This window comes from Parasteatoda tepidariorum, chromosome 4 (genome assembly GCF_982258835.1).
Source record: "Parasteatoda tepidariorum strain Cologne lab strain chromosome 4, Ptep-v5.0, whole genome shotgun sequence".
Taxonomy (NCBI): Eukaryota; Metazoa; Arthropoda; class Arachnida; order Araneae; family Theridiidae; genus Parasteatoda; species Parasteatoda tepidariorum.
In genome coordinates this window covers 51,598,224-51,742,402 of record NC_141758.1, presented here as the reverse complement: position 1 = coordinate 51,742,402, position 144,179 = coordinate 51,598,224, and the positions used below count along the sequence as shown (strand labels likewise).

Sequence of the window (144,179 nt, the reverse complement as noted above, 5' to 3'; positions counted from 1 at the left end):
TATGAATTGCTTTACTTACTTCTTCTAGGATCTGCTCTGATGAAACTCACTAAAATAAAAGTGTTGAAGTAGTTTAATAAAAATTGCTATAAAGAAAAAATACTAAAATGAACTAAACATTATATGATACTTACATGCAAATCTTGCAAGTCTTATAAATGTAGAATACATAAATTGAAATGGAAATGAAATAAATAAGTATCCCCATCCTAAAATAGTAGAAGGCCGGTAAGGACTAATAGCTAGAAAAACCCTAGAAAGTTATAAAAGATGATATTAAAAAATTACAAAGAATTTAAATATTTTATAAAAAATAATAAAAAAAATAATAAATGTATAAATATGATATACAATCTAGATCTATACAATTTTATATCATAAACAATCTAAACTTTAAAGGTCAATTATATTTTGAACAATGACAGCGAAAATTTCATTACTTATTATCCTGCAACATCACGGAAAAATTCTAAAATTCACCTGCACAGCATTTGGTAAATTATAAAAAGCATGAATGTCTAATACTATGAGTATAGTACTTAATAAATTTATCTGTGCTACTAAAGTATTTTAAATAAACAAATTAAAACTTAATTAAAGATAAAGATTGATGAATATGAAAAACAGGCAGTTAATAATATACAGTCAAACCCCGCTATAGTGAACCTTCAAGGGACCGAAATTTCAGTTCACTATAACCGGGATTTCACTATAACTGTTCCGCAAACAATTTTAACCAATGGTTCCAAACTCCCCCCTTTTATAACATTATTTAAATAAATCACCAATAAAATGAAATACCAAAATTAATTAAAAAATAATATGTAGTAACAAAATTGTATTCACTTTTATTTTTTATTACTCTTCGTCTCGCGTACAAGAAGACCAATAATCTTTAGCTGAAGAGCAACATCAGATATGGAAACATTTCCCGACTCTCCGATAATTTTTCCTAAATTTATGTTTCCGCTTTTAAACCTCTCTAACCAATTCCTGTCCGCTTTTTAAACCTCTCTAACCAGACATTCGATCACATAAAAGTAGTCTCACCAATTCGCTTAGCAAATTCATCGGCTTTGACTTGAAGCATTTGTCCACATACTGGAAGATTACAGCTGTTTTTTTAATGCTGAACGAATTCAATAATGAAGCAAATAAGAAAAAATGCTCATTGCTTCATTCCATGCTATAAATGTTTTTAAAAATCGGTATATGTATCTATTTTGAAGTAGAAATTTCAAAATTATTACAAAAAGAAATGAAGAAAAATTAGTTGAAGACAGAAAAAAGTTCATAACATCCAACTTCCTCTCTTTTTTTTCTTTCACTATATTCACAAAAAATAATATTACAAGTATGTAGCAACTCACAGGAGTAAACATTTCGTTCACTATAAACTGTGCTCACTATAGCGGGGTTTGACTGTGTGTGTATATATATATATATACACATATATATACATATATATATATATATATATATATATAGAGAGAGAGAGAGAGAGAGGGAGGGAGGGAGAGAGATGAGAGCGAGAGTTAACTTTCATCTAAAACACCAAAATAAAATAAATCGTGTATATGTTATTTCGGCTACCAAGAAAAGATTTATTTCATACTACAGATATCCTCTTCTAATTTTAGCCAAATAAACTATTTTTCCAACAGTAATTTGACAAAAAAAAAGCATAAGATTTTCAAAGTTAAATTCAAAATTACAACAGTGTATAATATCATGAAAGAGAAAGCTTAAAACTGATATTTTCAAAAAAAATTGTGGTTAATATGAATTTTAAATAATTCAGGGGTCTGTCTAGGTTTTTCTGAGAATTACCTATTTTGTGAAAATTTAGACATAATTTGTGAAAAATTAAAAATTATATTTAAAAATCAACACAAAAATATAGATTTATTGTTTCTTAAGGTATACAAAAATTAAATTGCAAGAAAAAATATTTTGTGAAACTATCGTTTTTCCTAAAATTGAATTTGTGAAAGTACCGCTAAACGGTAATAAATTCGGCCTGGACAGATCCCTGTAATCCTAATTTCTTAACATTACCAAGGTTTCGATGAGAAGACATTTCCTAAGATTACAAGATATATTTTTAAATTCAAATAGAGATTAACACAAGTCTACTGTACATGCTAAATACCTGTAACTACTGAGAAATTAAATACCTTTGATCTGGTGGGCTAGCAATAACAGATGGAGGTGTTCTTGGAAGCGGTCTATAAGCAGAAGGAGATCCTTCTAGCATATTCAACGTAACTTGAGTGGCAACCTGTGGAAAAAAGATTTATATAAAATTAAACATTTATCTCATATTTCATAAAAATTTTTAAAAAAATTTCATATTTACTTGAATTGTCAAAATAAATCTATTAATGTGCAACTAAATTATCTAAGTTTAGGTATAATAAAGAATCAGAGAAATTACATTGGAATATGACAATTAAATTATCAAAACTATCAGAAAAATGGGTAACAATTCACAACACTTTGCTGAAATATCCTGGAATTAATATAAATTTAAAAGAATTCTTGAAAAATAGATTCAACTAAGCAAATTAGATAACAATATTGAAAAATTCTGTTCTTAAATGAACAGATAAACTACCTGCTTTAAAGAGAAACATGGATAAAGAATGTAATCAAGAAACAGACAAATTTGGAACATTTTTTATTCACCATTCGAAGGTTAGTCCCAGCTTTTTCTGATCTTAAAAGCTGCAGGCTCTTCTACATCAAAAAACCTGTTTCCAATGGGCAAAAGGATTAACTTTTCTGAAACTAGCCTTATCACCAAAATGTTTCCAGCACTAAATTTAATTTTCTTTTTAATAGAGCTTTGGGCTCTTTATTTTAAAAAACAAAAAGATTTTGAAATTTATCATTGAATAAATCATATCTAATCAGATTAAATAGAACATAGTTTTAAAAGTTGATTAAACAACAGACTGATTTTTTTAATAATTAAAGACAATTTATAAATCAATAATTCCCATTAGCACTAAATAGTATTAATCACAATAGCTCAAAATCAAAGAACAATTTTTGGCGTAGATTTAACTATAGCTTTATTTAAATAATGAACTAACTTCAATTTTAAATAAAATATATAGAATTCTCTAACTTAAGTATTTGTATAAGTTATTTTTAGCTTATTCTGGAACTTTCCGTGAAGCGGGATATTTATTTGCAGTGGATTCCGTCCCACGTTGGTCTGTACGGGAATGAAATCGCTGACTCAACTTGGCACAAATGAACCTCTGCCGGAAAGTTTGGCACTCACATCCTCGGAAATTCACTCCATTAGAAAGCAAGGTGTTCAGCTAGTCTGGAATACTCTCCCAGAATATATCTGGTACTCTGGGGATAAGCCTGGCCGTGCCTTGACCTTCAAAGGTAATAGAGGCGATCAGACCGCATTCACTAGATTCATCAGTGGTCACATAAACTGCATGAGGTATGAGCAACAGCAAAAGATCTATCCCATCCACAACAAATGTTTCTCCAGTGCAGCCAGCCTCGCCCACCTGCTTAGCTGTGTGGATTTTGAAAAGGAGGATTTTCTGAGTGATCCGGTCTTGTTTTTTGATTTCCTGAGGGTGAATGGACTCATGGACCTGGTCTAGCGGAGCTAGACCAGTGGGGATGTGAAACAACAACAACAACAGCTTATTCTGGCAACTTGGTAAAAACCTAACTATCATTAAAAAACAGTTTTCATTTAACTACTAAATAAAAGGCTACATCAATTGAAGATTTTAATGTGCTTTTATTCAGGCTGATTCCATTTTGGATCAGTAAAAAGCTCCTTAAGGATGTTTCATATCTGCACCTATTTGTGCTAACCACCAACTGAAACCATTGAGGCTCTGCGAAACTACCCAGATGTTGTAACTGAAATATATTTTATATATATACATAGGGGATTCCAGAGAATATTTCTATACCATGATTTATGCCAGAGGAAATCACCAAGTCTTGGCAGTTTTGGGGAAAAAGAGAGAAACAAAAAATATCACAAAAGACCAACTTGAAGGAATAATTCGTAGCTTCCTAGGGCAACCACTACTTCTTCTCATTGGCACGACAGCCCAGGATGGGCCTTGGCCTTCTCAACAAGCCTATGCCAAGACATTCTTCCCTTAGCCAAGGTTCTCCAGTTTATTATCTTTAAAACTTGTAGGTCCTTTTCAAGGCAGTCTAAAAATCTTAGGTTTAGTCGCCCTCTTTTTCTTGTACCTGTTGGCCTCGCACTGAAAACTTTTTTGGTTGTCCTGCTATCCTCCATTCTTATAATGTGGCCTGCCCATTTAATCCTTTGAATTTTGATAAATTTAATGGCATCAGGTTCTTTATATGCTTGGTAAAGTTCCGTGTTTGATCTTCTAAACCAGGTACCGTTTTACTTATTCCACCAAAAATGCTTCGCAGTATTTTTCTCTCAAATCTAGCTATCATATTTTAATCTCCAAGGGTCATTGTCCAGGTCTCACATGCGTATGTAAGCACTGATCGTATAAGACATTTATAGAGTAACACTTTTGTTTTTCTTTTTATTAGGCTTGACTTAAGATATTTTCTTAGACCATAAAAACACTTATTAGCCATTGTGATTCTCGTGTGTATTTCTTGTGTAGCGTTGTTTTTGTTGTTAATCTTAGACCCCAAATAGGTGAAGCTATCAACGGCTTCGAATTTGTATGCTCCAATTTCAAACTGTGTTTCTTCATAGCCAGCTTTTAGGGCAACCACTACATGCTTATTTAAAAAATAAATTTTAAAAAAAACGTAGCAAGTTAAATCATTTGACACCTTGGAGATTGTAGTTGATGCCACAGATCATTACACAAAAAATATATCTTTACTCAGCATTGGCTATGTAATAACCTTTCAAATTAGCCACATTTTAGGACATTTTTTTCTCTCGTTTTGGATGAGTCAATGCAGGGTTGCATTTAAAACTTTTAATGCAGGTATGAATTACAAACGCCTTTCCTTTAAGTATCCTAGATCACTGATACAAGTTACAAAATTTTTAGACACATTCTTAGATGAACTTTATCATTATCATTTGAAAAAATTTATATTTAACAATTAAAAATTTATATACCTGCATAATAAATGAATACCGAACCCATTTTAACATAATATATATTTTGAAAGCAAATATATTCAAAGCGAGTATAAATTTGAAATGTATTTTAACAAATAAAGTTTTTCAATTAATATATTTCCTTTTTTTTCCCCTAAACCTTAGATCTACTTATCAAGCAGAATAAATAAATTTACAAGAGATTATTACCTCTAAATCCCAATTGTGAGATTCGAGTATATTTCGACATCGTTCTATGTCCTCTATTCCTGTTAACTCCTGAAATCAAACAATAGAATTAAAATATCGGTTGACTAACAATATGAAAAAAAAAAATTTCGTCAGCAACTGCAGTAATACAAGTTTTAATTGCAGAGTAATTATCACAAGAATGTTACACTGTAGATAAAACATTACATCATTTTTAAAATTTAATAATAGTATGTATACAAAATCTCTTTTCAAAAATTAAGTTGACTGATTAAGTAAATTAACTAAAATTGATTGAAAATTTAACCTGGAATTGTACTAATTTATCTGTCTGCAAAGATGAAAGCTGCACATCTTCCGCCATATTTATCTGTTTAGATTTGAGATTTTCTTTTTCAAACTTTTTTCACGTACTTGCAAACTTCTCTTCTCTCATCTCGTGCAACTTTCTTCGATAGGGAAAAGGCATTATGCGTATGTAATTTTATTTGAATTTTTCATTGGCTACTACGTAACGGCAACCAATAATTGACTTCATTGTTCATTTAGGACTATTTTAGTAGCGTTAGTTCAATTCGACCCTCAGTTATATTTCTAATAAATATCCAGAATCCAAATTAACATTTCGAGCTTCTGAGCTGGGCAGAAAGAAAAAGCTATAAACTCACCAAACCAACTAAAAATAAACAATTATAGTTCAATGCACTTATTTTCACGAAAAGAGTAAAATTCTTTGCTTTTTTTTCTTTTTATTTGAAAGCTTCTATCAAAATGATTTTACGATGGTTTGGTTTTTTTAAGATAAGAATTTTTAGTAGCATTAAAAATAAATCCTTTGTGTTACAATTTGATTAAGAATTAAAAGAATCAGTCCTTAATATTGCATTAGTGAAAAATAAATTACAGAATATTTGTAAGCTTTAAAATATTTTATTTATTGTTACATAATTTTTTTAATATTTTATAGTCATTCTTCCAAATTGATGGATTTCGAAGAAAAGCGTATCACCTCAAGTTGTGATAAATGTGGATTGAAATTTGAACCCGTCAGCAATAATGTTTACAAAGAAGGAAGCCATTTGTGTGATTTTTGTTATTACCTCAATTCAATCAAGGTAGAACAAACTGTGAATGCTAAAAAGTTTGAGTGTGAAATTTGCCATAAAAAGTTTTCACAAATAGGAGGTTTAAACCGTCACTATCTTACTCATAGTGAAGAGAGGAAACATGTTTGTGATCATTGTTCAAAAAGTTTTAAAACTAAATGTTCTCTTAATCGACATTATCGTAAACATACAGGTGAGATTAAGCCAGAGCTTATTTGTAGGGTATGCCAGAGAAGTTTTAACACTAAGCACCATTTAAATCGACATTTTTCTACTCACACTGGCGAGAAACCACATACTTGTGAAATATGTGGCAAGGGTTTTATCACCAGCACTCAATTAAAACAACACTTTTTTAATCACACTGGAGGTAAATTTGAATGTCTTGTTTGCAACAAAAAATTTACCACTAACACTAGGTTGAATCTTCACTATCGGGTGCATACTGGGGAAAAACCTTATGTGTGTGAAGAATGTGGAAAAGCTTTTCCTCTAAAACCAAATCTTGACAAGCACAACCTTATCGTGCATATAAAACGAAAGCATTTTTGTGATGTCTGCAATAAAGGATTTTGTTCAAAGCAATACTTAACTGAGCATTATTATACACATACTGGTGAAAAGCCTCACAATTGTGACGTGTGTAATAAGCAGTTCAGATCAAAACGATATTTAAAACAACATTTGTTAAATCATGCTGGAGTAAAACCACATATCTGTGATATTTGTAATAAGTGTTTTGGCCGAAAAGACCATTTGTTATCGCATAAGTTTGTGCATACAAATGGAAAACCTTTTGTATGTAGTATTTGTAATAAAGGCTTTACAAGGAAAACAAGGTACAATAAGCATGTCCATTTACATTCCAATTTGAAATAAACTATGTACACTTCTACTAAAAGCTTTCATCTGCTTGTCTTATATACTATATTTTTATATGGTTGTGCAAAAAACAAATCAAAATACAATTTCTGTAAATCCTTAATGATTTTTTACTTTATTAGACTTTGTTTTCTTGGGACCCTTTAAAAAAAATTTTTATTCTAATACCCAAAAGATAATTGATAACATCAAAATCCTATTGTATTTTTTTCCTTGTCTGTTAAAACCCCCTTTTTTTTAATGTCATGTATAAGAAGAGAGCTTAAATACTTTTTATATGAATAATTTTGATTTTATTTTCTAATTTTAAATTATTATTTGATTTTGTATTAGATATATTTGCAGGGGTCTGTCTAGGTTTTCCTGACAGGTACCTATTTTGTGAAAATTTAGACGTAATTTGTGAAAAATTAAAAATTATATTAAGAAATCAACACAAAAATATGGATTTATCGTTTCTTAAGGGATACAAAAATGAAATTTTAAGAAAAAGTATTTTGTGAAACTACCGTTTTTCCTAAAATTGAATTTGTGAAACTACCGTTTTTCCTTAAGTTGAACTTGTGAAGGTACCGCTAAACGGTAGTAAATTCGGCCTGGACAGATCCCTGATTTGGCATATTTTGTTTTTAAAATTTCTTCTAAAATAATTTTTCAAAAATGTCTTATTATCTAATTTAATGATCACTGCCTTTCGTAGTCATGGCTCTGCTTTAGATTATTACATACATTTGTTTATTGATTAATATCTGTTTTTTTTTTCTATTGATATCTATGTAACTGTAAAAAATAACCAACTAAATTTTCCTGTAAACTAAATGAAACAAAAAACACTAAGCCTATTTTAAAGCTTTTTCTTGAAAGAAAACTATTAGTTATGCTAATCATTAACAAGAAATTATGAATATCGTATCATAAGGGAAATCTATGCAATACCTACCCTTTTCAATTTTTGAAAAAAAATTTGCCGTATGTGTTCGAATATGTTTCACATTATGAATTGTCTGAATGAATGAATATTGTTTGGATCATATACATTTAGAATTATTCATTTTATTAATCATTAATGTGTGAATAGTCTCGTGTTATTTTAAAAATGCAAATTTTTCATTTGTAGAGTTTTGTTTAGATTTTAACTATTTTACAAAGTAGCTATTTGCTGTTCTTCTTTCAAGACAATTCATCCTAATTAAAAGTCTAAAGTTGTCTGGTATTCTGTAAACAAGACTAAACTCATTTTAATGATTTAGAATAATTGAATAAAAATGATTTTCCTAACCTAAACAAATATGAAACCTTAAACCTCACACCCATGTTAAAAGTAACCATAATAATCGTGAACGTGATGACCAGATAGTACCTATATTCTAATAAGAATATATTAAGCTGCAGTATAGCAAACTAATAAAGATATAAATCCTTAATGGAAATTTGAAGCCTCTCTGTAGAATATTTCTCCCAAAAGTTAATTAATTAATCACATGTAAAACATAGAAATAAGTACTATTTTTATAAATAATCTTTTCAATTCTGTTAGACATGAATAATAGCTATTTATTATTGTAAAATTTAGTGTCACTCCAGGAAGTGTCCAAGAAAATCTAGGTCATATAGTAACTCAGTATGTACTCAGTCCCTGGAGTCATGTACAGTACAGAACCCGTTATCCGGAAATCAGAAAACCGGAAAACCAAAAATCCGGAACGAAATTCGATAAATTTTCTCGCCATTTAAAAAAAAAAAATTTTTTCCTCTTAAGATTTTACGATTTTTCTTTCTTTTTTGAAAGATATTTACCTTACCATCATTTTGGAAATAATCATTAGTGTATTACTTCATCGTTTCTTCTTATTTTTAAGGTTATTTCCAATTTTTTTTTTTTTAGTTGGGTTTAACAATAAAAAAAACGGCTTTTTGTAGTGATTCAGAAAACCGGGAAAATGAGTTATCCGGAATAGCGATGGTCCCGACCGTTCCGGATAATCGGTTCCCTACTGTAATAGGAAGAATGCTATTTGTTCTATCTGTTTAGCCTTTACAATTTCTATTTAATAATAAAAATTTGTTGACTGTTATAAGAATGTGATATTTGTTATGAAGCTTTTGCAAGGAAAATTATATTTGAAAAATTTATTTGTATATACGAAAATTATTTATGATATTACTACTGTATTTGTTCTGTTTTTAAAAATCTATGTACCTAAAGGGGTTGGATAACAAATTTTGTATTAATAGTTTTGCATGATGCACCAAGAAACATTTTTATGATTCTTCACTAAAGCAGTTCAGTAAATGCTAAGTGCATTTTTACATGGAACAAGTGAAGAATAGAGTAGAGAGTGCATGTCAACTAAATACGGGTTATTATTATGAGTGCTTAGGTAATCTATATTGTTATGTACTATAAAAGAATAAACACTTAATAGGAAACATACAGTTGCTACTTACATGAGTTAAAAGCCAATTAGACTCTTGTGCAATGCGTTATGCACAGTCAGCAAAAAACAAAAGGAAAATTAAACTCGCAAATAAAATATTGAATTTCTACTCAGTGAGGCAAATGTTGAAAGTACGAAAGAACAAAATGGTGCTGTGCAATAAATATTGTCACTTCCAAAATTTGATTACATCATATTTTGACTCGCAAGGGGGTTGTGTTTGAGAGAATTTTTTCGTATTGCTCTGCAACCATGTGTAAAATCAAACTTTTATCTAACCCTTTGCAACGAAAGGGACTAAAAAATAATTGCTTAAAGTTTTTCTGTCAACATTACAGAATTTCCTTATCAGGGTTCCTAAACCACTTGCTTTAACAGACAGCAGGTCAGAAGTAGGCCACAAAGCCTCCATCCTTAAACTGTCTCATAGTAAAAATAGGAAAGAAAAAATGATTAATTACTGAACTAGTTCACCCTTCCTCAGAATATTGGGTCATTTGTATGAATTTTCTAATAGGAGAGATAGGATCAATAAAATTCAAATTAGAGTTTAAATTGCATGAACTGACTTGAATTTTCTTGTTCAAAAACTTAATTTCATACTGTATTGTAATAAATATTGCATTTTATTTCATTGCATGGATACCTTGTATTACATAAATTTTATCTTTCATATTTCAAAGTCTAAAATACTGTGAAATCAAAAGTATGTAAAGAGATTGCATTATTATTTTTGAAAAGATAATTTATAAACCCTCAATACTGTTGTGAACAAATTGAAGATAATAGTTGCCTTGTTGTGATTTTTGTTATAAAACTTTAAAAAATAATTGATCGCAATGTAACTAATCAGTTTCTATGAAATCTGCATTTGACAATTGTTAGCAAAAATATACAATTTTATATAAATATTTAGTAACATGTTGTTTATTTATTTTTGCAGTGTGGTGTGTTTATAACTAAAACAATTTTTAAATTTGTATCAATATTCTTATTAAAATATATATATCAGTTATGCAGCAATAAATATGAGACATTATATTATGTATATACAACTGTGCAGTATGCCAAAATAAATATTAAAAAAAAGACCCTAAAAAAAGAGAGAGAAAAAACCACCCTAAATAATTTTTTGATCTAATGATCAAATCTTCATGTTTTAGGGCTCAATTTAATAGTTTGAGAAGTTGACCTTAAATATGCTAATTAGAGCAAACGATATTTTAAGTTACAAAATCAGACCCAAAAATAAACTATCTCTGAAAAAACATACCTTTTTTCAATTGATTTGGATTTCTGACCCCTAAAATATAGGGGGTAACCCCAATCTGGGAAATATGTTCCCCTTAGTTTTTCAGGAGGGTGATTCAAATTTTGGTCCCTTTAATGCTAATTTTTCTTTTTGCGTATTTCACCATATCTCGAGATAAGTGAATTCAAACATTTTTGCCCACAATTCTAAAATTTGTCTATCCAATGATAATTCCTTGCCAGAAAAATATTTTAGTAAATTTTTATTATTTTATTTAATAGGTATACAATTTTTTTAAAACATTTTAAAGAAGGTAATTTTACATTGCAAAATACAAACTTTGAGCAAAACCCGTCAATTTGTTACTGAGAAATTGATTTTTAAAAAAGTTAAATACTAAAAATTTGATTCCGGAAACTATTTTACTGATATCGCTAAAATTTTGTATTTTGTCATGTAAAATTACATACTTTAAAATGAAAAAAAAAATTATACCTAACTATTCAAAAAAATTTCGACTATTATTAAATAAATATATATATCCTTACTAAAATTTATTTTTTGCACAGAATTATAATTTAAGAATTGTAGGCAAACTTTTTCAATTTGCTTAAAAAAATCCCAAAATATGGTGAAATATGCAAAAAGTAAAATTAACATTAAAGGTTTCAAAATTTGGATCACTTTCCTGAACAAACTATGGGCACCATATTTCCCAAATTGCGGCTACCCCCTATATTTCGGAAGTATGAAACCTGAATCTGTTGAAATAAAAGGTATACAGAAAATGTATGTTATCGTAACTTAAAATATCTGCCCTAATTAATTATCATATATGGTCACCCCCTTGAACCATGAAGATTGAGCCCTAAAACATGAAGATTCGTTCATTAAATCAAAAATTATTCAGGGTGCTCCTTTTTCTTGACGCACTGTGCATTCTATCATCAAGTTCTTGTATTGGTATTGTCACCAAAGTAATATTTCTAAGAGATAATTTTAAAATAAAAACTTTATTTTGCACTGCTAGAATAAAGCAAGAAATATCACCATGTGATATTTCTTCACAAAATCATTAAATAATCACTTCGATCTCTAAGTGACATTGCTTTGGTTTTCTTCATTTTTTATTTGTGTGCAAGGAAGATTTTAACATCATTTGATAACACACAGAAAATAGTGAACTTGAACTTCAACTAGAATGTGATAAAAAAAAAAATTTAGTTTTTACCTACAACAAAAATTTTATTTGGCAAATGTATTTTTATATATTCTATGATATTACTTGTTGTTAAATTTGTTTGAGGGAAATATATACTTCTGGTTATACAAATGTGTATTAAAACTTTTATATAAATATTTAAACAGTATATTGTTTATCTTTTTCTAATATTTTCAATATAACATTTTTATAAACTTGTTATATTTTCAAATATGCTGTATTTGTTTGAAATAAATATATGAAACTTCGAATTTTGTAGGTAGTGTGTATTATTAAATGTTGAATACAATAATTGCAACTCAAGCTCTTTATATACAAACAGAAAACTTTTACAGTAATGCTATTTTATATGATTAGTTATACAATATCCTTAAAAAGTTGGGTGTCTTCCTCTTTAAAATTAAATTTTTTCAAATATTTTTAAAAATATGTTATCTAAATTAAACTCTTGATAAATCCTATTAAAACCAGACAAGTCCTTTAGTAGAAGATATATTTAATGAAATATTTCCCTGCTTTAATATTATAAATAAAATATTTCCATGTATGAATCTGGTCACCATCTGAGCTATTTACATAGATGAATTATTTATCTGACTCCTGGTACCACGGAAGAAAGAGCATTAAGTATGTTTAATGCTATTTAATATATTATATATTTAATATATATGTATATATTTAAAATTTTCATTAGACTCAAAAATTAACATAATGCTTTGATAAATATTCTGTTTATTTATTTTCTAATGTGAATTTGAAAAAAAAAGCAGGACTTTATTATTAAAAAAGTTTTTCCCATTTATGAATAACATACAAAATTTGTCATGTTTGATAAACTCAGATTTAATTGCTGCACACATTTTAATTATGTTACAATGTTTTTGACAATATATGAAGGATCTGTTAATTTTAAGAAAATTATGTGCATTATTTTTTTAGCAAAGTTGTAAAAATTTAATTACATTAAAAAGGCACTTTAATTGTTGAGAAAATTCAACATAAAAAATTAGTACACTTTCAAGCTGATTTTTTTTCTTTTTTTTGGGGGGGGATTTCCTACTTTGGGGGAACTGATTTTTAGGCCTCATACCTGATATTAAGAAGAAAAAATTCTTAACAACCACTTTTGGATTACTTTTACCGGTGCCACTTTGGTCACATGCCAAAAGAAGTTTCAAATCAGATTAGTGTTTTAAAAAGCCACTTTTATAAATTTTTAAATCGTGCTCTTTTCTTTTACCTGTTCAGGGACTTAGAAAGTTTTTGTAACTAAATTTAAAAAACAAACTGATTATTAATATCTTTTCCAGTTACAAATATCTTTAATAACAAATGCACACTAAATGAAGTGATTACCATTAATGCATATGAAATATAGTTAAACTTTAAGAATGTATCATAATAATACTACATAGTATTGCATATTTGTGAGGATGGGTAAGTCTTGTCAATAACAAAACAAAGGATTGACTTAAGCAATTACCAAACAAATAAATATATGTTGTAAAATTTTGATACACCTAATGCATACCTAAATATTAAAAGTACGATATCCTTTTCATGCTACGTCATATTCTCCTACAGAAAAAACAATGATAGTAATACAATTATATTGTGCAACAATAAAGTTTATTACAAACTTCATATACATGAGATACAGATTCATAATATAAATAGGCACAGCCTATTTTTGTCATTTTATAAAAAAACAACTGAAAATAAATTTTAAAAAATTTGCAGGCACAACATTAATCGATAATCAAAGTAATTTAGACTAATCAAAATCTCAAGTTCAAAAACCTTTAATAGAATGTTTAATATGTTAATAAAATAGCAACAACGACCTTATTAATAAATTTCCTTTTGAATATATGTGTATAAATAATTTATACATAAATAGAAAGAAATTAAAACTGACTCAGTTAAAGATGATTTGTTTAATAGGAACCTCTTCAGTATTAATTAAAAGATTTCTGTTATTTTCTTACATTTTTTTAATACAATCTATATAATATAGAGAAAAAAAATGTGGATAATTCAAAGTTATATTTCTTATTTGCACCAACTGTTATCACCAAGGCACCAATCTCAGTTCTTCTACATGAAATTAATTTAAAAATATATAATGGCTTATCTGGAAGTGGCGACAAGTTTGCTCTTTCATGTGATTTCTCCTGTGTTACAGCCCCGTTTTCACCAAAATTTGGCAATCAATTTAGTGCAGGTACCAATAAGAAGAACATCTCTGGTTTGATAATTATATAACTTCATCAATCAACTTCAAACAATGCAGTTAGTATCTTTGTCTGAATGTCCTTCAGAGCATTCATCAAATTCTTTTCCTTTTAAGATGTTGGCATTATTACTTAACTGGATTTAATTTTATCTTCTTTAGAGTGAGTCAGCATATGAGATGTTAAATGAATTCTGTGACCAAAACCTTTTTGACAAACATCACATATATATGGCTTACTTCCAGAATGTGTGAGATAATGAGCATTAAGATATTGTTTAGAGTGAAAAGATTTGTTACATATATCACAAACGTCTCTTAATCCTTGATGGACAACAAGGTGATGTTTTTTAAGATTATGTTTTACACTGTAGCTTTTATTACACACATCACATGAGTAAGGTTTTTCTTTAGTATGTACCCTATAATGTATATTTAGCCTAGTTTGTGTGGCGAACTTTTTTACACAAAATGAACAACCATATTTTAATCCAGTGTGAGTTTGTTGATGTTGTCTTAACTGGGTGACATCAATGTAGGATCTATCGCAATCACTACACTTGAAAGGTTTTTCTCCTGTGTGAGTTCGATGATGACGCTGCAAATGATGTTTTGATATGAAACATCTGCTACATACATCGCATGAAAATTTAGATTTCTCATCAGAATGCATTAAATTATGTCTTTTTAAACTGGAGCATTTTTTATAGTGTTTATCACAAATGTTGCAAATATATACTTTCTTGGGCCTCATTTGTAATAAAAACGTTTACAATAGACCAATATATTTCTCAAATAATAAAGTTTATTTAGTTATTCAGAATCGTTATACTTGTTTATGATGGTTATGAAACTTCTTTATTAATTTTAACCAACATTGTGTGATTAGCTTATAGCTTTCATATATATAAAGTTCATAGATGGCGCTATCGCAGAAGTTGTTGGATGGAGGGCCTTGGCCAAAGAATACCTAAGGAGGCCTTTTCATTTCAATTCCAACCTTCAGTAAGGATAGGTTCGAAAAGGGACGAAATATATTGCACCTCCAAAACCCGTTTCACTGTCTCCCCTACATTTTTTGTGGGGGTGCGTGCGTTAAGTAACCCGAAACTAATCACTGTCACAGAAGGGGAATTGCAACCTGCGGGGGTCAACTAGCTTTCAAAAGATATCAGAAGAAACTCACTCTTTATCTTATATTCTGCTTTTTCTCTTTCTAAGATAAACTTAAAAAATATTTTTTTTAACTCTAAAACGACTTTATTTATTTTCAAAATAGTTTTATCATTTTATTTAACATGCACTTTTTCTAATTATATCTTGAATTGTTTATTATTTTGATTTGATTCTTAACAAATAAACACCGGGGTTATTTGTTATTTGTCACAAACAAATTGAAACATCAAAATTGAAAATTATTCGATTTAATTATCACAAAATTTTAAATCATATTAAGACAGATCTAAATTCCGATTATATCTGCGAAAGAAAAGGCATTTATTGGTTTTCATTAAAACTTACAACATAACAACAGATTGAGACAAGTTTACTTTACAAAATTTTATTAAAAACAAAAATACAGAAAATTATGGTTATCTGGGAGATATATTCATATAGATGGCATGCTGGCTAACCCTGGGAAGTTTTCGTGTTTTTCCTCTTTATGTAATGCTAATGACGGTTAGTTTTCTTATATTTTAATTAACTACAATTACACTAATTAAAGTTTGCAGTATAGAAATTTCTACTAAAACTCTTCTCCATGAATGGCAAAAGAAGGTCAGGGAAGAGAAATTAAAATAACACATTGATTACATACTTTGTTCTAGCAAAAAATTATGAATAAAAGTTACATTATACACTTTTAATATGAATTCGAAAAATTTCTCATTATTAAATACATAAGATATTGCATAATTACTACTCTTAATATATATTTTTAGAATATTGCGAAAAAAAGTTTTAAAAAGTGTATTAATTAGGAATTACCGATTAGGGAATCAACTAAGGAATCAGGTCTGAAAACATCAAAACCAGTTTGACTGTCTGAAGTAACAAAGAGTAACTTAACTCTAAGTATTACAGCTTATTTTAATTTCTTAATTTATCGTGATGAAATTTCGTGGTGTTTATAATAATCACATTTCTCATTCTTTTTATTTCATCTGGCAATCAAACTGGTTTCAATATTTTCAATGTTGCGTTCCTAAGCATCGATTCATTATATTTTGATACCGTTTGTATTTTTCTCTCGTGAATATTAATTATGACCACTAATGTTCTTTTACTTCCCTTTTTTTTTAAAGAATTTTAAAATACATGCGTGTATTTTCATATTTTTCTTCATTTGCTGATTAAAATGAAAATTTCATAATACTTTAGTGTTCTTGTGTATTTACATTAAAGCCCTAAAAACAGGGTTAAGTGCTTGTTCATGTTTGGATGATGCGTGGTCTTGTGTACTAGCTATTTTTTTTTCCTTACCGTGAAAAAACATACTATCCCAGCTATTGGAGTAATTAAAACTATTTACGGAATGAAAAAATTGGAACCTTTTAAATTTTTTTAATGTAAATGTTTTTTTAAACCTACAAATGAGTGTACGATATATTTTTTAAAAAAAAAAGGAAAACGGCGGTTTTGTGATGCTTTATAGCATATTGGAAGATCTTTACGTCATTTATTCGATTTTAATTAATCTCACTTTATTCAGCAGCTAATTTTTTTAATTCTGAAACATCTTTAAAAAACAAGAAACAAAGTTTAAAAAAAGGGGAATAATGTATTTAAAAAATAAATTCCATTCTCAAAATGAATAAAAACAAGAAAATTATTACTACTAAATAAATAAAATGTATATAGAATGAACGAATTATCAGCAAATATAATTTTCATAATAAATTACAAGCTTATAACTAAAGAGAAAGCTATCGGTTTTTAAAGCGTTCCCCATATCAGTTCTTCAGAAGGACAGAGAGAGAGAAAAAGATTTTCAAAAGGGGGCAAGACCTCCCACCGAGAAGATTAGTGAACTTGGGGGTGGAAGTTGCCTTCCTCCCTTACTCAAAGGTAGAAAGTGACTTGTGTTTCAAAGGCAATATTACAAAAAGTAATAAAGATAAAAAAAATTAACCTACATTTTCGTGGATAGGAAAGATTGAAAAAATTATTAGTATTTTTTTTTTTAATTGATCACTCCGATTCTTGAACAAGAAAAATCGATTCAAAGTATGACAAGCCCGCCATAGACTTTACATGTTAAAAGCAGAATTGAGGAGTCTGCTTGGTGCAACACTTTTCTCCCGGCAACCACGATTCATGACCCTGATTTTCTGCTCTTTTGAGCGCGCCCCGTGTTCTTTGTTCGCCAAGTGGAGGGCATTCTAAATTCAATTTCCTTCGGAATGCTTCCCAGACCGTCGCCAATAGCCCATTGGGCAGCTCTAGTGCGACGTAAATTAACAACAACAACAATAAATTCAGTTAGCACTTGTACAACTTAGATACAAGTTTTATTTATCCATCAATTATTACGTCCTCTTCGTAATATATGCTTTGTGAAACAAAATGCTTTTAAAAATATTTCAATACTTTGATTTTTTTTCACGCTAAATATTCAATTTTCTTAATTGTTAGAATAAAAATTTTTTTAATTTTTTTTTTTTGCAGATTTTTTTTCCTTTGATAGATTAGGAAAAACATCAGTATGGAATGCAGACGTGTATGGATTGTTGTCGTTTATAATTTACGTCGCACTAGAGCTGCGCAATGGGCTATTGGCGACGGTCTGGGAAACATCCCGGAGGATGATCCGAAGACATGCCATCACAATTTTGATCCTCAGCGGAGGGGCAGACGTGTATGCAATAGACGTATTTATTATTAATAATGATTGGATTATTCGGAATCATAACAAGACAAGGATGTTCATACCTTTGCTCGGCTTATAACAGAAAAAGCTAATGGTCTAAAGCCGTTTCTCGTTGATGTAGACGCCTTCTTTGATCAAAATCATGTATAATTTAGTATCTTTATATAACACAGATCCGGAAATTTTAACTGTAATCTGAATTAAACTGATGAAAGTTATAACTGAATTTACTAGTAAGTTAATTTATCTCTTATTCAACAGAATATTTATTCTTTACTACTACAGTTACAGAAATACTTAATATGCAATTATTAGAGTAATGTGGTCAAGTTGAGCTTAAAAAAGGACAGAATCAGACATTCAAAATCTATAACAAATCGAGGTTTGTTTAGGTGGGATTTCACATAATCCGCCGAAAATCCATGACGTGTTTATAAGCTGAAGAAGTAAAGACAAATAAATAAATAAAAAAAGGGGGGAGAAATTGAAATACTGTAATTTAGACAAATGAGGTATTGTTTAAGATGCAGTTTTTAAAGCTAAATCAAATGAGACTGGCAACAACGAGAGAGGACTAATAATTTTGAAAAGATAAGAGTTTTGTGTTCAAAAAATACAGATTCGTACTTGTTTCTATTCCTCTATTTACGCATTTGACTATACTTTTTAGATGAAAGGGTAATAATAATTATGTATATCGCAGCAAAACTTAGTGTAACTTAAAGTTGAATGCTATAAACAGCGACTACGCTTACTGGTTTTAATATATAGAGAAAATAATTTTGCAGGGCTCGAAAAACTGCCCGTCCGCCCGTCCTCGGCGGTCAAAAATTCCCCGCGGACAACGAATTTCTGGAATTCGACGTCCGCGCGGACGGCCATTTTCCCGTTAATGTTCGTGATACATTTTCAATTTTTGTTATCTTACAAGAGTCTAGCTCCTCACTTCTAAAGTGACCCTCTAATCTAGAAATACAGCAACATACTGCGTATGGTGGAATTGACCTTATCTTTGTCTGGGAGTACTGCAGCGGTTGAAAGAGGCTTATCAGCAATAAACTCACAAAAAAATACCTTACGTACTGGTCTTAAACAAGAAGCGTTAAACGCAATTATGAACATCTATCTAAATGGAAGACCCCTTTCAGATTTCTGTGCAGAAACCTCTGTAAACCATTGGCTTGATTGTGGAACTGGCAAATATCATATTTGATTCATTTAAAAAACGCAGTACCCTCGGATAAATTGACATTCCAGATAACTTGACCTTTGTCATTTAAATTATTTCACAAAAGAAATAAATTATTTCATAAAAGAAATGCTAAGTTACTATGAGTAACCTAGTATTTCTTTTATTACTGTATAATGTAATCCCAGTAACTACTAATTCACTGTGCAATTTATGTAAGATTTTGTTATAAATAAGAGAAAATTATATTTTTATTTATTTAGAAGGTACGGGTTATAGTTTCAAAGGAGGACGGGTACATTGTTGAACAAGCCGTCCTCGGGGACGGGTTAAAATTTCTGAGCTTTTTCGAGCCCTGTAATTTTGTGATATTACCCCAGGGAAATATCTAAAGAGTATTCTCTCTAATGTTAGAGCATATAAAAAGAGACACTTTTTTTCCAATGTTTGACAAAATGGTAACACTAGCCGAAATGGTTTTAGCACGAAGCTACGACAAAATGTTTAACTGCTAGTTATCTACTATTTAACTACTGGTTTCTTTTATCATTTTCAATCGAATTAAAAAGTTCTTAATTGTATCCTAGTTCTTATTGTATCCTAATTTTAGTTCAATTAAAAGCTGAAATAAATTTTTTAAGGGTAACGTGTGTTAATGAAGTACATTTCATAAAGTTACGATTTATTTTAAATATTTTTATTTCTTACCTTTCTTCCTGCTTTTAAATTTCAGTGCTTACTGAACACTTATATATAAATAGATAAATGCACATTTACTTCTTCTAAACTTAAGAATAAATTCCAGAAAAGCGTTATATTAGTGTAGATTTTTCCTTTTCTCTGTTTATACTAGAACTTATTACGTAATAGACTGAAATAAACAAGCGTAAATAAAAATGTGCCGGAAACAGTTTTTTTTCGTAAAATAGATATCTAAGGTGAAGAAAACCGTTAGGCCAAGAGAAACTTTTGCAAAAGCGTCATCATCAAGTCAGAGTAGTCCTTTTGAGTATTGGATTTCGTGAATATTGCCTTATTAAGCTACATTTTATTATAAATATATTAAATTGCTCTTTTACAATCATCAAGTTATAATTACTTTTAAAATTAACTTTATACAGTACTGAAATTAGTCAGCATATGCAGTACAAATAACTTAATTAGTAAAATTTTAAAAGCAATATTAAGATTTAACTTTTCGCAATATTGCTAAATAATCTTTACAGCAAAAAATGTTTTGAGAGTTTTTATTAGTGACTAAAAATTAAATAAGAATTTCAAAAATACGTTTGTAGATAAAGTTGCAATGATTATAGAGCAAATATTAGGTTCAAATTTTATCCCATTAAAGCCAGATCTGGGAAAGCAAATGTGTGGAATAAAACATTTTGTCATCGATGTTTTGTACTTGGAAACCACGTTATTATACACAGCCATGAAGTTGTAACGGTCTTCTCGAGTTGCAGGTACCCAATAGAATAATTTTTATTTTTGATTTATAAAACTGTTATCATCAAGAAAAAAGGATTTCGAAATAATCATAGGTTGACGAAGCGGCAACGAGCAAGAGGTGAAACTCCTTAGTATTTAACTAAATATTAACCGACGCTATTTAATATTGTTTGGCAAGATTTATTTTTAAAAATAAAATACATAAACAAGCATCCAGCTCTAAAACTCTTTGGTATCTAAAATCTATACATCAAATTTTCAACAGAAGATGTTCCATGGTCGAACACTGAAAAACACATGCATTGTACTATAGCCGCCACTTCTTTCATATTCGTCATACAAACATTTTGGCACAGGAATAGGAAGAAATCGCTGAAACATGAAAGATAAGCAATGTAATTAGAAAAGATCTTTTTTTACAGCCACTCAAACTCAAGTTTGACTCTTTACAACTCAAGTTTGACAATGTAAATTTATGGAAATATACATTACCAAATTATTTTAGCCAATAACACGCAGGGATTATAATAAACGTTTTTTTTAATCTGTTCAAAACAATACTATTTTAAAATTGATGGCCCATATAATGCTATAGTTTACCTTCAAAAGAAATTCATCATTTTTATTTTTATAAAAATATTAAAATTATCCAACAAGCGAAAGGGTAGTACTTCGTGCTATGTAGACTAAAGCAAAAAACAACGCGAATAAACCAAAAATGAAAGTGCATAAATAAATGAACTTCATTCATTTGTGTTTTATTCCAATTTTTTGTTTTAATATCAAAATTAGCATTGAAATTTTGGAATAATAGATTCAAGAGCGTGATAAATAATATAAAATTATACCAAATGTAATTTCAAATACTATCGGTGTTCAATTCGTATCGTAAAAGGGGTGGAGCGTTTTAACTGTTTATGTTTGAATGTTTATATTTGCCTCATTAGTAAGGTGATCCTTGAAGTTAGGAAAAGGTTCAATTATGTAATAAGATCTGCTTTTTGTATGTTTGATAAAAGAAAAATCTCTCGCACGCTTCAAAAACGGTTTTTGTACATATTCAGAGAAAGATAAGACCTTTTTATAAAGGAAATACTTACGTTTTGGCTTTAAGCTCGATTAACAGTTACTTAAATACGTCACAAAATGAAGATCTGACTATAGTTGTCCATTTACAAAAAGTTGGGATGTTGAGTAAATTGTAAAAGCTAATTTAAGTTTTTCATTAAATTCATTTTGCAGTTGTTATATATGGGTGACGGTATTTGTGTAGAAGAAATACTAGTTTCGCTTTCATGTGAGATTTCCAGGATTGCAAGATAGTTAAAGAGTTTTGAAATCGCTTCCTATTGTGTTATTTGTTTTCAGATTAAGGGAAGTCAGAGAGTGGAAAGAAAGGCATTCTACTTTTCTATTTATCAATATCTATCAACCAAATTTGGAAACAAATCCCAAAGTTTGACCAAAGAATATAGAATTGACTTCTGCTTGGTATCTTGGTTTTGCCTATAACAGTTGATTTTGCTATGTGTTCAGCACAGCTCTAGAAAAATATTCTTTCGTAAAAAAATTGCTAGAAATGTATCTCGGGATTATTAGACAGAATATAGCATTCAGTATCATAATGTTTGCTGTTCTGAAATTTTACATACCGTTTGTTTCATTAATCTTGTCGTAGCAAGATTAATGAATGTCGTAGCAAAATTGCATGCCAGCAATTTTGATCCTCCCCCGTTTTGGTAGCCCGACGACCTGCTCGCAAAGTTGAACACCTTAAGAATAAAATAACGAGGATCATTTTGCTTCATTCGACATAATAAACTGCCTTGGTCTTATAAGAGGTTATCTGTCATCTGATCCCATGCCAGTAATGAAATTTCTATTTGTCAACTACCTTATGGAGTGATATTTGAGCAAGTCAGATTTAAAGGACATAGATATAACAAGAACCGACATTGTGGTCCTCCACGGGTGGATTAAAGTGGTCATCAACGCGCTCGCTGACCATTGATAGTGATGCTTGACTTCGGTGAACTACTGGGAACCATATCTTGCAGTCAGTTCTCAGTGGGACTCTACAGTAAGAGATTTAATAGAGGAATGAGAGGTAAAGTTTTTCTCTGGTTTAGGTCGGATGAGTAATGCTCTCAATCCTCTCCGTAAGAAATACTCTTGTTTCCATAGCGACGGACAGCATGAGACCATTTGCTGGGAAAGGTTTTAATGAAAGCTGGATTGGTGATCAAAATGGGCTACAGGTGGCGTAGAGCTGAACTCTCTACCTATGGCAACACTTCACGTGCTTTCCCCATTAGCGTGGGGAGAGACGTATTCAAGTGTTGCCTAGATGACGTATTCAAGTGTTGCGATGGCCTATAGTTTACTATCAAGTTTAGTCTAAAAGAAGGGAAAAAACGGTTGCTTTCAATGACTAAATAATTGAATTTGACACTTACAGAGAATGTGGAGGAAGGTGGATGCTCGAATCTTCTTGAAAATTCATAATTTCCAAATGATGCGAAGGCAAAACTAGTCAATTTTCCTCGATTGTAAATTGCCGTGAATGGGAAGAAATCAGAACAAGTCATGTTTTCGTGAGTATTGTACCAATAATGAACACCTAAGGAAATAAAAAGAAATATTTTTTACTCACGTGATTACATATAAACCTGATTTAAATAATTTCGTCTTTGGCATTCAAATTATTCTTTAAAATATATTGTTGCATATTAGGATAATAGGGAGCATTCACACTGCATGTCATTGACTCAGACGCATTTGCGAATATTTAGAAACTTCATGCAAAATTCATCGTAAGACTTCCGGGTTTGATTTTTACACCTATGCTTGAGAAAGCGAACCGTCCAATATTATTATATTTGTAGTGTTTATGAAAAAAGTTGTTTACGAAAAAAATTGAAAGCAATACAAATTTTTACATCATTTTAATGAATGTAATATTCTACAGCAAAATACAAAATTTGAACGAAAACGGTTGAATTTTGAAGTACCTTTAAAATTATATTTCTCAGGAACTATTCGACCAATTTTGTTCAAACCTCATACCAATTTTCAGCTAAACTTTAATTAAAATGATGCAAAAGTTTGTATACCTTATAGTTCAAACTTTATTTTTAGACTATTATTTAATAAGTTAATAATAAATAATTATTAAGCCTTTTTGCTCGGAATTATCTTTGAATAAACGAATTTCATAACTCAACATAGTGCATAAAATTTTCAATTCGCCAAAAAAAATCTCGATATATGGCGAAATGCGCATAAAGTATTGAAGTCCAAACTTTAAACCGCACTCCTGACCAAACTAATGGAGCTATATTTTCCAGATTGTGATTTCCCTCTCATGTTATAGGGATCCATTGAAAAAAAAGTCATGTTTATTCAGAGAAAATATGTTTTTGAGTCAGATTTCGTAAATTAAATTATCATCTGCATTATTTAATTAGCATATTTGAGGTAACTCCTTTGAACCGTTAAGTTTGTGTCCTATCAAGTGAAAATCCAATCATTCGATCAAAAGTTATTCAGGGTGTTCCTTTTTTTTTTTAGAACAGTACATTTTAAATACTTTAACAACTTTTTTTAAAAATTCAGTGCATACCTATCAACTTGCACAATTGTTAAAAAAGATTTGACAAATTAAGTTCGGAAGAATTTTTTAAAACAAAACTATTAATACATCTATAAGCATGCCAACAAAAATATTTTATCTACATATTAAATTATTGATGGTAGTTTAAATTTTTTTTAAACCTTTAACTTCAAGATTTAAGCACCAAAATGCTAATGTTGCTACTATCAAGAAAATTATTTGCTCTTTTAGTTGGCAGCTCTGCTAGTACTATCCAAAATTTGGTAATAAATCTTTTAGTACTTACCCATAGTTCTGAAGCATCCACCTTTTACCCAGTGAGTATCTTCCATGTCTTTTTCATACAAAGGCACTTCGAATGTGTTTTGAATTGGATTACTTCCATTTTGCAAATAGAGACCCGTTCCTACTCCTTGCTCATCGTATTGCTCCCTTGTTCGTCCTTCATTGCAGATTATATCTAGAGGAAAATCAATTCGTTGAGAAGATGTAAAGCATCATCCTTAAATAATATGTTTTCGTATTATTGTCAGTTTAGGGAGAAATTCATGGTCAAAACCAGCCGCAGGGCGGCTAAATATAACAAATGGTAATTTATAAATTCTTTGCCAGTCGCCACCCAAACATTTTTTAGTGTTATTTTTTTTAATAAATAAAAAAAATTTAGAATATTCTAAAAATAATTTTATTCTCAGCTGGTTTAAATTTTTAATTCATTTCAGAAATAAACCTCGTGATGTAATCATGCTTTGAGAAATTTTTTAAAAATGCTATTATCAACAGGTATCGTTTAAATTTTTGAAAAAGTGGTCGCATGCCTTATAAATTTTCCATTACAACTTTTTTCCGACCAGTGGCGAAATTTCATAATTTTGCCCTGTAGTTGTCAAGAGTCAAAAGTATGCAAACTGAACGTCGCAAATTAGTATTCCGTGCTGAGAAGAAATAAAAACGCTACCGAAATCCATCGAAACTGTGTTAAAAAAAGACTGGTATAAGAGCATCTAATAACACAAACAGACTAATAATCTTCTGGTATAAGAATATCTAACACAAGCAGACTAATAATCTTCTGGTATAAGAACATCTAACACAACCAGACTAATAATCTTCTGGTATAAGAACATCTAACACAAACAGACTAATAATCTTCTGGTATAAGAACATCTAACACAAGCAGACTAATAATCTTAGTCTTACCGCTTTTAAACTAAGTTTCCAGAACTATCATTATGTAGCCAAAATGATCGCCAAGTGAAATGTCGCCAAACCGAGACTTCCATAGAAAATTCCAGGCATTATTTTTTCTCTAAATTACGCCCCTTTCTTGCAAATTTTCTAATTGAACTGCTTATTTAGGATGGATCTATCTGAAATATTAAGCCTCATAAAAAATTTATACGCATATTTACGAATTCGTTACAATATCTTTTTTGTTCCCTAACGAGAACATCGACTTAGCCATCCGAAGATCTATTTTGATTATAATAATGTTTAGTGTTTGGTATTATAAAAGAAAATAAGTAATAGAATAGAAAAAGATTTTGAAATTTTGAAAAAAAGAAAGGAAGATGATGAAAACCTAAAACAAGCAGGCATTCAAATATTGCGTGGATATTAAGGGCGATAGGTTTGCTTACTTAAAACGCTCTTTATCGGCAAAAAATCTCAAAGTTGTAAAAGAAATTAGATTTGGAAAAAAATTCTTATGAGTTGATTATTTTTAGTTGAAGGAGGCCCAAAAATACCCCCATATGTTTACTGAAATATTCGAACTTACTTGGATCCACAAAATAAGATGTGAGGAAATAAACTTCCTCTTCTCCGAGAACTTTATCTAGCTGACAGTAGCGTAGCTAGGTAACCAAGGGCCCTGGGGCAAATTAAAAAATGGGGCCCCACTGCTATGTAAACTGATTGGGTTTTATCAAATAAAAATATGAAATATACAAATACTTTAAAAATGCTAAGCTACTTAAGCTCTTTTTTGTGCACTGCAGGGCAGGTAATAAAAATATTAAACAGTAACAACATAAATTACAATTAATACTTGGTGTAAGTTTGGCTAATAAAACGAAATAGAGAAGATTCAAGGGTTTATTATATGAAGGTCGGGCCTACCAACTGACTAAATAACAATTATATTTACAATTTTTTCCTAGCTTTAGTTTTCGCAAAAGTATCAATGACTTCGTTTAAATCCAGGTTTGATGCGGTTTTGTTTTCAATTGCTATTAGCGATAAATGTCGGAGTCGAGTTTGGTCCATATTATTTCTTAAATAATTTTTTATTATTTTTAATTTGCTAAATGACCTTTCAGCTGCTGCAGAAGTGACAGGAATTGTAAAGAATAATAACATTACTGTAAATACTTCCGTTAGGTCGCATTCTAGCCCTCAATATCTGCTTATTATTTCCTTACATAATTCGTGAACAGTCCATGCTTGAGTTAGTTGAGGTAAAACTGGGTGGTAAATATTAATAAATTGAAGTGAAAAACTAGGGCCTATTATATCTGAATATTTTCTTTGGAATTCGTCACACTTTTGTAATAAAGTTGCTTCATCAACATGTAATAAAAATGTTGGTGTTAGAAAATCGAATATATGACAGACTGCACTCATACCAATAAAACGTGTACCTAATTGAGATATTACTGTGTCTAGTACATTATTGAAAATCTCAATTTTAAATATTTTTTCTCGGTTTGGAAATCGGTGATCAACAGCTAATTCATCAAAATGTTTTTTAACTTTTCTTTGCCTTTTTTCTTGAAAATGGGTATCAATACCATATTTTCTTGCAGTTTCACTGGCTTTGAACTTGAATAATTCGAAATCATTTCTATAAATTTGCAACTTTGCTTTTAGTCTCTGCTAAAACTTTACTCGCCTCGCCCAAATTGATGTCGCATTTTTGTAAAGTTTTGGATGCATAATTGATGTCGTTCAATACACTGTGCATGAATTCGCAAAGCAACGCGAACTCGAAATTTAGCATTTTTGTTTTAATACTCTCTGCTTCACTACGCTCATCTATTTCTGATAATGCTTTGATAATATCAAAATAACGAAGTTTTATTGCGGATATCGTATTGACCCTACTGGACCATCTAGTCGGATTTAGTTTTTTTAGAGTGGTGTCCGATTCGTCAGTGAATTTTGACAGTAAAACCCAACGTTTGATGCTGCTTCCGAAAAAGTTATACAAATCTTGCAACGTTACGAAAAAAATCTGTGTTTCCACACAACTGCTAACGCCATCATTTATCACCAAATTTAAATTATGAGTGGCACAATGTACGTACTCTGCGTTAGGCTGGATATCCTTAATATGTTTTTGTACACCATACACACCACTCATCACACTAGCTCCATCATAGCCTTGCCCCACACATTTTTTTAAATCAATATTTTTGTCGATAAATAACGTTGTCACTTGGTTGACTAAATCTACTGCGCCATGTTTGATGGCTGCATAAAAGCCTAGAAACACTTCCTTTACTTCTATATCAATTGGCTGTCCATTTTCCGATCTGGTTATTACTGCATACCTCACAACAATGCTTAGCTGATCTACCTTCGATATGTCCAGTGTCTTATCCATTATGATAGCAAAAAACGGTGACGCTCTAATTTGTTCTAGTAGATGGATTTCGAGTTTGGTCCCCAAGCTCTCAATCATTTCATTTTGAATTGTTGCACTCAGATATCTTGTAAATCCTAAAAACTTAAAAAAAACACAATTTCTAAAAAGTCCTGATATTAAACAGTTAATAATCATAATCAAAATAAAACGATAAAAAAAACTTAGAAATAATTATTATTACCCTTGGGCATATCCAAAACTTGCCGCAAAATGTGATCATATCGGTCGACAAGCTCTACAAAGGACAGAAAATATCCGTGGTATCTTTTTTGACTTAAGTCTTCTTGACGTTCTCTCAAAGCCAAAGAATTCTTTGCTAGGGTAAGTATGGTATCGAATAACCTTTGAAGAACCATTTTCCAAAATGATGCTTCTTTTCGAATTTCATTTTCAAGTTCCTTGTCGATAGTATTAGCATCGTTTTTTTCCCCAAAATTCATACACAGCGCATCCTTCCGAATGGCCACTCGAACAACTGTGTTGTTTAATTCTTTCTGATAAATGCTTCCAATCTCGAATTCCCGTACACTAAACATTATTCCTTTGTGAAGCAAATAACCAGCAGGGTTGACAATAGGCAGCGGCTAGTATTTTGGAATAACACAACCAAAAACGATTAACTGGCCCATATTTAGAACACGAAACGTAGTACGATTTTGAAAAACACCTATTGTTCTGGTTGATGTCTGTTGGAAACGGTCCTGAAGGCTGCAAAGGCCCCATATCAAGAATTTGACGTTTTTCGTTATCACTTAATATCTTGTTCGGGAAGTTTCCCAAGTCATAAGAAGATTTGTCGTACACATTTTCGAAAAATGTAGAGGTCTGTGGTTCTTCCAAACCCTCCGCTCTTATGTGTGTCATGCAAATATCATCCACGTTTACATGATCGGCGGCGGAGGTATCTCCAACTGCAATAATTGTCGAATCTTCTACAGTAGGCTTCTCAACCAACACTGCAGTTACCACATTATTTGAGTCACTATCAATAGAAATATTTTGGCCAGATGTACTTGCAGAAGGCTGACTAAAAAACTTGTCAATTTTGGGCAATTTTTGTTAACTATCTTCTCTTTCTTGGCGTTGTTTGCGTTTAAATGCACCACTGGGTTTCTTCTTTTTATCCATAATTTTAGTTTTCTAATTTATTTAAACAATACAATATTAGATTGTGCTCGAGTAGGTAGGTACTCACTGTTCACTGACGACGTTAAAAGTAAAATAAAAGGAAAGAGAAACACAATGATACGCTACAAGTGTCGTTGGGGAATCCCCGAAAAAAAAATTATCACCGTTAGTGTTACCACACTTAACGGTGGAGACTGTAATGGTTGGCAACTGTTTGGTGACCTTTTAAGGCGAACTTGACGAATTTTGTCATCCCGTCGGAGGGATGCGAGAGAGAGAAAGGTAGATGTATGTTTGATATAATCGGGAGAGGGTCTCCCTTGGTATTCTAAAAGCTGGAAGCTCTTACTTGGAAACAATGCCTATTTCTTTTGTTTTTGAATAAAGTTAAGTTTTATTGTTTTAAAAATCTGGTCTGCTTATTTATTGGAAAGGAAAGGCATCAGTCCCTCGGACCTGAATTAATGTGCCTACTGCAGGTGACTTGCATTTTTTCACGATATTTCTCGTTATACAATGAGCTGTAGCCGAAATCTATAGATTTGACACGATGTATTGACTTAACGGACATCAATATGAGTGGTAAAATCAAATAAAATTGAACCACTATATTGACCAGTACAAAAAAGTTTTTTGACATTAGCTTACTTACTCCTGATACAGCATTAATTTTTTAACCGTTCTCGAAAAAAAAAATCTTAACTCGAATTCACAATAAAAAGCACAGCGATGAATAATAAACCGCACATATCACTATCCGTCAAATTGACAACACTGCCAACCTACAGAAAGAATTTAGGGGAATTCCCTAGGCATAACTTTTGAATTTCTCGCAACTGAGTTGTCATGATTAAAGTGGGGTTGCAACCTGTCATATTTATTTTGAAAATGGGAGAAATTTCCAAAAGTTCAGTTCGATCGAGATTTCTGGTAAGGATACGAGGGCCCCCTGAGCTTGAGGGCCCTGGGGCACTGCCCCGCCTAGCCCCTCGGTAGCTACGCCACTGCTAGCTGATAGGCCGAAGATTTCTCAAAAGAAAATGTTGTGTTCACTCTGTCAACGTCACTTTTTGGAATCTAGAAAAGAATAGGAATTTTTTTTGCACTTTTTTAACACAGAAACATTAATATAAATGAAAACATAAGTAAAGTTTTGTGTTTCGTAGCCACCGCTTTTAATCTAGATATTTAGAATTTTCTAAAAAAAAGTTTGCACATAAATTAGTCGCAAAATGATATTTGAGAAATGATATTTACAAATGACAAGGAAAGAAAAACACAATCAAACTATATCGAATCACTAAACTGGTTTTAAAGCAACGAAATAAATTTGATTGTTGAGGAAATTTACAGGTGATTCAAATAATCACATGAGCCATTCCACGATACTAGATTATCCATTTAGATAAGATCATCTCTGTAACTTCATTAACTATTAGTCTATTCAAATGAATATTTTGAAGTCAAACATTGAATCAATATCGAATGCCCAACTGGTGTTGTGGGTTTTTCACTTGTCTACCTCGGCTGAAGCAGAGGTTCGATTCTCTGGGCTAAAATGTTTGATTGTGTTGTGCTTCCACCGATCATGTCTTAATGATTTGGAATCCCATTTAATAAAATGACCTCATAAAATTATCCCTGTGCTAGAAAATAACGCGCGGGTTGGATTATTACCGCCACTTTCTTCTATCATCTTTGATATAAATTATGGAACAGTTAGTATAGTGTGCCTATACGTAAGTATTGGCTTCGGGTAATCAAGTTGGAATCCCTGACCGTCACCAGTTAGTTAGTTCTATTCAAAGTTCTAGTTCAGTTAGTTCTATTCAAAGCGTATTCTCCTGATACATTTGATTAGTTTTGTTTCCAATGTTGTTCTAGTTCTACACTGTTTTAGTTCTAAACTACGGATTCACGAGTAATGGTATTCAAAATACAATATTGGAGCATGCGCACTCTACACTTTCACAATTGAAATTGAAGAGCAGATAGTAATCACTATCTCCAGAACACACTCCCTAATCGCCCAACTCTAATTGAACTTTTTCAGCACGTTGAAACTGCCAGAGACATACGATTGGATTCCGAAGCACATCAGAGAAATTGCAATTCAATTATAAACACCTAGCATTTAGCAAAGGGAATCGAATCTAGGCCCAAGCAGTGGTTAGTTAAGATCAAACCCACCACATTCTTTACACCCACCTGGGCTACGCTTTATTAAAGGAAAACCACTAAAACAATAGTGAGATTTTGTACTTTTCCCCGTCTGGTTAACTAGGTACACGCTGCGCAAGCATAAATAAGCTGCGTGATATAAATACTAGTTCGTTGGAGATTGAGCAGTGGAGGTTTATTTCATTAGACTGTATAAGTTAACCAGCCGATTGCATAACCTTCATTAATGAAATTAACTCAAACTCAACAATGTGAACGAGTACCAATCTAAAACTAGCGGTAAAGAGTTTCTCTTTACTTAACAATTAAATTTTGATTAAAAATAAAATTTTTGAATAAACACATGAGAAGGAAAAACTAATACAGACGCATATTACATATTTCCTGATAATTTATTGTACTTACTCCATGCTGAATTCCGGCAATGAAACCATTTTTATCATATATTAGTACTGCCGCTGTATCTAGTCCTTTCATGTATCGATGACCGAGGAATTTTCCTTCTGAAATAAGTTTCCAATAAGAATTTATGCATAAATAATTTTTAAAAATTTCTTTAATAAAATCTTGCAAAAAAATCTTTAATTGTATGTAATATACGCCTTTAAAAAAAAACTAAGTCTTAAAATGTACGGAAAACTTCTATTGAACATCTTAAAAATTTCAAGTTAGTTAAATGCATAGTTCTAATAGCATGAGAGCTTATAACTGTCTGCACTTCAGGAAATGTAAAAATGATAGTTCTAATAGCATGAGAGCTTATAACCGACTGCACTTCAGGAAATGTAAAAATGATAGTTCTAATAGCATGAGAGCTTATAACCGACTGCACTTCAGGAAATGTAAAAATGATAGTTCTAATAGCATGAGAGCTTATAACCGATTGCACTTCAGGAAATGTAAAAATGATAGTTCTAATAGCATGAGAGCTTATAACCGACTGCACTTCGGGAAATGTAAAAATGATAGTTCTAATAGCATGAGAGCTTATAACCGACTGCACTTAAGGAAATATAAATGACATTAAATAATTTAGAAGACAAATTGTTTAAGTGCTGTTATGTGAGATACTATGAAGTCTTATTTAAAAGGGGAAAAAATCGTAAAAAAAAAAAAAACGCATTTTATTCATTCTTTTTTTAGGCACAAACCTCACATCTGTATACCAAATATGAAAATTTTTATATAAATTCGATGTAATTTTTCACATGTTTTTCTCTCTCTCTTTTTTTTTTTTTTTGTAAAACTGCATGTTTCCTGTAGACTTTTTATATCCATGATTTTTTAAGCAATTCTAGTATCAAATTAGTCAAACAAATATTGTACCTGCACATCCACCAGCTAGTTTAACAAACCCTTCACTTCTTGCTCTGCTTTCGGTTCTTGGCAATTTGGCAAAAACTCTTGAGCTTAATACATTTATTCCCCAAGTAACTAGAAATTCAAAAAAAGGATATTATTTTCATAAATTGTCTTTTCAAATACTATAAAAAATTGTATTAGGAGGTGGAACAAAGATAAAAATTTAAACAAGACACGAAACGAGAAAGCTATCGAAATCTGCCAAATCACAACTGAGGAAGATGGGATGAAACATATAAACCTGGTTGATTTTCAGGTGAATCTTGGAGATGTTTCCGATAATCGATCGCTTTTCAACTCCTCTCTTTTTCCTTCAGTAATTGAACAGGTTATGTTTTCAGTCCCTCTTTTCTTGGCGGTGATTCTTTATATTTTGATAATGCTTTTATTTTACGCCCTTGATTTGTGACCTTTAATCTATGTACTTTTTTTTACTTTATTTTTTTTTAGGATTAAAGCCAACAGATCACCTAAACTGTTCTTTATTTTTTATTTAAATTTTCTTCGCCCCGGATGTAACTTCGTGCTATCTGTTCGTCTATTTGTCTTGTATTGTCATGGGTTTATGAGCCGTTACACTGTGTTGAATTTACAAGCCCGTATATGCATGCATTAATTAACAAATTATGCTTATTAATTTACGCAGGTAACATAAAAGCTTATTTTAGGTGCTTATCATACTTAATAATAAAAATGAGAGAAATTAGTTTTATCAACGGTGATCATCCTGAAATACGGCTAATTACGAACTACGCGTACCTAAATGGTACCAATATGGCTGGAAATAAGTACCTATTTTTGTTTTGTTTTTTAAAAATATGGAATGTTGGTTGGTCGTTTTTACCTGCCTTGTTACTATGTATACTTCCCACATTTTCTTAATTAACATAATAAAGAACATAAAACTGTGTCTCTAATCTCTGAATTTTAGAATTGTGCATACTATAAATTCTATCAATTGTTCTGAATGCAATTTGCAAGTAGCATTGAAGCACAAATAAATCAAATCGTATTATATATAAATTCATAGAAATGTTAATAATCCAAAACTTACACATATATACAAGTTTCATATTTTTAGAACTTATTTTTTTTAAAGAGTACGAACATACAAACGTTGGTATATCAAAACAAATAAAGTATCAAATGAGCGAGCGAAGATAGTTCTGCCGTTCCGAGGGTCTGATAACAGGGATTGGGTTTCCTATTTACAATGTATACAATCTGAATTAAATTTCGTCTAAATAATAACATTAAGACTCTTACCTCTGAAACTCTGCCATGTTGGTTCTGAAAAGAAAGTGAGAAAATGTTTTAGTCATCAAGTAAAGACTTGGAAAAAAGAAAGAACACAAATATATATAAAATATTAGCATATTTCTGGAGCAGATAATGCGAAATTACAGTAAAATTGAAATTATAGCACCTTATTATTGTAAAAAGTAATGTAATAAAATCAATAATTAATATCATTTGAATTTTAAATTTTTTAGAAAAAATTTACTTCCCCTCCGGACTTATTTTTAATTAATAATAAATTTGATTGAATTTATTATTTGATTGAAATATTTATAAATTTATGAAATATTTTTAAAAATTTATCGCTGATATTGAACTTGCGGTGGATATTCAACAGTGAAGGCCAAACATTTTCTGAGACTAGCAATGGAACAAATTTTCCTCTATGTCGGTACATTTATTTCATTCCTTAGCCCGTGTTGAACAGCCTACCCAATCCTGAGTTTACGACTATCACTGTTAAACTCCTGTTACCTTGAAAGTTTGAGCCCCATTCCAGTGTTAAATTTATCAATTTTTATCCATTTTTCTTAGCTTTAATTCAAAATAACTTTTAATTCAAAAGTTATTTTCACTTCCAGTAAAAATAAATAAATAAACCACGGGAAGGAACAGAAAATATTAATCTAAAGTAAGAGACTGTCTGTTAACTTGGTTCCGTAAGTTAAGTAATAAAGAAAAAAAATAATGGATGGCGCATAGAAAGTGTTGCAACTGATTGACTCATAGAATATATAAAAAAATATATCTATATTAATTGCTTTTTTAATAATTACGCTACAATATAGATAAGTTTTAACAATAAAGCGGAAAAGGTAATTCGTTATAAAAACAAAGTGCACCGATCCAGACATTTGACCTACATTTAAAGAGAAAAAAATCTATAAATCTTGTCTTAAGCTTAAAATGTGGGACGTTGACCCCAAGTGACCTTTCTTTCACGCATCAGTCTCACGTGCCTCCGAAGTCACGGTCATCAGGCCAACTCCCCTCTTTAAAATTATTTTCTTTTACACTTAATAAAACCTAATAAGAAATCTATTGTAAAGATGAATTCGAAATCTTCTTTGTTGATTCAGAACAGTAAAATACCTTAAATACTCCTAAATAATTCACTGTGACGCTGAATCGAATGTAAAAAGGCCAAAGCCTAATTTTATAACAGCCGACACAATTTTGGGTTTACGACTACCAATATTCAACTCTGCAGCCTTGTAATTTTGAACCCAATTCAGAAGACGAGGGCGCTCCTGGATCAAGTATTGAGAGAAATTTGCCTTCGTGGGGGACTTTTTGAGGGAACTAACCCGCATTTGCGTTACATAGAGAGGAAAACTACGAAAACCTCCGATGGTTAGCCTGATGGCAAGGGGACTCTACCCCATGATCCGTGAGCACTGAGGTCCGTGTGAGCCGGGTACAGAATTCGTTTTGACCAGCCACCGCTGGGATTTGAACCCGAAACGCCTCATCGGGAGGCGCGCGCTCTAACCCTTTAGCCACCACTACTCAAGAGTTTAAGATTACAGTGTTACTTATTACTTAACCTCCTTCGTTGCATGATTGTTTTGAAAATAAATAAATGATCAAATTAAAACCGCTTAAGTCCGTTTTGCATCGCTAGCTTTAGGCCTTGTTGCAAAAAATTACCAGTTACGTATTATTTCTTGTTTTATTAATTAACTTATTAGTTACGGTTTCAGATATTTTTTCAATGAAGCATGTTACCAATGATGGAAGTCTAATCCAGCGCAGTTCCCAAATGGTGGTCTCGAAAGAGTTAGAGATTCCAAAAATGTCAAAACGTCTTTTTTTTTTTAATTAATTTATTTATTTTTAGATCCAATCAACAATCCGTTATTTTCTAATTACTTCAATTGCCTTTAGGAAATTACATTTAAAGTAAAATACGAAAGCAAGAGAAATGAATATTATGAAAAATGGCTGTATAAAAAATGGCTGTAGTATTTCACATTGCGCTTTTCAAAGCAAAATAAAATAGCTGATTTTTTGCTAAGAAAATTTTTTTTCTAAATAATAATTTTAAACGTTAATAACAACTTTTTTTTTATACCAATATGAAAAATTTTCTAGACTAGATTTACCTCCAGGACTTCGAATTCAGCTGCCGAACATAAAACCCTAATTTAAGATTATTAATGATAAAACAATAAAAAAATTATCTTATTAACTTATAAATCAATAAAAAGAATCATCTTATATTAAATGTAAAAATGTCTAACAATCAAAATAAAATAGTCTTTTAATGGTTAATACGTATACAATTGTCTTTATTTAATTATTTAGTTGGGGTTCCGCCGGAAGAAGCGTGATTATTTAGGATTCCGCAGTCGAAAAAGATATGGAACAGCTGTTCTAATCATTCAAAAACAAGAGCACATAAAACAATTCCCGCAGTTTTTTTTTTCTTGAAACAAATATGGGATTTAAAAATTTATGGTTTTTAAAGAATTTCCTATATAAATATGAATGTGCGAAAAAGTTGGAGATTCTTGCTCTTGATCAACGTTCGAACAATCAAGCACTGATGAACCTTAAACATAATTATATCTTCGTTTAGTTTTTGCGATTCTAGAATTGTCATATGAAAGCGTGTGCAATTGCAACTAAATATTAATTTACGTGCTTGTTTTCAACCTAATTGGAGAAAAAAAATATGGTAATATTGCAATTGAACTTGAAATCCTTCCTGCCTTCCTGAAATCATATATAAATAACATTTATAAAAATTTGTGACTGTGACCTTTAACTTAATTGAATGTGAATGACATACAGGAACAGAGGGAAGTAGTGAAAATAACATAGTTTTTTTTTCGCCTTCGAATAAAGATAGTCTTTAGTTAGAATTAATTATATGCCTCTTTCATTAAAATATTTATTTGTGCTTATTTTCATCTGAAGGCTACACTTTTAGAAAGAAATTGTTTCCTTGAACCTCTTGAGTGATATTTACAAAAACTAAATCATCTGAGCCTGTTAATTGTACTGAACTTGAAAAAGATAATTTAATGGACAACACAGTTTATTCAACGCTTTTATTTATTAATTAATTTTTATATATTTTTGTCAAAACAATCATTGTTTTACATTCTCAATTTATTTGTCCTATTTAGAGTTCCTATAACTAACTGTTCAATTTAATTAACAAACTATGCCTAACAAAATTAGACATAGAAACTCTAGTTTTATTTAGCTAGAAAATAATTCGTTTCGCTCTTTTCAGGCTGTTAGAATGTTTTTATTTATTTTATTTATTTAATTTTAATTATTATTTATTTATTTATCTAATTTTATTTTTTTTATTTTATTTTATTATTTTTGCTTGCAACTGGAACGTAAAGTAAGCAATTAACGCACATGTAGGGTTCAGCAAAGGAAGTTAGTTGACATTTGGGGAAAGTTTTTTATCTTTCTAAAACAATTACTTATATACTGAGTTCGTTATTTTAAATCTTTTTTTAGAGTACTTACAACTAACTGTAGTTCGATATAGTTAAATATATCTAACAAAGTTCGATATAGAAACTAAAGTTTCAATTAGCGGAAAAATTAATTATTAGTTCCGCACTTTCCAGACTGTCGATATGTTTTATTTATTATTTTTATTATTTTTCCTTTATTTATTTTTGCTTGCAACCGTAACGTAAAGTATGCAATTAACGTATAAACGTATATGTATCAAGGTGGCAAGTTGACATTCGGGAAAAATACTGTTCTTTATTAATTTTCTTAGATATTTTAGATATTTTCTTATTTATTATTATATTTTAAATATGGAAACTGTTAAATAAATTCGGGAGATATTTTTTGGAAGGAACATTCTATTAAAAAAAATTTTGGAAAATAAATTAAGGTAATTTTTTTTAGCCAAATTTATTGTAATTCACCATCTCTCTACCTCAAATTTTACAGTTTGACAGGATGACAGGAACACTAACGAAGCTGACTAGTGTGAAACAATTGGAGAAAAATCAATCATTATACACAACTGTCGACTAACTAAATGAAAAATACTTAAAGTGAATTTTTTTAGACGTTCTGAGCACCTGTTTTTGAACCCTTTAAATAAATCAATGTCATGAATCCAATACAGTTAAATAAAAAAAAGTCAAAAGCAGGTGGGAATAGATCACACAGTATGTTGAATCTCATAACAATACTGCAGGTGTTCTACTGTTCTCAGATTTAACTGACACACGCACCTGATTATTACAAATTCAAACAAATTTCTAAGAAAAGAGATTCTGAAATGATTAAATGAACTAATTATTGTTACATATGCTACTTTTAATGTACTTATTTCAATTATTAAAATATCAAGTAAAAACATTTGTAACAAAGTAAATTTTGCATAGTGTTTGATTGTTGATTTATTGTATATGCTTTAATATCTAACTCATTATTACAAATGTTCACAAAACACCTCATATATATCATACCAGAACACTTTTAACACGAAATCGCAGATCGGGTGCAGTAAATCTCCTGCGTTTTAATATTATCTTAAGCAAATCAATTGTTGAACACAGAAATCACAAATCAAGTATATATTTCCAATCGCTTTTGAAAAAAAAGAACAAATATCACAAATTTATTATTAAGAAGCATTAATCACTATGTCTTTCTTCTTTCAGTTATTTGAAATTCAGAAACAAGTTCTGTAAGAGACTATTACTAGATGATAGGTAAGTTGAAAAAATGTGCAAATATATAGTTTTCTTTTTTTAAAAAAAAGTCATTATCTTCCAGATAAACTTATCTTAACGTTTCTCCCACACAACTTCACATTCGTTAATTCCATACGGGTAAGTTTTGTCAACTATCATTCAATTTCCATGGATCTTGTTCGACAGTGGCGTAAATAACACCCGCGGATGAGGGAAAACACGTAATTTGAAGGTGCACTTGCTGGAAGCAATTACACTTATAAGTCAAAACTTAAATAACTTACATAATTGCTGCGAAATTGAATAAGGAGAAAGAGTAACTTTGTTAAAAGCTTAACTCTAATAATTGAAAATATATGGTTTTTTTTTCTTGTCTGGGAAACATTCCTGAGGATGATCCGAGGACATGCCATCGCCATTTTGATGCTCTGCAGAGGGGATGGCTCCCTTAATTTGGTTACCCAACGACCTGCTCTTGGAGTCTAGCACATTCCGGTAGAACAGTTTAACGAGGACCGATACCGGGCACCCTTGGTCCCTGCGCAGGCTGATCAAAGTGGTCACCAACTGACCGCAGCCAGTGATGCTTGACTTCGGTGTTCTACAAGGAACCCAGACTTTACGATCAGTCTACTGCGGGACATTAGCGATTTTAGATAAACATTTTGTAGCTTAAATGCATTACTTTCAGTGAAGTCTACACACCATAATATTGATGATAATACAGGCCAACACACGATTTTCTATCTAAGATTTTTTTCAGTCAATTTTCATTATAACTAAGGACTAATCTCAAAGAAGCAAACAATTTTTTTCTATCAGCTCTTCTTTTAGAAATAAGCTTTAATTTTAAAGATTTTTATTGGTAGATACTTTGTGGAATTGGCAATTATGCAATTTTCAAGGTCCCAGATGAATGTTATTTTTGTTGACTGAAATTAAAAGTTAATTGTTTATATTTTGATGCGCTAATTTAAAATAATAATAGCAATAATTGCCTCCCTTAGTTAGAAAATTCGTCGTGGCTCTAAAAAATTTAGTAATTATGGGAGTACTTTCAACAATAAACATAAATACACTAAAACTCCAAAGTTAAAATGATTCAATATACTGCAGTATTTGAAGTATATCAGTGTTTGAAGGCACTCATCTTTTGGGTTGGGCTCAAAATTATAAGGCTATGGAGATGAACTTCGATATAGCAGCGAACGACTACGCTTGTTCCTCAATAGCTCTCCATAGCGCGTAGAAATTCATTTTAAACTGGTTTTTCCTGTTCAATTTTTGTTCATCTTTGTTTTTGTTTCAGTCTTGGCTACTCCTTTTTTTAGTTTCTCACATTAATTTCCCATTTTTCGTTGTCAGATTTACGTTTTATATTTCATATTACGTTTCATACTTTCGTTTCCTCTCATTCAGGTCTAACAAATCTTGAGAATAGGTGGTTATTTTTGAGCAGACTTCAATTTCCACCAGTATATTGTATATTTTTAAAGCCAGTGTAGTTTTTTTAAATTGACTTACCGCTTCAGTTTCTTTGGATTACTTATTCAATAGCTAAAACCTGTTTGTAAAATATCACTCACACTTTTTTCTTTATTTTAACAGCAAATTTTGCATATTTCGCAATCTAGATATGATGAATCTTCAAAAAATATAGCTGATAAAACATTATTTGCATGTTTGCAAATAGCGGAACGCAAATAGTCGTAATAAATTTGAAAACTTTAAATACAAACTATGTAATTGATACCCTCTATTTGCGGTGAAATTGTATTTAAAAAACAATGCACCAGTCAGTGTTAATCATTTGTAGTGTGACTCATTACATTATATTTGTGTTAAGTTTTGTTGCGTATTTCTAAGTAATTTATTCCTTGTTGATGTTGCATTAAAAGCGGTAGGTTTTTCGAAATATTTTTTAAATCGCTACTCTGGTATCATGTTTACTACACATTAGTTAATTAAAATTAAAAATTTTTAAATTTTTGTTAAGATCCTATAGAATGTGGGAAATGCTTTTAAAGTTATACAGACCTGTTTAGACTTAAAAAACAACAAAAAAACAGGGGAGCGGGGAATAATTTTTTTTTAAATATTACTTTTTCATTTCCCTCCTTGCTTTAAATACAAATTCTTGATTATTACTGAAAAGAATTTAGCCAACTGAACTGCGTAGGGGCAGGGAACTGGCCTTGCATCTGAAAGGTCCTAGTTCGAATCCCGAACAAGGCATGGATGTTCTTTCATTCTCTGTACTATTTGTCCTCACTATGGGAGCAACGTTGGCCGACCTAATATGGTGCCCCTGAAAGAATAGCCAACAAATCTAACCTAATACGCCTGAATTAACGAATGTCAACCCAGGTGGGCATTGGAAGAAAAAAAAAGAATTTAGCAAAGTTACCTTATATCCAAATCTTAGTTTTTTTTTTTATTATTATTATTATTATTTTTTTTTTTTTACTTCAAACATCACAGCCATTATTTATATTTATTAAAGTATAGTTAAGACAGTTCTGGAGCTAAGCACTCCTTCAAACAATGTTTCTTTTTCGCAAAAATTAGGTTGTGATATAACATGATATAAATCTCTAAGACTATGCTTAATTAGGCAAAAGAGAGAGTATTTGCTTCGCTTTATTTTGCTATTTGCTTTGCTTCATATTAAGTTTTCGAGACTACCTCTGAATTACAGAATCCGGTTAAATTCAAGTTACAAAATTCTTTAACATACTTTTTGTAAGCAGCCTACTCCAATTTTATACATAAATGTCACTTTCCGGAATTTTTATTTATTTATTTTTTCTTTGAAATACAACAATACAATATTTAACTTGGCCATTTTTGGTTTTAAAAGAAAAAAAATTATTTCGGAACAACTAGCGCGAAATTCTTTTTAACAAAACTTTGTTGTCTGAATAAAACATGAAGATAAAATAAGTTTATCTGGTAAATGAAGAAATTTTTCTGTAAAATGAAAATAATGTGGACATTCTTTAACTACGCGGTCTTTATGGATTTTTTTTTCACATTTTATAGAGCCCTAGTTATAGCACCAGTTTTTTTTTTTTTTTTTTTTTTTTTTTTTTTTTTTTAAATTCGAAATTACCCTTAATCGGAGTATTGCTTCAGAAAAATGTTAATCTCACTACTGTCAGAGGTACAAGTAATTTTTCTCCACTCCTTTACGTCGCCTTCTTTTTCTCCCTTTTGTTTTTACTTCAAACATATAGTTTGCCTATAGAAATATGATTGCTTTCGTCTAATATCAATATTTGAAATCACCTAATCTATTAGTTGCAATTCTTTTTTTAATAAAAATTTTTGTTTTTAAAAAATCTAGGGATTCTAAATCAGTTTCACATGTCTATCGCCTCCTAAATCTGTTCCAATCGCAAGAACCATATGAAATAATAGATTTAAGAAATTTTCATTTATGTAATCCTCAAATAGTGATTACATTTTGATTAAAAGCATAATGATCTATTTGTCTTTCTCATTTTACAAAAATATCTAAGAACAATTTTGTTTAACGTTGTTTAATTTTGTAGCTTCCACTTTTCTTTCTGAAAATTTAATCGTTTTGCAAACTTAACAAACACCACACCGATTATTTGCAATAATATTTAAAATTTATTTATTGTTGAATTTAATTTATTGATAATTGCTTTTCGTTTCTCACTCATAATAAATATTTTAAAGATCGCAAAACTAATTTGAAAGAAATTGCGAATATATTTTCTGTCTACGTTTCTAGGAAATACTGAAATAAATGTACAACGAGATTTTCTTTAATAGAAATTTAAGTACTGAATCGGTAAAATTAATACTGCAGTAACAGGAATAGTAGCTGAAAGAATTAAGAGTCCAAACTAGTTTTAAACAAACTGCAAACGATTTTCATACTCTTTGATCTGTCAATATTTCTAAGAAACAATGGAATAAATGACATTCTTTTCTCACATATAAAAGAAAGAATAAGGTTAACTTACCCGATTCAACAGAAACCAAAATTGCTGCAACAAGAATCCAGCTAAACGCAGAAATCCACATTTTGAAAAGTCCAACTATCGCGAACTGAACAAAACCGAGAAATGATAAAAGAAGTTACGGAATCGTCTGCTCTGTCAGCTGAGGCCTCTCTACTTCCGAAAACAGTCTCGGTCAGAATCTATTTTATCTTTCTCTTGTATGTCCGAGTTCGTCAGAGGACAGGATATTCCACGAGCATATTCAGTCATTCAAAGTTACTGCGTCATGATGATGAGGGGGAAGTTGGAAGTTACTGGAAAAATTAGCTTGTTAATCCGACAGCGAACTTCGAAATAAGGAAATGGTTCTTTTTTTCTTTCACTATGCCCTCGTGATCGAAGTGAGAAAGGTGACAAATTTATTTTAGTGGGTCAAACAGATTCTATTTGAAGAGAGGTGAAAGTGATTTTAATAAAAAGAAAAATTAACGAATATCCTTTTTTTTCTTCCGGGTTTGCGACTTTTATTCTTTTACGCTGATTGTTAAAAATTGACACATTGTTCATAACTAATAACAAATCAGGATAAGGAAATTCCGCAATAAATGGATAAAAATAAACTCAAATAAAATAAATAAATTCAGTCGCTCAATGTTTTTTAGACTGGTTCTTTACACACTTACCCCATTTTTAATTCAGATTTTTTTTTTTAATAAAATAAACTAACACTCAACTATATGTAGAATAAAATTATAAAAATTAGGCAAATTTCACTATGGATTTTATTTTATGTTTTTATACTTAGCTAATAATGAGTTTGAATTTAAATAGCGAATGACCAACTGCGATTAAAAATATAGGTGTTTCGTACTGATCACCATTATTATATTTTTTAGAATCCTTGTCAAAACTGAAATAAAAAAAAGTACACATCTTGTATATAAATTATCGATAAATTATACATAAATTAATATTTAAGCGAAAAAAGTCAAAATTACTATCGAAATCTGAATCGGACAAATCACTTTTAAGGAAGTCTAGTGTAAAAACATCAAAACCTATTTGATTGCTGGTTGAAAGCGTTTCTAATAGACGATTCTTAACTCCTCTGCCTTTTTGCGCAAACAAATTTTGATATTTTAAATTTCGCCGTTTTTTATAGCAATTCTTCAGATTTCAATATCGTTAATATTTTTTCCTCGATTAAATATTATTTGCTAGCGATATTATTTCTTTCTTATTTTTTACTTATATAATAGTAGAAAAGGTTTTGAGTTGTAGTTGATTTACGTCGCACTGGAGCTGCACAATGGGCTATTGGTGACGGTCTGGGAAACATCCCTGAGGATGATCCGAAGACATGCCATCACAATTTTGATCCTCTGCAGAGGGGATGGCACCCCCGCTTCGGCAGCCCGACGACCTGCACGCGAAGACGAGCACTTCACGGTAGAACAGTTTAACGAGGACCCATACCGCACACCCTCGATCCCTACGCAGACTGATCCAAGTGGTCACCCACCCGCACACTGACCGCAACCAGTGATGCTTGACTTCGGAGATCTGCTGGGAAAAGTGTCTTAACGATCAGTCCACTGCGGGACTAAAAAATGTTTTGAATAATAAGGCAAACAAATTTGAACGTAATTTCATGAAGAAAAAAAAAATTTCTACGGACAAAATCCAAAAATTATCATCCCATTAATTATTTTATCCCCATTAATTAATTTCTATGAAATCAAATTCAAAAATTCTGATGATATTCTTAGAGATTTATTTCTCGAGAACTATTCGACCGATTCTGTTTAAATATTGAATTTTGTCATTTAAAATCAAATAGCTTAAGTTGATGTAAAAAAACTGTACACCTTACAATCCAAAAAGTTTTGGCCAATTTTAAATTAAATATCTGCTTCCTATAAAAAATAATTTTTCATAAGTTATCTGTTACATTTCATTCATAAGTTATCTGTTACATTTCATTCATAAGTCATCTGTTACAATCCAAAAAATTTTGGCCAATTTTAAATTAAATATCTGCTTCCTATTAAAAATTAATTTTTCGTAAGTTATCTGTTACATTCAATAAAATATTAATTCTTGCATGCATAAAATTCAAGGAATTTGGAATAGGGAACTGAACGAAAAATAAATTGGTTTTAGTGAATTGGTAGTGTAGTCGACTGATTCTGTTGAAACATTAAATTTTGTCATTAAAAATTAGAAGGTTAAATTGATGTAAAAAATTGTACACCTTACAATTCAAAAATTTTTCTAATTATTAAACTAGCTGCTTCGTGTTAAAAAATTTAAATTTAGTAACTATTTATTATTTTTCATTATTTTATTAAATAATAGTCGAAAAAATCTTGAATTGTACGATTTTAAAATTTTTACATAATTTTAAATGGCAAAATACAAAATAGGAAGCGAAATTGGTTAATTAGTTGCTGAGAAATCAAATTTTAAATACACGGCTTTTTTATAATTCGATTTCTCAGGATTTGATTTCAATTCAACTGATTTCGCTCAAATTTTGTATTTTGTCATGTTTTTCTTTCTTTTTTTTAAATAATAATGGCAGGCACTGAACTTTCGTTCTTCGCATTAGAAGATGCCAGAAGTGTCGCTCATTTATCGTTACCCAGTGGGCACCTGTGAACCAAAGTCACGGAGGCGAGCAGCATTACCCGCGCCACACTGCCACGAATACATACACATTCATACATTCACACATGAGAAGACAACACAGAGAGAGAGAAGTATCCATGCCCAGAACGGGATTCGAACCCGCAGCCATTGGCTTCTCAGTCAGGCACGCTAACCACTCTGCCACCTGGCCGGCGTATTTTGTCATGTAAAATTACATACTTTAAAATTATATTAAAAAAAATGAATACTTAAAAATTCAAAATTTTTATGACTATTAATAAATAAAATAATAATAAAATATTTTGCATGAAATTATCATCGAATCTCATTTATTGCGCAAAATTTTTTCAATTAACTTAAAAAGTTCTCGAAATATGGCGAAATACGCACTAAGTAAAATTACCATTAAGGCAGCCAAACTTTGGAGCACTCTCCTGACCAAACACTTAGGACCATATTTCCCTATTCCCTTTATTTTTTGGACTTAGAAATCCAAATCAGTTGAGAAAAAAGTGAGTTTATTCAAAGACAGTAGGTTTTTGTGTCTGATATCGTAACTTAAAATGTCGTCTGCACTAATTAATTAGCATATTTAAATTCACACCCTCGAACCATCAAGATTGAGTCATAGAACGTGTAGATCCGATCATAAAATCAAAAATTATTCAGGGTGGTTCGTTTTTTCCCCCCGCATTATACACAAGTTATACAATAATATCACGGTTTAAATAATATAAAATAAATAACACAAATAATATGATGTCCATACAATGAGAGTATGCGAGTCGTGGTGGCTCTGGAGATAGAGCTCTCACCTTCCAATGAGGTGAACCAGGTTTGAATCCCAGAGATAGCTGTTCAATACAAGTTCCGCAACCGGTTCGCACCGACCACAGTGCTGACGTGAAAATATCCTCAGTGGTAGACTGCTCATAGGTTAGAGTTTCCTTGCTGTCAGGCTAACCGTGGAAGGTTTTCGTGGTTTTCCTTTCCATGTAACGCAAATGCTGGTTAGTTCCATCAAAAAATCCTTTACGAAGGCAAATTCTCCCAATACATGATCCAAGGGTTCTCTTGGCTCATAATTACAATCCGGTTACATAATTGGGCTCATAATTACAAAGTTACAGAGTTGAACCTTAGTAATCGTAAACCCAAAATTGGGTAGGTAGTTCAACAACGGTTATAAAATAAAATGAGTGCATGCATGTACTGTGAGCAAAATAAAAAGGACATCACCGGGAATAACTTTCACTCTGATGATCGGAATTTCAAAACTAAGTGTCAATCTTAATGGTTTCTGGGGGCAACCTCAAAAATGCTAATTAATTAGTGCTATTTATTAATTGGGTTTCAGAAATCATGCACAAAAGCGTACTTTCTCTGAATAAATATATGCATTGTTCATACTTAATTTGATTCCTGATCCTTAAAATATGAAGGGAGGGTAGCCTCAATCTAAGAATTTTGTCGTCCTAATAGTTTAACCAGGAAACCGGATGAAAGATTGGTCCCTTTTATCTTAATTTTACTTTTTGCACTGCCGGCCAGATCTTTAAAAACTAATTACGTAATTTTAAAAAAAATGCACCTATTAATGAATTGTTAAACCCAAGATAGTTCCGCGCAAAAAATTTATTTTTAATTATTATTTACTAGCCGCCTAAGGCGGTCAGTTGCACTTTTTGAGGGTGAAATAGCCATTTTCCACTCTGTGCACCAAGTTTGAATGGTGATGAGGGCATCTTGAAGTTTAGCAATAACCCTGTCAAAAGATTTTGCAGCATAGTAAATGTAGATGTCATCAGCGAACACAAGAATTTGAACTCCAGTGGGAAGGTGTTTGTGAATGTCTTTAAGGTAAAACATAAAAAGAAGGGGGGAGAGGACACTGCCCTGCGGAAGGCCCTGGGGTTGCTGGAAATCTTTAGACCGGGTGTTGCGCCAAGAGATGTAGAAGGTTCTATCGGAGAGAAAGTTTTGTAAGAAAAGTGCTGTTTTTCCAGATATGCCGACCGAGAGGAGTTTGGTGAGGAGACCATCAATCCATACGTTGTCGTATGCCGAGACTAGATCGAGTGCAACACAAACGATAAATTTTCTCCGTTCACGTGCTTCTCGTATGTCATGGTAGAGTATTGAGTGAGTTGTATTACAGTCACGAAAGGGGAGGAAGCCAGTGTGGGAGGGGGGGAAGATACTTTGCTGAAGGCAAAAATTAAGGAGCCTTTGTAAAAGCATACGTTCGTAGACCTTGGCGAAAGTCGAAGTGAGAGCAATAGGTCTGTAGCTGAGAATTTCTGATGGGTTTTTTCCTGGTTTTAAGATCGGAACGATTTTTGCTTGGGTCCATGAACATGGAGGTTGGGCTGTATCTTGAACGACATTAAAAAAGTTAAGGAGCTTAGTTGGGTAACGGGAGTGAATAAATTTAATGAGAATAGCCGGAATGCGGTCTGGCCCGGGTGCCGTGTTCTTTGTTCGACGAATAGCTGCTTCCAGTTCGGTAGACGAGAAAGGGGTATCCAAGTGACTGTAGCCTGTACCCCAGAATGAGAAAGGGATTGGACAGGGGCTTTGAGCATGAAAAAGGTGCTCCCCAAAAAGGTTCGCTTGGGCGAGTGGGCAGGTGATAGCTGTCGCTTGGTGGGTTAAAATCAGGTTTTCGGAGGGAGCAGAGGAATTTCGAGTTGAGATACTTTTTAAGATTTTAAAAATGTTTTTTGAGGAACCTAAATTGGAACAAATTTTGTCCCCATAGATTCTTTTTCTGATTTTAATGTATTGGCGAAGTTGAGCGGAGTAGTGTTTGTATTTAAGCCAAAATGAGGATGAGACTTGTTTTTTAGCCTTACGCAAAAATTTGCGCTTTTGACCTAGCAGAAACGCGCATTTTTTATCCCACCACGGAGTCGTGGGATGCGGGGAAAATTTTGTAAATCGGGTATTATCTTTGACTACGGAATTGCAAGTATCTTCTATGTTCTTTGCGTTGAAGTTGTTATTTGACAGAGCTTGAGTGATTTCATTTTGTGCGTTTTGCAAATGGAGGTACGGGCGTGGGATGTTAGGGTTGTTTAAGGAGAATTTAACTTTGGTAATAATAGGAAAATGGTCACTATCAAAAGGGTCTGGGAAGACAGAGTAAGAAGATTTCTGGTAAAGTTCAGGGGAAACTAGGGTAAGATCTAATAATGACTGTTGATGATGTGGGCCGCCAAAGTGGGTGGGAGTATTTGTATTCAAAATAGTAATATTATTTGTTAGGATCCAGTCGAGAAAGATGTCAGCAGTTTGGGAGCAAGAGGCAGAGCCGAGGGCTCGGTGTCTTACGTTAAAATCTCCGACGATGATGAAGGGTTTTTCAATATTGGGAAGGAAATTTTCCAACCATTGTGAGGAGTAATTACCGTCTGGTGAATAGATATTAACTACCGTGATTTGTCTATTATTAACTTGAATTTTTACACCGAGGGTCTCAATTCGGGAAGGGGGGAGATTATGGAAATAAATTCTTTGAAATGGGATATGTTTTGAAATAGCTAAGAGGGTGCCACCACCTCTATGGTTAGGGGGGTCACGATCTTGTCGGAGAGTAATTTTATTTTTAAAGTTAATTTGATCATCGCTTTGAAGGAAGGTTTCCTGAATTGCGATAATATCGGCTTCTGAAAAGATGTTTTGACTCAGCCAGTAGCGTTTATTTCTAAGACTGCGAGCATTCCATTGCACTATATTAAATATCGGAATTGACATAGTTTATAAGAAATAAAAATAAAAGTTGTTTTTTTTTTAAAGTTTTTCTAAACGCCTGGGACAGAGTATGTATGTAGTAAGGTAAGAGTTTTTTTTTTTTTTTTTAAATTAAAGCCTTTTCTTAAGGCACAAGAGATAATTCATCCTCATCGTTGTTCAACGGTATTAGAGGCATTGATAAGGAGTTGTCCATAGGCATAGGCAGATCTTGGACTATAGGGTGATCAGCTGTTAGGAGAGGATTTGTAGTGAATTGCACATAAGTTGGGGGTGAGTTCGATTTCTTCTTCTTTTTTGCCCGTTCTGGAGAGAAGTCGGACGAGTAGGATGAGATTTTTGTTTCTGTGATTGCACCCTGGGCAGTGGTGCTTCGTTGGATGTTAGTTATCGCGGGGATAAGAATATTATTTATGGAAGCAGTCAAATTCTCAATTTGGGCTGCCAGTATAGAAACTTGTTTTGCGCAGGTATTCTCGACTAGCTGTTGCATGGAACCCGCGAACTTGTTAAGTTCCGATTTTAGCTCTGCTCGGGTAATGTATTCTCCTGGCACAGACTGAGTTATTTCTGCGTATGAGGGCTTTTTCAAATAAGCTATTCTTCTAGCTTCACTCATCGGAACATGATGGGTAGACTTAATTCTCATTAGTTTCTCAAAATTTAAAAATGCAGGACAATCACGCTGAATTGGATTATGGTTGCCGTTACAATTTCTGCAGCACTGGACCCTAGTACACGGGCCCTGATGTTCGGAAGAAAGGCCTCCACAGTTGTGGCATCTGGTTGGGGATTTACAGTATTTATCGGGGTGGCCGAAACTCCAGCAGTTTTTGCATAGGGTAACGCTATCTTGGAAGAGTTTAGTCTCATAGTATTGATACCAGAGACGTATTTTCTCAGGGACAACAGTACCTAAGACATTGAAAAGGATTGTGGTTGTCGGTTTCCCTTGTTTTAAGAACCGACGAATTTCTAGAGCTTGTGTCTTGTTTTCAAAATTGAACTCCCGACTAATGTCCGAAACCGAAGTTTCAACAGGAAAGTTCCTGAGAATGAATTTGGAGGAAATGCATTCTAGAAGGCATTTAACTGCTACAGGAATCTCTAGGATTGTTTTTATCTTTAAGATGTATTTTGCAGTTTCTAAGTCGTCACATTGAATAAGGAGCGACCCGCTTTTTTGGAATCTAATACTTTTAATTTTTTTTGTCGGTACAGAAGCATTTAGGTCTGCTTTAAGGCGTACTGGTGAGGTCTGAGGTATAGCACTAGATTTTTCTTTTGCTTCAATATTAAACCAAAAGTCTGCTGAGCCGTTGTTTTTAGCATGAGCCAAAATATCTTCTATGGGCTCCTTGGAGCACCACTGGTAGTCTAGGAGATTGGTCATTTTGACCAGATGGCCCCCAAAAGGTAAAGAGTAAAAGAGGCTTACCTGTTTTTTGGTAATCCTGAAATAAGGAGGGAGATTTTTAACATCTAACTATAAATGCATGGATGTTCGCTTATTATCCAACAAAAAAAAAAGATATTCAGAAAATAATAAAAATTCGAAATAGAAACTTAAACGTGGCTTTTCTTTAGTCACATTACTCTCGCTAAAACCTAGTTATTAACCAACTGACTTCATGAAAAAGCTTCGGAAAACATCAATCTCCAATTGAAAACTCCAACTCTAACACTACTACGATCAACACAGTAAGTTTTAAAGTCGACACGTCCGAGCGGACCCCAACTCCCGCGACAAATATATTAAAGCGAAGCGTACTATTTACGTATCGAATATGTTGCCACATTTTTAATACAAAAGTTAAACTTTTCTCCACTTTGATAAATGTAAACTAATGCGAACCTTGCAATTAAATTATTAATTCCTTCGTATATTATTGGTTTAAGTTGTCGAAAATTAATATTTCAATTGTAAGGTTCGCATTAGCATACATTTATAAGAGTGGAGAAAAGTATATGCATTTTTTAATAGTTTTTTGAATATGGCTCTTTGAAGACGAAAAAGCATTCTTACAAAAAACTAATCCAAATTTTTGAAAAAGAAAAAAAAAAAAAAAAAAAAACTTCTTCATTATGTCAAAACACAATTATGTGCCGAGTTTCGTGCCTGGGCGAGGCTTCTGGGGCGATATATTGTGATTACAGACAGACAGACAAACAAACAGACACGCACAGCCGCTTTTATTATTATGTATAGATTATTTTTTTATCATTCAATTTAGTATACTCGACAAAAAAATTTTGAATTCTGAGCAATAGCTTTTTTATACAATATTAATTTACGTATTTTTCATTTGTGAAATCTATAGTTTAAATTGTTTTTATTAAGTTTAAGCCGATAAAATTAAAATTAACTATTTAAAAAAAATGATTTGTTGACAATTAAAAAAAAAAGATTTAAATAGTGCAAGAAATGCCTTATTTTGTTAAACAGTTAATACAAAATACAAGTAAAATATTAAGATAATCAAATTCACACCCTAAAACAAATTTTAGAAGAAACTAAGGAATATAATATCAAAACTTTTCATTTATTTCTAGACTTTAAAGCTGCTTACGACAGCATACAGAGAGAAAAGCTACTGGAAGCAATGGCCAAATTTGGGATCCCTACTAAATTCATTCACTTTACCAGAACTACACTAAGTAATATAAGATACAGGGTTACAATTCAAAATCAATTATCGGAACCATTTTTAACAGAGAGAGGCCTGCGTTAAGGGGATTCCCTCGCCTGCGCCTGTCTACTCTTTAATCTAGCTCTGGAGAAATGTTTCAGAGACAGTGGATTAAACCGAAAAGGCACCCTTTGGAATAGATCAGTTCAATTACTGGCATATGCCGATGACATCGATGTCATAGAAAGGTCAGAGAAAGCTGTGAGAGAGGCCTTTCTGGCTCTTGAAACTTCTGCCACAAATATGAGCCTTACCATCTATGAAGATAAAACTAAATTTACGGAATGCCCAGCCACAACTGTAAATCATGATCCTGTATTCATTAATGGTTACGCCTTTGAAAAGGTTAATGAATTCAAATATCTTGGAACAATGATCAGTGACCAAAACAGCATAAAAATAGAAGTAGACAACAGAATTAAAATGGCAAACAAGTGTTTCTTTGGACTAAGAAAGCAATTAGGATCAAGCATAATCAGTCGAAAAACTAAAATTAAAATTTATAAGACTCTTATTCTACCTGTATTGCTCGATGCAAGTGAAACATGGGCACTAAACGCAGACACTCTGCGTACTCTTGGTGTTTTTGAAAGGAAAATCCTTAGAAATATTTTTGGCCCAGTACAAGAACGAGGCTGTTGGCGAATCAGATACAACTATGAATTATATAGACTCTATGGACAGCCAGAGATAATGCAGGTCATCCGAAGCAATAGATTAAGATTGTTGGCCATATCTGGAGAGGTTCAGAAAATAATGCAGTCCGAATCGCCATCTTTAAAAATCCTTCGGGATCTCGGGCTAGCGGAAGACCTCCAACTAGATGGATGGATGACACTGCTAAAGATCTAAAAGTACTAAAGATAAACAACTGGAAAAAAGTCGCCATGGACAGGAGGCGTTGGAGGCTACGCGTGGTTGAGGCAGCCAAGGCTTGTAAGGGGCTGTCGTGCTGAAGAAGAAGAATGCAAATGAAAAGATTCCAAATCCGTGCTATTTTTAGAGTCATCATCTCAGAAATCTCTAAACAAATCTCTAAAAAAATCTCTAAACTAAAACAGACATTTTCGGATCACAAGTTATTTTATAGTTGCAATAGGTATTTTCACTTAATAGTTTTTAGCCCTTTCGTTGCATGTCTCTTAATTTCTACGTGCAAGGTAGAATATAGCATAATTTCGTGCAATATGAGATTTCCGTGGAAAGGCATTTTCCCAATCCATTTAACTGAGTGCTTTTTGTTCGTTCATGGTTTCATTTCGTCTTTTATATTATGATTAATTGTTTATTCAAATCGCATAATCGATATACATATTATCAATTATACAGATTATGTGGCGAAATATACAATCATGTCTTGTAACATTTTAGGCGCCCTCATTAAAGTGTGTTACTTGTTGATTAGAAAAAAAAAAACTGAAACTGACTAAAATAAAAATAAAAAAAAGAAATAAAGAAACAAAAATGCAAAGAGACTCATATTTGGTGTCAAGACTGCGAAATGGGACTTTGCATTGAGCACTATTTCGAAGTTTATCATACTAAACTTAATTTCTAATAGATGTTATGTAAGCATTATGCATAATTTTATTTGTATATAGGTTTAACCTTTGTATTTCGTAAAATAAATTATTACTTAACCAACATTAATTATCAAAATTTTATTTTTAGATTATTTTCTTTAATTTCCTTTTTTCCGAAAACCTTTTTTATAATCCTATTCTATATTGAAAAAAAAATCTCTTACAAACATTTTTTAAATATTTTAACTCCAAAATATATGTAGATTTGAAATATGTAATAAAACCTGTTTTGATTAAAAAAAAAAATAATAATTGGAGATCACAACTCTCGAATACGCCATCTGGGGAGAGACTGGTTTCATGCCTTCTTTGGCCCTTCTCCTTTCCCTCTCCTCCTCTTTTCAGTTGCATAGGAATGCACTATGCCTGCTCTAGTTCTGGTTGGAAAGTTTGCAGCTGCTTACTACATGTTATTCTCCGAGGCGATATTTTCAAACGGATAATTTTGTTTTCAATAAAAGAAATAAATTAGATAATTTCTGAGCTCAAATCTGCCGTATTTCTTAAGATATTAATGTTATTATGTAATTCTGGTGAGTTTGAAGTAAAAGTTTGCTTCAGTTATTTAGAGATATATTGTTAAAAAAGGTGACATGGTTGCTAGATTTTGAATATCTCGCTTTTTTGGCAGTCTTGAAATGGCCTCTTTCCATAAGTTTATTACTGTTTGTTCTTGTTGCAAGATGTGCACCATCTTACGTTAGTGTTAACACTTTTAGCATTATAAACAGAAGTATTGTCAACATCGTAAACACAAGTAATAAGTAATCAAATACATTGTTCGCAAGAATCTCAGAACCCAATGATGCCAAATGGCTTTAAAATACAACAGAAACAGTAACCCGGAAATTTAGGCGGAACCGAGCTTGTAGCGTTCCCTAGTGTAGAAAACACCATCCATTCTTTCTCTAATGACTCTCGGGTCTCTATCTTTTAAGGAATTGGTAACTAATTTTAAACCATAGTTTCTACTACAGAATGGCAACAAGGAAATGATAACGTCGGATCAATGGGCTTTTCGCATTGTGATTGGCTGTTGACTATCACTCATGGTTGCAAGAATTTGGGAAGTTATCGCGTTTATTGTGAATTAAAATAAAAATTTCAATAATTTTGTGCACACCTGTCTGTGTTCTCGCGTAATCTCGTATTTGGTGTGATGAAACAATTGGTTCATTGATGGATTGTGTTTACATTTATTTCGTAAACAGACACTGGAAAAGAGGAGATTTGTGTTTAAAAAAGAAATTAGGCGAAAATGTTTTCGAATTTTTAGATATTTATAAATGTAACAATAAAAATGAATGTTTTCTTTGCTATGTTTATTATTTGTTTTTAAATAAAAGTATGTCATTTTGATATTAAGAGTATGTTCTTAATACTTTGCTCTTAATACTTTTAAATTAAGTATTCTCTTATAAAAGCTTAGCTGCAATATTTATATAATTTTCTTACATTCTGTTGTAAGGAAAAGAAAATTCGGATCTAAATTAAAAGAATAATTATGCCATGTAATGTCTAATCATCCTATGCATATTTCCTAACATTTGTACTTAATTATTAAGCATTATAATTGTAACATAAAAAATAATTCTGGAGTAAAGTTCAAATTGATGTTTAAGTGTTTATATATTATGTTTATTCGACATTAAAAGTGTTTCTACTTCTAACATTTTATAAATGAATTTGTAACCCGCAGTTTTAATAAAATAAAATTATCGCTAGTTAATAAAACTATGGCAAGAGAAAAATTATCGGTAAAATTTTTATGTGGTTATCAATTATTATATATTTATTTGGAAGTAATGAAAAGTAATAATATATTTGTGAATCTAAGCACATCATGATAAGCAATAATATTGAAATGATAAAAATTCTGTGGAAATAACAATAATATTGGAAATGAAAAAAATTCATGTTACATGAAATTTATTTTCGAATAGTTGACTACTTACTTTCATGATGATAGATTAGATTTTTGATTACATATTATTTACTGCTGTGTATTAAGAGTTAGGTCAAATGTGCATCAAGTGGCAGTATAAAAATGTTGCTTTTTTTAAACTTACCACTGCTTTATTAGAAAAACAATTTTGTAACAATCAAATAATAAATATATAAAAATCTATATTTGAAGCATATAAGAGTAAAATTTTTTATTTTTTGATTTAGAAACTATCAATCAAAAAGATCCTTTAAAATTTGAATTATATAATAAGTATTATATAATTCAAATATAAGAATATTATATAATATTCTTTATATAAGAATATTATATAAAGAATATTATATAATTTGAATTATATAATATTCTTTCTATTTATATAATAAGTAGAAAGAAATATTAGCAAAGGAAAAATTTCATAATGAGTCATTGAACAATATATCAATCACTTTTGAACTGACCCCCCTACTATTTTAATGAAATTTGGTGGAACATGCACACATGATAAAGTAAACAATTCGAACAGTTTTTAATTTGAAATTTGTCCAAGTTATAAACACTTGAAAAACTAAAATTTTCACTGAAAAAACCACTAACTTGCATACATATAAATAACTGTATTTTTTTTTTTTTTTTACTTAAAAAAAGTTACTTTAAGAACTTTTTTTTTACTTTAGAAGAAAGTAAATGGTGTTTAAAAAAAGATTTGAAACACCATTGCAATAAACCTTTCATTTGATACCTTATATGACTTTCTGAGGCTAGGTCAACTTTCAAAGCAACCTGATTTGACCTGTGATATGTGGTCTCAAAGAATTATGAAAGAAATATTTTTTTTTAACTACAACATTCTTCTACACCTTTCAAATTTGTAACATAGAAATTGAAATTTAAAAAAAAAAAAAAAAACATTAATTATTGCAAACCAAAATTTTTATTAATTGAAAGTGGTATGCTGTACAACTTTTTTCCGCTTTAAGACATTTCATACAATATACATGGAAAACTGAGTAAAAAGCCTAAAATTCTTAAACCAATATATAAATCAATGATCATTCATACCAAAAGTAGTATTTATCCCATACTTTTGTCTCCTAAAATGTATCGAAAATAACATTATATTGTGTATTATATTTTTCTTATTAAAAAATGGTTTACCTTTTGATATGCAAAAAATATGTTAAATAGTTACAAGATATGAATAACATTTATTTCATAGAAAATATTTTTTAAAATTATGATTATTAACTCTGTTACAATATGTTATGAACAGAATTAGTAATTTTTTAAACATATAAGCATTATAAAATTTTATGAAATAGTTAGGAATGATGTAGTGCTATTTTTTTGTTAATTATTTTTATCTCATTAGACGGTATGAAAAAATCTTAACCTGTTGTTGTTAGTACTTCAACCTTCTAAATGATCTGTGATTTATTTACTTTCAATATCAAAGGCTTCTGTGGATACGAGTATGACAGTGAGGGTCCATGAGGCTGTAGAAAACGTATCTTAACTTCTTCGTAGTTTATATTTACATCTAAAATACATCGTATCCACCATTGGCTGTACTGCAAAATTACAACATACCCTCTAATATCTTCTAAGAGCAGTTCTAAAGGATGTAACACCACTGACTGGATCTTACTTTCAGATGAATTTTAATACATTTTCGTTTTAATTGATGTGTGGCTTTCGTGTCTGTTTTCATATATTTTTTTGTGTACCGGAGATTGTGTGGCTTTTCAAAAAAGTGTCTCTATTTCTCACAATCATAATATGATTTTATAATACACAAAATTTGTTTATTGAACACAATATTAAAAAGTGTAAATAATTTACTCTAATTTTTATTTCATCAAAGTTTTTTTTTAAATTTTTTATAGGATTGTTTTGTGTTGAATGAATATCTAATTTAAATTGGTCTAAATGTTGCTAGCATATATATATATATATATATAGATTTTTTTTTCTGAAAAAGTTATGTATGAATGCTGAAACATGAAGGAAGAAATTTTTTTTACAGTACAACTATCGTTTTATGTTAAAAGGGCATTTATTTTTTATGCTTTGTTTAGAAACATAAAGAGACCAAAGAACATCTTAAGGGATTGTGGATCTCATTTCAAATCAGCTTAAGTAAATAGAATTAAATTGTTTTTTATTATTTGAATTAACAGTATTTGTTTATGCTTACATGGTTACTGCTACTTTATAGCCTAAAATAATAATTTCTTGTTTTGTAATTGAAAGTAAGTGTATTATTTCTTCTTAGTCTAAATCAACTACAGTTTAAATGGTCATAAAAAGTATATTTAATTCTTAATTTATTTACCATTTGTATCAATGTTAATGTACTCAAAGTTTGGTATGAAATAAAACCTAATATAAAAAAGAAGCTGCTTTTGTACATAGTCTTAAAAAAAAGCTACAAGTAAAGTAAAGTTTCATTTTTTCATAACATGTTACACATATATAATTTTTTTTTTTTCATTTTTTTATCATGGCTAAAATAAATTTTCTTAAATTTAATACAGAAAATGAGATTTGTTAAATATTTAGTTAATTTTTTACTCATGAAAAAAATATATATATATAATTTTTATTTTATTTGCATGTATAGAATTGGCCTTTTATGTATAATCTGCACTAAGGCTCTTTCTCATACTGTTTAGCAGTTTTGGAATTTTGACATTTTTTTCAAAAAAATTATTGAATATAGCTTTTTTTATTTTATTTATTTTTGTCATTTCTTAGATGACCCTTTGACTATCCTTGGGCTGCAACCCGCAAACAGTAAGCCTATACTTATCCCCATGATTCATGCATAGAATAAAAAGGCATACCCCATTAATTTAACAGTACTTTTTATTATTTATTTTTAATTGTTTATTTGTAAAATCGCTGTTTGAACTCTAATGCACCATTGAAAAAGATTTTCCTTAGAGCATGAGTGGTGAGTTTTCATTGCTTATTACTAAGGAAAATAGTGAGGTTAGCTGGTAATCAATAAATAATGTTTCAATTTTGATTTGCTACGTTTTATATATGGATTAATTGTATTTGAAGAGAAGTGTGCTTAGGATAAAGCTCAAACTGGACTGACTCTTTCTAGATGAAATTTCAGTTATAGTTTAATGACAGCATTACCAGAATCGACTACACTGTTCCAAACATCAATGATATTAAAGAAAGCTCATCAATATTTGCAACATGCCTGATAAACCTAGTATGAAACACAAGGATAAAAGCAGCAGAATTTTATTTATTTACTTTTTTTTTCCAGAGTGCCTTCGACATTCTAAATGCTTCTCAATATCGTTTGAACACTAAGTTGTTCTTTTTTTCGTAAAATCTATGCAACTTTTTACAATAGCTCATTCTAAAGAGCGGTCCAAAATATGAGCACAAATGCTATGGCAATTCGCATTTCCGTCGTATCTATGAAGTTAAATTCAAGAATTTAAAAATATTTTCACATTACAGTAAAATTTATTTGTCCAAAACTAATGTTGAAGTTCCTTTAAGAATTAAAGATTATTTGTATTTTATTCATTAATGATTATAAAAAGAAGTGTATTTTAAAAGGTATGAAACATTTTATATCATTCTTAACATCATAATTTTTCAACATAATTTTGAAGAGACGTAGTAATTACAAGAAGTTAAAAAATGATATTTTTAAATTTCAGGTATTAGAAAAGCTATTTATCTTATTAAAATTTAAATTTGATTGTGAAAATTACCTAATTAATAATCACGTAAAATACTGTATATCATACAGGGTGTTCTGTAATTACATCTAACACGTTGTGAAAGCTGCAAATTGATATTTCATAGAGGAGAAAAAATGACAACTTCATCGTATCAGTTAAATTAATTGGTAAATAGGCGGTATGAAAAATAGAAAACCAGTTTGAATGGTCGATGACACACGAACGTGTTAAGTTTTAATCGCCTTCTAAGTTTTGTTTTCTCTAGTAATCACAAGTTTTTAGTCAATCCCACCTTCATCAGTCGTGATTCATTAAATTTTGATTTTTTTTTCCTTGCCTAAATATTAATTTATGACCCTTAATGTGTGTACTCGTTTTTTTACTTAAATTTCATCAAGGATTTTAAAAATATACATTAAGGTTGAACTTTATGAAATGCCCTGTTTAAGTTGAAACCTTTTATTGTTTTTAAATGAAATTATTACGACAACCAGTTTCGACAACAATGATTGTAATAGGATGATTTGAATGCAGTCATCCAACTCCATCCAAACTCAAATATGTTATGCAGTTTAAGTAATGATATTTAAGAGCTTTAAATCTGACTCTCAAAAAAAAAAAAAAAAAAAATCGGGATATTACTGAAAAATATTGTGATTGGAGCGCGTGGTTTTTATTTTTTTTCATAATCGTCGTTCAACAGCCGACCCAATTTTGGGTTTACTGTTACCAATGTTCAACAACGTCGCCTTGTAATTTTGTACCCAATCCAGAAGACAAGGGAACTCTTGGATCAAGTGTTGGGAAATTTTTTTTATTGAAACTAACCCGCGTTTGCGTTACACGAAGAAAAAAACCACGAAATCCTATAATCCGTCTACCGTGGAGGATATTTTGCATCAGCACTGTAGTAGGTGCAAGCCGGGTGCGGAATTCGTATCGACCAGCCATTATTGGGATTCAAATCTGGTTCACCTCATTCGGAGGCGAATACTCTTTCCCTTGGTTCCATCTTCACTGAGTATTAACTCTACAGGATGTTCCAATTTTATTGATTGGTACCAATTTTATTGTTTTGTCTAAATTTAGTCATCTTCAAAATGTAAATAGCAATTCGATCGTAATTTAAGGAAATAAACGGTTTTTTTCTCTTAATCCGCAATGATTAATGAGAAGCAACCATGAGGGTTGATCAGCAACGTAAACAAGGGGCGGAACTTTCCAGTTTTTAATTATAAAATTACAAAACTACGGAGTTGAACATTAGTGGTCGTAAACCCAAAAATTGGATCAGCTGTTCTACGACGGATATAAAATAAAATAAAATCTATCTATTATAGGCCTGGATAGTAGGGCACTGAACCCATGCCCAAGAGTTCGTGGGTTCATCCACAGCCGGCCGAAGACTGCCCGTGTAGTAAATGGTGACTGATGCAAGTTAAATCTATCGAGTTGCAAAGTCGTCCATGTTCCTATAACAAATCAATACCTCTGAGGGTACTGAAACAAAAATTTCCTTGTCTTCTGAATTTGTTCAAAATTACAAGGTTACAGAGTTGAACATTAGGAGTCGTAAACCTAAAATTGGGTCGGCTGTTCAACGATGGTTATAAAACAAAATCTATATTTTAAATAAGGCGAGTGAAAAAGTCTTTCTCACAGTTCAAATAAGGGGAAAAATCAAAACTGTTACTCGAGTAACCAAAAGTAGATTACAAGACAGGATGTGAATATTAAAGTGCAAGAGCGTTTAGTTTAGAATAGTAAATTAAGAAAAAGACTTCGACAAAGGAATAACATAAAAAGATTAGTTGAAGCGCTTTATGTTACACACACACATATATATATAGGGAGGGGGGAGAGACTCCCCCCACTCTATAGGTACTGCCGCGGTCATAATTTTACTTCTTATAATCTTAGCTTAACTAAATTACGCCGAAGGAAAAAAATGTAGCTTTAACTTAAACTAAACTCAGTGGCGCGACAGCCCCTAGGGGGCCAAGGCCTACTGGGCCCATCTCAGTTTTCTTGACATTGGGCTCTGGGGTACAGGAGCAGATGTTCCAGTTAGGTGGTCAGCCGAACGCGGAACCCCAAGTGTTTAGTTCCCAAGCATGCTTGGTACTCATTTATCTACCCACTTAAGGGATGAAAGGCTGAGTCAACCTTGCCCGGCCTGAGGATCGAACCCAGGACCGGTGGCACGGGAGCGCAAAGCACTACCACTCAGCCACCGGGCGTCTAGCTTTAACTTAAGATAATTTAAAATCTGTTGTCCTATTTATATCCAATTATGTTAGAGGCTATGTGTCCTTTTCGCTCGCACTCACTTGTTTTTTCCTATATTTTAAAAACATGAATGTAATTATAAATGGATGCAGAATTTAACAGAGTATTTATAGTTTGTCTAAGCTAAGAACTCCCCCCGCCACATGGTCTGCGGCCGTCTGCTGCTATGGATACAAGAATAGCGTATTCCAGGGAAGGTAGCTAGCAGACCGGCCTGTGGAGGGGTTAGGGAACTGCCTTTGCACCAGAAAGGTTCTGGGATCGAATCCCGGGCAAGGCATGGATGTTCTTTTCTTCTCTGTACTATCTGTCCTTACTGTGGGAGCAACGTTTGCCCACCTAATATGGTGCCCTTGTAAGAGAGGCCAACAAATCTGCCCTGTTAATGTCCGAATTGACGAACAATGTTAACACAGGAGGGCATTGGGGGGGGAGAGAAGGTAGCTTCTCTTCACTCTAGGGCTAACACAATAGACTGGAAAAAAAGTCCTCTTACTCTCGCTGAATCCAAAATCTGTCCTAAGCAATGACCCCACATCCCTTGAAATAGTTAGACCTCGTTACCATAGTCACCGCCAAGGGTCTTGACAAATGGCTAGGCGAGTTTTTACTTTAGACAAACTATACGTTAACTAGTTCATTAAACATTTTTTTAGAAAAAATTGCGCGTTGAGACATAAAGGTTTGCCACCCCTGGACTAAACCATCCGACAGAGAGCAATGAAATTTGGCATACTAATAGTTCGTCGCACGAAGGTTACTGTTCACATTAAAACATTATATTACAAACCGTTCGAGCGAAAAACGGATTGGAACTTTCTTGCGTCATGTCCACTTAATTACATGTCGGATAATCGAATAACAAGCTTACACGAATGGAACCAAATCATTTTGTATGCAACTAATGTTAAACTTCCCCGTTTAAACTGACATTCTTTGTTTTTTGTCCCCGCCTAATTGCATGAAGAAGAGGTACTGAAATGAAAAAAATTTGTTTATTTTGGAGAAATGCTTCACTAACTAAAATGAAATTTTCGTTTTTCAGTTAAGATAAGGATATAATAGGTGGTCACTTCAAAAGGGTCCTGTTCATTAGTTGGTCTAAACAGGTGTTAGGGGTAAAATTGAAAAAAAAAAATCTAATCTTGCTGTTAGTTATACATTGAAATGAGCGACGAGTGTTTTACCCCTCTTTGAATTATAGTTTGTTTACGGTAAGAACTCCCCCCGCCACTAAATCTGAGGCCGTCTGCTGCTAAGGAAACAAGAATAGCGAATTTCAGGGAGGGTAGCTTCTCTTTACTTTAAGGCAGTGTTTCCCAAACTTATGACTTTTGTGTACCCTTTCTAAATTTTTCGTAATGCTGTGTACCACTAATAAAAAAATGAGTGTATTTTTTACTATAAAAAAAATTGCACAAAAGTTAAAAATCACAACTGGCTGTTGACACCACTAATTATTAACTGCAAACTCCGCAAAAAATAGCAAATAGAAAAATACGTAATCGTAAATTTTCATGGCTAGCTTTGTTTTTAAATAAGTTTGTTTGAAATTTTCGTTTATTGCAAGATATTTCGCATAAGGACGCGTACCCTCGCTAAACTGTTCCCGTACCCCTGGGGGTACGCGTACCACACTTTGGGAAACACTGCTTTAGGGCAATATGAAGAAAAATGATTCCCTTTCTCTCCCCCACCCGAGACAAAATATATCCTAAATAGTGACCCACACCCCTATTTGAAATAGTTATACCTTGTTACCATAGTCACCCCCACAGGTCCAGACGAATAGGGGAGTTCTTACTTTAGACAAATTGTACTTACTTACACATCATTTAGAATTTTAAAAAGGTACAGAGTGATTTGTTTTGTAGTCAAGATTTGTGGTCCCCTCCTGGTGCGCTATTAGCTTTCATAAGAAAAAATTTCAAAAACGTAACAAATCAGTATACAGTGTGTCTTTCTCTTAAGTAAGAATAATTATTGCTTAATCCAGAGAATAACTCTGAGAATGATTGCAAGTTCAGCAAGAAAAGGATGGATTTGAATTAATAGAGGGGGGGGGGGCAATGAATCTGGGAAACGATATATTAAAAAAAATTCCAAACTAAAACAGCTCATTAATTTGGAAATTCTCAAGACGAGGTTAGAAAAAAAAAATTTAAAATAAATAATCTGACTATACGTTTGAGAGGAATACGCAATTATTCATGAAAGTCTTAATAGAAACTGAAAGGGAAAATCTAATTTTGATAAATTGACGAATTAAACGGGTATAAAAATAGTCTTCAATTATAGATTTTTTCGGAAGGGATCAAATAATATTTTAGTACCTATATATTATACTATTCACTAATATTGATTTATTTTTATATAACTTTAAATGACATTTATATTTTATGATACTAACACAGATACTATTAATCAAAATTGTTTATTGATCATAAAACTAAGTTTATTTAATCAAAACACTATAATTTGCATTAAATACCATTAAAAATAAAATTTCGCAGAAATTTAGGATAGAATATTGCACTATCCTTTTAATCGAATAACCCGCTCAATTGCATAGATTTGGCTGGAACTGATGATATTCCTTTAAGCGGGGTTGACTGGTTAAGCCTTAGCCGTTGTTTCCTCAAAAATCTTAAAGATAACATCATTGATACTTTATAGCTCTATTTAATAACAATAAAAAAGAGTTATTGCTTGTACTTTATTTAGTTTTTTTTTCTCGCTACGTCATAATTTCAATCAACAACAGTTCCGCAATTGACTGATTGTTGACACGTTCTCAGCAGATCACCGAAGTCGAGCATAACTGGCTGCTGTCAGCGTGCGGGTGAAAAACTACTTGGATCAATCTGTGAAGGGACCGAGGGTGTGAGGTATTGTTTCTCGTTAAAATGTTATACGTAAGTACTTGACTTCACGCGCATGTCGTCGGTCTATCGAAGCGAAGGGAGCCTCACCTCGGCAGAGTTCAAAATTGTGATGACATGTCTTCAGATGATTGTCAAGAATGTTTACCAGACCGTTACCAATAGCCCATTGAGCAGCTTTAGTGCGACGTAAACAACAACAATGAAAAAAAAAATTTACGTGGTAGCACTATGTCACCAAATTATCTCTGAAGTTATCTGAAATCACGTATTTAATTTGTCACGTCTGTCAAAATGTGTTTCGGTATAAGTAAATAATTTAAAAACAGTGGTAATTAAAATTAAAAAAAAATTCTTTTGCAATGAAAGGCAAAATTAATGGGAAAGTGGTACTAATTTGCTTAGGAAAAACGTAGAAAATTACTTCAGTTTTATTAACAGCTGTCCCTCTTTTCTTTTTCTCTGGCCTTTTAATTCCTAGTAAGAATATATATTTTTTTGGTATTCTCTCTTTAAAAATAAAAAGTCAAACAGCTGATAAAAAATATTTGTTAGATTACGGAATTATATATTTTACTGAAATATAAAATTCAAAATAATTAGTTTGGAAAAATCTTTTTTTGATTTATATTCAAAAATGTATTAATGATTTTGTAAATTAAAGAAGTTTCAATTATAAATAACTGTTTCGCTAAGATTTAAATAACTGCATATTAGTTAAATTGTTTGGAAGTGAACCGCGTTTGAAATATTTGACTTTTTATGCAGGAAAAGACATGGTGTTTCACGTTATATTTCATCTTACCAAATATTATTAAACTTCTAAATTTATTTCTCACCTATCCTGACATGAATAAATACAAAGAAATAATGAAAAAAAAATATATTTAATGAAAATTCTGAGTCAAAGTGTTAATGCTGACGCTCAGTTCATTTAAGTAATGTAATAGATGCATATTGAAATACTAAAAAGTAAGCCATTATGTTACAAAAAGCAACATTTATGGAGTTCAGGTACTTTATTCGTATAGATTAATCGTAAACAAGCGCCATACTATTATTGTCGCCAATGATGCTTAATTAATATGGGTAATTCCTATTATATAAATTAAAAAAATTACTTATTTACAAAAATTCCAAGTTAATGGTTAATTTCGATATTATGCCTAGTAATGTTGAATACAGTTAATCTCAATTTTAATGGGCTGAACAACAAAAAACAGGTTTTGTTATGTTTTTGCTTATTAATTTTGTCAGTATATACCGTTCAGTTTTGTCCACGATTTCATTGGGTTGCTCAGTACCGAGTTATTGTTTTTTTGATTTTATTAATCCTGTTCGAAGAGTGGATATTTAGCTAGTTGAAAATAAAAAAAAGTTGAATTACAGTTCGTTAAAAATAAGTTAACTAACGCTTTTCGTTTCCCGAAACTCTTGTTTTTTTTCTCAGGTCAAGAGCTAGCCCTTGTACAATACTTATCAATATTTTAGTCAAATAACTTCTAAACGTACTATTGGACGTATTTTCAAAATTTTAATTAAATATAGTAGCATTAAATTCTAACTTGAGATTCATTTAAACTGAAATAGTTGCAGTGTTATAGTAGTAGCACCTTGGATACATATGTACTATAAAATAGTATCTTTCTCTTGATATACATCTTCAAGAAAGAATAAATAAATGAGATAAATTTTCTTTTGAATATATTTATTTTTAGTGGTAAGAGTACAGCATATGTAAAAAGTATAAAAAAGGAAGAAAAAAAAATTATTCAAGTTGGATCTGAGAATTTGAAGCACGTATATTTGTTTTTGTTCTTACACAATAGACAGAGTATGGTAGCTAGCTTGACTCTATGAAGGTGCTTGCAGATGCAATCATATAAGGTCTATGACCACTATCAGTGGCATCATCCTGAGAAAAAGAGCAGCTAAGTCTTTCTTTATAACTATTGCATAGCTGCCAACCTTATGAATCAAAAATGAGAAACACTATATGCGACAAAATTATACGCACTAATTACGAGAGTAAGATAAAAATTTAATTATTAAATCATAACATTAATAGACATACATTTAAATATGTAAATTAGTAAAACAAAACTATAAACACTATCTTTTGTGGGAAACTTATAATATTAATGTTTTATAATTAGGAATACCGGTATAATATATTAAAAATAAACATTACCTATTAATATATAATTATTTATCTCCAAATTATAAAACACTGGTAAATAATAATCTACATCATAAACAAATATTTCTGATGCAAGTGTTTAAATACTACAAAAAAAAAAATTTCCAAAAATAATAATTTAGTGAAATAATCAGCAACAGACAGCTATTGGAATAATATTTTCCAATAAAAAGCTACTAAAAATTACTTTAGCACAATAATCACAGGATGCATGCTTGTGGCGATCAGAAAAAAGGATTGGTTTAAAATCAAAAATTTTATGAAAATTCAGAATTTTTATAAAAATATCAGATTGGATTTAAAAATTAGGAACAAATCCGAAAAATTCTGAACAGTTGGCAGCTATGCTATTGTCTGCTTAGTCAGCTGTAAAATAAAAGCATTTTTCTAGATAAAAAAATAGAAATCATGTTACTTTAAAACTCTACAGTGGATCAGAATCCAATCAAAGACTTCAGTTATATTAATAACTGACAACCGTGCCGGAAAATAAAGAGCTTAATTATTTTTATGAATTTAAAAAATATACAATTATATTTAATACATATAGCAAAATCAATGACTGAAATGTTATCTTGTTACGGTACAGAGATATTCTTCAAACTAAATGAGACTCTGCATAAACCATTGTAGAAAATCAAGTCCTGGTAAATATATCTCACAGAAAAGCTTTAAGCAGACAATGCTGTGAGACCATTCCCCGGGACAAACATGAATCATCAGCAGAATCCAGGCAAAAGCTAGAAGAGAACAAGTTGCTTCAAATTAATATTGTAATCAAGATACCTTGTTAAGATTTCAACCAATGGTTAAGTATATAGATAAAAGCACAACTCTTCAAATTGTGAATCTAATAAAGGATTGCATACATTAGTTTGAATCAATTTGAATTACAGAGTGAAAGAACTTTTAGCACAGTATAAGTTTTAAGTTATAAGCACAGATTAACAGAAATTTTTTTATTATTATTAAATCTGGCATATCCATCTTTTTCCACGCATATGGCATACTTGCGACACTTTCAGAGTGGTCTCACAACTCTTTTGGGAGGAAGCATCACTCAAACTCATACTCGGGGATTTGACACATCTGTCACTTTAAAATCAAGACATAAAAAAGGAGTGTAAATTATTGCAACATTAGCTTTGTTGCTCGATTTTTTCTTTTTGCAGATCCCCAATTTAGTCAGGTTACTTACATCTGAAAGAGAGGGAAAGTGTCTGATTAATATTATTTAATATTTCTATTGCAGCATCAAGCAGGGTTTACATATAAAGACTAATGGCTTTAAGAACAAGACAATCACAGGACATTACATCACAGCATTTAATAGTTAGTCACAGCACAGATTTTATTATATTTTCTTTACACAACATAAATGACCCCACAGCCAATTGTTCAGTTGGTGTGTGCACTGTTGAGTCACCGTTTACCCTAGAGACAGCCACGTAGGCTTCTTAAAGGCACGAGTCCATGATGGATCATGGAATGTGCATGTTGTGTTATCCCCACGCTGACTTTTAATGATGAGCCAGTACATGTTGATGTGTTTGTCCATTGTTCAGGTTTGATTGCACTATTCCCAGTTTTTTAGTATCTAATCATCTAAATTCTGTCGACATCACCAGTTCCTTAATGAATATTATTTTCTAAACCTTTTACAAGAATAAAAAATAAAATCATAAATTAATTTTCTAAACTTATTAGTATCTAGATCAAACATTAAATTAGTTTTTATTTAGAATGCAATAAATGCCACTGATAAAAACAAAAGTAATAAATATTTTTGAAATAATCAAAGTAAAAGAATATATATTATTAATAAAAGAGGAATATACTAACTGGTAGGTCACTGTCTTTTCCTTAACCACGGTGTGATTAAAGACAAATACTGATAAACATTAAAAGATCATTTAATTCATTCTGACTTTAATTATTTTATTAATACTGTAATAATTTATAAACAGTGCTGCACTAACAGTAAACAATCCATACTATAACAATACAGTTGGGGAAAAAAAACTCACAACGATTAAGGTATAATGCCACTGTTAAAAATATACAATTCTCCGAATAATCAAAACATTATAGTAATAAAAGAGAAAGAAACTAACTGAGACACTCATATTAGCTTCTGTTAAGTCTAGATCTCATTTAAGCTAACAAAGAATAGAATTAGATCAATCTCCGTGCAATCTAAAATTTTTTATAATCTCTTTTAGTGTTGAACATATACCGATTGCTATTTAGAAATAGCAATTGGCATTATTCATTAGCGTTATTAGCATTATTCATTTAGTATATTTTACCAAAGGCATTTAAAGTGGAAGAGTATTTATAATTCAGGTACAATGCTCTAAACAATCTTCCCTCTGTCCTTTAAGGGTAGAACCAGAATCATTGAGAGAGAGAACTAGTCATAAAATATTCTATTGCATCTAAAAAATTTTCTGCATTGTGTAAAGTAGCACAGATAAGAATATTAGAAAAAAACACTCTCTACTAAATATTTTTCTTTACAGCATCATAGTACTAAATCTGTTCAAGTACTGTCAGGGATCTGTCCAGACATTCTGTAAAAGGTCCGTATTTGTAAAATTGGAAAAAAATTACTTGTAATTTGTGAATATAAAATAAACGTTAAGTCACATTCTTTCAACCAGGGTCCTGCTTTTGTGAATTTGTGCAAATAGGGTCTGTTATTGCAAAAAAAAAAAAAAAAAAAAAACTTTTTCAAGGAGTTTTTAAATTGTAAAGACTTACAAGATTATGTCCAACACTGTAAAATTATAATTAAAAAAATTAAAATTTAAAAAATAAACAGCAATTGCTGCTACTAAATTAGAGATGCAACATACAAATATTTGGTATTTTGCCTATACTGCTGAACGCAGAATATTCATTTCGGACGAATAAAGGAAGAAGTGTCTGCCGAAGACAAAATTTATTTAGATTACATCTGTCGTTCCCCCCCCCCGGGAAGGGCTTATTCGATTAACAAAACAATAATGAAGATAAACGAATTTGTGAAGGGTCTGAGTAAAGGATAAATTATTTTGTGAATAGTTGGTTAACGGACCCAAATCTCTTCTAAACAGATATCTGACTGTGACTACTCTTTCCTATTTGTATGGGATGAGTTCTGGTTATTTGGCTAAATGTCAAGACAAGATTACAATATTTTTATATTATTAGTATATAAAGTTGTGTATCAATACACTTCTTTTTTTAGCAACTTTGCTATGCATTCTTCAAAGATGTTTGCCAGTTGAATATGGCCCTGGCAGTTTAAATGTATGTGATCTTAACCAATACATTCATCCACAGATAAAGCTGATTCACAGAACATTAGCCCAAGTAAAATTCACAAAGTTTTAATTACTTCATTGAATCGCTTTATAGTGACGTTTTCAAGATTAACAAAATGTTGATGCATACGCTGATCTTTCAGCAAGAGAAATTTCTAAACTCTTCGTTCGAGAAAAACAACTCAGAAATATTTCTGTATTGTGATCTGCCGTGCCAACTACAATCGCCAAGGTGCTAAACAGATTTTAAACTTGCAAATTTAATAACAAAAAAAAAAAAACACATGTAGATAGTTGTCCGGGGGTGGTTACGAGTTATACCTTCTTAGTTCCTTTCTCTTTTTATTAGTTCCTGGCGGCTGGCTACCCAGAATTATTCTTCCACAGATAACCAAACAAAATCTCCCCAATAACCCCACAAATTTTATTAACCACACAAGCCAGTTTTTTAAAGTTGGGCATTGTACCCAATTGCACATCATTAGTTCCTTTATTTTTAAGAAAAGCAAAATAAATTATTATTTTATAGCACAACCATAAGTAATATTAATAAAAAAATAAATAAGTATCTGAATTAGAATAGTTACACAAGATACTAACAATGCCAACAAATGGTTTAGATACATAATCATTAAATATGTAAATAAATTACATTTCAACTTACCAACATGAATTAAGACAAAAACATAATCGTCCCTTCACAACTGCACACTTAATTTGTCCACACCGATTCCAGGGTGTGCAAACATCGATATCCCATTTTCATTCAGCATTTAAGTAATTAGCCAAATACTTCTCCAAGGAATCACCTAGTAAAAAAGTATTTTATGAAGAGAAAGTAGAAATATGAAAAGTTTGCTTTACATTGTCCACGTAAACTGTCAAAAATCTTAGGGTAATGAAAAAAATACAATTATAGATATAGTTTGAGAAGTTAAATAATTGAAAAAATTCAATTTCATATTAATATCCAATAAAGATAACTTAAATTTAAGATAACTTGCTAATCTGAATTATCTTCTAATTTATTATAGTATTTGTATTATGTATTTTAAATAAAACAAATTATTGAGTACAAATTGTTTTGCACATAATTATGATACACCTATAGAATAAAAATTTTTTTTGAAAGTATGCATGCTCATAATTTATTCAATAGTTAAGACAACCTAAAAGAATAATAATGAATGCAGTAACTGTGAATGAAAATGATAAATATTATCTAAATTTGTTCCATTTCTCTCAGAATTTTTTTTTAGATTAGTTTACAATAAAATTGAAACAAATTATTTTAGACATGATCAAAACCCTCTTCACTATTTTTAAGAAAATTCAATATTAATCTTTCTATATATAATAAATTTTAATTAGCAATATATTTCATAGAAAAAAAAGATACCTCTGTATTATGTCACTAAAATAAACAAAAAATCAAGTAATTCAACTAAATGAAATTTCATTACTAATCTGCTTCACACAATTTCGGCAGATCAAACAAAGGATTTCTAAGGAAGCAGAGAAAAACTTTGATAAATGAATTTTTATAACGATTTTCTTAAAATACATACATTTTACTAACTATTTACTTTAAAATCTAACGCGTGGTATTCACAGATATTTAATAAAATTCATTAATCTTTTTAAAAATTTCATGTAATTTTTTTATATACTGCTATGAAACGTACACTAATATTATAAATCTTTAATTAATAAGAATTACCTGTAATTAAAACTTTCATGATGATAAAATATGAAATCCCGCGCAGCCAAATACAGAAAATGGCTTCCTCTAACAATAGCTTTTGTTTAAACAACGCCAATTGCTTTGGCGAAAAAGTTTGGTCACACAATCAATATAGGGTTATAAGAAGATTGATGGATAAAAGCTAGCGTCAAACTCACTCCGCCCAGTTACCAATTCCTAAATTGACCAAATATCATGACTCTCGAAGTGTTGCTCATGTGAAGTGCTGCCATAGGTAGAGAGTTCTGCTCTACGCCACCTTCAGCCCATTTCCATCGCCTAATGAGAAGTTAGTACGACTCAAGCACTCACTTTAAGACAATTGCGTGCAGTCTGAATGGTCCCTTAATCAATGGATTGAATATCTCGGCTACGAAAGCTCCAAATTAATAATTTTATAAACTTAACTGCAGCTTTTTACTTCACCAGTGATGCAAGTTTGCACCTGCTTTGGCCTCAATTTTTGTTCCTCATTCACGTTTTATTTAAACCATGGTGATCGTTTAAAACTTTTAGTGATTTTTTTAAATTTGTTATTAAATAAACGTTTGCATTGCAAATTGTGATTTATACTATAGTTCAATTTTATAACCAGACGAGGCATTTGTTGCGAAGGTAAACTTTAATAAATAATTGAAATGTCACATATCATTTCGTCTCGAAATTTGTACCTTTTCCCGAACGTATTTGAAATATCTTTACATTGAAACTTTTCTAAATTGTTCGACCTCGTGACTAATTCAAGTAGAAAAATTGTCAAATTAGAGTTTTCGGGAAAACTAGCTTATAAGAAAGTGTATACTATTACTAATTTAAAAACTTCAATCGCTTTAAAAGTTCCCAATTTATAAATAGGAAATAACAGTCAACATGATTTAATCTCTCAAAACAGGCGCCTATTTTCATGGTGATTTAAAAATAGTATCGAGCGGTATAAAAATAAGGAACCCATTTCAAGCAGTGAGCATGTCAACTGTTATTTCCTATTAACATATTTTTGAGGCGAATGAACGTTTTAATCTAATAATATCTTATCCTGTCTGTTTCTTTAGATTATATATTTAAGAAAGTGGATATTAATAACACATAGTTTATTGATTTAGATTATCTTTGAAAAACTTTTATCTAATTTAATTAATCTTATACAAGTAGCTTTATAATAGCATTGTAGTTATGTTTTATAAGATATTTTACAATTCCCTGAAAACCGTGGAAAATAGTTTCTTTCTCTTTAAATATTCTCAATATATGTCTTTAAATATGTTTGAAATCATTGAATATGATAGTCAGAAAAATTTTAAGTTGTTGAAATTGTTTTAAAATTTTTATTAAGTTAAACGCAAGAAAGAAAAATGAATATATAGAATTCTAATCAGTGAACTGTTATTACTTAAAACTCCTTTTTACATTAGATCAAAATTTCATCAAAAATGTGACTTCTACTTATGAGTATGAATTTACCATAACTTAAAAAGCCTATTTTATGTTTTGAAAAATTTTAGTTTTTCAGACTTTAAACAAATAGTATTTTATTCTAAAAACCTTTGTCAAAATAATCGCAAAGATTTAACGCTTTCCGCTCAGTGACCTGTGAGAAACAGAACAGAAACTCCATGAAGAGAGGGACAAACCTAAAGTGTATAATTTGTAACTTATCTTAGCTAGATTTCTACATTTTATTTTTTTATTACAATACTTGAAGTTTAAATCTTTTTGGGACCTTTGTTAGCACAGACGACAGGTGCTGATATTGAAATATCCTCTTCAAACTCATCAATTGATCCAAATTTCAGTTTATTTTGTTTTCGATTTCTGATTTTTTAAAACCTGTTATGACAGCTCTGTTAAACATGTCATGAAATAGTGCATTCTTCACACTGATCTATTATCAACTTGTTAGTCAACAACAACATTATGTACACATGCAAATTACATAAAAATTCTCATGTTTTTTTGTTCGCAATAAATAAACATCACAGACATCTTAAGTTTGACCTCTAATAAAATTATCTAATTTCTTAGTCTTTATTTCTGTGAGTCTATTCCTTACACCTGTTTTAATCCTTTGTTCAAACAAAAGTTTTTTTTAATTTTCTTTTTAACTGCTACAGAGCTTACTGGAATTACGTGTATGTTACATGCATAGCTCATTCTAGGCACAAAGGTCTGTCCATGCCGAATTTACTACCGTTTAGCGGTACCTTCACAAATTCAATTTTAGGTGAAACGGTAGTTTCACAAATTCAACTTTAGGAAAAACGGTAAACTTTTTCTTAAAATTTTATTTTTGTATCCCTTAAGAAACGATAAATCTATATTTTTACCATGCTTTTGTATTGATTTTGTAATATAATTTTTAATTTTTCACAAATTATGTCTAAATTTTCACAAAATAGGTACCTTTCAGAAAAACCTAGACAGACCCCTGAGGCAGCATCCTGCTGCCCTTTTAGTTAAAAGAATCCACCCTGTTGCCCCTGAAGCAAATTAGTGCCCTGATATAATAGACTCCATACCCTTTTTGCCCTCTTTTTCCTCAATCCTTTGTTTTTTCCCCAAACTCTACTATGGATTTCTCAAACTTTTGTTCTTTTCAAGTCTTTTTATTTAGTTTGTCATTGCTGTCAATATTATGTATATGGGAATATTTACAACATTATGGGACAATTTATATGGGAAAGGAAAAATAGCCAACACACCCCCTTGTTGCACTTGTCTTTGAAAGTTTGCAGTTACTTCCATTATCATTAAATCATAATTATTAAGCATTTTAATTATTAAATCAAAACTACAGACACTTAAAAACATACATTTATTAATATATGCATGCATTTAAAATAAATTACTAAGCTAATTAGCCACATTAACTTTATATATTAATTTATTAATATGATTGTTTTGCTACTTTTAGTAAAGTAAAAAAAAATTATTTTGCTAATTGATAATGTTTTTTAATGGAATGTGTAAAGTCCATAGAAAGAAATTATTCCCTTTTTAGAATAATAATGCCCTTTTTTTAAACTTTTGCACCCTGCCCTTTTTTCTGCCTAGAATGAGCTCTGTACTTGTCCAGTTTCAAAAGTCAGTTTGGGAAGTCCTCACTTTATTTCTTAATTCAAGTGTCTCTGGGTTAAAGGTTCCTGTATTCTTACTAAAATTGCTAATATTTAGTGACTTCTCAGCTCATGAGAAACTTTAGTATATATATATATAAACAGAAATTTTTGCAAGTTTAGTAAAATTCCTTTCGCGCCATGGCAAATGTAATTGAATTTTAACCCTACCATTCCCCAATTAAAACATGCACAAGATTTCATATTTTTGTCAATTGAGGAAAAGAATGTAAAGAATATTTTCATTGCCCTTTCTTATTGAACTATACTGTGTGATATATAGACTTATGATAATTTTTTTATTCTTCTATGATGGTAGATTTATTTGGTTGATGTTTGCTTTTCTCCTGGAATACTCTTTAAACACATTTGACCCTGTGAAGTTGCGTCATTCAAACATTGTTTTACTTTATCAAATGTAATTTTTTTATTTTTTAAAGAGATGCCATCAATTTAAAAATTTGCAAAGCATTGTTGTATCAGATTATATGTTTTAATTGATTTTCATAGTTTCAAAATTTAGCAACATTCTGTTAGAAAATTGTAATTAGCAAAATTCGCACTATTACTTAGTTGGAAATAAATTACACCACTTTTGAGATGATGTCTTAAAAATCTTATTTATTCAAATTTTACGGAATCCAAAAAAAACAAAACAAATTTTGATATGTTAGTGCAATTGTTTAATATTTTAATAAAAAGCAGTTATTGAATATGGATTTTTTTCTTTTTACAAAAGGATTGCTATCTTTTTACAAAAGTTGTAAAACATCCTCAAAGACATATTTTAATATTAAAACTCTGGAAGTATGTTCAATTTTAAGAGGAAGTTATTCTATGTAAATTACAAAAGAAGAAAAAAAAAATTTTTTAATTCAGATTTCTTGTAGCGTGATTTTATTTTCTTTATAGAATTGGTAAATTGAAGTATGTATTTATAGCAGTATTTTATCAACCTGTCATTTAGGTTTAAGGCATAACTTTACTTTGTCATTTCTAAAGTTCTTTTTCATCAGAAAAGAGAATCTTAGATTTATGTGCGCTTTTCAGTTAATAACATATTTTCCATTTTCTAAAATTTTGAATCTCATTATATATATTGACATTAAAATTTTTTTTAGGCTGTCAGATAGTTTTAAATGTATTATGAAATTAACATTTCAGTTACAATTATTTTATGTAATTTAACCATAAACATCATTTTGGCGGTAATCACTAAAACAATCATGAATATGTGAAAACGGCCGTCACCTCTTGGTTAACAGAGGAGGCGGAAAGTTTGTTTGAGGAGAGTATTCTAAATCTAGTTAGTAAATAAATGAATCATATTAATTATCATTGATCAGTGAGTATGATAAGTGTTTAAACAAACTTGACAACTATGCTTAAAAAAACTTATTTAGAATCTGAAAATAAATTTGCTTCTTAAAAATTTTCTTTCTTTTGGGTTTTTATTTTCAAACTGCCCTTGCTTAAAAAACAACCCTCGTGCATTGCGCATTGTAATGTATTTAATTTTTCTCTTTGCTAACTTAGAATATAATCAATTGGATAATGCACACATTTTACTCTAATTTTTTACGGGATTTTTTTAAACAAAATGTTTTTGTTCTGTTTTAATTTTTCTGTTTGATTGAACTCTTATGTTTTTTATTCTTGTAGTTATGTGGAAAAATTATCTTATATGTTACTTTTTCAGATGGCAAATAAATTGGTTACATGTCCTTATGATGAAGCCCATAAAGTTAAAGAAAGCAGATTTTCATTACACATTACTAAGTGTCGACAAGTGAGTAATTTAAAATCATAATGTACATTTTTGATACCTATATGGCTGATTTGACTTCAAAGGTATAGAATCTGTTTATTAGCAAAGACTGACAAAAAGTATAGGCTAGGGAAAAATTCAAAGGAGCCATTTATTTTTTTATTTAACACATCACAACTGCTCCAAAAAAATTTACTTTTCATACATTTCTCTTTGAAAATGAATAGTTTTTTTTATTACAGTGCATGCTTTTTTATCTGTCTCTCATAGTAATATTACATATTATAAAAAGTGTATAAAAATAATTTTGTTTTAAATAGCTCTGCTTGTTATTTTCAAAGCATTGCATGTGTATTTAAAACTCCAATATCATTGAATATAAATTTTTTATAATAGGATTAATTTTTTTTGCAGTTTTTTAATTAACTTATATTATTTTTCAGTAACTTTTATTATATTTTTATTTTTTTGGAAGACAAATGTAGTTAATTCCATTGCTAATCTTTGTTACTTAATGCTACCATGTTATTTGTTATGTTTTGTTGGTTTATTAAATGTATATTTTAAGTTATCATGGTTCTTAATTGGAATACTTCCTCAAGGATACTCACATCACAACATTTCATGTGGCTCTTTGAGGTCCCCAGAATACAGAAATTAGTACTATTTACTTTTAGGGGTTTGGATTTAATATATTGAAGTATAATTAAATATATAAAGATTTATTTATATTTTGTTATTTATAAAGTTAAGAATATGAAATATAGATAGTAAAAATACTAAATATTTTTTCTAGTGTTTCACTTTAAATGTCTGTTTTAATTCTTCCTTTTTTTCTAGAATAATTTAAATGCTGAAAAGTTCATATGCTCTTTTAATGCTTCGCACGTTCTTCCACTTATGGAGAGGGATTACCATTTACAGAATTGTCCTGACAATACTCTTCTTAGAGGAATGACCGCCAGTAAGTTTTTTTTTGTAAAAAAAAAGTAAACTTTAAATAGTATGATATAAAATAGTCAGGGTGCGTAACGTTTGTAAAAAGTACTTAAAGGTGCTTTTTGGGGATTTCGTTTTTAAAAGCTTTTAAAGGTGCTTTTTTCAGCTGGCGTTTTTAAAAAGTGCTTTTTCTTCCGAATAATTTTTTTCTCCCTTCAGTGATATCTGGTGGATCCCATGCATTTCACGAAAAATGGGGAGTTTGCTACGTAATCATTCACGCGGACTTCATGTCATACCCACGTTATGACTTGCGCATGCGCGCACACTTAACCGAAACCCGAGTGCTTCAATTCGGATAGAGAATATCAGATCCTTCTGAAATGTTTTTTTTTTTAATTTATTTTAATTTTGTTCTTGTTTATTTTATTTTACTTCAAACACTTTTTTTGACGTAGGGGGTAAGGGTACTTTTGTTCTGAGTTCAGGGTCAAGTTGAATTCACTCGGTGATGTGGGAAAGTACTGATTGTTTCGATTTACGCCTGTTTCTTTTTTTTTTTTAAACGCTAAAACTGTTTATAAAAAGTTTTTGTTTTTCAATAATATCATTGATTGAATATGAATTTTTTGAGTGCTTGAAAACTTTTGCAAAGTGCTTGAAAAGTTTTTAAAAAGTGCTTATTTTTGATTCAAAGATTTGGCTACGCACCCTGATAGTGGGTTAGATAATCTTAGTCAAAAAGAGTATATTTGAATTTTTTTCTTCCCAATGTATCACCTTCCTGTTATATCTCTGGACTTTTCGTTATTTTCGACACTTCCAGATTTAATCAAGCTGTCGAAAAGGCTGCCAGCGCGGAAATAGTTACAACATTAAGGAAGAGCTTTTTTCTCACCTTTTGGAGGAATTCTTTTATTTCTTTTTTCAAATTTATGAAGGAGAATTTACCCTCTTCTAAGAAAAATTCCTTCTCAAGCTCTAAAAAAACGAGTTCTGTTTTACAACTTCGTCCTTCTACTAAGTCAATGTGGAAAGTCTTCGTCTACCATTGCTTGAGTCTGAGTTTGATTTCCTTTAATTCGATAGTTTGATCAGACTGCATTTTCTCTAATCTTGTTCTAGCTAGAGCCTTCTTCTCAAAGTTATGCCGAAGTTGCTCCTTGTTCTTGCAGATCTATGTTTAAAAAAAACTTATTATTGCGAATAGTTTAGAGGTAAGGCAAAACAAATTACTTCACGGGATTTTCAGTTAATTATCAGACTTAAATTTAGTTTAGCTGTACTCCTAGAAAATTTCAACAGAATATAAATTTTTGATTAACGAAAATATACGTATCGACAATCTCCATGTTATTGGCAGAAGCAACACACACCTTCATAAACAACAAACCTTTTTGTTATGAGACGCAAATTTATATAAATTTTTTTTTCCTCTTCAATTCAACGTAATAGGTGCTCAAGAGAAAACTTAAAACCAGCACAGAATGCTCCATGCCTACGGAGAAAGGGAAAAGTTTTTCCTTTTCCTGTGAGTATTCAATCATGGTGAAAAGTTTTGGAGGATCACAAGCATTTTTTTCTCCTTTTGTGCACGAGAAAAGCTGTTATTTAAAAAAAAAAAAAAACAATTCTATGCAAGACAACATTTTATTCCCAAATGAAGAAACCTTTTGAAAGAAATCTAATGTTCTGTGACAATGTCGCCATGTCGTCGCGATTTTCCTAAGGTGACGATTCCTGCAGATACATTTAATGAATGTGTCTGCAGGCATTTATTTGGAAAAATTGAGCTTGTTCGTTTGCAAACTGTAAAAATCTATAGATTATCTATTAATATGGAGACAAACCAGTATTTGCTTATTAAAATATTCTTTGTTTAAATAATGGATGTTAAATTAAAAAAAAACTAACTGTAAAGAAGTTTTTTTTAAAAAAAAGAAAAACTTATCTGTTTAAATAATTCAATATGTTTTTCAGTTTTCATATACCTACTTCATTTTTAAAAATATTATTAGTTATTAGGTGTTATTAATTTTTTAACTTATATGGTTAGTTTTGCAGTAAATTTTAAATTAATTGAAGAAAAAGGAAGATTTTGTTCAATAAATTTCTTTAGCACTTTTGCTTTTTAAAATTTTCTCTTATACAATTCAATGTTAGAAATGGTGCTTAAGAAGAAATTTTTGTTCTTATTTTTGAATCTTGAAATGTATACTTATGAAGTATAATATCTTTCATATGTTTAGGAGTTTAATATCTTCGTTTAAGAAGATTATATATCTTTTCTGTTGTGAGAAGATAAGTTGGTGTGAAACAAGGTTGGCAAGTTTCTGCCGAAGTGGTTAAAACCACTGGTAGAAACCGGTTAAAACCGGTATGGCAGAAACCCTTTTCTGCCACATTTGTGGCAGAAATTCAGAAAATGACATAAAAGTAAGTACTGAGATTGACATACAATGGATAATTCATAGAAAAAACAATTTGATGTTAAACAAAGTTCAATTTATTAACAAAATTATCACCATTCAAAATCAAATATTACAATACATTATTTGCATTCTGCAGTAATCTATAACAAAAGTCAAGTTTTGATGCAGTTTCTAAACCTAGCAATTTCTCAATTTGCCTATGCACGAATGAGAAATTTGAGAAGATTCTCTCAAGTCCAGCAGAACTAGCAGGCATTGCCATCAAGGAACAAGCAAGATTTGTGAAACTTTCTTCTGTTGCATATTTTTTAAAACTGGACCACCATGTAGCAGCTGGGGTAGCTGTCGAAACTTGACAGGAAAAATAAGTTTCAGGAAATGGGTCCGATTTGTTTTATATAAATATTTGATATACTGCACTCTTTATAATTAATATAAACAAAAAAATATATATTTACAAACAATGAATTAAAAAGTTTGTTACAGTTATATGGAGTTACTTTTTTCAGTTTAATTAAACAAAATGTCATTAAGCAATTACTAAAACTAATATAGACATATTTTTAGTTTCTGCCAATTCTGGCCGATTTTTACCGGTTATAACCAGTTTCTGCCACTAGCATGGCAAAATCCAGTTTCTGCCGGCAAAAAGCCAACCCTGGTTTGAAAAGCTTGTTTCTAATTAGGAATTGATGTAAAATAATTCTTGCAGCATTCCTCAATGTTAATAATTTTTATTTTATTTTTAGAGGCTTTACACCAGAACAATCCTTTCAAAGGGAATACTTCTGTTCCTAGCTACACTGCATCCGTTCCTACTACCTGTGACGAAGTTTGGGATGACGGTGCGTTTAACATTTTTATTTTCCTGAAATAGTAGTTATTAATTAGCATGAGGTACTTCCTCAAATTTGTAATTTGTCATTTTCCTTCCTTTTTTCTGATTTTTTATTTTTTAAATATTTTGTTATAATCAAGCACAACTTTTCTATAATTTGCTTTATAAAATGCATAAATGCTAATCAAAATCAACTCTGAATCCATAAATTTATAAAGATTAAGTTCTGGAGCTGGCTATTTGAATTTTTTAAGCTAAATTAGGTCATTTAAAGCCAATTTCGTAGATTTAGGTAAGCTTCTGATCGTTTTTCTATTTGACTTTCAAATTCATATTAATACCTTTATTTCTGTATTGTAATTGAATTTTATTTAGTTAACTTTTTTTAATCTTTCATTATTTTAAGACAATTTAAACATGTTTAAAATGCTGTATTTTCTGATCTGTTCATTTATTGCGAGGGACTCTTATCAAAGTAATAAAAAGAACTCATAATGCTGTAAATATTTGAAGACTGGTCATGTTGCCCAAAAATTTAGTCTGATTTTACTATAAAATATTTTTAAATTTTTTTTTTTAAAGTCAAGTATTTTGTGAAGAGTCTTTTATTTACAAAAAATAGGTGTGAACTGTCCATTAACAAACTCAAACTTTTCCTAAACTCCACTTAGTAATGTGATATATCAGTTTTTGTGTTGGAAGTTTACAAAACTTGCTTCTAATTATTATATAGTATCAAATGTGTGATGCATTTCACCTCGGAGCATAATTGTTTTGATTTTAGCTGCACGCAAAATAATCTAGAGAGCTACTGCTTGTTATAGCCCTTAACTGTAGTTCAGAATCTTTTCTATCTTGACTCTATCCATTCAGATTTTTTTTCTTCGATTTCCCTTTTTTATGTTCGCACTATTATGCCTGCACTAAATTTTTCTACTCAAAAACTTAAGTACATATTTGAAGACTAAAATATGTGAACTTGCTTATAAATTAGTTTATTGCTTTTTCAAATATTAATTTAGTTTATGCATTTTAGGACTGGAATCAATGGAGCCTGCTCCTGGATTTGTACCATCTAAACCACCTCCTTGTGCAATAGTTGAACCTCCTGCATTATCAAAACCAGCAGAAAGAAGGAAATTGTATCAGGAATTACATAAACGGCCTGCTGAACTTGAAAAGTAATGATTTACATTGTTATGGATGAACAGTATAGAGTTAATAATATTCTTATTGATAAAATGTAAATTGCAGAAATATTGTTTGCCACTGTAACTGTATCAAATTAAGGATGTGAACTGAAAAATTTTGAATAAAACATGTCAATCCAATTTTTTGGAATTTTAACAAGTTTTTCATAAATAAAATGTTACTGCACATGGTTACCTTTTTGGAAAAAATCTAAAAAGGCTTTAAAAGATCAAAGAAATTAACATAAGTATTTACTTTTAATCATTCAATGTCTTATTTTAATTATTTTTAACATACATATGCATATTTTTAAGTGACTATTTCTTCTAAATCTGATCAATATGCCTAACGTTTGCCAACTCAGGTTGCCTAATAAGTTTGCTGAACGAGGTGTACAACTTTTTTATAGTTCTGTATATTTCAGTTGTTAGTGATTTAATAATTAATAAAATAATGAAGCTTAGATTAAAAATTTATTTTGTCAATCTGTTAAATTCCGAACATACCATTTTGATTTTTTTAATTTAATTTTAAAAAATTTTCAAAGAAAAAGTGGCTTATTTTAAAAGTAGTAAAAAATATTGTTTTGCATTTTTTTTTTTAAATTTATCAGATGGGGTTTATCGGAATGAGTTTATACAAAAAAATTTCATTTATCATTTGTGAGAAAATTTCTTATTTTAAAATGTGTAAGTATTTAGACTTAATGTTCTGATTTTTGCAAGGTATTATTAATATTTCAATGTAAGGAAAACAATGAGTCAATTTTATCTATAAAGGAAGCAATTATTATTGCTTCCTTTATAAAAAAGAAAATATTATTTTTACCATTTTTAAACCAGGATATTGTTTTATTTACTATTAGAATGTGTTTGTACAGAAATTTCTTTATTGATCATGTGCGAGAAAATGTCCCATTTTAAAATTTGTTAGTATATCGATTTGTCTAATGTTCTGATTTTTGTAAGATATCTTGGTACTCAGTGTTTTCATTACAGAAAAATAAATGGGTGAGAATTTCTCACCCTTTCTCAAAAACAGGGTGAGATTTCAAAAAATTACGTGAGATTTCTAAAAATTTAAAAAAAAACAAAACACGAATAAACTTGGAAAAAAATATTTCTTTAATTATAGTACATTTTTAACATCTTCTAATTTTTAAAGCATTAAATATTTTTGCTGCATCATCATATGGAAAATGTTCTGTATCTACTTTTTCAACAGCTATTCTCATTAGGTTGCTCAAATGCTTATCAGTCAATCTGTTACGATAGTTTTCTTAATCCGGTTTTGGGTGCTAAATGACCTTGCAACAGGTGCTGAATTATTTGAAAACACTAAGTAAATTTGTAGCATTGTGCACACACTTTCCTATCCTCTACATCAGCCAGCATAGGCTTTTAAATTATTTCTGCTATAAAATCTTGAAGTACGTTGAAGTTCTTTCCAAGTTCATGCTAGTATTTGATCCATATCCGTTGAATATCCGTATTTGTTTCGTTTTTACCGTTTCTACATTTGTTTAATTTGTCTTAACAATGTATTTGTCCATCTTACATTCAGGCACAAAAAATGTAAACATTTTACATGAAGAAACCTTACCTACGGTGAACACGTGATTGCAGAAAAAGGGGTTCGGGGGGATGCTCTGGCTCTGAACAATACTGGTAAATAGGGAAGCTAGATAAGAAGGACCGATATTGAAAATAATGAAAGATCAAGGAAGAAAAACGAAGCAGATTTCATTCAAAATGGTAGAAGACGAAATTTTTCCCAAAATTCGTGAGATTCACGCATTTTGAGATTCATTAATAGGGTGGGCGAACTTCTCGCATTAATAATTTTTTAATGCGAGGAAAGAAGAAAATATGCGAGATTCTCATGCTGTAGTGAAAAAAACTGGTACTATTACTAATTAAAATTTCTTAGAAGAGAAAAGGAGTTACTTTTGTTTATAACAGTAGCAAATACTAATTGCATAGTTTTGTAAATTTACTCTGGTATGTATAAATAATGCTTCATAAAAACTTAAAACTCTATGCTTAATGTTTCTTAATCTTGTTTAGAAGATCAAATTTGAATAATTTTTTCTCAAAAGAATTTTTCACACTTTGGTGATTGTCAAGAGTTGCTTTATACAGAAAAAAAAAAAAATTTATAGCCATTTTCAATTTGTATTGGACCCATTGTTTCTATTCAAATTACTTAATTTGAATTCCAATACATTTTGTAGAGAGAGTTATGTTATAAAATTAAAATCTCCAGTGGATCATTAGATTGAGAAGGCACTTTTTTCAAGCTGATATTAAGTTCAATGTCTGGAGTACTATCAACATGAATTTTCAGATCAAAGTGTCTGCTGATATGACAAAGGGTCATTAAGCTTAACCTCTGGTAATTTATGAAAAGATTTCATCTGTCCATTTATGACACTGTATGTTTGAATTTGTTCTTGTTTTTTATTGGCTATAATATTTCTAGTCTTTTGTCAGCTGGATTTTTTCACTTGCATGAATATGTAATTAATCATTAATCAACAAATAATCAATTTTTTTTACATTAGCCCTTGCTTGTTTATAAATCATGGGTTTTAGTTCTTGTGGTTGAGAATCTTATAAAGATATAATATTTCTTAGTTAACCAAATGATTTTAATAGGAAAAGTGCTATTATATTTTTATTATCATTGTTGAGATTATCCTTGTATAGAAACATGTTACTTTCTATAATTTTCTTATGTAAAGATGTCTTCTTTAGTAGCAATTCTAAACCAACACCTGTAGCTGAGCCTAAATTGCAAATGTACAGCAGACAGCCCAAAGCTCCTAGTGAGGTTTGTACATCTTAAATGTTTTTGTATATGTTACTTAAAGTATTTCTTAAGGTTGTCTTTAAGTTTTGAATATGGGTTGTCTAGGTGTGAAATTTAATTTTAATGCCATCCGGATTTTCTATGACTATTATGTGTTCACATTATTTGCATTATCATTAACCAAATGTTGTCTATTTTTGTTAATTATTTATTTGCTACACTAATTTGATTAATTATGAGTGATTAATTTTTATGATTTGGCTATTAATGATTGACTATGAGGAATTTTCAGCATTTGAATAGATGTGTGTTAAGTAGAAGTAGCAAACATTAGACTTGATTGGCTTTATTGCATTTATTGCACAACTTTTTCTTTTAACAGGAAATTTAAAAAAAAATTTGTAGCAAAAGTTTTTTTTAATTGGTCAATCATGTTCAAATCATTAAGCGCCATAGTTATTTTGTAAATTTTAATCAAAGAAATTTTAAGATATATATAAAGTGAGGTTAGCTTGAGAATATTTTAGAACAATGTTTAATCATTATATTTGGACACTTCCTTAGTTAATGTTTTTTTATTTTGTTTTTTAAATTATCAATCAATTTTCTTGGGTGAATTCATATTCTATCACTATTTTAAATTTAGGTTGAAAATAAAACTGCAAGTGAATTTCATCATCTTGGATTAGGCAGAGGTAATAGTCACTTTTTATCTTAATAATTGAAGTGTTATAACTATTTAAGCTGATGCTTCATATACTATTATAATATGCACATTGACAAATAAATTAATAATACTATTAAAATAACATTTACTTTAATCTAATATAATGTAAAGTTCTTTTAAATCAAAATAATTTAATTGCTATTTTGGCAATTAAATATATAACTTAATCATTATTATTACAAATGTTAAATATTCAAATATTTATTATTTTTGTGAATATTGTTATAGCTAAAAGTAATTCTTATACAAAACAGGTATAATTATTCAAGCATGTACAATATATACAAACATGTATAAATGATTCATTGTATGTGTAATCAGTACTACGGCTAGTAATTATTATTATTATTTTTTTTAAATTAAAGTTGTAGCTATGGAGACAAGATTGCTCCACCTTTTATGAAATCTTGCCTATCACTTTTTTAATATTCTTATCGCTAACTGCTGTAATACAGTTTTTCAAAAAGTTTTCCCGCATGTAACGTGTTAATACTAAAGTTGAACTGTCTGCTAAAAATTTAAGCTAGTATAAATGTTTTATGATGAGTTTACTCTTAATCTTATAAATTATAAAGAATATCTCTGTCTGTGCTTATTCAAAATAATTTTACTAATTACTAATTTTCCTATTAGATCAGTTTAGGATTTTTTTCAATAATTCATAGAAAAATATCAATCTGAATACAGAAGTAGAAGGTTAGACTTATAATACAAATATTTATATAAAATCTCTTAATACTTTAATAATTATAAAATGAATGGATATATTTTGTTTGTCTCAGCTGTTTTGCATATTAAATGCTATGAAAACTTCCAACCAATATTTTTGTTTATATATATATATTTTTTTTTTGTGTATTTATTCTTGGCTCATTACTGCCTTGTTATTTTTATTTTTTGGTACATGATGTTTGTAAATTAAAAGTACCTTACCTTTTCTTAAAAACTTGCTTTTCATGCATCTCTCTGTTTAAAATGTCTGAAGGAGAAAATTTATCTATGAAAGAATAAGTCAAAATTATAGAACTTATCTTAGATAAAGGAGAGAAAATAATGCCACATCTAATCAAAATATGTAAAATGAAGTGATTAAAATAAATTGTTTTTAATGCTTGTCATTTTGTATTAGCATTTAATTTGGCTGTATATAGTGATAAGATTTATTAAGTTTAAATCTTAATGTATTGGCAATAAAATATTTCGTTTATGGGGTAGCTAATTTAATTTAAGTATCGATCATCATAGTGCTAATATTGTTATAACAGAAGGGATAGTTTTACTGAGTGTAAATGTATTAAAAAGTGCCTTTTATCAATAATTTGCTCGTTCTCAAGTTCAGCAAGATTGATTTTTTATCAAGATCTTATCTGATTTTTAACTGTTCTTTTATACAGGCAAACCTGCTGTTGCACCTTCACGCATTGCTGCAAATATTTTCGCACCAACTCCCGCCCCTCAATCTGCACCTACCAGCAATATTAATTACAGTGCTGCTTTATCTGGTATGAGCAAGTTGGGTTTTGGAAGGGGGTACTCTGCAGCGGCTGGTAGGTTTATTTATCACATTTCGTAAAATTTTATTGGTATTTATAAAGTAATGAAGTCATTTAAAAATATTTATTTGTAGCTACTCAAAATTTAGAAGATGATTTCCCTGCACTTGGTTGTGGAAGAGGAGTATATAGAACTCCGAAAAATGGTAATATACCTAATTTTTTGTTTAATATTTTGAGAAAAAGATAAATAAAATTTGTTCAATTTTCTTTTTTTTCTTTTCCATTTAGATATTAGGTACCCTGGCTCGAGAAGTTAAGATATACTAAACCAGGTAATTCATATTTTTCATTTTAATGTATAATGCACACAAAAAAAGGGAACACTCTGGATAATTTTTGATTTCATGATTGATACTAATTCTGCAAATAATTATTAAAAATTATTTTTTGGGTGAAATTTTCTTTGGATAAGTGAATTTTATAATTGTGCTCAAAAGTGTGTGTGTGTCTATTCAGGGACCCCAAACTATTGGGACCGTCCTTCCCAGATTGGGGCTACTATTGTCCAGATTGGTTATATTTTGAAGGTCAGAAATCCAAATACCCCGAAAAGTAGGTTTATGTGTTTATTTTAAATACTATTTGCACTGATAAATTAACATATTTGAGGTTACGCCATGAAAAATTAGGATTGAATCCTTGTACCTGAAATAAAAATTAGATCAAAAGTTATTCAGAGTATCCTGCTTTGTTTCTCACTCTGTAACTATGTTTTTATTAATTAGATTTTCAGAATCACTTTTATTAATAAAAAATCATATCACTATCAGCAGAAAAATGGTAGTGCCTTAAATTTTAAGGTTTTTTAGATTGAACTTTTAAAATTATTTCAAAATGCTTTTGCAATGCAGTTGGACTGTTTAAATTTTTATTACAAGGTGCTTTTGTAGGGCAGTATTGTTAGAGTTGGATATACTTAAATTTTGTCCTTAGCAAGATTTTTTATTACCAATTCTGCAGGAGCTATTGCTGTGACAGACATCGATAAAAAATTTGATATTGATTGTATAGAGCAGATTTCTATTGGGTTGTACTGGTTGACTTAGGGTGCAAGCTTTGTAGTCCTGGATCAAAAGTATATCTAATATTTTGATCGCCTCTAAAATAAGTAATAAAAAAACTCTCACCAGTTGAATTACCATTTCTCAAAATGCAGAATAATTTTTTTAGGAAACTTAATATAACGAGAGGAACATCACTTAAATATCAAATTATGTAAATAACATAATTTGACCGCATATGAAATTTTCATTTTGACTATGACATAAATATCGCTATAGACTTAGATTGTTCTGCTCGAACTCTCACTACTATAGGGATTTGTATTATATATTTTTTTCCATGCATTACTCATCCCTGAATGTTGTATACTTTTGAATTAGCAGTTCTCTGAAACCAGATAGATAATTTTAGCTAATCTGTCATTGCTGTTAAATTTTGCTTATCGATATTCAGGATTAATATCTAATTAAAATTTGTAGTTAAAATGTCTTAAAGTATTGTTTATTTGGAAAATCTGTAAAAATGAGAACAGTAAATAAGTAAATGGAGAGAACCCTCCAATTTTCCGCCAAAATATTAATGCTGATTATTCAGAGCAATTTACCAAAGGCAGGATGAATAAGTAGAGAGTTGCAAAGCTGTGAATTTGTGTAGGCAGACTGCTGGTAGCGTGTAAATTTGATGTAGGACTTTTCTAAGTATTTGTGCAAAATTAAATTTATGGTTATTATAATATAATTAAGGGAGAGGTAATGGATATAATTTAAGTATAATTATTCATAAATAAATTTTTTTTTAATACAGGTAATACCTTTTTTTAAACATTTTGAAAGTCATTTTATTAAAAAAAATTTCCAAGCTGATGATGTATAACTTATAACTATGGAAATAAGTTTTTCTTAAATTATTTTCAGGTATACTAATAAGAGACAAAGTTTAATGATGGAAAAACTGTTAATCAAGATATTTTTATACTTTATTTTATGTAGTGCTTGCTTATGGTAAGCTGCTTTTAAAATTTTATACTATTTTAAAGACACTTGAAAGTTCTAGTATTTAATTACTGTTTCTATTTTGTGTTATTGAACTTAACAGATATAAGGTAATTCTGTATGTATTGCATTTGTGAAATTACATTTAAAAAAACCTGTTGTATATAAGCATGGGTAGAGGTTATTAAGCTTAAGCTTAAACAACGCTGTTCAATTTTATGAATCTCAATTTATTCATTTTTTAAATTTAATTTTATTTAAATTTAGTCACTCTTCTTGAATTGTGTAAATTTTTTTAATATTGACAAAGATTCTTAATTATTACACAGCTATTGTTCGTTTATTATTGTAATGACTGAAAATTCAAAATTGGAGTAATTTTTTTTTTAATGAATTTTTCTTTTCTGTTTCTTGTAATAACCAAGTGATTATTTAAATTTTTTAAAAATATTTTTCTAAATTACAATTGAGTATGGCTGAATATCTTCTACCCTTAATCTTCAATTCAGCTATTTTTCTTGCATTAATATATTTAAATTTATTTAAATATATTATTTAAATATATAGTTTTGTATTGCTGCAAAAATTTTTTCATAATTGAAAGTTATAAAATTTTCTGTTAAATTACATTGGGCATTAGGGAGGTCATTTTATGATAATTAAGTTCCAGTAAAGTTTATTCAAATAAAAAATATCTGAGCTTCAACTTATTTTTTTTTTTTTTTGTCAAACTAGTCATTATCTTTAAAAGATTAGTACAAATATAAGGTACACAAAATAGTTTTCAATAAAAAAGAACTTTTAAAAGGGGCCTCCCATAATGACTTATTTCTAAAAATAAAAAGTTAAGATAAATATTTTTTCTATTATAAATGGTGTATGTTGCATTTGAATAGTTGAAAGACAAAAAATTTTTGTAAATCAGGGGTGATTGCATTCCAGGTGTGCCAAGAAATTCTTGGATTTTCGTATCATTCTTCCAGGTCTAAAAACTGGATGCAAGGCATGTGACTTTTCCATAAAAATTGCTAGTATCTCATTCTCAAGACCATTGGTTTGCAGTATTCCGCAAATCATAAACATAATCTGACAAAACTTTGAAACTTTTGCTATATCCTGTTAACGAAATGTTTACATAAACGTCATTTTTCCACCAATTTGATTCTTTTGATTTGGCATTCATATTTTTGTCATTTTGAATATTTGAAACTGTGCTGTAATCTACTAATATCAAGATTCTTATTCACTCAATTTTTATTTCAAGCATTGATTTTTGTGTTTAGCTTATTAAAAAATATGCGTTGCGATTCGTATTCTCTCAATTTAAAAATCTTAGAACACTATTCCTATTCATGCAGTTTGTATAACCGCGTTTTCATAACCCAATATCGCGATTTGTATTCATGAGAATTTAAAATCCAATGCTGCGATTTGTATTCACGCAATTTTAAAATCCAATGTCTCTATTTGTGTCCTTGTTTTTAAATTCCGATTCATATCCACACTCCTGCATTATCAAACAGATTTTCGTAGATATACGAGATTTAAAGACAATGCATTGTGATTAGTATTAACGTCATCTAAAAATTCATCATAATTTGAAACAATATCTCGATTCATATTCACACTATTACAAAATACAATACTTTTAAAATAGTTACTTTAAAGGTGTGATATTCTTCACTAGTAGGTAATTTAATTATAAATATTGTTTCAAAAAAATTATGTTAAATATGAAGCATGTATAGTATATAAGTTACCTTGATATTGATTTTTTTGCACATAAAATTTTCAGAGTTTTTCACTTTGTGTTACAATCACCCCTGATAAATAATTCTTTTATTTTTAATGTTCAGTGGTAATTCTTAAACTTGGTTATTTTTTCGAGTTGTCTGTTAAAGCCTGTGATATAAAGTTTTGAAATGGTTTGTCTAACCTGTGATGTTTATATCTTCTAACAACATTAATTGTTTTGTTATGTGAGTACTTATATTGTTCTTGTACAATATTTCGAGAAAGATTAGTTCATTATATAAAAATCTATGAGCAAAATATTGTTCTGTCAATTGAATACTTTTATTGTTCTTGTAAAATATTATTCCAAAGATTAAATATTCATTATATAAACAGTAAAATATATTAAGATACTTGAATGTTTGTTGTTTTTATTTTCAAAGTACACATTCTGATTTTCAACACCTTTCATTTTCTTTAAATCAAAGTTTAAGGGTGCGCTTAGCTAACAATGTACTTAAGACCATATTGATACAAATTAGATAAATACTCCAGCTATTAATATCAGCAATATGTTCTTTAAAGTTGGTGAAATTTAGTTAATTTCACTCTTAATAGCACTCATCTTCTGTGCTTCTAAAATTTGTTCAAATAGTTATTTTCTCAATCTAGAGCTCTTTTACGTTAAAGTTATTGCTGTTGACCCCTGTTTTCCTTCTGATATTATTTATTCCATCTATAGAAAATTAATCTTGAAATCTAAAAAAACTATATTTTAAACTTAAGAGCAGGGGTATTTATCCAATTCTGTATCAATGTGGTCTTTTGTATACCTTGCCAAACTTTGATTGAACATGACAGATGTGTCCAGAAAAAAAAAAGACATTAACAGAGCTTCCGTCACTATATAGTTGGAATTCTAGTCACGGGATTGTGTTTTCAGCAGCTAAAATTATTCAAAACTGCTCTTCATCTACAGGACTTGATTTTTCTATTTGTTTTAAAAAAATTCTAATTCTATTTCCCACTGTTTGCAATATTTGGAAGTCTATTCTAGTTTAATCTTTTACGCCCTGGGGTTCCCACCAGTCTACATATACCCTATCTAGATTAATTTAGTCTACATAGCTCAGTCTACATATACTCTATCCTTTGTGGATTTTGAACTGTTTTGTTTTTCATTTCATCCATTGCCAAGCTAGGAATGCTTGCAAGTTAAATTCTTATAATTAAATGAAATCCCGCTTCATTAATAATTTTGTGAATATTAAGATTATCCTATTTCTATAAATAACAATCGAAATTTTAAAATTTAATTTTGAACTGCTTCGAGGCTTTTAATTCTTAAAGTATTAGTTTGAGAAAATCTACCTTTAAATTATTAAATAGAAATAAGGAGACTTTGCTTGATGCATAACGAAATTTTTTAATGGTAATAAAAGGATCTGCTTAAAATTTGGAAATAAGTCAAAATATTTTGTAACTTAAAATTGTTCAGTAACATATTGAAGGGAGAAATGTGACAAACTATTATAATTATTTTGATTATTAGTAGAACAAATAGCACACTTGAGAGGAAAGAAACCAGATTGCACATCTAAAGACATGGACTTAGCTGAAAATTTGCTAATTTTTTTAGAATGGATAAATACTAGTAATGTATTTTGTATGACATATATGTCTAAGAATAACTGAGCAGACATGTATAATATACACAAACGTCGTATGAAAAATTTGTCACAACAACGTAATTTTTTTTACTATTACTTAAAAAAAATGCCTCTTCAAAGAGTTTCTTTTTGGAATATACCTTTTCCTACCAAAGCACAAACTCAATTTAAAATCACCATGATTCTTTTTTATGTAATTTAAGATTGTGCATCTTTTGTATTTTCACGATTTTATATTAAATATAGAGTTTTGGTATAAAATTAAATAATAAAAAATGCGATTTAAAAGTCACTTATGATTCATGGTCAAGTGACTTAAAGTTAAACATTGGAATTCATATTCATGTGATCTTAAAATGAAACAAGAAAATTCATATTCACCTAATTTTAAAATCAAACGAAGTTACGTATGCATAAGATTTTAAAATTAAATATTGTATACTAAACTCGGTGGCGCGAAAGCCCATAGGGGGCTAAGGCCTTCTTTGCCCATCTCAGTTTTCTTGTTCTCTGAGGTGCAGGAGCTGATGTTCCGGTTAGTTGAACGCAGAACCCCCAGTGTTTAGTTCCCAAGCATGCTTGGTACTCATTTATCGACGCACTGAAGGGATGAAAGGCTGAGTCAACCTTGCCCGGCCCGAGGATCGAACCCAGGTCCTGTGGCACAGGAGCGCTACCACTCGGCGTCAAATGTTGTATACACGTGATTTAAAAATCATACATTGAGATTCATAGTCACACAATTTAAACAAAATCTTGCTTCGATATTTTTATTAAAACTTTGATAACATTTGGTGGATAAATGCTTTCTACATACTTTTTTCTTTTTCAAATTTCCAGTATTTTTTTCAATTATTTTTGCACCTAACATTTTTGGATTTCTAATATCAGTTTTTTCTATTTTTTACCAAACTCTTCTCTGTTATATAAATCAATAAAAATAAAATTATCTGATTTCAAATGAATTTCACCAAAATGAGGTGGTGACAAACAAGTTGTATGTCTACAGATGAGGATAAATTTAAAAAAATAAAATACTTGAACGTTCTTTCAATTAGCACAGGAAAGAGTTGTAAAAAGTCATTTTCAAATATTTTCCGGATAATTAATTACAGAAAAAATCTTTTATGCTCTTTATCAAAAATTAGTTTTTTTTTACTTAACTTTTTTTTTTGAAAAAAATATAAGCACAGACATTGTCTCCTAGCATGCCTTTAATTATTATTAATTTTAAACTACAGTAGAGAACCATTTATCCGGTATCCAAATAACCGTGAAAAATTTTGCTCGATTTTCCCGCCATTTTAAACTGGAACGAAAAAAGCGGAAATTGGACTCATCCTTGAAGTTGAGTAGAGGAAAATGTAAGGAAGGGGAAAATTTTTTTCCCCGTTTACCCAGAGAAACGTCATTTCCTCCTTTAGGCCGTCAATCAAACTCAAGGGTGTGACATGCTGATTTCGTTTTCTGCTTGATTTACGAGGGGGGTGGGGAAAATGCATTGCATGCATATCAGTGAACAGAAAAAGAAAAGAGAAAAATATATTTATTTGACATCGACTAATAAAAATAAAATCTTTTTCTTTTGAATAAATTCTCATTCTTTGGAAGTGCGGTATCAATTGCAAGTTTTTCTTGGTGTGGAATCACATCTGCTGTAATTAAAAATCTTGTTTTTATCAACAAAAAAAATAAAATAAAAGGAGAATTGTTTATTAATTTAAACATAGGATTATTTTATGAAGCAGATTACAGTTTTGTTTTTCTGATTCCACTACGTTTGATTTTTTTTCTTTTCGCGATAAATTTCGCACTCAAGAAATTAATTCTTTTTATTCATAAATTTTATCATTAGGTTTTTTTTTTTTTTTGAATTCCGTCGATCTCGCCTTGTTCCGGATTTTAATATTTATGCTAGTGCCTTTTTTAACTATCGTTTCGGTTCGATAATTTTCAAGTGTTTTTATTTAGATTAATAAGTTTTCCTTTTATTTTATCGTTTCTCCCTGTATAATTAGGTATGAAATATATTGCGTTATTTAATTATTGGTTTTGTTTATATTATTTAATTTAGGAATTGTAATTATTTTTAAAAAATATATATGAGAATTTTGTATTTTTTAAACTTGATTTTCTTGTCTAAACTTGCAAATTTTTTTATTCTTTTAAATGTTATATTTCTACCATTTTTTTTTTTTTTCTTTTTAAAGTTAGGAGTACTTTTCTTTTTTCTCTTACTTTATGCATTACACTTTTTCCTGGTACTTCTGGTTCGATAAAACATCGATTAACGACACTTTTTGGTCGATCCAGAAAACCGGGAAATTCAGATATCCGGGATAGCGATGGTCTCGAGCATCCCGGATAATTGGTTCTCTACTACTAATTTTTCTCTTTAGATAATGAGTGAAAATTACTTTTTGAAATTTACACATAAAATAGTATAGGATGGTAACTTAAAAATTGTTGAGGATCAAATTCAGTTATTACATGATATTACATATTTTGATAAATTTTTACCAGGTTAAGTGAGTGCCCTTTCAAAACCCAAAGTGCCTTTTACAATGAGCAAGCACCCTGCCCTTTTGAATTCCTAAGGAGAATTCTGCAGAATAGATAGACAAAATCTGAAAAATTTGTTTTATTTCTAAGTTGCATGGGCAATTAAATGTAACCAGCAATTTTCCCAATTTGGCAATGTACTAGATTCGCCAATGCTAAGTTATTGGGAATAAGGAAATTTAACAACTATTTTTTTTTCTTTCTTAAGTGACAGCTACTTTTTAAAAAATGAAAAAGTCAAATTTCTTTAATTTGGAGATATGGAAAAGTGCCAGATTTTCTATTAATTATACTCCACTAAATTTTTCACCTAATTGAAAATTTTTTAACATTTTGTTACAATTGTAATTGTTCTTAAAACTCTCAAAATTAAAAAATAAATAATTTTGTTTGTAGAATTATATTATTCAACTGATTCTGTACCTACGCACATTAAAATAAGCGCATGATAAACAAGATATTAACTGTGGAAATTTTTTATAAAAAGAAGAGAAAAAACAAGACAATTGCAGCATTTATTAACAAATAAAAAAATATTATATCTAAGTTATCTTTGAATAAACAATTCAGTAATATTTCAAAATTATTCCAGTGGTTAAAATAATAGGTATCAATGTTAGAGTAAAAAAAAATGGAACTCAATTTTTATTGATATTTATTTTATGCTAACTATGTAAAACACACAAGATTAAAATACTAATAAATATCTAAGCATCATCAAATTTCTTTGTAGCCCCTTCACTTAACATAACACTATGCACAGCTTCGTTCATTTTTTGGGTGTATGAGCGTTTATTTGCCCAGTTATAACGACAGTAAGTCCAAAAACACAAGGTTGAAGCCACAAAAGAATAAACTGCTATGTCAGTCGACTTCTTGGCCTTGCTAGTGAACAGGAAGTGCCCTAAACCAGCAGCTAGACCAGTATAGATTCCATAACTGAAAGATTTCTTGAAACATGGTATCTTCTGTAAATCAGTACCAAAAACTGTAAATTCTCGGTCACTCATATTGAATGCGTATTATCGTGAAAAATTATATAATATCTAAATTAAAATTCGTTTTACAAGTGTCAAGCGTAGAAAAAGAATTAGCATGAAAGTGACATATGAAATTCGAAATTACAGCATTGTTTTAGTAAAATTATTCAAACTGCCAATCTGTAATTTTTAACCTTCATAAAAAATAGTCAAATGTACGTATTGAATTTGTAAACAAAACTTGAATTTCTGTATTTAGCAAGCTTCCGGCTGTTTAGTTTTGCTACGCTTAAATCTCATTATTATGAATTTTATTTTTCATGAATTCCTAACTAATTGTTTTAATACAAAGTTAATTCCCCCTTTTAGGCTGATTTGAAAGAAAAAAAAAATCTTTTATCGAGGATCTAATTCAACACTTTGGCAAATGTTTTTAATTTAAAATAATTAAATCCTTAGAGGGCGCAGTTTTCAGGCGATTTTCTTTTCCCCTGCCCCTTCCTTCCACCCCTCTTTCTTTCCATATCATAACAGCAGTATTTGTTGTGAAACAACTGAGCGTGTTTTAACAACTTTGTACATTTGAACTTCTTTGTTTACAAGTTTACGCTTAATAACTTTTAAACTTATATGAATTTTTAATTAAGCATTAAATTATTTATTTTCTGATGGATTACTTTAGAATAAATAATTTACAGTTCAACCAGGACCATGGTCAGTTTTTAATTTAAATACAAGTTAATTTTTTTCTTGCTCTTTGTTCAATGCGTCATTGTCTTTGTTTCCTTAGAAAAAAACAATTTTCTTGTTCCTCGCATTTTTTAAAGTATTTTTTTGTTATTTATAAGAAAAAATGTTAGCTTTATATGTAAATATTTGAGGGTTTTTCTGGTCTAAAAATTTTGGCGTCACAGAGGGATTGTACCCTGGTATCTGTAAATTTGTAAGATTGATTTAATGTGTAATAACGTTACCTTTTTAATCCCTTTTTATTTTAAATTTTGGATATAGTTATGTTATAGTTTTTGTTATAAAAATAAAATATCCTTGTTTCTGTTTGTATTGTCTCTTAAAAAATTGACTTAAGCTATTTGTTTATAACATGCATATTTGTACAAATGTAAATTGAGTTACTTTTTTGATTAAATTTTCTAAATTGCATATAATGAAAGTACATAATACGTTTCAAAGTAACTTCATTTATTCCAAGAGTAAATAATTTTAAATTTATATTCATAATTAGTTAGGGTAGTTACTTAATTTTTTTTAGCTTTATTGCTCTTGTTTATTATATCATTATGGTTTGGTTTTGTGATATATTTTTTTACGTTGAAGTTTTTTTTTTATTGTTCGATTGTAATAACTTATTTATTTTGCCATTTAAACTTAGTACAAATTATGAATGCATATTAAATTTTCTTTTTGACAAATTTTGTTTCTCATACATAAAATTAATTATAAATCTAGGTTGCTTTTCATGTTCTATGGATTCTGGAGCCAGGATTTACAACATGGAACCTCTTAGGGAGCTTACACATTTAGGTAAGAATAAGAAACATAACTATCTGAAATTAATAAGCATAGCAGCTTATAACTCTCGGGAGCGACCACTCTCTGTTCAATAGTCGAATGGTCCTTAATGAAGATTGGTTGTTCTTAGGGGATACCTTCATTGACCTCAAAATGTTGTGGAAGGTACATGATTTTTTGCAAATGGTTTTAATTTTACTTTGTATTATTTTCTTGGTGCAGAAATGCCACTTGTGTTGACTTCATGAAAACTGGATCAATGACTAAACATTAGTGTCAATAAAAATGACTTTTACAAGTATAATTATGTGTAAAAACAAATTTACTAATTATGAATGCTAGAACTATTTAAAATAAACAATTGTGTTTTTTGTTTGTTTGCATATAATTTTATATCACAAAAATGAGTTAGCTTTAAAAAATGAGAAGTCGCTATACAGAGGTGGTATTTCCTTTAGGTTTCACTATATATTAAATAGGTATATTGCGAATATTTGTCTACTATTCAGTATTCTGCACTTTTCTGAATGTTTGGCCTAATGTTCGGTCAAATATTCGGCAAAGTATTTTTTGGTGAGGATTTCAAGCATAAACTTAAATTGTTTTTTATTTTTAACTATACATTATTAGAAATAGTTTTTACACATTTGATAAGTTCGGAAACTTTATAATCTATGTTCTGAAATGCAAAACTAGGTTATTTTTATATTGAGCCTCCTCCATAAGTTTTGTAGTGTTGATTTTTTTTTTAAAATTATATCCGGGGTAGTCTATTTTGTTCTTTTTTCCGCACTTTTTTTTAAGAATTAGTAACTTTTCGTTTTTACAGTTTTTCTGTTTGAATTAGCAAGGCATTTTAATGGAACTCGTCATGTAGACTTTGTTTTTTATTGTCACTATTTTCCTGTATGGTAAAGCAGATAACAGATAATGTTGAAAAGTGTGATTCTCTGTTAATGTTACATTTCAGAGCTAAGAACAGCTTTTCTTTTTTTATTTTTATTAACTATTCTTTTTATCTGCAATTTTATGACTCAGCATTTTCTAAATAGCATTTCTAATGAATGTTATTGTTTTATGGTCACTTTTTTTTCTGAAAATACAGCAGTTTAAAAAAGTTAAATTGAGCTTTTTAATGTTTAAATTTTTTTCATAAATTAATGATTCTTATTTTGGTTTCCATCTATCATATTTTTTAAAAAACTTTCGTTTTTATAAACGTTTCTATTATGACATAGCAATTTAGAGGGTTTCTATTAGACTTAATTCTTCACTTTTTCTTGAAAATATGGTCAATCGGAAAACTGATATTTAAAATTTTCTTCCTAAAATAAAAATTGGTTTATATTTTTTTTGTTGTATATAATTTTTTTTCTAGGTATTTTTATGATAGCACTGCCTTTTTAAAAACATTTCTGACGAATTGTCTTTTTTCTCTTTTTTTTTTTTAAATGTTTTATGAATGAATTTTTTCTGGAAAATATTACTTCTGGCAATAAAATTTTGTTTTAAGGATTAAGAGGATATTTTCTTCTTAGGAACTTTACTGCTTTAGTTTCTTTATTATTTAAAACTGTTACTCTGTTTTTTATTTATCATAAATATTTCTCATTTTCTTTATATTATAATTATTTTTACTTTACCTCATACCAATAACATAGTTAAGTTTTGATTATTTTTCAATAGTGACTAAACTCATTTATATATAGTATTTTACTTTATTTTATTACATTTCAAAACTAATTTTTAACTGCTTTGGGCATCTTATTGTATTTTTTTATTTAAAACTGCTGATCCATAACTCTTTAAATCGCAAAGATATGATGGTTCAAATTTAGGAACCGTCTACTAGTTACTCATCTTTCAGACTTGAAATCTAGTTTAATAATTTAATCATCAAAAAGAAAGAAAACTAACATTTATGATGTCTAAATTGCTTTTGTAATATGTTTGATTGCTCTTTGGAAAATGATGTCGAAAATAAAGTTATTAAAATTATTGAGTAGTAAGTTTTTTTCTTTTCTCCATCAATGCAGTGAAAGCATTTTTTTTCTTATCTTATGTATTTCATTTATTGCTAAGCCAAAAGTACATTTAAATGTATTGTTATTTTAAGTGATAAATTTCTTTTTTTTTATTTTATATATTGATGAATTTATTTCTACATTATGATGCATTAACCTGTGTTATCATTTGTTTATTCAGAGTTCTCCTTAGAAATAAAAAAGGCAGGCGGTTCCTCTTTGAAAAGAGCGCTTTGAGTTTTAAAAGGGCACTCACTTAACATACTGAATATTTATCGAAATACGTAATATTTTGTAATAATAGAATATTTTACTCAACTATTTTTAACTTATCCTCTCATACTATTTTAAGAATATATTTATATTGGTTCTCTGTGCATATTTTTTTCCTCAAAAAGTAAACTAGCAAAAAATGATCGATAAACAACTTGAAATCTTTTTTTTTTATAATTTAAACTGAAAATCAATATTAAAAGATTCATTTTTTAAAAAAAGTTTTTTATTTAAAAGATTAGTTTTAAAGTCACTTAAATTTATTAATAGTCCACTGCCCCCCCCCCCCCAAGAAAAAGATACTTATAAAAATTTAACCAGTTGAGAATAATCATAACTAAGCAAAGTGGAATCTGAATAAAAAGGTACTGTTTTTAAGGGATGGTGGCTTATTTTTACAAAAAGTGTGCATTTATTGGGATCACAAGGCAAGCAGGGTGGACCATACTTCTTAGGGAGAACACTGGTTTATTTTTGTATACATTTATACTTTAGTATGTAGGTTATATGTAGAGCCCGGATTTTGATGACCTAAAAAATCTCAATTAATGCCCTTAAAAAGTGCAAAAAATGCCCTTAAAATGCGAAAATTGCGCTAAAAGTGCCTTATGACATGACTTAATTAGAAGTAAAAATATTGAACTAAAACGATGTTTTACTCTTTAAAATTATTATGAGTCGTTTCAAAAAATATAAAGCAATGCAATACTTGTTCTACGTTCATTAAAGTTTGACAAATATGTTTTATATCCAAAAATAACAAAAAAAAAGGAAAATATATTGACTCCAAAACATTTTCATTTTGTATAGAAACTTAAATGAATATAACAACTTCCATCTCATAATATTACTAAATATCAGAATTACAGTGGATTATTAATTATTATTTTTTTTTAATATTTTGAAATGTAAACGAGCACCTCTTGTCTGAAAGCAAATTTTTATACCAGGAGAAGCTTCTTTCAACGTCTACTGATGTTATTGGTGCGTACTTGAAAAGGACGGTCACACTTACTGACAATTCTTCTTCAATTTGAAAAGATGTTGCTTCACCTGTTAATATCTTAGAAATTTTCTTCATTGTTTGGAAGCCAGTGTAATAATAAAAAATTATAAAAAATAATAAAAATTAGAAAAATTTAACAAAAAATTTAAAAAATGCTTTCAAATGCAAAATACGCCCCAAAATTTTAAAGAAAATGCCCTATAAATCTCAAAAAATGCTCTAAAGGACAAAAAATGCAAATGTCATCAAAATCCGGGCCTTAGTTATATGTAATTTAGTTTATATGATTTAGTTTTGAAGTAATTTATTGTTGCATGAAAACAACTGAAATGATCAATTTTCTTTTTAAATCTATTTGAATCAATCATCTTAATGGGGTCTTAATTAATTCCAAAGTCGAGAAAGTTCAGGTTCCGGAATTCTTGACCATTTGTAATGCAGGAATGAAATAGCTCTTATTTTCATTTTTTTTTTTTATAAATAATTTCGGATCAACTTGTTTTAATCTTAGTTTTATTATTTAAAATTGTTGAGTTTTGCCCACTCTTTTTTTTAATTTTATTTATTTAAAAAATTTTTTTTGTGTGAAGAATTAAAGAAATATGAAGAATAAAAGAAATCCCATAAGACAAAATTTTCAAGCAATTTTTTTTTTAAAGCTCTTTATTCTCTTTATCTCTTCATTCACCATTTTTAGTTCTTCATTCACCATTACAAAATCTGTAATAACCGTTATAGTGACTTTAATATCTACTTATCAGCTTTTGTTATTGTGTTCCCTGTTTCCAAAATTTATTGCTACTTTTCTTTTGAATTTATTTTATTAAATATTAAATTTACCACACTTAAAGTTTGGTTTTACTTTAAACCATTTTTAAATTAATTGCGCATTTGAATAATATTTTTACGGTTGACATATCATTGATTTTTTTAAAAATTATTTTATGTAGACTCTTCTACAGTAGGAAGTCTCACACTGTGTGAGATGCTATACCGTACTAATATTTTGGGTATGGTTGGAGGAGGTAACAAGCAAAGGTTGGCTGAAAATACAGGTAAGTTACCAGTCAAAATTATACTCGTAGTTTAAATATTTTCACTATATATTTTATTACCAATTTATGCCTGAAGCAAATGAGAAAAGTTGAAAGCAAACAATTCAAAAGGGATAAGGAAGGAAAAGTGCTTTATTAAATTACGCAGTTGCTCATAAGCACTTTTTCAAGTAAACACCTCACTTTACACCTATAGTAAAGACTAAGGCTCAAAGTAAGTAAAAGTTAAGGCTCAAAAATATTGTGACCAATGACATGATTGTGACAATGTGGTTAACATAGCGCTCAGGCTGCTTTTACTTCCCGGACAAGCTGATATCCATCGATCTGAAGATGAGTGGGCTTCAAGCTGCAATTGGGGATCGGACCCTGGTACTTCACAATGGCAGTTTGATGCCGTAATCACTGAGCCACCTTGGTTCATTTAGAATATTTACAAATTTTTGTTTGACCTCTCTTTACTTTTCAGTGTAGACAAGAATTTTTTTTTTAGCTTTAGAAAAAGATTTGAGTGGGTATAATTAACATTGTTAAAAATATACTTGCAAAACAAGCCGATGCATAGGGGAGAACTAAAGATGCAGAAATAATAGGTGGAGGTATGACTATGTACTTAAAAACAAGATTCAAACTAAGCAGAACTGTATCTGGCTGCTAGAAGAGAATTTTTTTTCGAGTTTTGGAAATGTTTTTAAAAATCTCAAAAATATTTAGAATACTTTTAAAAAATTTTTGCTATCATTTTTATTATTTGCATTCACTTAAAAGTTTTTAAAACTGCCCCTTATTTTTATTTTTAAAACTTAGTGTAGTTTTCTATTTAATTATTTTTTTTTTTTGAATGAGTTCTCATTACAACTTTATATGCCTCAAAAAGCCAGAATTGTAGCTTTTTATTCACTGTCAGCAAGTTTATATCAATAATAATTTTTAATTTTGTGGGTTTATCTTCATTGTCAATTCTAACTTTTGATCAACAAAGCCATCAATATAGCCTCTTAATGTTATCAAGAATTCAGGATTTTGGTGTAAATTTCATAAATTCTGTTAAAAATACAGCTTTAATAAAAGGTTAATTAACTTAAATAGTTTATATGATTATTTTTTTCTTTAAGGTTAAAATTTTTTGTTTGGAATGTTTTGTTCAATTTGCATAATAATTCTTATACAAATTGCGTCTATCATTTCCTTTTTTTTTACTAAATTTTTCTACGTTTTCAGTTCTTCTTTGGGATGACTTAGGGCGAAAGTTTATATCAGAGTTTACATTTTCTTCTCCTGTCTTATCTATGAGAATTAGAAGAGATAGGTAACTAGTTTATTTTTATTCATGTTATAGTCTAATTTCATCTTTAAAAAAATTCATATTTTTATGTTTTAAGGTACATGTGGTTTAATCATAATATATTTATCATGTCATAGATACGTGTGGATTTTAAAGCTGTTTGTGAGTGATAAATCTTGTAGTCAAAATTGTGACCTCTTTGCCACTATCTAGAGTGCTCAAATTTCAACCTGAACTCATTGCTGATTGACAAACAAATTTCTCTCATGTCCTTTTGGTTACTAGCAGAATTTATTCCCAATTGTAATTTAAACCACTTTTGAAGTAGCTAAAGAGCTAATTTTGAACTTAATTTTGTGTTAGATACTAGCTGAAATTTCAGTTAATTTTGTGTCTGCTACAAGCAGAATTTATCACTATTCAAAATTTTGATTACTTTCAAATATAAACTAAGGCACAAACTTAAACTGAATAATTAAATTCATTATAGCATGTGGAGTATTTTACTGTTTTTTCTTTGAAGTTCAACAAAAATTACAATATTACTACCAATATTAAATATGTATCTGTAAACTTCTTTCTTACTGTTCTTTGAAAGAAAAAGAAAAATGAGCTGCTGAAGAATATGTGCGTCCTAAACTTGTGATAAATAGTAAACCAATAAATGTGTATGTATTCTCATGAATTGAATAATAATTTGTATTATCAGGTAGTTAGTTTTATAATGTGATTATTAAATTGTTTTACATGGATATTTAAAAGAAATATTTTTATGAAAAATTTATGAACTATTTAGGTAATAATTAGAATTTTGGCACTATAGGTATATTTTATTCAAATTATTTCAATGATATGTTTTATACTTGTAAAAAAAAGAATTTTTTGATTTGTTTCAGTTTTTGATTACTGTATATTTCTGAATATAAGCAAGCCTATTCGTTTCAAGTCAAGTACACTTTTAAAAAAAAATTACTCAAAATTGAAATTGATATATGAGTAGATGCAAAATTAATGAGCAATGTTATATTTGTAGGTAACTTTTAACTTTGTCTTTAGACTATCCTATTTGTTTTTGTTCAGAAATGAAAACCCATTGCAAGTCCCATGGATTCTACCTTTCTTACTTTTGTTTACCCTATCTGCTTTTGTCTTTCAACATTCCAGTTTAGGTACACATCAACAGTTCAAGTTGGCAAAAAGCCTAAGCTATTTAAAGCCTACACATTTAACCTTTTCTGTGTGTTATTATTTTTTGAGAAAAGAATAGTAAAAAAAAAATTACTAAAATATTTTTTTTGTTTTGCTATTGTCATTTTTGTTTCTTTTTCGAATTGTTATTTTGAGGCATTTTTTCCCAACTGTTATATTATGTATTTGTTTTGTACCATTTACCATATTAAGTAGTTTATTGCTAATTATCAAATAGAAAACTATTTTTGTTGGCAATGTTTGAGAAAAGTTAAAGGATTTAATTATAAGCTTTAGTTTTCAAAGGTTTCCCAATGAAATCTCGGTCTACATTTGAAAATATTTAATGTTTTTAGCTGCTTTTTTCAAAAATGCTAAAGCTAATTTTTTTTTTAAATCGAAATGTTCACACAATTTTTTAAAACTTTTTGTTTTTTGCTATGTTATAGTTGCTGAAATAATTATATATATATATATATATATTTGCTTGTGCAATTTTATTTACATGAATTTGACAAATTTTTATATGTTTTAGGATTTATGTAGCCGAAGCATTGCAGATTCATGTTTTTGCATTTCCTGATTTCACAAATAAGCTTTCAACCTTTGATACAGGAAAAAATCCAAAAGGTAATCTTGCGCATTATCCTATAATTTTGTATCCTATAATTTGTAGCTATAAATCTCAATTTACTTCAGACTAATGCTTGGCTTGAAAGTAAAAAGTTGCAATATTTCATTGCATTTGTAAATATAACATAAGTTGGAGTGCTTCATTGAAGTTGTTTTCTGATTTTAATATGTTAAACTTAGCTAGTAATATTAAAAGTAATTAATAGTTTACTGCTGATATTCTGTCATTTTACTGTTCTTAAGTTACCTAAAATTTTTTTAGGGCTTTGTGAAGTGAGTCCATTTCCTAGTTCTGAACGTCAGTTGCTAATATTTCCTGGGCATTATCGAGGAAGTATACAAATAGTAGTAAGTTTCAGCCACTACAATATAAATGTTGGTATTTTTCTGCTCAAGTTTATATTCATGTTGCAAAATCATTTCAGGACTTAGCGGCAAAGAATCCTGGACAGACAGTTGCACCAATTATAATAAATGCTCATGACACAGAGATTGTATACATAGCAATGAACCAACAAGGTACATTAGTTGCTACAGCATCAATGAGGGTAATAGTTGAGTCTAATGAATATTTTAAATATTTTCATGTAAAATGTGTGTAATTGCTAAAATATTTAATTTTTAGGGTACGCTGATACGAGTCTTCGACACATTCAAGAAAACTCGACTTATAGAGTTAAGACGAGGATCCGATACTGCTACTCTTTATTGGTATGCTAATACTTTGCTTCTTTTGTACAGTTATGATTAGGCTTTTTAATTAAAAAACAATTCATAAGTTTGCATTCTTTCTTTTTATCTTAAAGAATTTCCTATTTCATGAATATTATAATTATGCTGTTTCAATTGATGTAAAAATTTTTTCAGTGAACATTCTTTCAGTGAAAATTTTTTTTTTCTAAGTTTACTGAAAATTGTTGAGTATTAATCCTGATTTTGTTTTTGTTTCAGTATAAATTTCAGCAGTAATTCTGATTTACTATGTGCATCTAGTGATAAAGGAACTGTACATATATTTTCATTAAAGGAATCAGTGAAAAATAGAAAGTCCATGTATGTATTTTTCTTTATTTATATGCATGTTAATATAGATTAAGTAAAAGATTTCAGTGGTATTGTTATAAGGTTTTAAAATGCCTGGTACTAAAAAAAAAATTTTTTTTTTTTACTGGTATAAAACACATTGATTGTTTGATGGATTGATTTAAACCATTTTTTTTAACTAAATAAAACTTGTGTTCAAGAAACATAGCAAATTTATCTATTAGTTTTTGAATTATAAAATTAAGTTAGTTACTCTGTATTAATTTAACCTAATTTGTCCAAATAGATTTTTTCTGTTTGGGCCTTTGCTTTAATAATTACTGCTTTGTAATAATCTGTTTTGCTTCTCAAAACAATACCTCCCCATTTGTTCTTTTCTAAATTTTTCATGCAGAATAATAAAATACTTAGTTTTGAAAATGCAATAATGGTAAGAGTTTTTATTACGTTTATTTACTGAAAAAGTAAAAAAAAAACTATGGAACCCAAACTGTGATTAAAGTATTGCAGGATTAATGTGCTTGATTAAATATGTAATATTATTGATGAAAAAATAATTTTCATTCCTGGATAAGATATTAAAATATTTTGTAATTAAATTGAAATTATAATGCATTTTACGGATTAATATATTTTTTTTTAACAAAATAATAGACAGCAATTTTGTATTTACTTGTTCGTTTAATAATTAGTAGTTTCAATAATTATACTGGTTTTAGTTAGTTATTTGTAGAGGAACTTATTTTAACTAAAATTATCATAAAACATGCAATATATCCTTTTGTGGAATAGATTTTTATTTATTGAATTTTTTAATAGGTTTGAGTAAGTTGTAAGTTTGTAACAGTTGATAAAACATATAAATTTTTATCAAAATGAAATACTTTTTAAAATATTGGGCTTTTTAAAAATTTCTGCATTAAAATGTCTTTGCCAAACGCCATTTTCACTAAAACCACCGAGGATACTCATAAATACCTTACTTTCAAAAAATGTTTGTATTATCCATTTTTAGTTAAAAGTTCATGTTTTTGGGTTACATAATTTATATACTATGTTTATATCTATACTGCTGGAAATAAATGAGCATTGCAAGATGGATAACACTTTTATTAATCATTTGCATTTTTTTTAAAAAAAAAATACTTGTCTTTAAAAATAAGCTATTCATGGGCTTTTAATTTCTTGCAATATGATTAATTATTTTTCTTTTAAGCAACTGATGTATTTATGTGAATATCTATAAATTTTTGGACATTCAATTTTCAATTGAATAATAAGTAAGATAAAGGATATTAATATCATTAATTCACTTGGCTATTTCCCAGGGTGCATAGTGTTTTTAAAAAGTGTTTATTTTCGTTTTTTAAAAACCCTTAAAGGTGTTTCTTTTTTAATGGGTGTTTTTAGAAAGTGCTTAATTTTCCCTTTTTCAAAATGAAATTTTTCCTATACCATGTTGATTTTTGCTACAAATTATGCAAAAAGACACAGTTCACATTGTTCCTATTTAACGTTTTCACAATTAATTCAATCCCAATTCCTATTTCGGCGTATTGTCAGTTTGTAGCGTATGAAATTCATTTTACATGAATCAAAATTTCATGATTTCATCAAAAACAAGGCCAAATTTTTTTTTTTTTTGACATGTTGGTTAAAACAATATAAAACCGTCAATTGTCAAAATTTTTACAACCCTGCCTGGTTGTGATATTTTTTTAAAGTGCTTAAAAATATTTTTTGAGTGCTTGAAAAGTGCTTATTTTTTGTTGAATAATTTGGCTACGCACCCTGATTTCAGTTATGAAATGCTGCTTAATTTATAAATATTTGTATATTTATTAAATAAAATAGGAGTGATGCACTTAACTACTTTGAATTATCAAATTTCACTGAGTTTATTGGTCCAACTATATATTATTGAGCACTTAATATTAAATGATGTAAGAAATAATGCACTGGACTATTTTAGGTTATCAAATGCCGCTAAATTTATTGGTCCAATTGGGGCATATGCAGCAACTTCCCAATGGTCTTTTGCTGCCTTCACTGTTACCCAAGAATGCAAGTGTATTTGTGCCTTTGGATCAAATTCATCAATATATGGTAAGCATGAACTTATTAACAGATATGATATTTTTAAAGCTGTTTATCTTGCTTCTCAATGTCTTTAGGAGTTCTTAGCAGAATTTGACATTTTCTGAACAAGTTATGTGTTTAAAATATATTTGTACTGTCTCAATTTTTAATACTAGTCTCACTTTTTTTTAGCTATTTGTGTTGATGGGACATTTCATAAATATGTTTACACAGAAACAGGAAGCTGTAATAGGAAATCATATGATGTGTTTTTAGATTTATATGATGAAGAGGAATTTTAAGCATAGAACGGACATTCACTCCAAACACTAGTTTGAATTATTCTGAATGATATTTGTTGTAGACATCATTCAAATTCAGTGCCTTGACATATTTTATTTAAAGAGTAAAATCAAAATTATGTATATTTTTGTTGTTGTGTAAATGGCATGTGACAAATTAAATTAAAAGCAAAGCTTAGCATGCATGTATTGATTCATGCTTGTGTAAAATGATTGGTTTAATAGTGAATGCAGTTTAATCTTCTATGTTGTGAGTAATTGTTTGTTATCATTACTGTGTGAAAAGTTAGGACAATTTTTCCGTGTGTTTATTGCGCGTCACATTACAATGTTTGAATACATAATGGTTTTCTAGGCCATTTTGTTATTAAAATTCATAAATGCTTAAATTTTTCATATGTAGAACGATTTTAAAATATATTAATTATTTTATTTTTGAGCATTTGTTAACTCTGTATTATAATTATAACCAAATATAAATTATTTCTTCTTAAAAATCTAATTAATAGCTGTTTTCATCTTATTGATCTCTGAATAATAAAGTTTTAAATATTAAAACTTTTTCTCTAAATACTAATATGTATTTTTGAAAATTCATTTCCTAGAAATGTAACTTCTAAAAATTTGCTACTTTTCGTTACAAATTTTGGACTTCTTTTATGTTGAAGTAAAAAAATCTAATTTTTTTGCTTTAATTCAGTTCAGTTTTGATATTTTAATTTTGTTGATTCAAGTGTAATAAAACTTTTACCTTTTCTTTTACACATATCATAGAAATTTAATATTTCTTATAATTCTTTTGTGTATTTTTTAACTATTTAAACTTTTTGCCAATTTTTTATTGAAAAATTCAGTTTTGAAACAATTGATTTATAAAAATATGTCTTCAAGTAATTGCATTAGTTGGCATGCAGGAATGTTGGTATTATCAGCATGTTTACGAAATTTTGCAAATAAGTGGAAAAATATTTATTATTATTTAATATCTTTAATTACAATTTTTATATGGTTCTGGTTGATGTTAAATATTCTGATATCTAGAGCTAAATACAAAAAAAAAAGAAAATCTTAATTATATCAGATCATATAAACTCAATTTTATCTAACAAATTTTTTTTAATTTCAACTTATCATTGTTTCTATCAATACCGTGAAAAGACAAAATGAGGCCATCAAAATTCCTTGATTTCTTTGCATGCTGATTAATGTTATGATACTGTGTCTAAATTGAAATTATCATATTAAAGTTAAATAATGCAGTAATTTTGAACTATATAGTGTGCATATCTGTTGAGCTATATGCACATTAGTGGATTCCTTCGAATATGACTTTACAAATATGCACATATCTCAATCGATTTTCATGAAATATGACTAAATGTGAAATCTGTAAAATGATTTTCTGATCTTAGTATATATTTGGGGCCATTTAATACTGATATATTTTCTGATGTCTGTAGAAAAATTAGATATATTATTTTTCCTATGCTACTTAAATTATATTCAGTAAGCCATTCCTAAGCTTATTAAGAGATGAATATTTAAATATAAAATTTTATTTATTTTGCAAAACTGTATAAAGTAAATGAGTACAATTCTTGTTTGGAAATATACTCCGCTTTTATCATCTAATGCGCTTCAAGCGATAAAATAGAACATTTGTAAAAAGGTATGGCGTGTAATTAATGACATTTCATTGTAAATTGCATTTGGAAAGAGATTTTACCTTTGTGTCTTACAGTACAATACTAAGCCAATGACTGTATGTGTTAAATATGTCCTGTGTGGATTTTTCTCTATATGTTTATTTATGGGAGTTGAAGCTTGTAAAGTTTAAGCCTGATTTTGTTTGCTAAAAAAGCTAATTTTTAATAGCCGATTTTGTTTGCTATAAGAGTTATAAATTTTATATATCTATGTTTCTAGATATATATTGGAATGATGTAAGTGTGAGAAATTTTTCCTATCTACAATCTTAGTGGGAAATATATTCCAAATCTCAGTTATATTTAATAGATTGTTGCTAATTTAATTTTAATAATTTAAAATTTCTTTATGAATTTTTACAGTTTGTAAAATAAAATGGGTTACTTTACCTGTTCTCTTATAGCAAGTTTTTCTCTTTTTTTTTAAAATTATAAAACAGTTACGATTTATTAAGCAGTTTCCTTTCATTAATAATTAATTTGAAGGTGCTAAATAATTTAGTACAGATACATTTATGTTCATGCTTTCAATTAAAAATCATAACATAACTGTGTATTCATAATATTTCAATATTTTTTCAGTTTTATCTTTTTAAATTCCAGAAATTGATTAAATCTATTTCTTTGCTGTGGGTCTAAATTTATTTATATGCATATTTATGAAATACAGTAGGGAACCGATTATGCGGAACGATCGGGACCATCGCTATTCCGGATAACTGATTTTTCCGGTTTTCTGAATCGCTACACAAAGCCGTTTTTTTTATCGTTAAACCCAACTAAAAAAATATATATATTTGGAAATTATCTTAAAAAGAAGAAAAAACGATGAAGTAATACACTAATGATTATTTCTAAACTGATGGTAAGGTAAACATCTTTCAAAAAAGAAAGAAAATTCCTAAAATCTTATGAAGAAAAAAACATCTTTTTAAAAAAAATCGCGGGAAAATTTATCGAATTTCGTTCCGGTTTTTTGGTTTTCTGATTTCCGGATAACGTGTTTTGTACTGTATTTCAATTTTTTTTTCAGTTTTATCTTTTTAAATTCCAGAAATTGATTAAATCTATTTCTTTGCTGTGGGTCTAAATTTATTTATATGCATATTTATGAAATATAAAGTCATGATAATATAAAATATTTAGACTCTTAGGTGCTGAGATGTTTGTGTTGAAGTATATTTTCTGTGATTGTTGGTATAATTTATTAGTGATACTTCATTTTGTGATATGTTTCTGCAACCAATAGCTCATTGTATAGTATGTGCATAAGATCACACAAAACTGCCTCACTACAGAATGTACATAGTGTAATTAAATTATTTAACTAATTAAAAGAGGTTGGTTGTAAACTCAAACGTGTGGCAGAGTTCCTTATTTTGTGGCAATAACAAAGGGAGATTTGTCTTGAAGAAAATTATAAGGCGTTTATTTTTGCAGGGTTGCCATTTTTAGGGAATTTTTCTCTGGAAAAATTTTAGACTAATTTGTGAGTAAAACTAGTCCCAAATATTTTTGTTTTGAAAGGAAGCATCAGGTTGTGTATGTAATTAAATTGCTTTTTTGATTGTGTGTGTTAGAATACAAACGCAGAATCTTACAAAAGAAAATATTTTAAATTAAAAAAAAACCTCTCTAATTGATAATTATTATTAATTCCTTAATTTAAATTTAATAACAGTGCAAGTTGGATTTGTTTGTAAAGACTTGTTAGTGAGATTTAATTAAATTATTGGACTAACTTTTGTCTCATTATAGTTGTAGTAACAATTATTGGAATAATTTAGCATATCACTTTTGTTAATAATTATATACTAAAGACCTAAAAAATAAATAGGACAATTGTTTTTATTTGTTATTGCTTTTATAGACAATTTCTTGTGAATAATTTGTTTTCTCATTGCAATTAATTCCTTTTCTTCTAAGCATTTCTCCAATAATCAATATAGTTAGCATTATCAACTCTGTTAAATAACATCTCTCCTTGTATCCTTCTCAAATTCTAGCTTTTTTTTCTTCATTTTTACGAATAAAATTTTATCTAAAAACTGTTCAGTTTTGTTTTAGTTCTTAGAATATTTGTGTGTAAGTTTAAGAATCATTTGTTAAATGTATAATTATATTTTAATTGCTTGAATTGCTAGTCTTTATTTATAGTGTAAAGATTTTTAAGTGGGAACAATGGCAACCCTGTGGCTGGAGTTTTCTCATTTTTTTGAGCTGGTTTTGTGTACCTTACTTAATGAACAATATTTGTAATTATTTTAAATGGTTATTACTATGTAAGTCAGTATGGTTCTAAGCACAAATGTTAGATTAAATCTGCCAAGAAAGTGTTTCATGTGTACTGTACAAGTTTATATATATATATTTTTAATAAAATACTTCATGTTACTTGTATTAATTTCTTTTTTTTATATGAAACTAGGATGTCGTTTTAATAACGTTACATATTGAGGGAGGTTGAATATGAGTCTTAGCAACCGTATAGAATTAGATGCATACTTTAAATAGATTAGACACTAATATCTAAACAATTGATTAAATTTTCAATTTCAATGGTAAAGAAGAAATCAAAAGCTTCAGAATTGTTGTTTCAAAAGCTAATTTTTATAAATAGATTTAGCATTTTTTAACTGATTTTCTTTTAAAGTGAAACAAACAGAATTTAGATCATAAAATGTTACTCGATTTCAAATACAGTGCCCGCCGTTTATTAAAATCACTTTCGTTTTATGCTCTTTTGATTTTATTAAGAGGCGATTCAACATTTGAAAAAAAAATCAAATTTTTTTGCATTCTAAATGCACACACTTTAAAAGCTGAAATAATGACAACATTAATGTTTTATTTTAACTAATTTAATTATTTTAATAAAGTAGAACCCTACATAAGATTAAATTTACAAAATTTTTGCAAATAACCGATCAATGGTTGCTTGAGTTGCAGTATTTGAAATTAACTTTTCAACATCATTTGAGAGTTTATAGAAGTTTTTATAGTTTTCGATATTTCCTCCTCTTTGTTATAAAGCTTGCCGCAATGCATTAAGTGTTTTTCTGACTTCCATTGAAGATGGCACTGGTGTGTTTATGTCATCTTCTGAGTCTGATTCCACCATTTCTTGATTGAAAATAACTTTGCAATTTTTAATGTCTGTAACAATTTCAGAATCAGATTTTTCTCATGATATTTGCAGGTTATCCTCAATAGCTATGGAACATGCGCACAGTTTTTTGAAATCTATTCATGTTCTCTGTTAAGATAGATAACAAATGAAACTTCTCTCCCTTCTATGGTTCATTCAATAAAAAGTAAGATAAGAATTCGACCCCCTGTTGAATGAGATAGGTTTCTCCAAACTTCATTCAAGTCAAGGAATTGACATTGATTTCTATGAACTCGCCGCTTACCACCCACATTTTTCCTTAACTCTTACACTATGAATATCGCAGAAAAATGCTAACCACACCAGTTTCACAGGCTTTTGAGTAACTGTTGCTTCTTCTAAAAAAATCCTTAAACTTCGAAAAAATAAAATTTTATAAATAAGAACAAAAGAAGCTGAAATATTGCACTTTTGATTTATTATGTAGTCAAAATTTTGATTTTAAAAAGCGGCGGCATTGATTTTATTAAAGGATGCTTTTAACATGTATTAATATTGTAACGATTCGGTTCTTGCCGATTTGATTTTATAAAGCGGCTGATTTTATTATCCAGTGATTTTATTAGCGGCGGGCACTATTGTGATTGTATATAATCACATTAATTTAATTGTGTTTATAAATTAAGTAACTCATGCTATTAAATGGTTTTTATTGAACAAAAATATTAAGCGATGTTTAAAAACATGCTTTGTAATTTAAAAACAAGTGTGCTTAAATTCTTAGTATATTTTTAGAAGAAAAATCAGTTCTAAAGCTTATGGATTTAGCCTTTGAAAATAAAAAAATTTAATTTTCCGGTGTCAAATTTTCATTCTATGTCATTAATAGTATAATGACGATGCAAGCATAACTATGCCAGAAAGTAGAATGTTTTTTTTTTTTTTTAATTTGTTAAAAATGAACAGTATTTGTACAGCTCACTTTTTATGTTTTGTCTTTTGCAATCTCTCGGTTGTCAAGCAAGAGGCAAAATCTTGCCATTTTCCAGTATTATGATTTAGGCAGAATAGTTGAACATTTTCAAGGAAAATATTTCAGAAATTTTGACTGATCTGAAACTAAATTTCCAATTAGATTCAGAAGTTTAGGTCCTTCTTATCTGAATTCTTCGGCTTGGTGGACACTCTTGGGGCCAAAAAAATGTTTGTGAGAATATTACACTAATAACGAAAGCTGAGGTCATAAATTGATTTTATAATAATTGCAACAATATAGAAATAATTAAATTATCTATGACTTGCTATTTACACTTTAAAAATTATGTTTACAGAACGAAATGAATAGATGATAGGTAGGTACTTTACGTCACACTAGAGCTGCACAATGGGCTTTTGGCGACGGTCTGGGAAACATCCATGAGGATTATCTCGAGATGAATAAATAAAGTTTGATTTATATTAATCTAGTAGAAAAGAAAGATTTGATAGAAGGCTCTAGTCCTAAATCACTTCCCCGGTCAATTCCAATCAATATAGTTGCACCCCCACCAATTACAAGATACTTCCTTAATGAAAAACTAGGCAATACCTACCTCTACGTTTCTATCATGGTGCGTAGCGTTTTTAAAAAGTACTTCTTTTCCTTTTTAAAAAGCCCTTAGAGGTGTTTTTAAAAAGTGCTTGATTTTTTTTCTTTTCGAAAATGAGATTTTCTTTACCCTGTCGATTTTCGGCACGCAATATGCATAGGCGTGCTTTTCACATAGTTCTATTCAACATTTTCACGATTCATTAAATTTTTTTTTCGGCCTTCCGTCGGTCCATAGCATATGAAAGAGGCAATAATTATTTACAGGTTTGATGAAATACTTGCGAGTCCGCATGTGCGTCTACTGAGCAGAGTTCGGTAAGATTCTAGCACTCTCATGAGTAACTCTGCTGCATTTTGATAGATATGCTCAATTACTTCATTTCCACCCTCATTTTTCGAATCGAAAATTCTTTCGATCATTTTATGGTGGCTAACATAATTATGAAAAGAGGTCTTTGTCAGAAACTAGTTATTTATCATGATCATGTAAAGTCTTTGAAAATTATTTTACATTTTCTTAATGCATATAGTGCTTAAAAATATTTGAATGCTTATTTTTTGTTGAAAGATATGGCTATGCACCCTGTCTATGGAGTTGTATTCACAATTGATCATTTGTCAAGAGATTTCTGTTAACTTTTATTAACCCAACACTGAGTTAAATAGAGGGATAAATTGTTGAGAAAAGAATTTTCCATGGGGGAAGGGGAATTGAGAGCATTTAATGCATCATTTCAACTTATGAGGATCTCAACTTGTGCTTTCCAGATGAAAATATTTGTAAGAGTGTCCGTAACATAAAGTTTCACTGTAGATTGCTAGTATATTCAGCTGTGGAATGCTAAATCAGGAGAGTAAGCTACTCAGAATTTTGAAAGCTTTTCATAAAATCTTTTTTGTACAAATTACATTTTTTCACTATCATATAGTAAAATTTTTTGCCCAAATTAAAATTCTTCACAATCAAATAGTAAAAATCTTTTTCCCCATATCCTTTAAATGTACAAGAAATCCTTTTCTGATGTGGTTCATAGACTTTGTACAATTAAATAAAAAAACTGAAATTCTAATAGGTTTTCAATTAAAATCTTATACATAAGTGAATATCTTAAAGCGTCGGAGCGCTTTTAGTACATTAGCATGTATTATTTATACTGAACATAATAGTATTAAGATATCAAGTTAAGCATTTACCATTTATGTGGGAAATGTATATATTGTATATTTTAAAAAATAACGATACATTTATTATTTTATCTACAAAATCTGATCCCATTTGTTTTTAAGTAGAGCATTATGAATCCTTCTTGGAGGGAGAAATGAAATTTAATGAACACTGTACTTTACGACTCTTTTTTATTAATGTATATTGGAAACTAGAATTTTGTGAAAATATTCATTAATTTTTATACTTTTCCCATTCATTAAGATTGAAAATAAATAATAGGAGTTTTATTAACTACAGACAGAAATTTTTTTTTTTAAAGATTTTATTTTCACAAATATTTATTTTACATTGGCACAAAAGCTGCACAACTTCAAATAGCTAAAAGAATGTTTTTGTATATATGTAAACATTCAACAATTTTTAAGCAGTACCACCTTTATTAAAAAGACATTAAAATTTTAGTATTCCAACGAACAATCAACATATACACAACAAATCTATTACAAACATACTCGTGATTTTTTTCGTCAAGAAAGTAAAACTGATTGTCAATTACTATTCCTAATTGCAATAACGGACTGTGCTAGAATTACAGACGTCATGACAAAATATATACTTTTATCTTCACCAAATATACATCTGACTTTAATAAATATGTTTCCTCTTAACAAAGTTTTCAACTCCAATAAATTTTTTTTATCATTATAACAAAATAAGTACTTGCAGCTCAAACTTTTCAGATCATATGTTTTTAAAAATAAAATTTAAGAAAATGACTAGAAAGAAGTGTAATTGCACACTTGATGGCAGGTTTTCAGATTATATTTTGCAGGAAGAAAAAAATTGCATAATTCCCAAGATTTAGAAGCTAGTGCATTAAACTAAATAATTATATTTAAAACAGTATGCTTTTTTTCTTAGCTGCAACTAAGCTTAACCAATTTGTTTTCACAAAATACACATATATAAAAGATCTATTTATAAGCATTATGTCTTTAAATGCATTTATTTCAAAAATATTTAATTTTGTATTAAGTACAATTTCATTTTTTTAAAATTTTTTTTTGGATTTTTTAAATTTATACAAAATAGGAATTAATAGCCTCATGTTCAGCCACTTTTACTCAAATCAATTTATATCACATGATTTGGGTTATGAATATTGACAAGAAAGTAATAAAAACAATACATTTCTGAATATTTTTGGTTATAAATTTCTATGCAGTTTATAGCATAATAGAAAGCTAAAATTCATTGAGCAAAAATAAATAAACATAATGAACTGTCATTAATATTTTAAATTAAACCTATATGAGTTATCACATTAAATATAAATTTGAGATCATTGAATACTGAGTTTAAAGAACAAAAGTATTTGATAAGAGATTATATTATATGGTGTATTTAGATTAAAAACAAATGCATAATTAACACGAAGTCTTCAAATTTAAAATACAACAGTGTAACAAAACGAAAAGCGTTTAGCTCATTTTTTTCTTATTACAAAGATAAATTATCAATTTAAAAACGTTAATGGAAAAAAGTAAACTCTACTGGCTCCAAAATAAAAATTGCAAATTAATTAATCATGTTCACTAAATTAACAGGTTAGCTAAATAGAAATATTAAAATTTTTGTTGAAAAGTTTATAATTTTTTTTAAAAATTTAAAACGTAAAATAAAAATTTTTGACGTTAAAAAATGCAATGTAAAAAAAAAATCAATTATTCTTGTTAATCAAATATTTTCATTGAGTATATAAGATAGGAACTTTAAATTTTTTAGGTTTTAAATGAGAAATTAATTTTCCTTAAAACCGTTACCAAAATAATTCTTGTAGGTTTGAAAAAATACACATTAAATATTAAAGTCACATTTATAAATTAAGCTCATTCTAGTGTAAACTCTATGTAAACGACTAAAGAAATGTGGGATTTCTAAATACACTTTGAAAAGTACTCAAGATAGCACTAATTTAAATACATGAGCATTTTGGAAAAAATATATATATCTTTCATATTACAGGCAAATGTGGTTTGTTTAGAAAGAGCATGACAAAACATATTTTTGAAGCTTAATTAGATATATTTAACTTAAAAAAAGCTAAGCTAAAATATTTATGTAATCAACTTAATGTAATTTTTCTAAATTGAATTTTATGCTACAAGTTTTCAATATGAATCTTAACATTAAAGCATATTTTATTCATCAAATATTTTGAAAAAAGTTATAGGATAAATAGGTGTTTGACATATGACCAATTTGAAAAAAAAAATAAAAATAAAAAAAAAGACAAGAAGAAGTATGGTTTGATGTATTCTGCTCAAGAAATTAGACAATTTAGTCATAGGCAATTTCAAAATTAGTTAAAGTTTATCAATAGATGGCGCTCTAGCACAAATTGTTGACAACACAATCTATAAAATATCTTTTTCACAATAACCATTCTTAGCAGCAACAATGTGGTGCAATTTGCGGGCAACATTGGCCGACCACACAAATATTTCAATTGGAACGATCTGACACGTAGCAGAAAACTGTTTTTATAGTTTTCTCCGTCAACAGCACCATTTTAAAATTTTTAAACCTCTTAAGAATGAACCAGTTTCTTGATTCTAATTCTAGTTTTCGAAGTCTTTTGAGCAGAATGCAACAAACCCAATATTTCTACTCCTTTCCTTAAATTTTAATTAGTTATTTTTAATAATAGGTCATTTTTAAAACACCAGGCATAATAATAAAAAAAAGCATAAATCAAATGGCATAATTTTTTCTTTTAAAGTAGACATTGTGTAAAATTTTGCTAACTTGGTCCCATACAACACAAAAATAAGAGTGCAAAGAAACAGAAAAAATGCTATACTTATTTTGCAGATAGATTTTAAAAGTTTGAATAATATAGGAACACTACTACACACCTTAACATAGATTAAAACACTACAAATTGAAAAAACGAACACAAAATATAAATGACATAACTTTTTTAACAGTAAAAAAAAAAAATAATAATAAATGCTTAACTCAACAAATGTGAGAAATTTTTCTTATAAATTGAAACTGACTTTGTAAACATTCAAGCCAAAATTAATAGCTTCAGTAAAAAAAAAAAAAAAAATACTGCCCTGCCAAGTAGCACTTTTTCAATGATATGGTTTCCGACAAGAGACCAGGTTATTCTTTTTTAGGTTTAGGAATAGCAGAAGGAATAACTTTAGAAACAACCTTCTGAACAACTGCTGTTCCTCCAACTGCAGACACAACACCAGTTCCAACAGAGTAAGTTGTTGAAGCAGCCCATTTTACACTTCCTACTCCAATTCCCACAGCACCAGAACCTATATTGTAAAGACCTGACGCTGTTCTCCACATTAAGCCTGCTTCTTGGACTTGCTTTTTAGAAGCTAAAATTATCAATATATTTCATTTTATTTCACAAAAAAAAAAGTTTAATGTTTTACAAGGATTATTTAGAAAGACAATAATTGTCATAAATAAAATAACTTCTACTACAGATTTCAGTCATTCTTTTTTTTACAGGAAAATAGATAATATACTAATTAATCGATTATAACATGCATGGTTTGCTGAAGAGCAAGGACCCAGTCAGGCCTGGATTACCCATTAGGCCTGGCCTGGGGCCCCCAATGATTAGGAGCCCCCTTAATATGGATTTTTCGAAATTTTTTTTAAAAAAATTAAGAAAAACAATGATTTTTTACATTTTTTCAAAATGCTATGATTATTTTTTAGTTCTAATTTAGTAAAATTTCATTTATTATTATTTATTTTAATTTTAAATATGCTTTCTTAAATGAAAAGGTATCGAAATACTTTTATATTTGAATAAATAAAAAATATATGAGAAATTTTTTTTATCTAAGGGCCCCAAAAATTTGAATGGCCTAGGGCCCCGTGTATGCTTAATCCGGTCCTGGACCCAGTGCCGAAAAATTTTCAACATTCCGCTCCAGATAGTAAGCTAAACCATTTAGAAAAAGTATTTTAGTATGTACTTAAATAATTTAGTGTGAATTCCAAGTATTTTAGTATGTACTTAAGATAACACCATACTTTTTTTTAAATTTTCTTTCTCCTCTATAACTATTTTAAAATTTAAAAGAAAGAAAAAGTGATCCCAACCAAATTTAGAGTAAGCCATAAATTTTCAATTGTAGAAAAAAAAATTTAAAAATATCAAACTTATTTCGAAATTACTGGAAGAGAACTTCTCCATTGCATAATCACAAATTATCTTCAATTTATTTACATTTTGATATTTTAAAAATTTCTTTTCAGTATTTGAACTTCATGGCTTACTCTAAGTTTACCTGAACTTACTTTTTCTGTCCTTTAAATTAGTTATAAAGGTGAGAGAGAACTTGCGACGAAAACCGTGCTTTTGAGTTTCAGATTTCAATTTGAAATTTTTATAATAAAAGGATCATAAAAAAAAAAAATACTAAGATGATCATCAGCTCACAGAGAAAATACTAATTTAATTCAAAATTGAGTTATTTGTTCTATCTTATGAAAAGAATTGAATCTAATAAACCCTCCATCACATTTGATCTTAAAATGATCATATTTGATCTATAAATGCATTTTAATGTAATGTTAAGGATAGTTTTTCTACAGCAACTTAGCTATCAGGTCATGGCATTACAGGTCTCTTTAATTACTGTAGCACAGTATGAAATTACTAGAGCTCTGCAGCTTTAGAAAATTCAGATTCTTAATGAAAACACAGCTCCAGAGTGCCTCATCTCCATGTCGCTGATAAAGTGCTTGATGTTATTATTTTTTTTTTAAATAATGAAAGTTCTAGTTTATTTAAGCAATTTTATAAGAAACTTTTTCTCATTAGAATTCATTTATTTAAAATTAATGTGACAAATTCAATTAAAGAAAAGTTATATAATTTTTATTTTAAAAACAATTTATTGTTACATAATTACATGTTACTATATTTTTTAAAGAGTAGAAATTTTCTTTTATAAATATGAATAAAAATATTATTTACTATTTCACACCTGGCATAAATATATTACAGACATACATTTTTACTAGAAATTTTTTAAATAAACTACTAATTAGTTAGTATGCATCAGATGAAGGATGCATTTATTGCAATTGCCGGTCTGTAAAGAAAAAATAAGCTAAAAGCCTCTGAATTTGAAAATTTAATACTCAATATACATGTAATTGAGAACAATATTTGTAATGAAGTTTTTATAATACTATTAATAAAAATTTACAATAAAATATTTACTTTTAAAAATGCATTTTATTTAAGGAAAAAAAAAATGAATATTTAAGTTTTATGACTCAGAATAACTTTTAAAAAGATCGAAACATCAAGACTTTGCCCTTTTCCTCCCAAAACTACAAAGATATATTTTATTAAAAAATTAGAAGACCTACTGTATACTTTATTACACATACACAATGTTCAACATAGAAGACAAGAAGTTCAGCCTCAATGGCTCGTAGTATAACTTTTTTATATGCCAATGTGATTAAACTAATGGCAAGTCATTGACAGTGCATATCAAGAACATGCAATTTTTTTGATTTTTTATTTCAATAATAAATGTTTTTAAATATACCATATCAATTATGAAATATTATAAACTAAACATATTATTAGCATCTCATAAAGAAGAATTGAAATATCCTAATTGTTTTTAATAAGTAAATATCTAAGGCATAAAATATAAAACTTGCTTATAAGAATTTACTTATTAAGTAAACTACATCTTTCATTTGAGATGATCCTGTATGCTTAGTTTCACACATGAAACTGTGAATAATATAACGTAGGAGGCTAATTGAATAATTCAACTCATAGCAAACAATGGTTGTCATTCTGCAATGTTTCAGGGTAATTGTCTCCAGCATTTTCTAATCAAACTGATCTTTTTAGACTTATTACATTGAACCCTCGCATCTTCAAGTTTAATAATAAAAACATCATCCATAACTCTGAAATATTTCAGATAGTCAATGAGAAGCCCAAATTAATGAAAGCTTCCGTAGTAAATAGTCTTATTATGGGTTTACTACAATAAGCCTAAGAAAATTCAGTCTGATTAATTCATAATATAATACTTTATCAGAATAAAAACATATAAGGTAGTAGCAATCTGTCTAAAAAATGTCGGGTAGATTATAATATACTGATGACTTTTCCAGTTATCTTAACTGATTGCAAACTGCCTGTGACATTTACGAACAGCCAAATTTCTTAACTTGCCTATAATTTATACAGTAAACTCAACCATTATTTTATTCCAGTAGTTAGCAGGAGAAAACAAGTCATCTTACAGTATTTGAGTTAACCATTAGATATTCCACAACCAAATTTTGGTACATTTTTTAATGTGTTCTACATTCTTTTTGATACATTATTTTAAGAAAAAATTAACAAATAGTTATAATAAAAATAAAATATCTAGAGAAAAGATAATTTAGTTACTGGTCAAACAGTATGAAATATTCCAAACTTATTAGTGAACTGATTTTTTTAGATTCTTCAACTAAAATAATTAAATAATAACAATAATAATAATAAAAAAACTGTAATAAAAAATATTTCATTAAGTCATTTATTTTGTATAGATTTTCTCTTCAGCTCTCAATTCATTTTTAGTTGTTCAGAATTTTTGTTATATACTCATTTTTAATTAAATAATAAGAGAGAAACCATTTTTTTGTTACAGAAAAGCAATCAGCAAACATCTGGGACTAACACACAGAGGGATAAAGAGAATAAAAAATTATTTTTAAAAATTAGATTCATACCATCTTCAGATGGAGATGGTTTGTTTTCATCTTTAACATCCCCATTATTTTCATCCATGTTTTGTCCCTAGAAAGATACATCTCATGCAATTAGGCAATACATTATAGTTAGATTTTATTCAATTTGTAATTCCAATAAAAAATAGACATAGAGTAAGCAATATCTAGCATCTGGTCACTTCAACAACTAAATATTTAGCATTTTTTAAAAATACTTTCCAATTTTTTCTTTTAAAAATACTGAATTTTTGAAGAATGGTCATAGAGTATAGACAAATATAGTAAAAATAGCAATTGTCAAAATAAATAATAAAACTCATACTTTAATGAAAGGAAAAAACTAAGTTTTATTTTAAAAAGAAATTTTTAACAAATGGTTGGTTAAATCATTGTTTTGTTTCTGGTTTAATATCAAAGTTTTAAAAAAATTTCCTGGTGATATTTGGTATTAAAACTGAGAGGCACCAAAGAGATTCTAAACTTGCAAAAGTTATAAGAAACTATATGCAGAAATTTGAAAAGGAATGGTTATCTTCGAATTCATAAGTAGACATTTTTCGAAATGTGTTAATGCCTCTAAATTACAGACATTCATGAATACCTAAAAGATAAAGTTTAAAGAACTTCTTACAAATAGAAAAACATCTTTATAATTTTTTTTAAAATACTAAATAAAAATTTATAAATAAAAAAACATTTAACTATGAATTGATTCTTTTTGGAAAATAAAAAAGAAATACTTTAATTTAAAACGCTGCCATTATTTCTTAATTGTTGAAACAAACTAAAATAACATACAGAAAAGAAGAAAAAAACATATTGACCATAAAATTTAGTATTCTAGATAAAAAAAAAAAAGATAATACAATAAACCTTAACTATATCGTAAATAAAATTAATATTTATAGACTGTGCAATGGAAATTTACTGAGATGAGAAAAGCATAAAAGTATTCCCAAGAACTAGCTAATATTCTATTATAACTTTTTTATAGGGAAAAAAATCAATAAATCATCTATTTTGTAAAACATGTAATTTGTATTATAATAAAGTTGTCTTTTGCAAAAAAATGAATTTTTACCAAAGGTATTTTAGTGATTTAGTCTTATTTATTTTAGTAATTTAGTCTTATCAGCTTATTGGTATAGATTTATAGCAAACATAATATAAAATTTTGCTTTTCTTAAGTCTCAAATTTGCAAGAATAAAAAACAACAAAGAACTGATAGTTTGGTCAAATGATGTAGTTGAATAAGCATTATAACGAGATTTAATAAATGAAAAAAATACTTTATAACAAAATTCTAGTTTATTGAGAAAATAAGTCAACATTTGTTTGCAATATTTTCATTGAATTGCATTTAATAAAAACAGATAGCTCAGAAGAATGCTACTACGATGGAAGGTTTTATAGGAACTCATTCAATAGCAAAACGTATGCATACTCACTTTTTTTAAACAAGCAGTAATGGGTTGCAAAACTTTTGCCATCGACAAGGATTTAAGAACTAAAGCTAAAGGTTTTACTGAAATAAAACTCAACTAAACGGCTGTCAAAATTGAAGTTGACACTGACACGTTTATGATATTTGATTAAAAGACGCACAGCATAAAATGTACAAAGTACGAACATGAGGTTTTTTTTCCTTTTTATTATAATGAATTACATACGTGGAAACCGTATTGTTGCTAATGTAAACAACAGTATCACTGGTGAAAAAACGCGCCAAATAAATAGTAAAAATTGCAAAAATAATTGTATCTATAAGTTCGAATTTGGTACTAGTATAAATATAAATGTGTTTTTAAAATGCGTCAGTAATATTATCAGTCATTAAATGTTGCAAAAGTATAAAATTACAATTCAATTTTAAAAATAAAATAAAAAAGATATTTGTTCTTGCCAATTTAAGCAATCACGTTGCCAGATCATGTGGATAAGACTTTTACTTTTATATGGCAACCCCCTAAAAAACGAAAACAAGAACTAAAAAAAGTACACTTAAAATACTCGCAAAAATAAGAAGGTTGGTGGCAGAATTGCTCTTTTGCAATAGATATTTAAAATAAAATATTGCTACTATAAATATTTTGCTTTTTGAGAGCACCTTGTCTTATATTCTGGAGCTTTTTGACTCACGAAGATTGCGCATACATTGAGTTTTTGAGTCGCGTGTGAATCAATAGGAATTATATTAATTGCATAAAATAAATAAGAATGATAAGAAAAATAATATTAATCGCATATAAAGAAACTATATATTAATCATTAGCAAATGTCAATAATAGTTTTAGATAGAAAAGTGTTAGTTTCTGTTTACATAAGTCGTTCACAAAATATATCTGGCAACGAATCAGCTGTGTTGGTAAAATTTGTGATTGCATGTTGACGTCATTTATTTTTAGCCTTTAGAAATATAACAAAATGAAAATTTGCTTTTTTTTCTGACTTTAGATATGCTTTAAAAAACTTACATTTAGATCGTCATCTTAAATCAAGAATTTAGTGAATGTATTTATGCGTTAAGCTAAATTATTAAAAATGGACATCGACAGAGATCTTGATGCTGGTCTATTGCAGCAATTCAGCTGCTTGGGAACAACAGATAGAGAAGTCCTCATTTCGCAGCTTCAAAAACTTTTAGGAGATCAATTGAATCCTGCTGGATGTGCTTTCTTTCTGGACATGAATAATTGGTTTGTTTCAATGAATGCATCTTTTAACAAATTAAATTCGCATAATTTTGTTTTCTTTTTTTGCGTAAAATTAAAAATTAATTTGTTTTGTGAATAGATTAAATTTTGCCTAAATAGTTTTTTAAAAATACATTTATTTTTGCATTATAATTACTCTATTTTTTCATATTTTTTAATTTTTGAATTATGTTTCTTCTTTTCTTTTATGAATGAGTTGTTCTGCGTACCACTCAAACGATAGTCTAATACCTTATTTTAAATATTTTTTGTCTTATATAAATATTTAATTGATATTTCGAGAAAAATTAGCAATTGAGTGCCCCTCCTATTTTGCCGATATTTTTTTCATGTACATACAGAAAAATGGACTACTAAGTTAAAATTTTTTATTAAGATATCAATATAAATAATTGGAAAATGAAAGATTTTGTACTCAGTAAAAGCTCTAAGGTGCAGTGCTCAATATAAGTGGCACTCGATTCTATACTCTAATAGAAATCTCTTCCATTTTGATTATTTCTAGCAATATTTAATTCTTGCCAAGGTGAAAATAGTGCCCTTTTTGAAAGCCATAATTTCTTGTTATAGTAACAATTAGTTGAATACCTGTTCTTAGTTCGATAAGAAAATAAAATAGAATCAATCAACACTACCAAATCATGTAATCTGAATGATGAATAATAAAGTTAAAATAATTCCAATGTTTTTTATTTATTATTTATTACTCTTCATGAGGCTTTACATTATTAGATTAAATGAAACTCTTATTTAGTAGTTCATGCCATTAGAAAATAGGGAAAATTACAGAGAAGTGGAGTTTTCTAATAATAAGAGATTGACACTTGACAGAGAAATTATAGAAAAATGGAACATTTTGTGTATTGTTAAGTCAGCAAAGTGCAGTGCACAATGTAAGGGGTACTCTACATTCTAATTAAAAAAAAATTTCCATGATTTTTAGCAATATTTAATTGTTGCTGAGAAAATTTTTTATCTTTTTTAAAAATCATGTTTTCTTGTTATATTATCAACTATAACAAGAAAACCGTATACTCGACTGTTCTTTGAACCATATTTTTAACAGATTTTGAACTTTTATCACCACTGTTAAAATTTTAGGTTTTAAAGCTGAATTCACTTGCTCTACTCATTAGCAAATATTTTTTGAACTTATTGTTATATTTTATGATATAACTACTTATGCTTAATTAAAAGAAAAGGAATAATAATTCTTGTGTTTACATTAAGAACTGCATCAATTCGTAATAGCTTATTTAATTAAATATAAACATATGCTTTTGCTTACATTAAGATCTTTATTTTATATGTTAACTTATTTAATTAAATATTTACATTTTATGAAACTTTGTTCTGAAAACTTTAAACATAAATATTGTAACAAAAATATTTCAGAATAAAAACACCATATTCATAATAATTGCTGGACTCATTTTTACTAAAATTGGCTAACTTCTGTGGATATTTCATTAACTCACTCAATTAATGGGGCAAACATTTAAAATAGGAGACAAATTCTGTAGCACAGAGTTAGTGAAACATGTTAACAGCCAGGGTTGGCAAGATTTTGCCGCAGGTGGAAAAAACCATGGTAAATACCGGTAAAAACCGTCCTGGCAAAAACCTATATTTTCCAAGATGAGAGGACAAAAACACATTTTTGATACAAAATTATTCCTAAAATTGAAATATATACTATGAATATAAATAATTACAAAAAAATTAACAAAACTATTATTCCATAATTAAATGATAATGTATCATTTTAGTAGTTTAAAACATTATTGATTGGAAAATTTGTGATTATTCTCTTTTTTCCAGTGAAATGAACTTATTTTAAATTAATACAAATATAATTTAAAGCATAAAATATCTATCAACATGTGTAGTTAATTATTGTACAAATAATAATTTTTTATAATAAATAATAGTATTATACAAATAATAATATTTATTTGTAAAAAAACATTTATTTTAGGATTCTAAAATGAAAAGAGATCAAAAACTTTCAATCTTTTAAAAATTATTACCCTTAGGTATATTTATTAATATGTTAAAAATAATTTTTCATGTAATGTGTCAAAATTATTATTCCTTACGATTGATTTAAATTTGTTTCAAGTATTTTGTAATAATATTTAATCAGCAATTTAGATAATTTGGTTTTTGCCGGTTTTTACCAGTTTTTGCCGGTTTTTGCCACTGTCCTGGCAAAAACCCCTTTTTGCTGGCAAAAACTCCAACCCTGTTAACAGCTATTCAAACTTTTTCCCTCTACATGAAGAATTGAGATTTTTCTTTTTTTTACTGGTAATGTCTTCCTTCATTTTTTATGTAAACAAAAGATTCAGAGCTAAATAAATTTTTTAATAAAAATCTTTCATTTCTAATGTAAATTATCATAAACTAGAATTGTGCTTACTACTCTATTGTATGTTATAATTTTTTTAATTGAAATAGCATTCATTGAAATGCATAGGTGAACTGAGAATCTGACTAGGGAAATTAATATGTGGTCAAACTAGATTCTTTAAGAATAAAGATTTGAAAATAGTGAATGGGATATTATTAAATACACTTTATTTAATAATACCTACTATTTGGGGGATATTTCAATCTTGGTATCTGTCCAGAAGTCAGGGTTATGATTTTACCCAATCGATTTTTCAATTGTTTATATTTTATAATAAGTTAAAATACAGCTACTAGCATAGAAATATTTAAATTTCCATTACTTCTATATTCTGTGCTTTGAAATTTTTAATTAATCTTGTTAAAAACACTAATTGGAAATTGCAAAAAATTTTCACAAAATTTGAGATATTAATTCACAAAATAATTTAAACTAATTTTATAACAAGATATAATGTTTAGAGTTTCAATTCAATAAGATGTTGAAGTATTTTTTGAATAATATTTCCTCTACAATGATATTTTTAAAATAGGACACCTCATACCTACTAATTGGGGAAATACTTGTTTTTGGATTCTTGTTCTAATGGATTCTTGTTTTTGGATTCTTATTCTGATTTTTTGATGTTGAAATTCTAGAGATTATTCTAGAAGCCCTGTTTCAGTGTATGTAACATAGGACGCAATAACATAGTTGGAAAAGTATTGTAATGCAACATTGCATATATATTTCATGTTAAAAATTAATGTCTTTCATTTGAATTAAAATAAATAATTTATTTCTTCAATTGAACATTTAGTAGTTTTTCATAATTCTACTATAATTAAAATTCTACAAATAATTAGACTCTACTACTAACTTTAAAATAATTAGTTCTAATTTATCAACATTAATGACATTTGTAATAAAATGTGGTTAAAGTTATGGTTATTAATGGCTTGATTATTAATTAAATTAATGGTATATGGGTGATTCTCAGGAAATAGGACAATTCACTGTCCCTTGCTCCAAGATCTTATAATACTATAAGAACTTTTTTTTAAAAAAAATTAATAAATAGCATTGCTGTTAGCATTTTAAAATGACTTTGCGCTAGCATTGACTGTTTTGTATAGTTAAAAAATTTAATTGAACTTCAAAATTTTATGTTTCTGGCATGTCACAAACAATGTTTCCAATAATAACTAGCTTCAAAACTTCCCATAAATTTTTCAGTATCTAATTATTTTTTTTTTCTTAACCAGTGTAAGCATTTCAAAAATATACGCAGAGGGTATTATTTACAAAAACATCGTTTAAAAAAAAAAATTCTGTCAAGAATTTGTTTGTCACAAGAAAATCTCATTTTCGTGGCTACTTTTTTTTAGTGGTTTATAACCAATATAGATAGGGCCAGAAATCAATATCTTATGTTAATAGATTGATTAGATACTGTCCTATATGAACATGTCTTGTTGCATGAATAAAAAACCAATTTTCTGGTTCAAAATCTATTTCAAAAATTTTTTCAAGGTGAGTAGGTTTTTGGGTTGTCATTTTCCTGACTTCTCGAAATCATTAATAACATAAACTACATAGATTTATCTGAGTTATTTTAAGTAATTTTGTTGTTTTCTGCAGAATATCTAGGTCGCCATAGGCCAAAATAAAATGGTGAATTTGTCATTTTCCTGGCTTATGAATGCCAGGACATTGAAGTGTTACCAGAATTTTTTTTTAACTACTAATACTGTAAGGAGGGAAAGCAAATATTAACATAATACCAAGTTTATGTATGATTGTAATATGTTTGGATGTAATCAAAGTTATTTATTTAATGATTGATTATTATACACAATTTTATTCTTTTCATATCAGCTACAAAAAAAATTTTGATTCTTTCTACTGTGGATAAAAAGAATTAAGCAATTTAGGGTCTATCTAACATAAAGGCTTAAGTTGAGTTACTTACTATTTACTTAAAATGACTGTTTTTTAAACTTCTGTATGTCATTTTCCTGGCATTCAAGATATGGTGAATTTCTATTTTATTTTTTTTCTCAAGCAAATGTCAGTAAACTACACTGCTGTCTGTAAGATATTAATAAGTGTATCTAAAGAAGTAATACAAAAAAATAATTTAGATTATTTTGAAGACTTTAAATTTGAAATTTTTTTTTGGCCCGAATTGTCATGTTTAAAAAGAATCACCCATATATTAATGCAGTAAGATTTATCTAAGACTTTAAAGAATAAAAAAATGGTGAAAAACTAATCATTTTTTTGATGAATCAAATCTTGAAATGATGAAAAACTTATTGTCAGAAAAAAAATCCTAATTAAACCTTGAAAAAAACAATGAAACTCAGTGGGTTGGGTTTCTTCTGAAAAAACCTATTTTTTTTGCAACCATGTTTGCAATTTTTATTACCATGTTCATTTTTTTTTAAACAAAAGTTTCATGCACTAAAAAATAGGGATCCATTCTCAAGATTTGCCAGACGTGAATGAGAAAAACAAAAGTAACCTGAAAAAATCTGTATCTAAAGAAAAATGGAAAATAAAAGTGAAAAACAAATGTAGAAAAACTGTGTTTAGCTTGCAATGAAACCGAGAATGAATATGTTGTCAATCCAACCTTGGTTAACAACATATTCATTCTCGGTTTCATCGGACAAAACAAACACGCTTTAAAATTTTGACTAACTAAAGGAACATAGTGGATGAGTCCACTATCAAGAGTGTGGTAAATCATCTATTGCTGTTGTGCATTTTTGGAATCTTAAGGGATAAATTTAATACATTGTCGACTTCAGTTGCATCAGATAAACCAGGCATTTAAAATTTTGACTAAGAGAATATAATAGATACATCCATTATTAAAATTGCAGTAAATCATCTATTGCTTAGCAATGGATTTCTCAGAACTTTGTGATCGACAAATATTTCTTGTCGACCACATAGTCGTTTAAGATTATCTTAAAGTTCGCTTCCTGCTACAGCGATATTATTTTACTATTTTTGGGGGATAATGCCAAATATATATAGCTTTCTAGCATCCAAATTTATTTGCCTAATTTTTTCGAAATTTCGTCTACCCCTATATTTAGAGGATTAGGAATCCAAATATGTAAAAATAATCTATGAATATTCAGAGAAAGTACATTTTTGTGTCTGATTTTGTAACTTGATTAATAGTTAGTACTAATTAATTAGCATATTGGAGGTCACTCCCTTGAACCATTAGAATTGACATTTAATATGTAAAAATCGGATCATTAAAACTAAAGTTATTATGAGTGATATCTTTTTTAGTTTTGCGTACTGTACATGGAGAAAAAGAATTGAAAATTTTATAATAAAATATATGTCATGAATTCAAGGACTTGAGAATAAAATAATATCTGTCTAGAAAAGTTAAAAAAAAAATTCTGAGTTAAAGAACTGATGGTTTTGATTTTTCGTTATAGTTTATTGAAGAATCATTCACTAATAAATTTTTGCAGTGTTTTTTTTTTTTCTTCTTTTTTTTCAACTAAGTTGAGGTTTCTATGTCCAGTTTTGCTGCCTAAGTCCTTCATATTTACATTGCTTAAAAATAGTTTTAACTTCATGCAGTGTTAGATGAAAGATTATCTTGTTAGATGAAAATTTGCTAACTAATAACATTCTAGTGTAAAATAATTTTAACATTTGTTGAAGCAGGGCGACCTTTTGATCTACTTGTATTAAAATATATCAGTTCTCTCGTTGAAAGTTTAAAAAAGTGTTTGTAAATTTTTTTTTTAATTCCAGGTTTCTTCTTATGTCTGTCTTGTGTCGCTCAGCAATAATAATAATTTTAAAAAAATTCTGAATGTTTATTTTATTTTATAATTTATTACTCTGAATTTGATATTTTTCACTCTATGAGACGTCATTTCAATAAAAATATATAGTTAAAAAATTTCCTGGACCAAAATTAGGCTTCGTATAATTGTTTCTCAAGTAATTTTATTTCACTTGTTTTACTTGTTCTTTAATTTATGCCTGATGTAAACCAAAATTCATGATTTTTTTTGATTTATAAAATTTTTATTTTTATTTTATTTAAATTGGATGTTTTTGATTTTTATTCAAATGCACTGTAAGAACTTTGATTTATGATTAAAAAAACTTTATAAATGTTTAATCAAAATTAAATTAATATTAAAACTATATTAGACAATATTTAAGAAGCTGTAGCTACCTATAAAATTTTTTTATTATAATGCATAACTTTGAATGCATAGCAACCATTTTGAAGCAAATGCATAATTGAAATTTAAAGACTAGATGAAATAGAGAGTGTAAAGAATACTTTAACTATTAAAACAAAGTTTCAATTAGCAATTCATAATTTTAATTTAAAATTGTGAATTCTTTTTTTTTTTCTCTTTAAAATGACAAAATAAATGTAACAGATTTTGTTTCAAAAAATAAATAAATATTTAATCTATATAATTTTATATTAAAATATTCATTTTTAATTCGATATCAAAATCGATAAGTTAAGCTAAAAAATTTTTAAAAAAAATCTATGTACTCATTGGAATTTTTTTCACAAAATTTCTTTATAGAAAATATGTCAAAGATACTATAAACATATTATGAGAAAAAAATACTTATTGATAAAAGAGACAGCACACTAATTCTGGGTTATTTAATTTAATAGAATGACACTATATCAGAAAAAAAATATCTGAATTCATCAGCATTTTTTTCCTTTCTATGTTTGGCATATTAAGGTAATTTCTTTTTAATGTAACTTCAAGCTTTAGAAATATGCATTTTCCACCAATAAAATGTAATGTAGATTTTAATTCTTTTTCAATCAAAAGGTAGAATTTTAATTAGCATTATTTGTATTTTTTTGTGAAAAAAATTCATGTTTATTAATTACTTTCTACAGCTATGCAAGTCAATATTAGACAGCATTAAATGTTTACTTTAATCAGTACTTTCAATCTCAGCAATCAAAAGATTTTTAAAAATGTTATTCCAAATGTGTTGGAATTTAACACACACCAAGAAAGAAAGTAATTTTGTTAACTACAATTAATAATGCAGCAATTTATTTAAAATAAATTTTAAAACTAAGAAAATAAAAATAAAAAAAGTATAAATGATTTAAAACACTGTTTTTTTACTTTTTAAATCAATATATATATATATATATATATATATATATAAAATCAGTTGATTTAAATCATTGATTATTTTAAAAAAATCATTTAATTTAAATCAAGCTGATTTAAATCCCTGTTATAAACAAGAGCAAACCCTGTTATAAACACATTCTATACAGTTGCATTTAATGATTCAGTGTTTTGCTAGAAATTACTAACTATATTATTTAACATTCCAGGAATTTACAAGCTGCCGTTTGTTCATATTTTGACTTTGATTCACCAAAGGATAAGTTACCCAGAATGGCATTTGTTAGAGATGTCACCATTGGTGAAGGAGAAGCAGTTCCACCTAATATGAAATTTGTAAAAACTTGGAAGATTCAAAATCCTAGTAAGTTAGTAGGGATATTATTTGTTATGTATTTGCGCCCTTTTTTTCCCCTTCACTAACGGTTAAGGAATTTCCCGGTTTTGATTAGTAGTGGATTTTCATGTTAACTTGTAAGTGATGTGCAAAATCAATTAATTACATATTGTGATTTATACTCAGTCGTATAAAAATTCACACATCATGATTCATATTTGCGTGACTTAAAGATCTCTCATGCGATTTTTTTGAAGCAATTAAAAAAATTAATGATTGCAATTCATATTAACGCAATTTTTAAATCTTTAATTGCGAGTTGTATTCTTTTAATTTAAAAACTGCACATCGTGATTCTTAGCCATCCAAATTATAAATTACACACTATGATTCTTATTCTTGCAATAAAAATTTACATATTGCATTTCATTTTCCGTATTTCAAATTTAACAAGTTAACTTGATTTTAAAATGTTGGCAATACCAATTCTATGGATTAAGAGGAAAAAAAAGTTAGTTCTGTAAATAGCCTACTTATAGTTCAGAACATAACATTTAAATTCGATGTTCACACAGATAATCAAAAAATATTAATTTTTGTATCATTTTCCTGAATCTATTTTTTTCTTTTTCTTTTATTACTTAGGAATGGTCCAAATGTCTGTCAAGAATTGAGATATTTTTATTTCCTTTAAACAATAAAGCTTACAATTTTAATAATTTATTCATTTATACTTAATGTAAGTTTTAAAATTTCATAAAATAAGACATATAACAATTCTTTATTTCTGGAAATTAAAATGAAATTTATAATTTTATGATAAAGCAGAAATTAACCTCAATCGATTAATATATTTTTCCTTTTACATACTTTTTTCTTGAAAATTTCATTTTTTGTTCAGGAAACCGCAGTTAACCCTGATTATATTTGGTTGCCAAAAAAATTTACTTAATTGGAATTATGTTTGAAAAAAATTAAAGACCAAAACATGTAAATTAAGTTTTATGCACCTGATTTTTATTGTAAAATGTAAGGAGTATGATTCACTCTCAGAACATCCAGTATTAATTTTAGATTAAAATGCTTCAATTTTTCGGATATAACACTCGTTTTTTAGATATGCATTTCAAGCATTATAAAATCAATTTGTTTATAAATTTTAACTGCTGTAATTAATTTTCAAAATTAATTCTAATTTCATAAAAAAATTATACGAATTAATATTCTGATGTATTTAAATTTTTTCAATAAAATATATCACTTTCCAGTTCCAGAAATTCTTTGGAATAATTGCATGAAATCTGTTCATTTGATTAAGGATTACTTAGTTATTTTTTCTTTCGTTTTTTTTCCGCTGATTGTAACAATTTTTTTCTTCATTCATTTAAAGAATAAATAAATAAATATTTTATTAAGTAAATATTAAATAAATAAATATTTCATTTAACTAAAGGTGATGAGCGATGGCCTCCAGGATGCTGTTTACGCTTTACATCTGGTGATCAAATGGGTCTCACAGAGAGAGTTTTAGTTGAGGCATTAGGACCTCATGAACTGACAGATGTATCTGTTCAAATGACAAGTCCTCAAGCACCTGGAATGTATCAAGGGCAATGGAGAATGAGTACTGCTACAGGACAGTTTTTTGGAGGCAAGTAATTTCTTCTATTGAAAGTTGAATTATTTGTTATAAATATCTTTCCTTTGTTCTTTTCCAAGCTTATAGCATATATTTTAATCTGAAGTTGTCATAATTATTTTTCTAGCTTTCTAAATTATATTACATTTTCTCATTAAAATTCCTAAGTTTTCAGATACGTGATGCTCATTTTTTGAAATCAAAGATCCAAATGAGGTATTGCTAAGTTCCATTGTATGACACTTTATCTCTCTTCTGGATATGTGCGATCCTAGAAAGCAATCGATTTCAACAATGCATGAAATTTGTCATAGAAAGTCATGATTTTCATTGAAAAAAATGGTGCAAAATCTAAGTAACTGCCAGTTCATCATGGATTTGAGATCAATAATCTTACTTAAGCTAGTTTTTATTCATTCATAATTTAAGTACAAAATGGGTGTCACTCCCCCCATCATAACATTGTTGCATTTGTTTTTCTATTTATTTCAATATAACAACTTTGGGCTAAGTTCTGTAAAATCTTATTCTGGTTATTTCTTTTCAAATAGTATTTGAAAGAAGTTGCAATTTATTTACCTTTTTATTTATTAGCGTGATTTTGATTGATTCATGTCGGGAGAAAATTTTATTCGTTTTTCAATTCATGTCACTTGAATTAGTTATTAATTGTTATTTAAGTGTTATTTTGTGTATTGTTTTTATTAGCATGGTTTCGACCATCATAGCGAGAACTATTAGTTTAACACTATTGTGTTTCATTTTCAATTCATTTTCAATGTAATGAATTATTTAGTGCTAATCTTATTCTGCTCATTTCTTCTTTTATAAATATTGTTTTAAAGAAGTTGCACTTTATTTACCCATGTATTTAATAGTATGATCTTGATTGATTCATAGCATGACAACATTGACATATTCCATTTCATTTCACTTGAATTTAGAATAAATTGTTATTTTATGTTTTTTTGTATATATTTTTATTAGTATAATTTCGATAAATTTGTTATGAGGAAAATTAGTATAACATTGTCATGTTCATTTTTCAATATAATGAATTGTTTAGTGCTAATTTTATTCTGCTACTTTTTTCTTTTATAAATATTGTTTGTTATGAGATGAAATTTATTTGTGTTTTTATTTATTAGTCAAATTTTGATTGAATTGTTGCAGAAGAGCACTATTATGTTCATATTTAAATTTCCTTTTGATACTACTGGTTCAAATTGAAAGTTCATTAACATATTCACCAAATAAGTGCAACTTTGATAATTTTGTTGCAGGAGCAGCTTTAACATTGTTGCTTTCATTTTTCAGTCTTATTTACTTAATTATCAAGTGCTATTTTTAAACCTTACTTAGTTAATATAGTATGAAATGAGTTGCAATTTATTTAAAATTTGTTTATTAGTATGATTTTGACCAATTTGCTCTATTTAAATGTATTACAATACATTCAATTCTCAATCTGTTTCAACCTATGTATATAGTTCTTAATATTATTTGTCCCATATCCTATTTTGAATAACTTGTCTGGAAGAGCATGAACTGTTAAAAAGTTTGCTATATTATAATTTAAATTTTACTTCTGAATGTATCATATTTCTTTAGAATTTCAGAGGTTAAATAGTAACTAAGTATATTTTAACTGATTTTGAATATTTCCCCTTGTCAGCAAAAATAATCTAGTTACCCATGTAAATCATTGAAAGCTGTTTTCAAAAGTATTTTAAATTGAATTTATTTTCTGAATTTATCTCTTGAATTTATTTTCTTAAATTTTTTTTCAAGTAATCTTTGCCCATTTAATAAAAATATTGTTTTGTTATCTGCATTTAATGTATATCATTACCTGCATTTAATGTATAATGTAATGTATATCTGCACTCTTTGTTGCAACATTTAGTTCATATGTTAATTTTTTTCTACTTCAAAATTTATTTTTATTATTGTATTTGAATACACATACGTATAAATTTTAAAGTGTTCATACTTTTCCCATCTTTTCATCATTATATGTTTAAATATCTGAGGTAAATGTTTTAAATTTTTTTAAAAGTAAACAGCCTTTATCAAGCAATTTTAATCATCAAGCTCATTTGTAGTATTTTTGTACTTCATCAAGATTTTTTTCATTATTAGCATTTCATTCATGTTCATAAAATACGCTGACCTTTCTGTTTTTAGCATCTAATATTTTAAAGATTTTATCAAGATAGTTACAAATGTAGTAGTTATACGTTAGAAAGTTAGAAGTGTAAATACTACTGACTTTATTTATCAAATTTATTCTTAGATTTAATTAATTTATTTTTCCTTTCATGTTATTAGCTCACTATCATCTAATTAGTTCATTTTTTGCTTTGAATTTAAGCTTTTCTCTGCTTTATTTTTTATGTTCTGGAAATAAGGCTTTCTTGGATTTTGATAAATTGTATTTTTTTTTTAAAGTAAAGAAAGTAAAAGCTGGAATTGAAATATCTTTTAAACTTTGATATTTGCTTTTGAATTATTGCAACAATCTTAAGCATGCATATTTTCAGCAAAACTTAGATTCTTCAAGGGCATGTAATTTCAGCTGGATACTCGATACTGAATATTTAAAGTATGGTAATTTACAAACAGCTTGAAATATATTAGGCTAAGTAATGAGTTATATATTTTCTTGTTATTCTTAAAGTATATGTGCTCATTTCAATAATACCTTCTTAGTCTGACTCATGGCAAAGTGATAATAATGATCTTGCTAATAATTGGATTGTAATAGGCCAATTAGCTTGGGCATATACATTTGGAACGAATAAAAATTTTTATAGGAAATGAATGTGTTTATATAATTTAATTAGTGAAATTAAAAACTTCTCTTGTAATAAAAGATGTCAGAATAATTTGTTTTTATATTGTTCAAATATAAAATAGTTCATTTAAATATCACAATTTTACATTAATTAAAACTTTTTGTTTGTGCACATATTTTTCAGTTTTGGTTTTTTTTGGTGTGCTGTTATGCTGATACATTATAATAAACCCTTTTATTTGTAACTTGCAGAAGTGATATGGGTTATTGTCACCGTGGCTGAAGGTGGCTTACTTAGTATAACTCAGCAGATGGATGCCTTTCATCATCTTGGATCTCCACCAAGGACATCAGTAGTGTCTCAAAATCCTTTTTCATCCCATGCAAAATTTGGAGGTAACATATGTATATGAATCTTTTTCAAATGTGTTTAGATTGTAAAGCTCCACAGTGAAAATATTATGTGACATTCTATTGAAACTGATAAAATTAAATTTGGAATGTATCGAAACATTAGAAAGCTGTTTGTAGATTTTTTTCCGAATGACAACAACCTTAATCCTGGCTATGGCAAAGTGGTTAAGATGCTGAATTATTGTTGAGAAGGACTGTGATTTTATCCTTGTTGAAAGCTTAAAGACCAGGACAATCCAGCTTCAGATTCACTCAACTTGTCTGAGAAGTAAAAGCATCCAGTGTGCAATGCTGACCCCTTTGCCATATTCCAACAATGTTTTCGAAATTTTGGCTCTTTCCCAAGGTTTTTCAAATTAATTCTCATATATTTAATCTGTCGTAACAACTACGATTTTCGAATTTGATCTATCGTTTATTGAAAGGTTTGATTCGTGACGATTCTATTGTAATTTCACATCATTTAATGATAGTTTGTTTAAGAGTTATTTATACTTTTTTCAGCCTTTTTCACATGGTTTCATAAATCCCAATATTATTAATACAATGTTGTTAAAAGTACAAATTTCGATTTTCTAACACATTCGATTCGTGATAGTTCATCTATTATTTCCTGTCATTTGCTGATATATTTTCAAAAGCTATTTAGCATTTTTAGGCCCTTTTCACATGGTTTTGCAAATTTTGATGTTTTTAGAGTGTCATTATGATAATTGAACTTGAGTTAGCACTGTTTGATGTATTCAATTCTTGACAAATCCATCATAATTTTGCATCGTTAGATGATAAATAATTTTTTACAAATTTAAATTTTGTGAAGGGGTTCTTTTCTAAAATTTGAATTTTGTAAAGGGGAACATCAATTTCTGCTTTTAATGTCAAAACTCAAGTTCAGTGCCCATTATTATACTGAGAGTTTGATTACAGTGCATATTTTATAATAGTAATAAGCAAGTCTTGGTCATAAGTAATATAAAGTTATAAGGTAATAGTGGTGACAGTGGAATGTTTCAGTAAAATATTGTATTTTAAGAGATCGTCTTTATCATAGTGATTAATTCGTAAATTAACTATTTATTAAATATAATAAATTCCCTTAATTTTCTGTGACATCATTTTTCTTTTTTTCTTCTTTTAATTAAAACCGAAGCATCTTAAAATATATGCTTAGTTTTTGTTTGCCAGCCGGCTTGCGTAGGTATATATGTAGTATTTATGCAGCAAGAATATATGTAGCCTTATGAACAAATATATATGTAGCATTTTTAAATAAAAAAAAAGTCTTTGAGGCTTTTCACATGTATTCTTTTTCAAAAAAGTTAAACCATTAAGTGGATAATTTTATCATCGTTTCTTTTAATAAATCCTTGAATTAAATTTTTTTGAACATAGGTTAAAAATTATTTTATTAAAAAGTAAATAAATAAGTAAATGAAAACTTAAAATGTTGATAATTCAAACCTTTAGACATATTTAATTAATTTCTTTACATTTTGGAATTTTAATGTTAAATTTTTTTCCTTCCAAACTCTATTAAAACTAGTTGGAAAAACAATTTTAAATTACTTATACTAGTTATGTAGTTTTTCTATATTTATTTTTGATTTAAAGGTGAGGGGCTGTTAGAGATTTTCTGAAACTTTTTATAATGAATAATTTGCTTTTTGCTTAATTTAAATAAATATCAATTTTCAGAAGTACCTACATCTATGGAAGCACTTTCAGATTCTCAAGTTATGCCACATCTTTCATCTACGAATGGGGATAATTCATATACTCATCAAAATAGTATAGCATCGCCATCACTAAGGGCTGATCATCAGGTATATTTGTTTATTATCCAAACATTTTAGTGTAAATATTTAAGTTTTAGATAAACTCCTATATAAGTTTTTTGTTAAAAAATAATTTATCAATCATTCAGAGTCAAAAATAAATGGCCCTTCTCACACTTTGAAAGAGAAGATAATTTTTACTTAAAAATAAACAATTACACTTTTAATTACACATGCTTTTAGTGTTTGCAAGTTATGTCTCTAATTTAGTTCTAACTATATATTTTTTTGTAATTTTTATTTTTGATAAAAAAAAAATCACTTGGAACTTTATCTCAAGTATAAAAGGTGCTGTTTCACTTTTTAATTCCCAGGTTCAAATAAATTCAGCTTCTTAAAAAAGCAGAATCTTGTAAATTATGAATATTTAGGTATCAGAGCAGGGCAAACATTGCATTCTGTTGGGCTTGAAACATATTCTCTTTGGGATATAGCTAATATATTTTTGATTTTTTTAAATGTTTATACTTAATTTTTATTGTCCACTTTGTGGATAACATTTAAAAAATCTTATTTTTTAATGTGATAGGGATAATTTGTGTGAAGGGATTCCTTGAAGTTGAAAGCTGAAACTTCTTAATCATTATTGAGTTTGATGCAGTTTTTTAACCTATCTTTTAATAGTTATAGAATAAGTTATGATTTCAAATTTAAGTAAATTAAGGTTTGATAAAAAAAAACTCTGGATTAAGACAAATTAAATAAGTTCAATTGAATTTTATGTAGCACAAAAATCTGATACTCAGAACTGATCATATTGACGATGTTATAAATAATATTTTATTATTTCTTTAACTTTGGCAATAAATTTAATCCATCCAATCTTTTCAATTTTGGAAAATAAATATGCTGTGTGGATAAAATCTTTTATAATAAAATCCTAATTAAGAAATAATAATAATTTGTTTGTTATAATTTTATGATAATTAAATTATAATTTAGAATGATATAAATGAAATTATATAAATAAAATTGTTCATTACTTGGGAATTTTTTTTTAGGATCTTGCATGGTTCTACAAATAATTTGCACAGCAATTTTTCCCAAATCACATAAAGTTTAAGAACTACAACCCAAAAATTATGTTTCGTGTATTTTGGAGCTAAGTGAAATAATTATTGTGAGATGTGATAAATTTTTAAAAATGTTTTTAACTAACAAAAATTACATATTTTTAAATGCATTTAGTATTTTTAAAGTAAAAGTAAAAATTAAAAGTATGAAATGGCCCAATTTTTCGAAAATAATTGTTAACATTTAAAAAAGGTGTTTATTAAAATGTGATTATAAATCTTTTAAAAATCTCTAATTTGTTGAATTTTATGACATTATAATAAGTAAATAGCTTATAATATTATATTATTATAGTTTGTAACCCTTTGTAGCCAGAATAAATTTTTGTTGGACGAATTTAATGTGTAGGTTAAAATGGTCAAAAAATAATTCTTTTTTTTAGGGATACACTTGAAAACATTTATTTTGAATTATACTCATTTTCAAAGTCTATTGCATTGTTCAATATCATGAGATCAGTATAATTCTCTGCTGTGAAGACAGAACTGAAATGATAATTTTCTAATGGCCAAGAAACGACATACAGCAGTTGTGGACTAAACTTAAATATTGTGTTAGCAAATAAAAGTTTTCTAATTTTTCAAATAAGTGCAATACAATTGAAACATTCAATTCAACAACGTGAGAACTCCATATAATTAATTGAAGAATACTTGTTTTCATACTGATTGATTCAATTGAAATAAGAATAATAATACGTAGATTCAAATTAAAGATTATAAATCTGTGATAATTTATGTTTTAAACAATCCAGAAAACCTGGTACAAAGTCAAGTGCAATAGATCATTTCTTTGTCTGACCTAAACATCCGGACCTGGATTGATTGTATAAACTATATTAAATTCACTTCCACAATGTCTATCTTTTTTTGGAAACTTTTCTAGAAACTCTTCGTTATTATTCCCTGATTTAAAATGTTTTTTTGAAGACTATTTCTTGGTTTCATACCTAATTTTTAATTTTAGGAATCACCACAGCAGTTCCTTGGGTCTCCAAATGTTACCCAGAATTTTTTAAAGAATGAATCATCTAATGAAGAAATGATTTCTTAATTTGTTCATGTTGAATTGAAACATTTGTATTTTGTGTGTTTTTTCTTTAATTTTCAGTCTTATCTTGAAATTGACATAATGAATTTTATTTTAAAAGCATATCTCTTTTAATATTTTGTTGGTTCTCTTACATTCTATTTATTGCAGTTCATCAAGTTAATATTAAACTTTGTAATCACTTTTAATGGAATTGGACTTTTTTATTTGTTATGTTTTCTTATTGCATTACATATTCACTTTTAAAAAAAATTATTTTAAGGGCCAAGTAAAACTTATCAGAGCAATATTTCCTAACATACTCTCTTTGTGTTAGTCTTTTTCTTAGACATTTAAAGCATAGTACCTTGATTACTCAAAGCATAACTACTAACTTTACTAAAATTTCTTGTAGACTGGTTGAATTTTCCAATTTTTTCTGTTTTAACCAAAAATCTCCTCTGCTTTGAAGCATCTTATTATCTAAATTATTATCTTTATTAGAAAATTATTGTCTAAATAATTTTCTAAGTTATTAAATAATTTTCTAAATATTTAAATAAGTATTTCTTCTAAATATTGTAGTTAATTTCATTTATAGTAATCAATTTGTAGCTACTTTTATTTTAACATACCATTTTTTTAAAATGCAGTTTCTTTATTATTAAATGTAAGTATATTTTATGCATCACAAAAGTATGCATTCAAAAATAATCTTAATAAAAAAAGATGTTAATCACAAAAGTTGTTTATTTAATAATATTAATCTATTTAATGTTAAGCAAAAATGAAATAAAAACGTTGCAGTTACTTTACATTTAGAGTTTTTAAGTGTAATATAGTTTTTATATTTTATTGACTGTAAAATCCTTAAAATTTAATGTGTCTTAAGTCTTTGAGACATTGTGCAATTTGTTAGCAAGAAATTTGTGTTTAATAAAATCATCTAGATAATTTTTTAAATTTATGTTTTATTTTTTTATGTTAGCAGCTTTATTCTTAAGTTATTAGGAAAAGACCTACTTTGAAAAGTTTAAATAGAGGTAACATCATTTTTCAATCTAATTTTAGTCACAAACTGAGAATCAAGATTTTTTTTGCTAATTTAATCCCGCATTTCAATCAAACCAATTTATCTTTTCTTGTCCACGCTTTTCAGTTCGCTACAAGTAAGATCTTTTTGCTTATCAAGACTTTGTTTAGATATGAGTACATGAAGTGCAATACTCATGACGTTGTAAATAATAAATATAGAAGAAAAATATTTTTGTTTAAGTGAATTAGGATGGCATATTATTGAAAAAGAAGAAATAAAATGTTAAGTTTACCTGTAAAAAAAACTCCAGAAATGGCTTTGGTTAGGAAAAGTATTGAAATGAAAGAAGTTCAGATAATCAAGATGCTAGTTTATTTCATACTTAGTATGATCATAATGTTTATGCTAATGATCATTTTAAGATTAAAATTAATTTTTTTAGAAAAAAGGAATAAAATGAATTTTTGATTTTCTTAACTTTTTGCACCGGGCACTTAACGTGCTACAGTATGTTATTCTGGTTTACTTGTTGGACCAGCTATAAACAAGAGGTTAAAATAAATTTATTTTTAGTGGTGAGTATGTCAAGTCTCAGCATATTTATTGTTATTAGTGACTGTCACATCAGCAACCAATTTCATAACTATTAGCAGTTTTACAATTCGAACTGTACTAAACATTATGTAAGGGTTTCCTTTTAACATTTATTAAAATAAAGTTTATTTTTGAATATTGTATTTGATATATTAAAATCATGTATCATATTGTTTAATTTGTTGATATAAAATATAGTACGATTTATATTAAAAATTGTGTATATTAAAATGTACAGTAGTGAAGAGAATGCTTGAGTTTTTACTTGATATGGTCTTGGATTTCATGCTATGGGACATTCTTGTTGTTCCTATCAGAAGGCCAACCATTGTTTGTTTGAAACTATTGTGTATGAGTTACAAAGTTTGCTTACCTGTTAACTTTCATGTTGTAAGAACAAATTTTTTGTCAATTTTGTA

At 28.9% G+C, this 144,179-nt stretch overlaps 7 protein-coding genes across 13 annotated transcripts in view; 4 read left to right on the top strand and 3 right to left on the bottom strand.

The window, feature by feature from the left end:
* Positions 1–5,904, bottom strand: part of Faf2 (Fas-associated factor 2) — a 23,128-nt gene extending 17,224 nt beyond the window's left edge. Inside the window, exons 1-5 of one of the 2 annotated variants that reach the window (XM_016053562.4) lie at positions 5,619–5,904; positions 5,312–5,380; positions 2,178–2,281; positions 135–253; positions 20–49 (exon numbers count right to left, since the gene is read on the bottom strand). In XM_016053562.4, coding sequence (XP_015909048.1) covers positions 20–49; positions 135–253; positions 2,178–2,281; positions 5,312–5,380; positions 5,619–5,675 — 379 coding nt within the window. In that variant the 5' untranslated portion in view covers positions 5,676–5,904. The remainder of the gene's footprint in view (positions 1–19; positions 50–134; positions 254–2,177; positions 2,282–5,311; positions 5,381–5,618) is intronic. The other variant, XM_043052020.2, reaches the window with a different exon arrangement.
* A 54-nt stretch (positions 5,905–5,958) lies between these two features.
* On the top strand, positions 5,959–7,584 carry LOC107440594 (uncharacterized). The gene is made up of 2 exons (XM_016053569.4): positions 5,959–6,034; positions 6,279–7,584. The coding sequence occupies exons 1-2, from the start codon at positions 6,012–6,014 to the stop codon at positions 7,294–7,296; spliced, it is 1,041 nt and encodes a 346-aa protein (XP_015909055.1). The 5' UTR covers positions 5,959–6,011; the 3' UTR covers positions 7,297–7,584.
* A 13,531-nt stretch (positions 7,585–21,115) lies between these two features.
* Positions 21,116–43,209, bottom strand: LOC107440592 (uncharacterized). Its single transcript, XM_071182257.2, has 9 exons — positions 42,872–43,209; positions 34,156–34,179; positions 32,854–32,961; positions 31,933–32,030; positions 30,352–30,423; positions 26,350–26,410; positions 24,856–25,029; positions 23,413–23,576; positions 21,116–21,328 (listed from the first exon to the last, which is right to left on the bottom strand). Exons 1-9 carry the CDS (start codon positions 42,930–42,932, stop codon positions 21,215–21,217), a joined length of 876 nt encoding a protein of 291 aa, XP_071038358.1. The 5' UTR covers positions 42,933–43,209; the 3' UTR covers positions 21,116–21,214.
* Positions 43,210–71,775: 28,566 nt separating this feature from the next.
* On the top strand, positions 71,776–91,134 carry arx (asterix). 5 transcript variants are annotated; one of them, XM_071182256.1, is made up of 11 exons: positions 71,776–72,227; positions 76,425–76,514; positions 77,334–77,457; positions 80,614–80,709; positions 81,739–81,883; positions 84,653–84,725; positions 85,351–85,399; positions 86,826–86,978; positions 87,059–87,130; positions 87,216–87,259; positions 88,904–91,134. In XM_071182256.1, the coding sequence occupies exons 2-10, from the start codon at positions 76,425–76,427 to the stop codon at positions 87,242–87,244; spliced, it is 831 nt and encodes a 276-aa protein (XP_071038357.1). In that variant the 5' UTR covers positions 71,776–72,227; the 3' UTR covers positions 87,245–87,259; positions 88,904–91,134. The 5 variants fall into 5 exon arrangements, with proteins under 5 accessions (XP_071038357.1, XP_015906889.1, XP_087017210.1 ...); XM_016051403.3 differs by having other exon boundaries at positions 84,650–84,725; XM_087161084.1 differs by having other exon boundaries at positions 71,776–71,901; positions 84,650–84,725; positions 88,904–90,066.
* A 5,302-nt stretch (positions 91,135–96,436) lies between these two features.
* Positions 96,437–109,997, top strand: LOC107438970 (WD repeat domain phosphoinositide-interacting protein 4). Its single transcript, XM_016051400.4, has 11 exons — positions 96,437–96,641; positions 97,395–97,469; positions 101,711–101,815; positions 103,037–103,124; positions 104,824–104,918; positions 105,184–105,269; positions 105,347–105,469; positions 105,547–105,632; positions 105,873–105,974; positions 107,938–108,071; positions 108,237–109,997. Exons 1-11 carry the CDS (start codon positions 96,596–96,598, stop codon positions 108,344–108,346), a joined length of 1,050 nt encoding a protein of 349 aa, XP_015906886.1. The 5' UTR covers positions 96,437–96,595; the 3' UTR covers positions 108,347–109,997.
* Positions 109,998–116,337: 6,340 nt separating this feature from the next.
* Positions 116,338–124,654, bottom strand: LOC107438969 (uncharacterized). Of its 2 annotated transcripts, none has more exons than XM_016051398.4 (3): positions 124,171–124,654; positions 122,722–122,788; positions 116,338–119,321 (listed from the first exon to the last, which is right to left on the bottom strand). In XM_016051398.4, exons 1-3 carry the CDS (start codon positions 124,210–124,212, stop codon positions 119,092–119,094), a joined length of 339 nt encoding a protein of 112 aa, XP_015906884.1. In that variant the 5' UTR covers positions 124,213–124,654; the 3' UTR covers positions 116,338–119,091. The 2 variants fall into 2 exon arrangements, with proteins under 2 accessions (XP_015906884.1, XP_015906885.1); XM_016051399.3 differs by lacking the exon at positions 124,171–124,654 and adding an exon at positions 124,012–124,168.
* Positions 124,655–125,069: 415 nt separating this feature from the next.
* On the top strand, positions 125,070–143,614 carry LOC107438968 (protein ILRUN). The gene is made up of 6 exons (XM_016051396.5): positions 125,070–125,418; positions 133,215–133,369; positions 134,796–134,993; positions 138,031–138,174; positions 139,888–140,015; positions 142,068–143,614. Exons 1-6 carry the CDS (start codon positions 125,264–125,266, stop codon positions 142,152–142,154), a joined length of 867 nt encoding a protein of 288 aa, XP_015906882.1. The 5' UTR covers positions 125,070–125,263; the 3' UTR covers positions 142,155–143,614.
* Positions 143,615–144,179: the final 565 nt, after the last annotated feature.

What these genes read in the sequence shown, in the direction of transcription:
- LOC107438970 (XM_016051400.4), top strand. Translation starts at nt 96,596, where the DNA reads ATGGATTACTTTAGAATAAATAATTTACAGTTCAACCAGGACCATG. An exon ending in TTGCTACAGCATCAATGAGG is followed by an intron (nt 105,470 to 105,546) that starts GTAATAGTTGAG and finishes TTTAATTTTTAG; the next exon opens with GGTACGCTGATACGAGTCTT. An exon ending in GTGAAAAATAGAAAGTCCAT is followed by an intron (nt 105,975 to 107,937) that starts GTATGTATTTTT and finishes GGACTATTTTAG; the next exon opens with GTTATCAAATGCCGCTAAAT.
- LOC107438969 (XM_016051398.4), bottom strand. Translation starts at nt 124,212, where the DNA reads ATGGCAAAAGTTTTGCAACCCATTACTGCTTGTTTAAAAAAA. An exon ending in TTACTGCTTGTTTAAAAAAA is followed by an intron (nt 122,789 to 124,170) that starts GTGAGTATGCAT and finishes GTATCTTTCTAG; the next exon opens with GGACAAAACATGGATGAAAA. An exon ending in ACCATCTCCATCTGAAGATG is followed by an intron (nt 119,322 to 122,721) that starts GTATGAATCTAA and finishes TGATAATTTTAG; the next exon opens with CTTCTAAAAAGCAAGTCCAA.
- LOC107440594 (XM_016053569.4), top strand. Translation starts at nt 6,012, where the DNA reads ATGCACTTATTTTCACGAAAAGA. An exon ending in CACTTATTTTCACGAAAAGA is followed by an intron (nt 6,035 to 6,278) that starts GTAAAATTCTTT and finishes AATATTTTATAG; the next exon opens with TCATTCTTCCAAATTGATGG.
- arx (XM_043055096.3), top strand. An exon ending in CGGCCTGCTGAACTTGAAAA is followed by an intron (nt 81,884 to 84,649) that starts GTAATGATTTAC and finishes TGTCTTCTTTAG; the next exon opens with TAGCAATTCTAAACCAACAC. An exon ending in AGCCCAAAGCTCCTAGTGAG is followed by an intron (nt 84,726 to 85,350) that starts GTTTGTACATCT and finishes TTTTAAATTTAG; the next exon opens with GTTGAAAATAAAACTGCAAG.
- LOC107440592 (XM_071182257.2), bottom strand. Translation starts at nt 42,932, where the DNA reads ATGTGGATTTCTGCGTTTAGCTGGATTCTTGTTGCAGCAATTTTGGTT. An exon ending in TTGCCGGAATTCAGCATGGA is followed by an intron (nt 30,424 to 31,932) that starts GTAAGTACAATA and finishes ATTCTTTTCTAG; the next exon opens with ATTCCAAAAAGTGACGTTGA. An exon ending in CTTCGGCCTATCAGCTAGCA is followed by an intron (nt 26,411 to 30,351) that starts GTGGCGTAGCTA and finishes CGCTACTGTCAG; the next exon opens with CTAGATAAAGTTCTCGGAGA.
- LOC107438968 (XM_016051396.5), top strand. Translation starts at nt 125,264, where the DNA reads ATGGACATCGACAGAGATCTTGATGCTGGTCTATTGCAGCAATTCAGC. An exon ending in TTGGAAGATTCAAAATCCTA is followed by an intron (nt 133,370 to 134,795) that starts GTAAGTTAGTAG and finishes ATTTAACTAAAG; the next exon opens with GTGATGAGCGATGGCCTCCA. An exon ending in CACTAAGGGCTGATCATCAG is followed by an intron (nt 140,016 to 142,067) that starts GTATATTTGTTT and finishes TTTTAATTTTAG; the next exon opens with GAATCACCACAGCAGTTCCT.